The sequence below is a fragment of the Peromyscus leucopus genome, chromosome 16_21 (assembly GCF_004664715.2).
Source record: "Peromyscus leucopus breed LL Stock chromosome 16_21, UCI_PerLeu_2.1, whole genome shotgun sequence".
NCBI lineage: Eukaryota > Metazoa > Chordata > Mammalia > Rodentia > Cricetidae > Peromyscus > Peromyscus leucopus.
Window position 1 is genome coordinate 32,741,626 of NC_051084.1, and position 144,179 is coordinate 32,885,804.

General features: G+C 42.3%; 3 protein-coding genes, 1 long non-coding RNA gene and 2 pseudogenes across 4 annotated transcripts; 4 read left to right on the plus strand and 2 right to left on the minus strand.

The window, feature by feature from the left end:
* The first annotated feature begins 17,584 nt into the window (after positions 1 to 17,584).
* LOC114708896 (sulfotransferase 1C1) lies at positions 17,585 to 31,311 on the plus strand. Its single transcript, XM_028892452.2, has 7 exons — positions 17,585 to 17,850; positions 19,647 to 19,775; positions 22,528 to 22,625; positions 27,864 to 27,990; positions 29,353 to 29,447; positions 30,421 to 30,601; positions 30,822 to 31,311. The coding sequence occupies exons 1-7, from the start codon at positions 17,679 to 17,681 to the stop codon at positions 30,932 to 30,934; spliced, it is 915 nt and encodes a 304-aa protein (XP_028748285.1). The 5' UTR covers positions 17,585 to 17,678; the 3' UTR covers positions 30,935 to 31,311.
* Positions 31,312 to 50,235: 18,924 nt separating this feature from the next.
* LOC114708906 (sulfotransferase 1C2) lies at positions 50,236 to 75,751 on the plus strand. Its single transcript, XM_028892468.2, has 8 exons — positions 50,236 to 50,382; positions 62,475 to 62,652; positions 63,014 to 63,139; positions 66,425 to 66,522; positions 70,361 to 70,487; positions 71,071 to 71,165; positions 71,300 to 71,480; positions 73,328 to 75,751. The coding sequence occupies exons 2-8, from the start codon at positions 62,502 to 62,504 to the stop codon at positions 73,438 to 73,440; spliced, it is 891 nt and encodes a 296-aa protein (XP_028748301.1). The 5' UTR covers positions 50,236 to 50,382; positions 62,475 to 62,501; the 3' UTR covers positions 73,441 to 75,751.
* Positions 75,752 to 94,543: 18,792 nt separating this feature from the next.
* Positions 94,544 to 100,074, plus strand: LOC119086771 (annotated as a pseudogene).
* LOC114708881 lies at positions 99,511 to 100,805 on the plus strand (annotated as a pseudogene).
* Positions 100,806 to 104,299: 3,494 nt separating this feature from the next.
* Positions 104,300 to 106,649, minus strand: LOC119086773. The gene is made up of 2 exons (XR_005090127.1): positions 105,110 to 106,649; positions 104,300 to 104,741 (listed from the first exon to the last, which is right to left on the minus strand). It is a non-coding gene; the product is annotated as an uncharacterized LOC119086773 (long non-coding RNA).
* A 472-nt stretch (positions 106,650 to 107,121) lies between these two features.
* LOC119086772 (sperm motility kinase-like) lies at positions 107,122 to 112,603 on the minus strand. The gene is made up of 2 exons (XM_037199911.1): positions 112,492 to 112,603; positions 107,122 to 107,766 (listed from the first exon to the last, which is right to left on the minus strand). The coding sequence occupies exon 2, from the start codon at positions 107,748 to 107,750 to the stop codon at positions 107,340 to 107,342; it is 411 nt and encodes a 136-aa protein (XP_037055806.1). The 5' UTR covers positions 107,751 to 107,766; positions 112,492 to 112,603; the 3' UTR covers positions 107,122 to 107,339.
* Between the last annotated feature and the right edge of the window lie 31,576 nt (positions 112,604 to 144,179).

A 144,179-nucleotide genomic window follows, 5' to 3' on the forward strand; every position in this document is an offset into this window, starting at 1 on the left:
TGGTGGTCAGAAGTTTTCCTTGTGCCGACGCCCGTTTCCCATCTCAGGACCTGAACCCTAGCCAAGGCTGGACTCCAACAAGTTTTGATTTGCATTTTCCCCAATGGCTAAAGATGAGCACGTTGAACAACTATTTCTTTAAGTGTTTCTCATCCATTTGAGATTCTTCAATTGAGAATTCTCTGTTTAGATCTGTACTCTCTCTTTAAACTGAATTACTTGTTTTCTTGATATCTAGCTTATTGTGTTTTTTAAATATTTTGGATATTAAATCTCTATTGGATGTGTAGTTGGTAAAATTATTTTTCCATTCTGTAGACTGCTGCATTGTCCAAGTGACAATGTACTTTGCCTTGCAGAAGCTTCTTAGTTTCATAAAGTCCTGTTCATTAGTTGTTGATCCTAGTGCCTGTGTTCAGAAAAGTCTTCTGTGCCAAAGAGTTCAAGGCTATTCCCTATTTTCTCTTCTCTGAGGTTCAGTGTACCTGGTTTTATGTTGAGGTCTTTGATCCATTTAGAGTTGAGTTTTGTGCAGGGTGATGAGTATGGATCTATTTGGATCCCTCAACATATAGTCATCCAGCTTGACCAAAATCATTTGTTGAAGGCATTATCTTTTTTCAGGGTATCTTTCTGACTTTATAAAAAATCAGGAGGCCATAGGTATATGCATTTATGTTTGGATTTTCAGTTTAGTTCCATTGATCAGTGTGTCTGTTTTTGTACCAATACCATGCTGTTTTTACTACTATAGCTTTAGCACAACTTGAAACTGGGGAGAGTGATATCTCCTATAGTTGTATTATATTATTCAGTATTGTTTAGCTAGCTTGGTCTTTTTTGTATTTCCATGTGAAGCTGAAATTTGTTCTTTTAAGATCAGTGAAGAATTGTGATAGGAATTGCACTGCATCTGTAGATTGCTTTTGGTAGGATGGTCATTTTTATTTTTATTTATTTATTATATTAGTCCAACTGATCTGCCGGAGTCCAGCTCTGGATGAGGGTAAGGTCTAAAGATGAGTGGATGTAAGAGAGGACAGAGGAATCAAACATGGTTCACTTCTTAGTTTCATTCTAGAAGAGATGGACAGAGAGGAACCGCATCTCGGTATGGCTTGTTCTACTCTGACAACCTGTATCTTTCACAGGCTTTATTTATACACCAAATCATTTCCTCACAGACTTTAATCATTGATTACAAAGTCTTTTCATGGTATATACATTTTCTAAAGTCTTCTGTGATTACATAAGCATATGAAAATAAAAGAAATAGAAAGAACAAACAGTAAATTTCATGAGAACTAAAATCTAAAATTATGATAAAAATCAATTCTTTTAACTCAATATCCTTTTCCTTAACATTGGTGTCATAAAGCCTTGTGGTTACAGAAAAACTAAACAGGATGTCTGCGGCGCGCTCCTCGGCCAGCGAGGAAGAACGACCACCATGCGAGGATCCTTCTCAGAACACACTTTATTGGAGCGCCTCTTGATTAAGGGAGAGCGGGAGGTGAGGGGCCCCGAGGACTAAACTGCAGCTGCTTATAAAGGGAATCAGGCAAACGTGCCGTACTATGATTGGGTCCCGCCAGAATGCTAGCACGGGGAGCCACGGGATAAGCTGAGGACATAAGGCCAATTACCATACTCGTGCATCATAGCCAAATATGGAGTTGTTTACAGTTAGGCTACCAGGAAGCCAGCGCCATCTTTGAATAGCGGCTCCCTACATCTCCCCCCTCTTTATTAATTAAGCCGCAGGAGAGAGTATAGGTCTGATTTCTGCAGCACAAGTATTTCATCCGATCAGGTCCCCACCTCATGATGTGTTGACCGATCGAGGATGGGTTAACTGTGCATAATTGCCTGCATACCTTCCCGTGTGCAATGGACTAACCAGTCCCAGGGGTGCAAAGGCTATGCATGTGACAATGGTCCACATACCTTCCCAAGTGCAATGGACTAACCAGTCCTAAGGGTGCAAAGGCTATGTGACTCCATATGCAGTCAGACTTGCTCTCCTTGAAGGAAGGAAAATGTCCTACACTTCAAGTGCAGTGCACGAGCCTGGCATCCTGTGCTTAATTGTCCACACACCTTCCAGAGTGCAATGGACTAACCAGTCCTGGGGGTGCAAAGGCTGTGTGGATATTAGGTATCTGGGGGGAGGAGCCACACTCCAAAGCGGCCAATGCTTGAGTGATAATGCCCTTGTCCTTTTTGTACGTGCTCGCAAACGGCAGACCAACCACAGACAAAACACGCATCCTCCAAGGCAGCATGCCAAAAATATACCCTACCCCCACCCATTCTAAACAGGGAAAAGGTAGAAGCAATCCAGGAGGACAGTCCCTCTGCCATGCTGAGGTCCACTCGTGTGGAGTTGATAGTCACCACCGCCACTCTCAGTTTCTCCAAGGTCTCTTCAAATTCTCCAGACCAATTTCCTATAAGATAACTGGACAATCGTTTAGACAAATTCGCTGCTCGGGAACCATTTTGGAATTGCACACTAGTGACACACAAACCAGGCATTCTCCACTCACAGCCCAATTGGGCCAGCTGCCAAAGGATGTCAACTTGTTCTTGTACCAAGTCAATGCGCTGGTTAAGCACAATAATGCCACCTTTCAACTGTGCATTTAGGGAAGTAGAGGTATGAAGGATGGTTTGGAGCCATTAACTCCTTCCACCTGAAGAGGCTGAAATGGCCAAGCCTGCATCTCTGGAGACAGGGACCAGCTGCAGCAGTTTGAACCTCCACTGCAAAGGTGATGCCTAGCACCTGGCCCCCAGCCAGCACAAGGATTCCCCATAACCTCTCTGAGAATGATTAGAACAACAAGTAATGTGTGAACACCATAATTCCCTCCTTGGAGCATAATTAAAGGAGCTACGTCAGAGCAGCTAGCATCCATTCGTGCAGCCCGTGTGGCCGCGAGGACTGCCGCTGCTAGACCAGCATTACTTAACGGTCCCCCAATTTCCCGATAGACTTTTAGCCAAGCTTCTAATCCCTTTCCTTTCCATGGGGTAATTGCTCTTCTACATTCTTTTGTGCTTTGCTCATATACTAATTGTTGAACCAGAGGCATAGCTGTTTCTACGTCACCAAATATCTTTCCTGCTGCCTCCATCATTCTAGCTACGAAATCTGAAAAAGGTTCATTCGGTCCCTGAATGATTTTAGTCAAATTCCCTGAAACTTCTCCTTTATTTGGTAATGATTTCCAAGCTTTAGAATAAATCTCATTTATCTGCTGATAAACTTCAATAGGATATGCCGTCTGATTTACGGTCCATTGTCCTTGAACCAGTAGCATGTCAACCGTCCACTGTGGTTGATTATTCTGAAGATTAATTCTAGCTTGTACCTGAGCTCTATCTGTAACTATAGATTTGAAGTCCAGATACTGTCCTGTAGTTAAGCATGCTCTGGCTATTTCGAACCAATCTGTTGGAGTCATGGCCTGAGTAGTGAGCCTAGTCAATAATGTTAAGGTATAACTGGCCGTTACTCCATAGGCTCGAGCAGCCTCAACCAGGTCTTTTAATTGTTTATATGGCACAGGTTCATGATATCTGTTGTTCGTTTGCGGATCTTCAAAGACTGGAAACGCGGACGCTACCTGTGCCCAGGTGTCTCTCCTGATAAAACGACAACTTTCACCTGTTTGCAGATACGAAGGTGTTGCCGGGGGTGGATGTGGTCCCGAAGGCGCCGTTGGTTCCACATTCACCCCAGCAGAAACATTATAAGGAGGGGGTCGCTGCCACCCATATCTCTCTTTTTTATATTCAGCGGCAGCTTCCTCTAAATTTTCCTCCTCATCTGGATCCAATTCATTGTCAGCCTCTTTAGGCCTACTTAAGTTCTCCCCTTTAAAGTCTGATTCTGATAGACTATCCTGGTGCTTAATTAATGCCTTGTATCCCTTTTTAATGATTTCCACATTGCGTTCTTCCTTGAGACATGCATATATGAAACAGCAAAGAAGAACAACAATTGTCATAGGAATGAACACAAAAGCAAGCACAAACGGATTTATCCCAACCATCAGCGTACCTGGAGAACTTACCGACGTCATCGCCGTTCCTGGCGACTTACCGACGTCACTACCGTTCCTAGAGAACTCACCGACGTCCTCGCCGTTCCTGGCGAACCTACCGACGTCACCGTTCCTGGGGAACCCACCGACGTCACCGCTCCGTGTGCTGAGTTCTGAATCCTCCTCGACCCCTCACCTGGTGTCCAAAGTTTCCTTCCCATCCCGGGTTTCGGCACCAGTTGCGGCGCGCTCCTCGGCCAGCGAGGAAGAACGACCACCATGCGAGGATCCGTCTCAGAACACACTTTATTGGAGCGCCTCTTGATTAAGGGAGAGCGGGAGGTGAGGGGCCCCGAGGACTAAACTGCAGCTGCTTATAAAGGAAATCAGGCAAACGTGCCGTACTATGATTGGGTCCCGCCAGAATGCTAGCACGGGGAGCCACGGGATAGGCTGAGGACATAAGGCCAATTACCATACTCGTGCATCATAGCCAAATATAGAGTTGTTTACAGCTAGGCTACCAGGAAGCCAGCGCCATCTTTGAATAGCGGCTCCCTACAGATGTCTCTATTTGAGTTTAATTAAATTAAAATATCAGAAGTTATTTCCTACTATCTGTTACTCTATTAATCTACTACAAGAAATATTTGATCTTCTTACAGAAATCTAATTCCTTGGTCCCTTGTTTAAGTTCTTTCTTTTATATCTGACATAAGACTGCCATCCTTTCCCTTGACTTCTAAAATACTGTGTTCTGATCTTTATTCTTTCTACAACAAGAGAAGCCCTGATCTGACAAGTCTGCTCAGGAAGCCAGGCGGTTCACGGAGCCAAGATGGTTCTCTTTGTGTCTCTGTCATAAACTCTTGTTTCAGTGTGGTCTCTATCTTTATTACAATCCTGCAATGAGTAAAAGAACATGAAGACTCCTAAAACTTAAAAGGTTACCTTGCCTTCAAGAGGGTACCAAGGCCTGTTGTTAATTTTATAATAAAAAATATTCTCCTCATCCATACTAGTTCTATGTTTCTGGGCAAAGGATAAAAACCTAATGATTCAGTTATAATTTGTCAGCTTCTAAAATTTCCCTAAGTTATTCTTCTTAAATAATTTGTTCCAGATCCTATGGCTCATGCTTATTAATACCATTTAAGTAATAAGTTCTACAGAAGACTCAATTTCTTTCATAGCTAATTCTCCCAGAGAATCATCATAAATTTTATTCTTAACATCAGTTTTCATAAGAATTGTTACATTGTCCCAATTCCAGCCTTTGGTGAGGGGCCCTTAACAGTAAGGAGTTTAAACATTAAATGTGTCACAGACATAGGCAAGAGTTGTTCTGCAAATTCCACCAAAGGTAGTGAAGGGTCAGTCCAAGTTGTCTGGGCACTGTGATCTTGGTCAAACAGTGGTTTCAAGACACTTGGCATCACCACTGGTCCATGAGTATGGGCAACGTTTCCACCTTCTGATACATTCTTCAGTGACTTGAAATCTTCATCATACAAGTCTTTCACTTTCTTAGCTATCCCAAGATACTTTATATTATTTGAGGCTATTGTAAATGTCGTTATTTCCCTGATTTTTCTCAGTCCTTTTGTCATTTGTATGTAGGATGGCTACTGATTTTTAGGAGTCAGTTTTGATCCAGCTATTTTGCTGAAAGTGTTCATCAGCTGTAGGAGTTTCCTGGTAGAATTTTTGGGCCCACTTAGGCTTACTATCATATCACCTGCAAATGTAGACCCTTTGATTTCTTCCATTCAAATTTGTATCCCCTTGATCTCCTTTAATCGTCATATTGCTCAAGCTAAGATTTCCAGTACTATATTGAATAGGTATGGAGAGAAAGGGCAACTGATTTGTTCCTGACTGTAGTGAAATTGCCTTGAGTTTGTCATTTAAATTGATGTTGACTATGGCTTTGTTATAAACTGCCCTTATTCTGTTTAGGTATGTCCCTTGTATCCCTAATCTCTCCAGGACTTTTATCATGAAGCTCATTGGATTTTCCAATTGTCTTTTCTGCATCTAATGAGATGACAGTGTGCTTTTGTTTGTTTTGCTCTTGTTTTTTTTTTTGTTTGTTTTTTTTTTTTTTTTTGCCTTTCAGATTGCTTATATGGTGTATTACATTTATTGATTTACATATGTTGGCCCATCCAGGCATCTCTGGGATAAAGCCTAGTTGATATCATTTTGATGTGTTCTTGAATCCAGTTTGCAAATATTTTATCAAGAATTTGTGCATCTATGTTCATAAGAGAAATTGGGTTGTAATTCTCCCTTTTTTTGCATCTTTATGTGGTTTGAGTATTGGGTTAACTGTGACCTTCTAATACAAATTGGGCAATGATCCTTCTCTTTTTATTTTGTGAAATAATTTGACAAGTGCCAACATTAATACTTCTTTGAAATTCTGGTAGAATTCAGTGATAAAATCTTCTGGTCCTCAACTTTTTTGGTTGGTAGACTTTTAATCATTGCTTCTATTTCACTATGGATTGCAGGTCTGCTCAAATTGGTGATCTTGGTTTAATTTTGATAAGTGGTATGTATGGAGAAACTGATTCATTTCTTTTAGATTTTTCATTTTGTTGGAATATAAGTTTTTAAAGTATGCCCTTATGATCCTCTGGAGTTCCTTAGTGTCTGTTGTTAAGTCCTCATTTCATTTCTAATTTTGTTAATTTGGATACTTTGTCTTTGCCTTTTAGTTAATTTGGATAAATGTTTGTCAATCTAACTAATTTTTCTCAAAGAATCACCTTTTCCCCATTGGGTCTTTATATTGTTTTTGTTGTTATTTCTATTTTATTGATTCCCATCCTGAATTTGATTATTTTTTGCCATCTGTCCTTTTGTGTGTGATTTTTTTTCTTCTTGTTCTAGAGCAGTGGTTTTCAACCTGTAGGTAGCACCCCTTTGGGGGCTGACTGACTCTTTCACAGGGGTCACCTAAGTCCATCAGAAAACATAAAAATTTACATTACAGTTGATTCAGAGCAGTAGCAAAATTAGTTATGGAGTAGAGACTAAAATAATTGTATGGGTGGGGGTCACCACAACAGGAGGAACTGTATTAAAGGGTTGAAGCACTAGAAAGGTTGAGAACCACTTTTCTAGAGCTTTCGACATGCTGTTACCCATGTAGAACCCCTTCATTTTATGTAAGCACTTAGTGCTATGAATATGCCTCTTAGAAATACCTTCACTGTGTCCCATAAGTCTGTTCATGTTGTATATTCATTTTTTTCATTCAATTCTAGGGTGTCTTTAATCTCTTCCTTTATTTCTGCCTTGACCCAGTCTTCATCCACTAGAGAGTTGTTCAGTTTCCATGAGTTTGTAAGATTTATGTTGTTGTTGATATCCAGTTTTAATCTGTGATGGTCAGGTAGGGTGCAGGGAGTTATTTAACATTTTGTTTTGTTTTGTTTTATCTTTTGAGACTTGCCTTGTGTCTAAGTATGTGGTCAATTTTGGAAAAAGTTCCATTAGGTGCTGAGAAGGGGGGTATATTCTTTTGAGTGAAATGTTCTGCAATTATTTGTTAGGTCCATTCAGTTTATCGTGTCAGTTAACTCCAACATTTCTGTATTTAATTTTTGGCTGGATGACCTGTCTATTGGCAAGAGTGGGATATTATGTAGCAGGAATCTTCAAAGTTCTTATTAATAAAATCAAACCTGAGCCAGGTATTGTGGTGAATGCTGGAAGATCAGAGAAGCAGAACAAGCCACAGCTACCTCACCTCATCAGTTCGTCAGCTAATCCTGTTTCCTCAGACTGAATGTCTCTGAGTCCTCATCCAAATGGGTCTCAGCTGAACTGCTGCTCAAAAGCCTAAAAGCTTAACCAACCAAATGCTTAACCATCCAAATGCTTCTAGTTTCTGGTCTCCATGCCTTATAGATCTTTCTGTTTTTGCCATCACTCCCTGGGATTAAAGGCTCTCTTCTTGGGATTAAAGGCATGTGTCACCATACCTGGCTGTTTCCAATGTGGCCTTGAACTCACAGAGATCCAGAGGGATTTCTGCCTCTGGGATGCTGGGATTAAAGGTGTGTGCTACCACTGCCTATTATCTATGTTTAGTGTTGTGGTTGTCCTGTTCTCTGACCCCAGATAAGTTTATTAGGGTGCACAATATTTTGGGGAACACAATACCACCACAATATTGAAGTCTTCTACTGTTGGTGTGTGAGGGTCAGTATGTGATTTAAGATGTAGTAGTGTTTTATGAAATTGGGTGCTCTTGTGTTTGGGAAATAGATATTAAGAATTGAAATGTCATCTTGGTAAGTTTTTCCTTTGAGTATGTAGTGTCCTTACCTATTTCTTCTGATTAATTTTGGTTTGAAGGTTGTTTTGTTGTTGGATTTTTTGTCAGATATTAAAATGGCTATACCTGATTGCTTGTTAGGTTCATTTGCTTTGAATATCTTTTTTCATCCTTTTACCCTGAGGTGATATCTAACCTTTATGATAAGGTATGTTTCTTGGATATAGAAGGATGAATCCTGTTTGTTTGTTATTTTTATCCATTCTGTGAGTCTATGTCTTTTATTGGGGGAATTGAGCCCATTAATATTGAATGATATCAATGATCACTGATTATTGTTTCCTTTTACATTGTTGTTTTTGCTCTGTCTCTGTGTGTGTGTGTGTGTGTGTGTGTGTGTGTGTGTGTGTGTGTATCTGTGTCTGCATGTCCCTGTGTGCTTCCCCTCTTTTGATTTTATTGGTCTGAGATTCTTTATTCTGTGTGTTTTCTTGGGTGTATTTAACCTCTTTAGGTTGATGTTTTCCTTCTAGTACCCTCTGTGGGGCTAGATTTATAGCTATTGTTAAATTTATCATTGAATGTATTATTTTCTCCCACCATAGTGATTGAATGCTTTCCTGGGTATACTACCTGAACTAACATTTGTGCTATCTTAGAGTCTGTGGCTTATCTGTCCAGACCCTTCTGACTTTTAGATTCTCTATGGAGAAGTTGAGTGTAAATCTAATAAGTCTGCCTTTATATCTTACTTGGTGTCTTTCCCTTGCAGCAATATTCTTTCTTTGTTCTGTACATTTGATTATTATGTGCCTTGGGTACTTTTTTCTGCTCTGGTCTATTTGGTGTTCAGCATGCATCTTGTACCTTGATAGCTATCTCCTTCTTTAGGTCAGGAAAAATTTCTTCTATGATATTGCTGAAAATACTTTCTGTACCCTTTTTCCTGGGTTTCTTCTTCCTGTATTCCTATTGTTCATAGATTTGGTTTTTTCATAGTGTCCCAGATTTCCTGGATCTTTTTACCAGGAATTTTTTTAGATTTAACATTTTCTTTGACTAATGTATTCTTTTCTTCTATTGTGTCTTCAATTCTGGAAATTCTCTCTTCCATCCTTTGAATTCTGTTGATGAAGCTTGGCTCTATGATTCCTGTTCAGGATTCTAAATTTTTTATTTTCAGAATTCCCTCAGCCTGAGTTTTCTTTAATGATTCTACTTCCACTTTCAGGTCTTGAAAGCTTTCCTCCATTTCCTTCTACTGTGGTTTCATAAATTTAAGCAATTTATTCTTTCCCTCTTTAAGGACCTCTAACATATTCATAAAGGTTATTCTTCTTGTTCTTCAGCTATGTTGGAATACTTGGGGCCTGCTCTGGTAGGGTTGTTGGGCTGTTGTGGAGAACATTGTCCTGGCTGTGTTTTTACACTGGCATATAGGCATCTGGGATTGGAAAGATTATAGTTCTAGGTGCTGGTATCTGGTCTTTTCCATTTTGGCATGAGTTTTTTGTTCCTTGTTTTGGTTTCCTCTCTGATCCTTAGAAGTGTGTGGTGCCTCTGTGTTGCCTGGTAGGGAATTCTTCTGTGGTCCTGATAGATGTGGCCACTGGGGATTCCAGGTAAAATGTGTTTCTGGGCATTGGGAGCTGACACTTGGGAATGGAAATGGGCTGATTGGGAGGCTCTAGGAGATCTAGGAAGGAGGAAGGCTAAGTGTTCCACCAGAATCTGTTTAGTCCCCTGTAAATGAGGACAGAGGGTGAGGAGAGGCCACAGCAGAAGGTCTGCTACAGAACCTTGGAATGAGACTGGGGCACTGGACTTGAAGGAATGGAGGGGGAGGTGTAGATCTGCAGTTAGCCTATTTGTTTTCCAGGTCAGAGTGGCCTGTGGGTTTCCAGGGAGTGTCTGTTGGAGTTGGCCACTGGGACAACTGGGAGTGAGGGGAGAAGGGTTAGAGGAGAAAGATCTATCTGTGGAATCCAATGGAGATGGGGCAGGGGGTGAGGGAGGCTGCATCAGGTGTTCTGCTACAGAGCTGGAGATGAGACTGGGGGATTGGATCTGGAGGAACAGAGGGAGAGGTGAAGATCTGGAGTTAGCCTACCTGATTCCCTGGCAGGAGTGGCCTTTGGTTTCCTGTGAATTGGTTGTTTAGTTTTAACTGGAGTCCAAGTGCATTGTTGGCTTCTCTTTTTATCTACACTCAAATTCTAGAGCAATCTCCTAACCTCTTTTGTTTTGTACATTGTTAACCTTTGAGTAGCTGTCTTGTATACAGGATGGCCCACATTCCAAATTTATTTTTAAAAAACCCCCCCTGTTTAGATTCAGATTAAATAATTTTGGGAAAAATACCATAGAAAGTGTTGTTCGGATTTTGCCCACATTGACAACTTGTAAAAAAATATAAGGTTGAATGAAGAGATAAGGCCATGTGAGACACTTTCACATATTTTGTTTACTTGCCTGTTTCAGCTTCTTATTTTTTTTTTTCCTTTCTGGTGCTTTCGATGGAATCCAGTCCCATGCAAATGCTCTACCACTGAACAACAACCTCAACTCCAGTAAAAATTTATCTGCTAGAAAGTATTACTTATTTTTTTGATGAGCAAAATACATCTCAGAAAAAAATTAGAAAATTAATTCAACCCACTCAATACAAAAACCAGTGTTGCTTACCTTGCTGTGTGTGGGTTTATTGTTTTTTGTTGTTTCATTTTTAAATTCATTTTATACACCAACCACAGATCCTCCTCTCATCCCTCCTCCCACCCCTCTCCTCACCAACCCATCCCTTATCCCCTCCTCGAAAAGCGTAAGTTTCTCCTACAGCTAAGTCTGGCATATTCAGTTGAAGCAGGTCCAAGACCCTTCCTGCTGTATCAAGGGTGAGCAAAGTGTCCAACCATAGGTAATGGGATCCAGAAAGCCAGCTCATGCACTGGGGATAGATTCTGATCACACTGCCAGGGACCCCTCAAACAGACCCAGCTTCACATCTCTCTCCCATATGCAGAGGGTCTAGTCTGGTGTCATGCAGGTTTGACAGCTGTCGGTCTAAAGTTCATGAGTTCCTATGAGCTTGGTTCAGTTGTCTCTGTAGATTTCCCCATCCTGATCTTGACACACACACACCCAGTCCCCTTGTTCATATAATCCCTCTCCCCTCTCTTCAACTGGACTCCCGGAGCTCGGCCTGGTGCTTGGCTGTGGATTTCTGCATCTGCTTCCATCAGATAATGGATGAAGGCTCTATGATGATAGTTAAGATTATTCCTCATGTAGAGGATTTTCCTGGGGAGAAGGGAGAGAAGGGAGCAAAAGAGAGAAAAGGAAGAAAAAGTGAAGAGAAAAAGAGATGGGAAAGGGGGAGAGAGGAGGTACAGACTCTACCTTGTGGGGATTGAGAGAGCTATTATTTATCATTTTATTATGAATACAAATGTAATTCAAATGACAAAATCGTTGTGAAGATAACATACCTAATTCTGAGTTATGATTATAATTTATTATTTGAGTATAATTTCCTCTGTGATAAAAGAGGAATGGAGACCCTGAGCACAACACTTAATAAATGGTACCTCTCAAAACTGAGAAGCTTTTGCAGGGCAAAAGACACAGTCAATAAGACAAAAAGACAGCCAACAGAATGGGAAAAGATCTTCACCAAACCCACATCTGACAGAGGATTGATCTCCACAGTATATAAAGAACTCAAGAAACTAGACATCAAAATATTGAACAGTCCAATTAAAAAATGGACTAAAGAGCTAAACAGGGAATTCACAAAACAAGAAATACAAATGGCTGAAAGACATTTAAAGAAATGCTCAACATCCTTAATCATCAGAGAAATGCAAATCAAACGACTCTGAGATACCACCTTACACCTGTCAGAATGGCTATGATCAAAAACACCAATGACAGTCAATGTTGGAGAGGATGTGGAGCAAAGGGAACACTACTCCACTGTTGGTGGGAATGTAAACTTGTACAACCACTGTAGAAATCAGTATGGCGGTTTCTCAGAAAATTAGGAATCGAACTACCTCAAGACCCAGCCATCCCACTCTTGGGCATATACCCAAGGAATGCTGATTCATACCATAAAGATACATGCTCAGCTATGTTCATAGCAGCACTATTTGTAATAGCCAGAACCTGGAAACAACCTAGATGCCTGTCAACGGAAGAATGCATGAAAAAAATGTGGTACATATACACATTGGAGTACTACTCAGCAGAGAAAAAGCAATGAAAGCATGAAATTTGCAGGCAAATGGATGGAACTAGAAAAAATCATCCTGAGTGAGGTAACCCAAACCCAGAAAGACAGTCATGGTATGTACTCACTCATAAGTGGATTCTAGATATAAAATAAAGAACAATCAGACCACAACCCATAGAACCATGAAGGCTATATATATAGCATGGAGGTCCCTAGGACGACTGTGGCTTATAATAAATTTCGGTTTTACTCAATTATTGAAAAAGAAATAGCCAAATGAATGGAAACACATGAACTATGAACCAAAGGCTGAGGGGCCCCCAGCTGGATCAGGCCCTCTAAATAGGTGTGACAGTTGATTGTCTTGATCAGTTTGGGAGGCAACTAGGCAGTGGGACCAAGTCCTGTTCTCATTGCATGAGTTGGCTGTTTGAAACCTGGAGCTTATGCAGACACTTAGCTCAGGCTGGGAGGAAGGGACTGGACCTGCCTGGACTGAGTCTACCAGGTTGATCGCAGTTCTTGGGGGAGGATTTGCCCTGGAGGAGGTGGGAATGGGGAGTGGGCTGGGGGTGAGGGGATGGGAGGGGGGAGAACAGGGGAACCCGTGGCTGATATGTAGAACTGAATGGTATTGTAAAATAAATAAATTTTAAAAAAATTAAAAAAAGAGGAATGGAGGGAGAAAGATTGTCAACAGGGTTTTAGCTACCTGGAATACTGTACCTATTTAAACAAATAAGGCAAAATGTTATCCTTTGAGTGTCTGATTGCATGTTATTCTTAGATATGTTTTGTTTCATGAGTGTCAATTAAAACACAAACTATAGGCAGAGCTGGTGCCACATGCCTTTAATCACAGCAGGAAGGTGGTTCTCTGTTCTCAAGCACCAGGACAGTCAAAACTACATAGCAAGACCCCGTCTCAAAAAAAAAAGCAAAATAAACAAATAAAAAAAAACCCAAAACCTGCACAATCAGGTCAATAGATGGTCAATGCACTTCACCTGATCCCCCTAACGCCTCTGTACTTAAGTGGTACAGAAGTGATCTTTCTCCTCATCCTCGTGCTGTGGCCCTCCCCCACCAATTGCTTTCTTTCACTAAGGGGAGTAGCTAGCCAGCTTTTTGCTGCTCTGACTCCAGATTCTCTCCTGGGGTCCCCAGGCATAAGCAGTCACATCTGAAAGGGAAATGCACAAAAACATGTATAAGAACCCATGAAAGTTCATGGGCCTCCAATAGTGTAGCTGGTCATCTCTGCACTTCTTCCTGTCATGATCTCCACGTTCCCCGCCTGCAGAATCCCTCCTCTATCTCATGGATTGGATTCCCAGAGCCTGGCCGTGGATCTCTGCATCTGCCTCCATCAGTCACTGGACAAGCCCCCAGGGGACTGGACTAGGCCCTCTGGATATGGAAGATGGTTGTTTGGCTAGAACTGTTTGGGGAACACCCAAGCAGGGGAATCTGGATCCATCCCTGGTGCACAGGCAGGCTTTTGGGAATCCAGTGCCTGTGGTGTGGCACCTTGCGCAGCCTTGGTACAGTGGGAAGGGGCTTGGACCTGCCTAGGCTCGGTGTGCCAGGCTCTGCTGACTCCCCATGGGAGACCTTGATTTGTGGGGACTGTGGGGATGTGGGGTGGCTTGGGAAGGAGGGCTGGGAGATGGGAGGAGGGTGGAGGTGAGATCTGTGTGTGGTATGTAGAGTGAGTAGAAAATTTCTTAATAAAGAAAAAAAAGAGAAAGAGAAAGAACTCTGAGAAGAGCTGAATACTCTTCCTGTGGCACACATTGCCAGGGAAGGCCACAAGGGGGAAGAGTCTCCACTTCTTCAGGCAGGATCTATGTCCTATCCCTCTGACCCATCGTGGCTCCTATCCCACAAGGACTATTTCTTCTAGGCTGAGGAGTTTTGAGTGTCTCTTTGTTTTCCTCAACCAGTCATTACAGTTTCTGACCCTAGACTGAAAGACAATGGGGAAAAAAACACCTTACTTCATGCTTTCCTCTGGGAGTAAGGGACCACACCCTTTCCAAACACAAGGTCCATGTAAGTAGGTGTGCAGGATGAGAAGGGCTGTCATCTCAGGTCTGATTCTGCCACTTTGGATATTTTATTAGTTAGGGTTTCTATTGCTGTGAGGAGATGCTATGACCATGGAAACTCTTAAAAGGAAAACATTTAACTGGGGCTGGCTTACAGTTCAGAGGTTTAGTCCATGACTGTCATGGTGGGAAGCACGGTGGCATGGAGGCAGACATGGTGCTGGAGAGGTAGCTGAGAGTTCTACATCTGCATCCACAGGCAGCAGGAAGAGACCGAAACACTGGGCCTGGCTTGAGCATCTGAGACCTCAAAGCCCACTCCCAGTGACACACTTTTCCTAACAAGGCCACACCTCCCAATAGCGCCTCTCCTTATGAGCCTATGGGGGCCGTTTTCTTCCAAACCACCACAGGTACACAGGTCAAGAAGGTGTGCCACCAGATGATTTACAAAGAAAAGCCTTGCCGGGCCTTCAGCAGTTTTAGACAGACTGATGAGGGGGTTGTAGGTTTGTATTAGGTGGTTACCTAGTGATTCCACAAACACTGCTTGCTTCTTTGTCCTAATGTCCTCTACAAAATCCTGGCTCCGCAAGTTTCCGGATGAGCTCCTGGCTTATGTTTCACTCCTGGGCCGCTGTTGTGCCAGCTTCATGTTTCTGCTTAAAAGATGATTATAAACATGGTGGGTTTATAAATCAACACAAGGTTTCCAGCTCCAAGGTTCCAAGACACAAGTCCTAAGGTCGGGTGTTGGGGGTGAAACTGTATTCCTGGAAGTCCCAGGAAGGAAAGGAGGGGGGCGCTGCCTGCCTACATTCTTGGCTTCAGCTCTTCCACAGGGCATTTTTACCTCTCTCTCATGAGCATGCAGCAGTATCTCATAGGCTGGCCTCAAATTCACTATGTAGCTGAGGATAACCCTGATCTTCCTCCCATCTCCGTTCTGGAATGACAAGTGAACACCACCATGCCTAGGTGGCTCTTCACATAACGTCCTATGGGGTTAATATAATGATGGGCATTCACTCTCTCAGTATCATACAGTCATTTCCCTACCCCCCCAAACTCCTCCATGCTTTCCCTATTCATCCACCCAGTCCTGGACCCCCACTGACCTCCACTGTCTCCATGGTCTCACCGCATGGATAAGGCCACACAGTTGGACTCCAGTAGCGTGTCTCCATTTCAAACAGGTCTCTTACACTTTGTAGTATGCATTTAGGTTTCCTCTGTGTCTTCCCGTTACTTCATGGAGCATCCATTTTCCACAACGCATTTAGTCTTTGAGACAAAAGGAAAATCTCCACAAACCACTTTGATCTCAAGCTGCTTCAGGACTTACCTGAAACTCCCCCATCCCATGTTTCCTTACCTCTGACCTCGCTGACATGAATTCCTGGGAAAGCTCCACATACCGTCAGTGACAGTTTGTCACTTCAGAACAGAAGGGGAGGACATGTCCTCAAAAGATGGTTGCCACATGTTTTATTTATCCCGGAGTCCTTTCTAGTTTGGAAGCCATGAACGGAAGATAGGTTAAATGAACCTTCTCAGGTCAAACAAAGCTGTTGTATCAGGAACAGCCCACCTGGCAGAACCCACTTCCCAAGGAACCAGAGCTCCAGTCCTCCCACATCCCAGGCATTTCTGTAGCTGCCTATAAGCAATGAAATGACTGGCCTTGGGGATGGAAAGCAAGGCAGCAAAATTCAGCAGGAGGAAGAGAGAGGATGGACATCCTAGTGTAGAGCCCCACAGCTACACTATGACAGGAAAGGGCTGCCAAGCCATGGTCCAGTCAAGCCTATCACATGCTCCAGCCTGTGCCTCTGGGTCCCTTTGGGTGCTGTACATGGGAACAGCGTGTTCAGGGAACAGATGTGTCTTCTAAATGCAGCAACCATCAACATTTCTTTGCTGAACTCAAATGCAAGGTTGAGAACTGTGGGTGACAGTGTGGAATATCCTACCTCAAAAAATATCCTAAATCTTCCAAGTTAAGCTTATCAGTATGGTAACTCAGATTCTCTCACGGACAAGCCTGATGAAATAGAATCTGCATGCAAAATTCCCCGATAATACATTAAACCCTAACTGTAAGTTCCATCAGTTAGCTGTTTCAGAATATCAAATTCTTAGCCATGGAAGCACTTGCTAAACATGCCAGGATCATTCTTAAACCTAGAACAAAAACAGAAATGCTATGGCTTGACTTATTATAGTTCTATAATTTTTATATAAAGAGGGTGTGTGTGTGTGTGTGTGTGTGTGTGTGTGTGTGTGTGTATCACAGACTAGTCTCAAACTTGAAGTCCTCCTGCCTCAGCTTCTCATTGCTGTGACTGACTACAGGTATGTAATAACACACAGAGATCTATGATCAATTTAATTCTAAGATTTCAAGAAATTGGAGCAAAATTCTCTGTCATAGAAATAGCTGCCGCATCTCAAGCCATTGGGTTTTCTCCCAAAGAAAGATGAGGTGGCTTTATGTGGTGGTTGCTCTTCAGCTGAGCCCTACCACTGATGAACCACTTATTACTGTCGACTTCCAGAAAATTTCTGTCAGCCAGACTGCCATGCTGCGACCCTTTGACGGCCACAACCTCATAGAGGGGAACCCTAAGAAGATGTTACACGAAGTCATTTCTGGATTTGTGCTAGTTAGTGAGCCTACCTCTGCCCACTTTGCATACAATCCACTTCATGCTGCTCAGACCTCACAGGAAGCTGTGGGCTGTGGCACAAGCCCATGTCTCTGCCTGTCTCTCAGGCCTCAGACAGGCTGTCTCCAAGGAATGCACACAAAATGGCAGATTGCTCCAGGGTTATCTTCCTTCCTGGTAGCTGTCCCATAGAGATGTCCGTTCCTTCAAACCAAGCTGTTTCAAATGTCCCACATACCCACGGTTTTACTTTTCTTGCTACATGAACACAAAACATGTGAATCGCTTTTCTGCTCACCTGAGAGAATCAAAGTTAAGCCCAAGTATTAGAAGTAACATAAATTCGCCTTCCTACAGAATCTGTCAAGTCCCCATCCCAAGATGTCCTCGGAAGAAATGAAAAACCTCCACCTGGACGAACGGCACCTGCAGCCAGAAACCAAAGAAGTGAATGGGATCCTCATGTCCAAGATGATAAGTGATAATTGGGACAAAATCTGGAACTTCCAAGCAAAGCCTGACGACCTCCTCATTGCGACCTATGCAAAGGCAGGTGGGTGCAAGGAGTGGCAGCAGGCATCCTGATTAAAAGAGGAAGTGTAGGGCTTCAGCTAGGCAAGTCCCTGGCGGCTCGAGGGGGAAATCCAAACTCATAAGTGTCCATGCCCCAGCCACAGGGTTCTCCTTTAATTAGGCTATTGAAAGAAAGACAGAGATGGACCAAACATCACAAGCCCCCAAAGACTCTAGGAAATAAAATGGAAATGCTTAGGGTAAATCCCACCAGCCAGGCCACCCCTCTCTCTTCACTTCTCCAGCACCTAAACTGCTCCTCGTGGCCTAGATTGGCATGGACTTGGGCACTTGCAGCCAGGTAGCCGTGCTGAGAGGCCCATGCGCATCCACTGAGGGAGAGATGGAGAAGGAGGTATCAGTTGTTAGATCCTAGTGAATGAAGAGGGGTTTATGGGGAAGGGGTCCCAAAGACAAAGAATGGCATGGGCCTGGGCAGAGGGGAGCACTAAGGGGCATCCCCCTTGGGAAGACAGCAGTGAGTGTCTAGCAGTGCCCAACCCCCCCTATTTGCTTTCATAATCCCACACAATGTGACAAAGTTAATAGTTTGGACATTTGACTTAGTTAAGAGGGATTCTGACAACAAGATACAGCTGGATATCAAATGCCTTTCTGTCCCTAGGCATTGAGTTCCATATTAGTTTTCATCTCCACCTTTCTTGCTCATGGGCCAACATTGAGCTTAGACGTTTCCAAGCAGAGCTTCCAGTTGCTATAGGCTCTCCCTTTCTGTCTGGTTTTCACTGGACATGTGGCTTCCCAGCTAAGTTCCCCATATCTGAAACTTAAGCCTGTACATCTCCTTAGAGCAGAGATTTTTCCATCAGTCCACCTTGAAAATCATGCAGTCACCTGCAAGGCCTCTGTGCAATGGTCCCAAACATAAACACACGCTGTCTCCCTCCTTCCCTCTCTCTCTGACTTTGTTGCATCATTTCTCTCAGCACCTCTCAGCCTCTCATGAACCTTCCATATACTCCCAGGTGTGTAACACACCTGCACTGGTCCCCTCGCGAGAATACTTCCTTCTTAGGGCAGGTGATATTCTATTCTTATATCCATTCTTCATGCCAAAGCTACCATAGTTCTACTCTCACTGGCCTTTCAGCAGTGAGTGAGCAACCTTCCTGTACACTCCTCCAGCACATCCCCCTCCCTCATTCTTGCCTTCCTTCTGGCTGTGTGTATGCCTCATGTATTGGGTTTATCTGAGAGTAATAGAGACATCATAAGTAGTGACTGGATTCTGGTGCAAGACTGAAAACTGTGACCTTTCACTCAAGTAGCTAATTACCTAACTAAAATGGGAGGATCTCTTAATTAGGAAGAGAAGAGGGGATGGCAGGCAGGCAAGAAGCAGTCTTTGTTCTGTCTCCTCCAAAAGGGACCATCAGCTTGTTAGAGCAGATGCATTGGCTAACTCATCTGTGCATCAATGCACATTTGCCTGACTCCATATTTATTCAGTCAAACTCAATTTATGTGGGGGGGGGAATGCTTTGCTGAATGCTAGGGAGAAAGAAAACAGAGAGGCCATGAGGAAGTATACACTACAAGCACATGGTAACAATGAGCACAGAGGACCACTAGTGTTTAGAGGAGCCCCCTCCCCCACTCCAGCAAAAATACACTGAGTGTGCAGATAATGTAACAGATGAGTAGATTCTACCCAGAACCCAGCAAACCTGAATGTAGCTGAGTATATGTGTGATGATTAAATAGAATTGAATTGTGCCATGAGTGGGTAGAACTGAAAATAATGGCTGCTTCTAGGTACCACCTGGACACAGGAAATTGTGGACATGATCCAAAATGATGGGGATGTGCAAAAGTGCCAGCGGGCCAACACCTTTGACCGCCACCCTTTCCTCGAGTGGACTTTGCCTCCACCCCTCAACTCGGGTAAGGTCCCCCAACTGGGATGCAGCAGACTGTGATCACTGTGCAGTATCAATTTTTACCCCAGAGTAATATCATTTCTACAGTCTTCCTTCTAGAAAGCACTTTCAAACAGAAACAGAAAGGAGTATGGTGAAAGTAGCTGAGGTCAACAAACATAATTCCTGTCCTAAAAATGCATGACTTGGTAGCAGAAGGCACACATCCTATGGTGTGCAAGCATCTGGAGTGCTCTGCATGTGTCACAGCTCAGTGAAGGCATGGGCTGTAGTTTGGAACATATATGTCCCCAAAGTCTGAAAGTTAAATACTTGCTCCCACAGGAAGGCACTAGGGAGAAGCAGTGGAGCCTCAGGTAGTCTTGGAACTCGCTCTGCAGACCAGGCTAGCCTTGAATTCAGAGAGCCTTGAACTCAGAGATCTTCCTGCCTCTGCCCCCCAAGTGCTAGGCTTAAAGATATGTGCCTGTTTGCTGGGGCTTCCAAATCAGTGGGTGTAGAGATCTGGTTGGCTTCTAATAGCCTCTCCAGAAACATGGAAGGAGTTGCAGTAGGTCCTTGTAAAACTTCACTAACATTAGACAAATTTGTGAGCTTCTGTGCAGAATTGCAGAGACCATTTATCAGAGTCCAGCACTAGGTGCAGAGAGTCCTCTTACCTTGGGCAGTGTTGGGATCCTGTTGAGGTCCGGTAGAAGGGAAGGCAGCTTCCAGAATCAAGGTGTCCTCAGAGGCTATGTATGGATTACCCTGCTTCCCTCCAGATCCTCTGTCTCTCTCTTCTCTCTCTTCTGAGGTAGAGAGAGTTTGTAGCTGCTGGCAGTCAATCTCAGGTAGGCTGGTGAGTGTAAAAACACTGAGGAAAGAAATTAAACCTTGGGGTTTCTCAGAGGAGGAGGAGTTTTGATTTTTCCAGTTATAAAGATCACTGGTAGAAAAGGGAACATAGACCATAAATGGAGCCACATCACCTGTAGCATCCCTTATGAAGGGAGCCAAGGATCCATAGAGGGAACTGAGATGGGGATTGGTCTATACCTGGGTCCTGTGAGGATGAGTGAGTCAGGAAGCCTTGGATACAGTTGAGAGTGGGGAGGTAGGGCATAGGAGGACCCACTGCAGGTGTGGGAAAAGCTAAGGACAGAGTCAGGGCCAATGGGTCCAGAAGGAGTCACAGGTGGGACATAGGGTGGCTGTGAAAACTCAGGGTCAGGGGTCCTCTGACACTTTGGGAGGCTTTTTCTCCTGTACTGCTAACATCCTCTGGATCCCATGTGTGTTGCCCTCTAGCATCCAGGAAGGTTGTGTTCCCAGGCTATCCAGCTATGCTTAAATGTAGGGAAACTGATCCTGGTCTTCTTAGAATGATAGACTGAACCCTGGCAGCAACTTCAATGTTGCATGACACAATTATCAATTCATCCCACACCAAAGGCTGACCAATCCAATTTGCAAAGTGAACAGAGAGTTCCCTTGGAGAAGTGGACTCCACACTCTGATTCTCATGCTATGAAACCTAATTTAAAGTTTTGTAACATGCATTCCAAGGTGGAGGTTGAGAGCATCAATGAGGTTCAGTTTTCCATGTCTGCCTATAATTGGAAATGGTTAATGGAGGCATAAAAACACAGGCAAGGGACAGAGACAATAGAAATGAATCCAACAAATATAGAGCACAGATTGGTGGCCACCAAGACAAACCAGATCCTGTGGATTTGTGGTGCTGTTCTGGCCACAACCTGAACTCAGGTATTCTTACACTGTTGCCAGCTTTTTTCATGTATCCCCTGATTGGCTCCCCAGACCTACCGAAAACCTGAAACCCTGGTTTATGTTACTTACAGAGATTCTCGAATACAGGTACACAGGAAGACTCCTTCAAAAATTTTAGGGGGCAATTTGGCAGGAGGTAGTCAATTTCTGGACCTAAAGAACATCTTCTCAGTGGCCTCTCTAGGACTAACAGCCCTTACTTTTTCCTAGGTAGGAGGCACTCACCTTAGGGGCCAGGAGTCTTCTCGGGGATTTTTTTGGAACCTCCAAATGTTATGGGTTTTAAAGAAAGGAAACATCTGAGAGGCCCAAACAAATAAAATTATATGGAGCCTTTATTCACCACCAGTGGGGGCTGTCCCAGACAGAGTGGTGGTAGGAGACAGCTACAACCTCCAATTTGTTCAAGTTTTTAAAGGCAAAAACTTCAGTTGTGATGTATACAGAAGGCACCTATGGACAGCTGCAGCAAGCAAGCTTTGTTTACAGAAGTGGAGAGATAGCAGTTCAGTGGTCTGGCATTTCTCATAGCCTTGAGGTCAGGGACACATTGTTTAAGAATTTATGGCTGGTCCAGAGACCAGATTACTCAACATAGTGTTAGCACTAAGTATTCTTAGGAACAGTTTCACAAGATGGCATAACTTTAGTTCAGAGCCCACTACACAATAAATAAGAAGTTTCAATGATTAACCCTTTCCTCAGCCCATCTTCAGTTTCCTGACATGAAATCTAAGTTTAGGTAAAGGACAAGAGGTTTGCATAATTAAGGGGCTCTGTTTAAGGTGTAGTTCCACCCATCACTGTGTAGGATCCTCTAGGACGAACTGGAAAGCTGCCATCAGGAGGGAGACACAACCCTTATATATGTGAGACCACAGAGTCAGTCATTTGGCCAATACAATTTCCAGTGTTTAACACAACAGGGGATCCACCTAGCTGGGGAGAAACATCTGGCTGAACAGTGTGGTCTTATTTCCTAGGTCTGGATCTGGCTAACAAAATGCCTTCACCTCGAACCCTGAAGACTCATCTGCCTGTTCAGATGCTGCCACCTTCCTTCTGGAAAGAAAACTCAAAGGTAAGAACAGCCCAGTTTTACTCATTAAAACAGAAGCAACCAGTGGAAAGTGTAAGGCAGGTACTGTCATTACTCCAAGGCCCACACACTCCTTTCCGCACCCCCCCCCTTTCCTTCAGAATATGATTGCCGGGTACCATTGGAAGTTTTCACATGTACCAGCTAACCCATGCTAAAAGAGAGAAGCCAATGAAACCAAGCAAGGGTTTCTGCTTGAAGGTGGACTTTTAATTTGGAACCTCTATGAAGCAGGGACCAAGAAGGACTTAAACAAGAATGCAGTCTGTCTGGGGAAACGTGCATGGGAAAAGTAGAACAAGACAGTGAACTTGGGGATCTTTGGGGTCCTGCAAAGAAGAGGCCAGGAGGGTTCTCAAAACACAGGCTGCAGTGCAGCTGCGGGTGATATTATTTTTTTTATTTTAAAAAAAAAATTTTACTCATTTTACATACCAACCACAGATTGCCCACTCATCTCTCCTCCTACTCCCCCCAATCTCCTTCCCCCCTTCCTAACCTTCCCCCCCATTCCCTCCTCTGACTCCCCCAGAGCCTCCTCCCTGATTCCTAGCCTTCCCCCCATCCCCTCCTCCAAAAGCGTAAGGGCTGCCATGGGGAGTCATCAAAGCCTGGTACAATCAGTTGAGGCAGGTCCAAGCCCCTCCCCCCTGCAGGCAATATTCAACCAAGCTGTTAAGAGTCCCACTAAAGCCAACTATCAGAGGGCCTTACCTGCCTCACGGTCCTGTTGTGCCTTGTCCTTAGCCAAGAGCATCCTTTTGGATGCTGTGGGATAATGCTTTTATACACTGGTTTAATAAAACGCTGATTGATCAGTAGCCAGGAATGTGGGACTCCAAGATTATTGGAGAGAAAGGACACATTTAGTTAAAGTGAAGCTGTTGCTTAGGTGGTGGATGTTTGGCACTGGTAGCCCTCTGATGCCCTGGGATCTGGCAGCCTGAACCGATAATGTTTCTTAAGGAAACGATATTGTCTGCTATTCTCCTGGCATTCAAGCACCTGAGTAGTGTGTTATGGGGTTAGAGACTCACAATGTCTCCATTCTCTCTCTAGGGACCTTGCCATTCGATCTAAAGCAGCTGTAAGAATGAAGCTGCTAGCCAGCTGTAGTGGTGCACACCTTCAACCCCAGCCCTTAGGAGGCAAAGGCAGGTGGATCTCTCTGAGTTCAAAGCCAGCTAGGTTCATATAGTGAGTTCCAGGACAGCCTGAACTATATAGTGAGACCCTGTGTGGTAGTTTGAATGTAATTGGCCACCTAGGGAGTGGTGTTATTAGAAGGTGTGGCTTTGTTGGAGTGGGTATGGCCTTGTGGGAGGAAGTGTGTTCACTGTGGGAGTGGGCTCTGAGGTTTCCTATGCTCAAGATACAGCCCAGTGCCCCTGAAAGATGTAGGACTCTCAACTATTTCTCCAGCACCACGTCTGCCTGCATGCCACCATGCTCCCTGGCATGATGATAATGGACTGAACCTCTGAAACTGTAAGCTGCCTCAATTAAATATTTTCCTTATAAGAGTTGCTGTGGTCATGGTGTCTCTTCACAGCAATAAAAACCTTAACTAAGACACCCTATCTTCATAAAAATGAGAGAGAGAGACAGAGAGACTGCTGCAGTGGGGTGTGGCCTGGGTAGCAGGCAGCTCTGGATTCTCACAAGTTCCCACAGATAGATATCTTCTTTTATTGCAAGTTACTTTTGCTGCTGAAAAACCAATAATCAATCTTTCTTTCTTTCCTTTTCTTCCCCTTCTTTCCTTCCTTTCTTCCTTCCTTGCTTTGTTGGTTTTTGAGACAGGGTTTCTCCATGTAACAGTCCTGGCTGTCCTGGAAATCATTCTATAGACCAGACTGGCCTGGAACTCACAAAGATCCATCTGCCTCCAACTCCTGGGTGCTGGGATTAAAGGCTTGTGCCACCACCACCCAGCGATGATTCTGTTCTTGGTTACCACATGATACTGTTGAAGTGAGGTTCTTTCTAGGGACTCCTAGTTTCATGAATGAAGAAGTTTAAGAACAGATTCAAATGGCAGCTCAAGGGCAATTTTACTGGTGTTTAAAAGAAAATCCCTAGGGAAGGCAAACTGTAAATATTGTCCTCGGCCTGGAAGAAGAGAATGGAGAGGCGGGGATGGGGGCGGGGTGCAGCGCGCTGTTTGAGTTAAGCATGGAGACCAGCTTAACAAGCGGCCACATGGCAGGGGTGAAGGGAACATTAGAGAAAGAGTGAAAAGGCCTAAAGTACCTGAGAGGCATACTTGGGCTCTGGCCAGGATCCCAAAGAGAAAAAGAGAGAAAAAGGGAAAAAGTCACCGCCTGACTCAGAAGGACACGCAGGCCCAGCAGAGACACACGGTAGATCTAAACTGACTGTTCTTTGTGGCAGGAATTCTGGGAAAGAAAAGTGACTCTTTTTTTTTTTTTTTTTTTTTGAGACAGGGTTTCTCTGTGTAGCCCTAGCTACCCTGGAACTTGCTCTGTAGACCAGGCTGGCCTTGAACTCATAAAGATTTGCCTGCCTCTGCCTCCCAAGTGCTGGGATTAAAGGCGTGCGCCACCACCGCCTGGTTGATTTAAGTGAATCTTAAGTCCTGGATTCACTCTTAAGGGAGGTAGCAAGGGCATGTTTCTCACCCAGGGGTAGAGTCCACTCTTTATACAAGAAAGCTACAGCTCTCCCTTAACGGGTTTTCAGTGCTACTGTAATATATTATTGCCAAACCTTGTAGACCCAGTGTCAGAAGAGACATAGACACCTGCCTAATCATAACACTAACACCTTTTTGTAAAATCAGTCTTCTAAATACTGCAAGCTTCTGGATGGCAGCCCCTCTCATTATCCACTCAGATGTGAGCAGTAAACGACTTCAGAGACCTTTGTCTAAGCTTTTCGTTTTATGATGGTATTGTAGGCATAACGATGTGGCTACTCACAATCTGTATCCTAGGCAATAGAACTTGGGGATGTTACTATTGCCAAATAGGTCTTGTGGGTCTGATTAAGATGTAGTAAGCAGTCTAAATTATCTGGGACCTACATTTCACCAGAGGTCTTTGTAAAAGAAGCAAGCAGAAATAGGAGATGAAGCAAGTGAAGAACGAAGAAGGGGTGATTCTAGGAAAGGGTCAGCAGCTCAGAAGCACAGGTGATCTCCAATGCTGGAAGCAATGAGGAAATGAATTTTCATTTAGAGTCAACAAAAGGAACCTACCCTGCTGACCACTTCACTTTAGTCCCATGAAACATGTCCTCCGGGAATCTAAGATAATGCATATAACTTTTTCAGCCACTATATATATGATAATTTTCTTACAGCACCAACAAGAATCTAATACAAGTTATCAGACTCTTCAAAAATTATATTTGATTTTGGATTCCTTATTGTAAGTACTCTTGCATATATTCCCTGTGCCTGAGACTTCTCTTGTGTCTAGTCTCTTGAGTCTTGAATATCATACTCAATATAGAAATAGAGCATGCAAAATAGGGGCTGAAGATTAAATCAGGAAGCACTTGTTTGGCAGATGTGAGCCCCTGAGATGTAATATATATATATATATATATATATATATATATATATATATATATATATATATGATAATGAGACTGTAGTTGCCTCACACTGTTTGGGTTCCTAAGTATTTTCATGAACATTGGAGAGAAATCCAGTGGCAAGGAAGGGAGCAGAGAGACAGTCATGCAGGACTGAGAGTAATGGAGGAAATGCACTTGGGAAAGCACGCATTCAGGTAATTCACCGGAAGGAACACAAGCGAGTGGGACACTGGACGCAAGTGCTTGAGAAGACACTAAGATGCTTATAACAGACGAGAAGCTTTGCAGTGCTACTTACAACAAAATACGGGGCACAAGCTACTGGTGATGCGAGGAGAGGGTTAGTTTGGTTCATGGTTCTGGAGGTTCATGTTCAAGGTTGGGCAGTGCTCTGGATTGAGCCTCTAGTAAGAGCAACGCCATGGTGGGAATGGAGTCCAAAGTGAGAAGTTGAATCTCAAAGTAGAAATGAAAGATGGCGAGAGTGGGAAAGAGGGAGTTGGGGAGAACAGTAAACAGGGAGAGGGAAGGAAAGATCCACAATATCTTTGGAGGGTGTACCCCCAGTGTCTTAAGACCCTCTCTGTAAGCCCTGTCTCTAAAATGTCTCTAGTACCTCCTTGTAGCACTACCCTGGAGATCAGGTCTACAGCTGGCTATTTGGGGAATGCTTTTCATATCAAACCATAGCAATATCCTCCTCCCCCATCACTGCTGCAAACATATACAGCGACACGCTAGAATGGGAGCCAGGAGGTAAGAAAAGGAAGGGGACAGATAGCAAGACAAGGGGTCACCTCTCCTTTGTTAGAGCATACCATCATCTTCCTCACACAAAGATGCCCTCATAAATCTCTCCAAGGTGGGGGGACTTAATACTGCCACAAGAGGATAAAAAGCAGGGAAGACAATTCATCTGTGAGATTGGCATTATCTTATAGAGAAGACACTGGCTGGCTCATAGCCTTAGCTTCTCCCATCCTGTAGCCCATTTAGACTCTTCAATCAAAAGCTAGGGAGGACTTTCTTCTATATGGTGAAAACCACCATGCTCTGTGGTCTGAATGTTCTGTTCTCCAAATTAATATATTGAAATTTTAACTCCCATAGTGATGGGATTCAGAAGTAGGTCTTTAGTGATCATGTTATGAAAGTGGGGCCTCATGAACAGGGTTGAGACCTTTATTAAAGATGGCCATCTGTGAGGAAGTGAGCCAATAAATCTGCTGACATCTCTATCTTCAATTCTTCAGACTCCTAAACTGTGAGAAATTAGTTTCTGTTGTTTATAAGGCACCCAGTCTGCAGAAAAATTTGTTATGACTGGACCAAGGCACCACAGGTATCGTCCTTATTCCCCAAGTTAGTTTAGGGTAACAGCAATATTTATCACACAAACCACACTTTTAAGACAAAAAGGATATACTTAGAAATAATGTTAATGTTATAGCTATAAATCAGAATGGTTTGTGAACATATTAGAAAAGGTGGTCATGTTGATCATAAAAACACATGCACTCCCCAGTTCCTCCAATAAGTTAGCATGCAATATGCAATATACTTTCCAAGAACGAAAGTAATCCATATTGAATGATGATATTTTCTGTGTTGTTTTCTCTCTGCCTCCCACTCCCTTTGCTGAAAAAAAAAAACTAGATTATCTATGTGGCCAGAAATGCCAAGGACTGCCTGGTATCTTATTACCATTTCTCAAGAATGAATAAAATGCTGCCTGACCCTGGGACATGGGAAGAATATGTTGAAACATTCAAAGCTGGAAACGGTGAGTGAAAGAAAACTGTGCCTTTCTACTTCCTAACCCATGTGCTGACAACAGACAGGATTTTCAGTAGATATTTGCATCCCTTAAAGTCATTCAAGGAAGTAGATGATAACTCTGACTAGGTCATCTCTGAAGATTTTGACAAAGACTATTGACAGTTGCGAGCAGAAGTTGGGGAAGCCATCAAGGGCTAGTAGAGGTTTATGGTGTGTACCAGCTCCTGGAGCTATCAGAGGGACCCTTACTGGGAACTTAAAGCCTTGACAGTGGCAGCAGGAAACCACAGTGAGCCAACAGGAAGTATACTAAGGAAACAAGTGCAGCATCCTCCTGTCTCCAAAAGCCTTCCAGCACCTCTTTGAACAAAGTCCAAATGTAAGCTGAGTTCCACTTGCTGGGCAGGGTAGGCAGAGCCAGCAAAAGATGGCTAGCATACTTCTCATCACTCACCATCACAGAGCAAAGTTGTCCAGATACTTGGTAGTAAGAGATTTTCCCAAGTCTTTTCAAAACCATACTATGAGTTTATATATATATATATATATATATATATATATATATACATATATATATATATACATATATATATATGTGTGTGTGTGTGTGTGTGTGTGTGTGTACACATACACATCTTAACACTAATCTATGTGCCATGTGATAATGTAACAAAAAGTAAAAGTTTTGAACTCAGTTGTAATTTCACCCTTCATAGCAGAGAAAGTTGAATGATGGGAGTAAAAAACAAGGAATTCAGAATGTATTTTATCATTTTCCTCAATACTCTTACAAAAGCAAGAGGGGGCACAAAATCTAAGAGCCAGAGGCAGTGCATGATACAAGGGAACAGTGTCTTTTGACCAAAGCAGAGGAGCTGCATATGTACCCCAATTGTGAGAGTATTCACAAGCCCCATGAAAGCCCAAGCCATACCAAATTCTAGCATAAAGAGAAGAGTTGGAAACAAAATTCTTCCCCTAACAAATGAGCTACTGGGGATTGTTGGTGAAAGAGTAAGGGTCAGTTGTCTCTAAGAGTATAGTGTCTGAGAAGTCTACCATTCTCCAGTGGAAGACAACACATCCAAAAATTTTGGGTAGTACAAATTGGCCTTGATGGGAATAAAAAGACACAAAGTTCAGTGGGAATAGAAGGAGGAACACATCTAATAAGACATGGGGGAGAGGGGTAAGAAATTCTTGTATGGGTATGTGTATGTAAAAAAAACTCTTCTGCAGGTAAGAATTCCATTTAGGATCTTTGCATTTCATTTGTATTTATTAATTGTTCTCTTTTATTTGGTGCATCCATCCTCATTTGATGAGTTCTAAGGTGACAGTGATATTCCACCTCTTTCCTCCTCAGTGTTGTGGGGCTCCTGGTATGACCATGTAAAGGGATGGTGGGATGTGAAAGACCAACACCGCATTCTCTACCTCTTCTATGAAGACATGAAAGAGGTGAGGGCCGTGTGACCTCCACTGGGTCTTCCCACATCCTCAGATCCAGATAGCTCAGTGACACCCTGGGATGTGAGCTTGCCTGCAGGAGATCCTTGAAGACATTCTCTAGTTTTATCTTTCCTCCTCAGAAACCAGAACAAGTTTTATAGTCAAATCAATGGATTAGATTCTGACACCCCCAAGCCATGTTTCATTATCTACAAAATAATTTGTTGTCTCACAAAGTGACTATAGGTTTATTCAGTTATAATTGTAGAGTGCACATAGTTATATTTTAAAAGTTTAGATCCCTTCTCCCTCTTCTACACCCCTGACATCCATATTTAATTGAGGTCTTGTCCATGTGAACACTAGCAGGATTAGATACATAGAGTGGGATATTGAATAGACTCCTCTCTCTGTTTCACTGTGAATGAGTAGACCACAGGTCTACCCTCAAAATCCTGTGGATCAGTGTGCTCAAGTTACAAATCCAACTCCTATACCAAAGTCCAATGTGATTTAACCAGAAGCTTAGCTCCTTGGCTTTCATCAGAATGAGGCAAGCAGCAAAGTGTTCACATTCCTGAGTCAAATTGATAATCTTTGTTCATTCCCTTATTAGAGTTCTGATAACTCACAATTCCCTTTTTCTGACTGTTATAGTCAATAAACCAAAACTAATCACACAAACCAACATGGCCTCTGTTTTATATGTCGTCACACAATCCTTGACACCCAGGATATACCTCAGTTCCTATTTCAAGGTTCCAGGTGCTGTCTGTGGAGACATTTGTCCCCTGCTACAAGTTACACTCCTAGAGGGCAGGAGCAGAACCTGAGACAGTCAGTGCCCTGCACTAAAACTACTTAAGATAAATTTCAATTGGCACCTTGACACATCCTTTCCAAAATATTGTCTATACTGACTAAACAGCATCTCCAATGGAAAACCATATTTATTTATTTTGTATAACTATTCCACATACAGGACCCAAAGAGGGAAATTGAGAAGATAGTAAAATTCCTTGAAAAAGACATATCAGAGGAAGTTCTAAATAAAATCATCCATCATACCTCCTTTGATGTAATGAAGCAAAACCCAATGGCCAACTATACCACTCTACCCACCAGCATCATGGACCACTCAATCTCTCCTTTCATGAGGAAAGGTAGGTGAAATTGACATCCTGAGGTGCCAAATAAATCTCTTAGTCCTATAGTTGACTTATATTTTCCACTGATGTCTCATGCTACCTGACTTGCTTTGCTAATAGCTGTAGAGTTGGAGAGGTGACTTGTGTACCTGTTCATCTTGGTGCAGGTCCTAGGGATGTATAATCACTCCCCGTCTGTACCTACAGCAATCTCTGAGATTTCATTTTGTTTCAGGGATGCCTGGAGACTGGAAGAACTACTTTACTGTGGCACAAAGTGAGGATTTTGATGAAGACTACCGGAAGAAGATGGCAGGGAGCACTATTACTTTCCGCACAGAGATCTGAGAGCAATGGAGTTGGGGGAGGGGACTAGATTTTCTGACTATTTTTTTTAGCCATTTTAAGCCTCATGTTAAAATATATTTAACACCTATTCCTGAGCTGTTGCCCAATTCTGTAGGTCCTATCATACTATGTCATCAAAATGTAGCCAAACCCTGTATAGAACAATTTCTGTTACAGCATGTGATTGTTCTTAGTGACACCTACCACACAACCATGTACTTTAATGTTTTTAGGCAAAACACATGAATAGACATACATGAGAAAAGGATATCAACATATGAGAGTAAATAAGAAAAGCAAAGAGTAAGAAGTGAGCACTGAGCATAAATGGAAGGATAGTAGTTTTCTTATCAACTGTCTTTGTTGTACAACACTGTAACAAGACACCTAGTTAGTTTATAAAGAATAAAAAATATTTCTTACCATTCTGAAGGCTTGTGACTAAAGTGAAAGGACCCACATCGGCAAGACCCTTCTTATTGCATCCTGCCATGATGGAATATGGAAGAAGGGGGGGAGGGTCAAATTCATGCTTTTGTCAAGAACCTGTGATAACTAGCTCATTCCCGTGATCATGTGCTTACACCTCCGAACTCCATTGCACTGATGATTCAGTTTCCAATACATGAGCATTGGGACACATTCAAACCACAGCAGTAACCAAGAATGAGACTGCCCCCTCCAAGATCCATAGACTATCTAACAAAAACTCCAACATTAGGCATGAAAAGCTGCCTTTTAAGTTGTCAAGGTTGTCCAACAAATTCCTAAAAATGTTACCTTCAGTTGCCTCTCAGAGGTAGAATTTAAGTTCTTGTTGCTGGGGATACCATGCACTTTGGACCAGGCACACATCTCAGAGAATCTGAGTTGGATCTACCTTCAAGTTCATACCCTGAGGACTAGCTTTGATGGTACCAGAAGGTACCATGTGATTTTCCAAAGAGGGAATTAACCATTAGTCCTACCCAGCTATGATACCTACGTACCACAACCACTACCACAACCATGGCACTATAATCCAGAGCATGCAATAGAAGCATGCATAACTTAATGGTAACTAATAGCTCTCTATTTGGACTTAAAATCGTTCAACAAGAGGGAAATCCTGCCTGGGACTGGAAACTTAGCCAAATACCCAAGGCTCATGAATTCATGGATCTTGGAGGAGGACCTGAGGTCTTCAGTGTTGAAATACCACAGCTGCCAAGGAATCAAATTGGTGAAGAAGGGTATCAAACTGATCTGAAATTTCTTTAAGGTTTTCTGAGAGCTGGAGAGACAGAGAAGCTAACTGATAGAAAACAAACAAACAAAACCAAACAGGCCCACTGTTTCCATTCCAGATTCTGAAGACTGCCAAGTCCAGAGTAGCAAGAGGAGGGATGAGTTAGAGAAGGCCTATAATCTGGGCAAAATGCATGAGTATTGAGGAGCAAACAGTAAGGTGAGGGAGCCTTTATAGCTGCCAGTAGCAGCAGAGTTGGGTGTTAATAGCGAGGGTGGTTAAGTGTTTGATGAGAGCAGGGAAGGTAGGTCCCCAGCAATACTGAGAACCAATGAAGACTCAGAAAGACTGAAATGGAGAAGGCCAGTAAGGTTAGTAGTACCAGGAGGGCACCGTCTGTTTTTGTGCAGCAAAGGTGGTAATGGTAAAGCTGTATTGGTTAGATTGGAGGGAAGCAACGGGAGGAGACACAGGAGAGTCAAGTCAATGAATACATGAGATGGCCTATGAAGTAAGCTTTTTCTGGACTGGCAAAGTCCTTTGAGCAGACATCGGGTGGAACAGGGATTATGAGGGTTTCAGGGAACAGACAGATCTAACTGTATGTTTCTAACTGGCAAGACGGTGTGAGGCAGAACACAAATAGCCATGTTGAGCTGAGCCAAGGCCATATCCTATGCATGGGCAGTATTTTTTTTTTAACCAAGAAAGAGAATCATTAGGTAGGAATAGTTGTCCAAATAACATATCATATGGACTGAGGACTGTTAAAGAAACATACTTATCATTTTAGGCTTGGATATACTTTCTTGTTTGGTGTTTATGACCATGGAGGTGGAAAAATCAGTCACTTTGCTGTCGCTATTGTGGTGGTGGTGGTGGTTGTTGTCAAGGCCGGCTGATGATCTGATCCTCAGGGGCCACTTGAGCATGGGAGGAACCTCTTGCTCCTCTAGTCTTTCTCTTTCCAGTTAGTCCCTCTATGTGAGGATCAGTCAAAGGCCTTGCTTTATCATTGTTTCACTTGGAAGTGTGGAGGGAATCTTTCCCTGTGTTGACCCTCTTGTTTGGAGATGGGACAAAGGGTAGAATTCACCAGTTGGGGTCTCCATGGCCTCTCTGAATAAAATAATGGATGATGCCATGTGATTAAAAAAACGTTTAAAGAAAATGTCCCACAGTACCCTGGGACCTGGTTAACCAATTAATCCCCTTTAATATTCTTTTTTAATCCATTTTGACCACATTAGTATAGGCCACAAAATATGGTTATTGAACACCCAGAAGATCAATTACACCAATCTAGCACATTTAACTAGCATATAAAATTTTTAAAACTAGTCACTTTAAATAGACTTGGATTAAATATAATAGCCAGTCCTTATAATTGTTGCCTTTTGACCTTAAAAACTTTAATACCATTGATATCATCTCTAAGTCTCATTCCTTGTGTGTGTTAGATAATTTATTCAGGCCTTTATAACTTGAATAAGCTTCCTCATTCTGGAAATGTCCAGAAAGCTCAATCTTTATAAAAACAAACAAAAAAAACAAAAACCTTTTACTAAAACAATTTAAATGTTTTCGTTTTAATACTTGTTACTTATTGGTTTTCTTTTTCAATACCACGAAACATAATACATTAACAAATAAATTTGTCATCTATCCTGAGAATGTTCTCCCAGGGCAGGGAATGAACTAAGCGATGTCTATCCCTTTCTCAGCAGTCCCACTATAAGGTCTTGTCTATAGAGAAGGGCACTGGGCAAGCTCTTTAAGAATTCTGGGCTTCTAGCATGTATTTGCTCCAGTTGTATGACTGGGTATGTGCTAGGAGACAAACACATCCTAACACTGAACCCTCACTAAGACTTTCCATCGCTGCTACATTTACCCAAGGAAGTTCTGACATTTGTATTCATTCCTGTGGGCCATCTTCTGGTCCAGGTTTCAGCCAAATAAACATACTGCTGACATCACTTCTAATACTCCAAACTATTACATTCAATGTACATAGTGAATTCCTGTCAATATTTTCATTCCAATCTAACTTTATGTTCCTCTCACCATTGTCCCATATCCTTAGTACTTACCTTGTATCTGTTCCCACAGTTTTGTTCATAACAATTAGAAAACAAGTGGTTCTTTTAAGTTTAGCACACCTCTTCATGGGTCACACATAATTTATATTACGGGGTCTGAAAGTATGATAATGTAACTATTAGTCTAAAATAATGATGGGTCATGGGTGGGTACTTGGAAGAATAATCATTGCTTCCCAAGATGACTGCCTTAAGTGATGTGGGGGTTATCATTTTTCCTCAGTCAATGCAGGGTTAATTTCTCCAAGTGGCTGGATAGGTTGTTTCTACTGGCAAATAATATCAGAATTTAGGTAGTCAATGTCCCTAGCTCCATCAAAGTCTTTCTACGTCATCCTAATTCAATTTACTGTGTAAATTTCTTCTGGGTTGGTGTTCTCACTTTAACAGACACCCTATTGAGGCTTGAAGTTCATTGTCATTGAATCATTTGAACAAAGAAATTCTGTGGCCAGCTTCCCATAATACCAACTCTGCAGGCAAGAGGGCCTCTCTCAGAAAAACATAGCTTGCAGGTAAATTTATGTGCATCTTGAGATAAGAGTTTATATCCTGGAACTCATTTTAGGAGTGAGCAGCTAAAATTATGCTTATTACTTGGCAGAAACAGTTTAAAATATCATATGTATGACAATACAGACTGTTGCTTTGTACAATATTTGATTAACATAGACAGTGCCCATGCTTTTCTACTGCCAAATCAAGTCATGGACTATTGCCATTCTTTTTACTACTATAAATAGATTTGTGAGTATCTTATGTTTAACCACTTTAGAGAGTTGATTTCAGACAAATGAATCGATCAGAAATTTATCCTGAAGCTTGTATTTCTCCAATAGATAAGTAGAGAAGTAGAAGCGATAATCCATGCACCCATGTATGCACACATATGCACATAGGAACACAGTGGTTCACACAATTACAGAGGAAGGAAAGTCCAAAATCTACAGTTTATGTTCCAGTTTCAGTCTACAGGCCAGCAGACTTCATAGCACTAAGAATAGTGAAAAGCCATGGGGGGTGGGGGGGGAGAAGTGCTAGGATGTGACTTGCTAGTATAGCACTTGTCTAGCAGGCATAGGGTCCTATGTTTGATTCTGATGACTGAAAAATCAGGTAAGAGTTAATCAAGGGAGTGTTAGTCTTTCAGAATAGCTAATTATTTCAGGGATTCAGCTGATCAGATAAAGCCCACCCATATTACATAGGGTAATCTGCTTTACTCAATCTACCAATTTAAATATTAATCACATCCAGACTCTACCCTCACAGAAATAGCCAAAGTAATATTTGACCAAATATTCAAGTACTCCATGGTCCAGTTAATTTGCCATTGAAAATTAGCCATAATAAACAAGAAGTCTTAAATTAAAAAAAAAAAACACTAATTTTTAACATCTTACATTCCAGAAACTTCCATGGTCATATTCTTTCTTTTTAAATTTTTTTTCATTTTGCATACCAACCACAGTTCCCTCTTCCATCCCTCCTCCAGCTCCCCAACCTCTGCCACCTACCCCAAACGCCCCCCCATCCACTCCTCCAAAAGGGTAAGGCTTCCCAAGGGGAGTCAACAAAGCCTGGTACATTCATTTGAAGCAGGACCAAGCCCTTTCCCCTGTATCAAGGCTGAGCAAGGTATCCCTCCATACAGAATGGGCTTCAAAAACCCAGTTCATGCACCAAAGATAGATCCTAATCCCATTGCCAGGGTCCTCTCAAACAGACCAAGCTACACAACTGTCTCCCACAGGCAGAGGGCCTAGTCCAGTCCCATGTAGGCTCCACAGCTACCAGTCTAGAGTCTGTGAGTTCCCACGAGCTTGGTTCAGTTGTCTCTGTAGATTTCCACATCATGATCTTGACACCCCTTGCTCATAGAATCCCTTCTCCCTCTCTCTTTGGCTGGACTCCCGGAGCTTGACCTGGTGCTTGACTGTGGATCTCTGCATCTGCTTCCATCAGCTACTGGATGAAGGCTCTGTGATGACAGTTAGGGTAGTCACCAATCTGATTACAGGGAAAGACCAGTTCAGGCACCCTCTCCACTATTGCTAGGAGTCCTAGCTGGGGTCATCCTTCTGGATTCCTGGGAATTTTCTAACACCAGGTTTCTCCCTAAGCCTATAAGGGCTCCCTCTATCAAGATATCTCTTTCATTGCTCTCCCCCTCCATCCCACTGCCAGCTCAACCATCCCATTCCCTTACATTCAGATTCCCTCCCCTCTAGTGCCCCACCAACCCCCAGTTTACCCAGGAGGTCTCATCTATTTCCCCTTCCCATGGTGATCCATGCATTTCTGTTTCTCTTAGGGTCCTCTTTGTTACCTAGCTTCTGGAGCTCTAGGTTGTAGTCTGATTGTCCTTTGCTTTATATCTAGTATCTACTTATGAGTGAGAACATACCATGTTTGTCTTTCTGAATCTGGGTTACCTCACTCAGGATGATATTTTTCTAGTTCCATCCACTTGCCTGCAAATTTCATGATGTCATTTTTTTTTTTAGCTGAGTAATATTCCATTGTGCAAATGTACCATATTTTCTTTATTCATTCTTTAGTTGAGGGACATTTAGGTTGTTTTCAGGTTCTGGCTATTACAAATAATGCTGCTATGAACATAGCTGAGCAATTGTCCTTGTGGTATGATTGAGCATCCCTTAGGTATATGCCCAAAAGTGGTATCATAGAATCTTGAGGAAGATTGATTCCCAATTTTCTGAGAAACTGCCATACTGATTTCCAAAGTGGCTGTACAAGTTTGCACTCCCACCAACAGTGGAGGAGTGTTCCCCTTGCTCCACATCCTCTCCAACATAAGCTGTCACTTGTGGTTTTGATGTTAGCCCTTCTGAGAGGTGTAAGATGGTATCTCAGTGTCATTTTGATTTGCATTTCCCTGATGACTAAGGATATTGAACAATTCCTTAAATGTCTTTCATCTATTTGATATTCTTCTGTTGATAATTCTCTGTTTAGATGTGTATAATATTTTTAATTGGACTGTGTGGTTTTTTGATGTCTAGTTTCTTGAGTTCTTTATATATTTTGGAGATCAGTCCTCTGTCAGATGTGGGGTTGGTGAAGATCTTTTTGTATTCTGTAGGCTGTCATTTTGTCTTATTTGCTGTGTCCTTTGCTTTAGAGAAGCTTCTCAGTTTCAGGAGGTCCTATTTATTTATTGATTGTTGCTCTTAGTGTCTGTGCTACTGGTGTTATATTTAGGAATTGGTCTCCTGTGCCAATGTGTTCAAGGCTACATTACACTTTCTCTTCTATCAGGTTCAGTACAGCTGGATTTATGTTGAGGTCTTTGAGCCACTTGGACTTGAGTTTTGTGCATGGCGATAGATATGGATCTTTTTGCAGTCTTCCACATGTTGACATCCAGTTATGCCAGCCATGTTCATATTCTAAGTTTGGTAATAAGCACTCCAGAAGAGTTTGGTTGCCTCTCTGACCTTTTCTAGCCTCAGTTCTGCTTTATTAATATGTACTTATTCTGTAACAGTTTGCTCCATGTTGAAATAGTCCACCCTGATGGGGAACTTGTGATATTTCATTTGTGCACCCAATAAAGCTATCTGAAGATTAGGAAAAAGCCAGCCACTATATTAAATATAGAAGTCAGGTAATGGTAACACACACCTTTAATCCTAGCATTTGTGTTCAAGGCCACACTGAGAACATAATCCAGCACTAATCATGGAGGTCTGTACAGACAGACAGGAAGTGATAGAGCTGGGCAGAAAGAGAAAGTGATGTAGTTGGGCAGAGAGGCAGCAAGAGGGCAGGGACAGAAAGTCATATAGGTGAGGGTATACAGGAAGTAGGTCTCTCTTGAGCTGAGGATTTGCTAGTGGGTAAGAACATGGCTGAAGTCTTTCTGCTTCTGTGATCTCTCAGTTTTCACCCCAATATCTGGTTCTGGGTTTTTTATTAATACGACCGTTGAGCCCATTGTGGGCACAAACCTATGACCCTTAGATTAAGGATCCCATGCTCTACCAACTGAGCTAGCTGGGCTTGGTAGCTGATACACACAATTTTCAAAGTAAAGGAACAGTCTGCTGATAATCTTCAAACAGGTGACCGGATCCTGTCACTAAAATCACAGGAATAGAAAGGCGCCTAGCGCCGCCTTGTGAGTCACCTGGCCAGAGAGTGAATGATTGACTCACATGCTGCATGAGCTGCCTGGTCTACAGGCACTGGGGCTGCTGTATGCAGCTAGGCACCTGAGCAGGGGTCAGGCCCTTCCTGGGGAGTTTGGGCTGTGGGGCTCTGCAGGGCAGAGAAACTCACCAGCAGCCACCCTTGTACTTTAGGGTTTGGTTATGCAAGTAGCCCCAGTTGGGATATGAGGAGCTCAAATCCATGTGGTTGGGACCCAGTGGCTCTAGAGCGCTAGCATGGTTGACCTGCAGTGAGCACACAAGTCTCTGAGCCAACCTGCTGCCACTGTTCCAGAGGCTGCGGGCAGAAGCTGCAGGGAATGTGGGTCTTTTTGTCACATGGGTGCCACTTATTAGGATCAATCCACATAAGTTCTATTAAATGGGTAACAGAATTTACTAAGATATAAATTGAAGAAACACATTTATGATTACTGAATGGAGTGGATAGCACAAGTTGTCCTCTGATCTGAGCAGGAGCAAATCCACTCGTAGGCAGGAGTAGGGAGAAGGGGCATGTGACCCTTCTCCCTTTCCTTATAAGAGGTCACATACAATGGCAGGAAGCACTCCCTCATTTGGGCCTTAAAGCCCAAGGTCATGGGCCGATCAAACACCACTACAGAAACTCATTAAAACACAAGAAGCAACAACTCAAAGAATTCAGGAAGTCCCTGAAACATATCAGATGTACAAAGATCCTCTCTGTTCAGGGTTATATGAGCAATAAGAACTGCTCAAATTACCTACAAGGTATCCAGAGACCTTCTGGGTTGCAGCTATGTCATGCATGCTGGCATTGGCTTTCAGTGATGTAACTGAAAGTTTGAGTTGCCCATGTTCCTGTAAGTAAAACAAATAAACTCATTGGTCCATCATGTTGGATATTGGTGGTATTGTATTGGTTCCTGGTCTGTGGTGAGTAGACATTTGTTCAGTATTACCCATAAATAGTGTCATGTAACAATATCTCCAATCTAGGATTTTTTGTTTTGTTTTGTTTTTTGAGACAGGGTTTCTCTGTGTAGCTTTGTACCTTTCCTGGATCTCACTCTATAGACCAGGCTGGCCTTGAACTCACAAAGATCCGCCTGCCTCTGCCTCCCAAGTGCTGGGATTAAAGGCGTGCACCACCACTGCCGGCCCATCTAGGATTTTATAGTAACCCTATAATCCCCTCCCTTCCCACTATCTACTCCCATTTTTCAACCCTTATTTTTGTCTGCTTCCAAATTATTCTTAAAGGGCAGCACCATATGTCATTTTCTTGTTCAAAACCCTTGGATATCACTATCAGATAACCATACACATTAGTATAAGGCTAGAATAGATGTGCAGTATCATGACTACCTCTCTACTCCATATGTTAAATACCAGTGATTTTCAGACTTTCAGATATTAGAGTCCCAGAGTCCTGAACTCTGTGGATTATAGCATTTGGTGCTTTCTACATTAGAAATTAAAGCCGGGCAGTGGTGGCGCACGCCTTTAATCCCAGCACTCGGGAGGCAGAGGCAGGCAGATCTCTGTGAGTTCGAGACCAGCCTGGGCTACCAAGTGAGCTCCAGGAAAGGCGCAAAGCTACACAGAGAAACCCTGTCTCGGAAAAAGAAATTAAAACTGAGAAATGGCTAAACACAATAATAAGCTTTACTAATGCCATTTGTCATTACAATAATGGCAGCATGGCATGATTTAACTCATGGAAAAGCCCACCCTGCATTACTGAGAGAATGAATATGAGAAGCAAACATCATCTTGTTCCTAGAGAAATGATTTTTACCTTGTAGAACTCTTAACAGGAACTCAGTTTATATAGACATTTCCAGAGTGTAATCTTAAGATCAAACAAAATTAGTGTGTGTTGCCTAAACCTCCAATCTCCTGCCTTTACTCAATCTGCTTCCCTACCTGGGTCTTTTCTGCCCCAGTTCACATATTCCATGTCAAAAGATAGCATCTCCCCAGACCAGCATTTCTCAACCTGTGCATCATGAACACTTTGGGGGTTGCATATCAAATACCCCACATATCAGATATTTACATTATGATTCATAGTAGCAAAATTGCAGTTATGAAGTAGCAATGAAAATAATTTTATAGTTGGAGGTCACCACATCATGAGGAACTATATTAAAGGGTCACAGCATTAGGAAGCTAGAGAATCACTGATTTAGAAAAAGGAAGTTAAATATCCTTTCCTTTGTGAATTTTTTCATGATACATTACTGATTCTCTCTTCTCCTCCTCATCCTCCTCTCTATCTCCTCTCCTTCCTTTCTTAGAACCTTCAAAGCACTTTATCAATATCTATTACTATTTTTATGCATTTCTCCTCACACTAGTCCTAGTTATATAGTCATCATCTTCTTTTCATGTTCCTGTATATTTTTGCCTTTCAAAATCCAATCAATTCTTCTGTTATCATTGATTTTCCTATTGGGAAATGTCACTCCCTAAATGTACATAGTTTTAGGAGGCTATCAACCAAGGGCCCCCACCCTTCCCTGGACAAAGTGTACACACAGAGCCTAAGTTAGGTAAGTCAGATACTTTGCTCTCAGATTTTAATTGTGAGTAAACTAAATTTATTTGGTACTCACTCAACTTACGAGAGGTGCTCTGGTGGGAACTGCTTTATGGCTCCCATAGCTGCCTCACTCCCTGTCCTGGTTCTTCTTTCCCCTAAGTTCTGTGAGCAATCCAGCAAACCAGTTGATGATGTACTAGAATAAGGTAATCCATTCTGCCTGCTACTACAGAAACCAATGAACAGAGCCAGATAATAAATCTTTAAATTGCACTTTATTGAGAGACCCAGCATTCTGAGAAACCAGTAAACTATTGTCCCTAAGTCTGCCTTCCCTGGCCCATCTCCAGCTAGCATACTTGATAGAAATTCAGAAGCAAGACAGGAAATCACTCCAAAGGTTAGTCTTTTCCCTCTGTTCAGGTAACCAACCTTGACTCTGACATTCACAATATTAATGCCTTCCTGTATAGTGAATGATTCACATATACCCAAGGCTGCTGAGTCTTGCATTCCTTCTGAGTCCCCATCTGTGTTACATCTAGGTTAAAAGTTAACTTAGAACAAACAAGGTGTTATCAGTGTAATGTGCCAGGCTACTTACATTGTGAACATTCAGGTTCCTTTCTACACAATGAAATATAAATGTGTCTTTCTAATATAGAATAAAAAATTGTCCCTCAGTATCCCCATCAATGCTACTTCTTATCAAGGAACTCTAATAAATAACCACCTGCCTCTATGATTTAATATAACATATATTAAAGCAACACAAATGCAAGACCCATAAGAACATGGGCAAATGCAATCTTATTGACCTTTGCAAGCCAGTCAACATAGCACATATGTGCATGCATGCACATACACATCACTGTATATAATACAGAGAGAGAGAGAGAGAGAGAGAGAGAGAGAGAGAGAGAGAGAGAAAATACCAACTTTAAAAAGTGAAGTATTATCATAATCTCCTAACTTGATGGCATCATATCTCTACTTGAGATACCATTTGAAGATGATTCAGACCCCACCACTGGAAGAAAGGGCACAGTTTGAAGCGTCAACTCCTTCTTTACATGTAGAGGGAATGAGGGCCCAGAATTGATCCATGTCCCTACACCTATGCAGCCACAGCCTTGTTTTGTTTTTGTTTTATGGGTATGTGTGAGTGGCTACATGTATGTCTGTGCACCCCCTAGAACTGGAGTTGTGGTTATGAGTTACCTTGTGGCTGCAGGGAATTGGATCTAGGTCTCCTGGAAGAGTGTGGTAGTTTGAATGTAATAGGCCCCCATAATCTCATAGGGAGTGGCACTATAAGGAGCTGAGGCTTTGTGTATGGCCTTGTTGGAGGAAGCATGTCACTGTGGGGGCAAGCTTTGAGGTTTCCTATGCTCAGAATACCTACCACCCAGTGAATTAGTCAACTTCCTGTTGCCTGCAAAAATTGTGACTCTCGGCTACCCTCTGCCTGCACACTGCCATGCTTTTGCCATGATTATAACAGACTGAACCTCTGAAACTGTAAGCAAGCCACCCTAATTAAATGTTTTCTTTATAAGAGTTGTCATGGTCGTGATGTCTCTTCACAGTAATAAAAACCCTAAGACAAAGAGGAACAAGTGATCTTAACTGCTGAGCCATTCTTCACTAGTCACAGTCTTGAGGAAACATAAGTATCTGTTATGAGACAGGCTGAGTCGAGTGACTTTCAGGCATATGCCCTTAAAGTGAAGTGGAAAACAAACAAACAAACAAAAAACGGAGACAGACAGGTAGCATATAGGCATATCACAAAGGAGAGGTGAAGTCTTGGCTTCAAGACTAAAAATTTGAAGAACCTTGGGAAGAAGACAAACAAAATTGTTAAATGAAAAAAAAATAGAGATTCCCCAAAATTAAAAATCTTATTTTCCTTACTAGGAAGAGCAATATGGCAAGAGAAGGAAACTGAAGATACAAATAGGAAAAGAAGTCAAATTATCCTGATTTGCAGATGACATGATATTATGCATTGGAGATACCAAATAAGAGATCCCAAGAAAACTTTTAGACAATCCATTACAGCAAAGTGGCAGGACACAAAGTTAACTTACAAAAATCAATATCCTTGCTATACACCACCAAAAATTCACTGAGAAAGAGATCATGAATACACTTATATTTACAATAGCATCAAAGACAAAAGACCTCCACATTGTATACTTCAAAGACATGTAGAAGGACATTGAAAAAGACACTAGAAAGTGGAAAGACATATCTATCATGTTCATAGATTAGTAGAATTAACATTGTGAGAATGACCATCCTACCAAAAGTGGTTTAGAGATTCAGTGCAATCCCAATCAAAATGCCCAAAAAATTTAGTCACAGAAATAGGAAAAAAATCCTAAAATTCATATGGAACCAAAAAGACCCCAGATATCTAAAACAATCCTGAGGAAAAATGGTAATACTGGCAAGATTACTAATCCAGACTTCGAGATACATTATAGAGCTATAATAATGATAATTTTAAAAATCCAATATGATACTGGAACAAAAACAGACATATAAATCAATGAAACAAAGACCCAAACATGAGTACTCATACATACATACATACATCTGATACTTGACAAAAAGACAAAACCATACACTAAAGAAAAATAGCATCTTCAGGAAATGGTACAAGAACTGAACAACACAGGCAGAAGAATCAAATTAGTCTTTATCTATCACCCTGTGCAAAAACTAGACAAGTGGATGGAAGACTTCAATTTGAAACTGGAAACACTGAAACTGCTACAAGAGAACATGGGCAGTACCCTACAAGATGTAGGTTTAAGAAATGATTTTCCACCTTTAGTCCCAGCACTTGGGAGGCAGAGGCAGGAAGATCTCTGTGAGTTCAAGGCCAGCCTGGTCTACCAAGTGAGTTCCAGGAAAGGTGCAAAACTGCACAGAGAAACCCTGTCTCAAAAAACAAAAAAAAAGAAAAGAAAAGAAAAGAAATGATTTTCTGAATAGGTTAACAGGACTCCATTTACCTGGGAATTAAGGCTAACAATTGACAAATGGAAGCTCATAAAACTAAAAAGCTCTTCCATACAGCTGGGTGGTGGTGGTGCACTCCTTTGATCCCAGCATTTGGGAGGCAGAGCCAGGCAGATCTCTGTGAGTTCAAGGCCAGCCTGGTCTACAGAGGGAGATCCAGGACAGGCACCAAAACTACACAGAGAAACCCTGTCTCAAAACAAAAACAAAAACAAAACAAAAAAAAAAAACTTCAGTACAGCTAAGGAAATGTGCTGTGGGATGTTCTGTATGTTAAATGTGTTGCTCTGATTGGTTAATAAATAAAACACTGATTGGCCAATAGCCAGGCAGGAAGAAGAGGTGGGACAAGGAGAGAGGAGAATTCTGGGAAGTGGAAGGCTGAGGCAGAGAGATGCTGCCAGACGCTGCCATGGCAAGCGAGATATAAGTTATCGGTAAGCCATGAGCCACATGGCAACTTATAAAGTAATAGAAATGGGTTGATTTAAGATATAAGAACAACTAGTTAGAAGCCTGCCATGGCCATAGTGTTTATAAATAATACAAGTCTCTGTGTTTACTTGGTTGGGTCTGAGCAGCTGTGGTACTGGTGGGTGAGAGAGATTTGTCCTGACTGTGGGCCAGGCAGGACTGGAGCTACAGAAATGTAGCACAAATCTTAACAGGTCTTATTAATAAAATCAAACCTGGAGCCAGGTATTGGGTTGAATGCTGAAAGATCAGAGAAACAGAACAAGCCACAGCCACCTCACCTTGCCAATTCCTCAGCTGATCCTGTTTCCTCAGACTGGAAGCCTCTGAGTCCTCATCCAGAATGAATCTCAGCTGAACTGCTACTAAAATGCCTAAAAGCTTAACCAGCTCTAGTTCCTCGTCCTTACACCTTAACTACCTTTCTGCTTTCTGCCATCACTTCCTGAGATTAAAGGTGTGAGTCACCAGGCCTAGCTGTTTCCAGTGTAGCTTTAAACTCACAGAGATCCGGATGGATTAAAGGCGTGTGTGCCACCATTTTCTGACCTCTATATCTAGTGGCTGTTCTGTTCTCTGGCCACAGATAAGTTTATTAGGGTCACACAATATTTTGGGTAACATAATATCACCACAAGGAAACAGTAAACTGAATGAAGGAGAAACCCATAGAATGGAAGATAAGTCAAGGAAACATGATCCAATTAACAAGTGAGCTAGGAATATAAATAGAGAATTTTCAATAGAAAAAACAAGATGGCTAAAAACCAGATCAAAAAGTGTTTAGTATCTTTGGCAATTATGGAAAGGCAAATTAAAGCAGCTTTGAGATTTCATCTTGTCCAACGGATCAAGGAAAACCCTCATTCACTGTGTTGGTGGGAACACAAATTGGTGTAGCAATTCTGGAAATAAGTATGGAGATTTCTCAAAAATCTTAAAGTAAATCTAGTGTATTATTCAGATATATCACTCCTTGGCATATGCCCAAGGACATCCTACTCCACAAGATACTTGCTCAGCCATTTCCACTGCCCCTCTGCTCACACTAGCTAGGAAGTAAAAACCACCTAAATGTCATTCATTGACATTTTATCTGTCATGAACAGATAATGAAAATATGGTACATATACACGAAAATATTGTTAGCATTTAGGCATCTGTACTGGCCTGCCCTTAGGGTCCTGACAGGATATATCCTCAGCGGCAGCCACTAAGAGCACCCCCTGTGCACATTCGCTATGTTTCCTTATAAAAGGCGGGCATTGCCAACCTCCCGTCTCTTTCTCTTTCTCTTCCTTTCTAGTCCCCAGGGACCAATCTCTTCTCTGCCCCTTCTTTCCCCTCCCTTCAATAAACCTTCCACATGAGCCCTGTTGCAAGGTTTGATGCTTTCATGCCACTTTTAAAATACAACAATTATCCCATTCAGGTGAAAGGGAAAAATGAGATCATGAATTTTTAGGCAAATGGGTAGAACTAAGAGGGCTGGATAGCCAGACAAGAGCCATGATAGGCTCTCCTAGTAGCCCTGCCAGAGACCAGGCCTTACTTTGGTTTCCTGGAGCCAACTGGAGCTGAGCAAACAGTTCTCAGGAAAACCACAACTCAGAGGCAACCAGTCAGCAGGTACCTTACAGTCTTCTGTTCACTAAAGATAGCTTCCCCATCCTGCCACTGGAAAGTCCCTGACCACAAGAGCCACCTACCAATCCTATAACAACCTGCAAACTTTTTGTTTAAACCCACCAATCAGCCCCCAGTCTAACCTCCATCCCTGGAATTCCCCTAATCTTGCTTAAAAGGAGCCTGTGAACTTCCCTCAAAACTTCTCTCAGGGTTGCCATTTGTCTTTTTGTCAGATGGTTAGACCCCAGCATGCTGGATATTTTTAATAAATGCTCTTGTTGATTGCATATGTGACTGGTGGTCTTTTATGGGACCTCTTGTGGACCCTAACATATGTGGCACTGGCCAGGAAATCCCCCCAAGACTCCTGATACATGAGCATTTGAAAACCTAGCCCATAAGTGAGAGCTCTTTGTCATGGTCTGTCATTGTTCTGATTGCCACTGTTCTGTTCCATGTGTTCATGTCTCTGGGAAGCTTGAGCTAACTGAATCTGGAGGCCAGAATGTACGAGGTGGATGCACTATTGGCACTTGTCAATCATTTTCTCAGTTAATGTTTCATCCTTGCAGATAACTCTAGTTTATGTGTCAAGTTAATAAAAGACCAGCCAGTACAATTTGTCTTTTGTTTATAGGAAAGTTACCTATAACTACGGTGGTAGTTTTTTGAAGCCTGGTAGAATTTTGAGCTGAATACACCTGACCCTGGGCTTCTTTTAGGTAGAAGACTTTTAGATAGTGCTTATATTTCACTAGGGAGTCTGTTTAGATCATTTGCTTCAGCTTCCTTTAACTTTGGTTAGTTGTATACATCAAGAAATCCATTCATTTCTTTTATGTTTTCCAGTTTGGTAGAATAAAGGTCCTTTAAAGTATGTCATTATGATTCTTGGATTTTCCTTAGTGTCTGTTGTAATGTCTCCCTTCATATCTTTATTAATGTGGGTCTTCTCTTTCTTGGTTAATTTGGCTAAATGTTTGTCAATTGAGTTCATTTTTTAAAAGAAAGAGTTCTTAATTTTATTGATTCTTTCTGTATTGCTTTTTTTGTTGTTTATTTCTATCTTATTAGTTTCAGCCCTGAGTTTGATTATTTTTCCTGTCTACAGGAAAATATGCTCTCGGGGTATTGTTTCTTATGTTTTTTCTAAAGTTTTTTACGTGTATCATTAAGTTATCAATGTGATATCTTTTCAGGAACTTTAATATAGGCACTCTGAAAGTCAGAATGGCCTAGCTAGATAGTCTACATGCTCTTCAAGACCAGATGCCAGCCCAGACTACTACACCCAGAAAACTATCAAACATAATCAAAGGATAAAGAAAAACATTTCATGATGAAAAAAAATTTCAGATATTTCTGTTCATCCATCGAATTCTATAGATGACACTAGTTATAGACCAAAGAAGACACAAATAATAAATAATCTCTGGACAACCAACTAAAAGATGTCTAAAAAGTAAAACAGCAACATCAGCCCAATAAAATAACAGAAATTATTAATAAACATTCCTCAATAATAACTGTCAATGTTAATGGTTTTAATTCCCCTAATAAAAAGACACAGACTAACAGACAGGATTAGAAAATAGGACCAATCTTTCTGCTGCCTCTAAGAAACACACTTTACCATCAAGGATGGACACCATATTAGGGTTAAAGGATAGAAAAATTTATTCAAGCAAATGGAACCAAGAAGCAAACAGGCATGATTATTTTAATATCTGACAAAATATGCTTCAGACAAAAACTAATCAGAATAGGTAAAGGAAGACACTATACAGTCATTGTTAGGGAATGTTAGCATTCAGACACACCTCTTGGGAACCCACCCAGTGTCCTGACCATGCCATCTTAAGTCTCCTGTAAGAGAAAACCCCTCCCCCTTCTCTCTCTCTCTCATCCTTCCTCTATTCCTCTCTCTCCTTCCATGAGGCTGTGTACACCTCCACTTTCTCACTTTCTCACTTTCTCACTTTCTCACTTTCTCACTCTCTCTCTCTCTCTCTCTCTCTCTCTCTCTCTCTCTCTCTCTCTCTCTCTCCCTATTCCCTATTTGGCCACCATATATTAAGAATACGCACGCCTTTAATCCCAGCACTCAGGAGGCAGAGGCAAGCAGATCTCTGTGAGTTCGAGGCCAGCCTGGTCTACCAAGTGAGTTCCAGGAAAGGCGCAAAGCTACACAGAGAAACCCTGTCTTGAAAAACCAAAAAAAAAAAAAAAATGGATATCATCAACAATAGAGATAACAGAAGTTACACAAAGTCATGAAAGCTGAACATATCACTATTGGGTCAAGACAGAAATCAAGAAGGAAATTTAAAACCTTTTAGAACTGAATGAAAATGAAAATGAAAACATGACATCCCAAATCTATGGGACACAATGGAAGTAGTTTTAAAAAAGAAAGTTCTTAGGGATAATTGAATTGCACTATTTAAATGCATTATCTATATGGTGTCCAAACTACGCCTAAATGAAATTTTTATAAAGAGAAAAAAAATAGGTGATGAAAATGTGGTGGAAGGCACTTATAATTCCAGCTTTTAGGAAGTGGAAGCAGAGGAGTTCAAGGCCAGGCTAGGCTACATAGCCTCAGCTACATGAACTTGTATCCAAAAAAAGGAAAAGAAAAATATGGAAGAGACAACAATACCAAGGCCTTCATATGAAGGCTGGAGGGCAATGTAGCAATGGAGAACAGTGGCAGAGATTCCAAGGTGTGGGTAAGGAAATGTTTACTGAAGGGGTGGGGTGTTGCTTCAAGTGCAAGAGTTTTCTCTTTACTCTGTATACCAGAATGGGCAAAGCACAGCTCACTATCTCTATTTGTATATAATGTTTTATTGGAGTACAGCCATGCCCACCCACTTATTGTGCTATGGCTGCTTTCACAGGCAATGGAGAATTGTGTAGTTGCAAACTTACCATATGATCAGTCAATCATAACGTATTTACCATATGGTCCTGCCCAAAGAGGGATGTTTGGTCCTTACTGGCAAGAAATTTACCTGAAGTCTGTGTGCTGGAAACAATCCCCTTCATTCATGTGTTAATGCTACTTAGAAGGGTCCTTAGGAAGTGAATGGATTTGGATGAGGACAAAAGGGTGGAGTAGCATTAGTGGGTTTACAAGGCAAGGATAAGAACTGAGAATATTTGGTCTGACTCACTGCCTTGTTACTAATGCAGCCTGAGGCCTTCTATTCTTGATAAATTACCCAGTCAAAGCTATTTTGTTATAGGAAGAGAAAACAAACCAAGACCCCTGCCAAGTAGAGATGCTATCATTGAATGTTTTCAGAAAGATACCCATGGTGACCAGCCAGGAAGACCTGAATGGAGAGAACAAGGGATCTTATTGCCCTATGCCCTATTCTTTTTTATCTCACCTGTCCCCATAACTCCATCTTCTTCTTAGAGAAGCAGGGGGTTCAGACAGGAAATAGGGGCTTTCTCTGCTCATGTCTACACAGAGCCTAGAAGATTGCAAACCTTTTGTCTTAAGATTTTAAGGGCAGTAGCAAAATAGACAGGTGTCAAGTTTTCAAAAATCATAAGAAGACTGTATAAAGACTTACTTCTTTGCACACCAGCACAGTTCCTAGTGATCAGCCAACAGTGAGTGAGTGAATGAATGAATGGTAATGATCACCAATTACTAGAGCAATCTCAGTATCTCTTTGTTTTTTCTCTTTTATTTATTAAGGGGAACTCCTCTGAACCTGTCTCCTTGTTTTTATAGAATCCACAGACTCTCCCTTATCTGTTTGCAGCACCTTCTGGCTTTCTAAATAGAACATGATGTCAGAAACTAGTGGCCACCAGTGGTCCCCTTAAGTGTCACCAGACATGCAGATGGTACAATGTCCTCCACAGAAACCTGGTTTCCAAGAAGTATGCTTCTGACATTTCCTCCCACATTGAGAATTAATTCAACCTATGTGCCCTTTTCTCCAGAGGACAGAAATACAACCCTGAATTCAAACCTAGGTGTGGCCAATACTATCAAAAGTAAGCTAGTTAATCAGAACCCAATATGGCAATGCTGGAAAGTGATTTCCTGAAGAAAGCCATAGCAGCCATGCCAAGATGTGCACACGCCTCCTGGATGGGGCCAGAGTGGGTGGATTCCTGTGCTGTCAGTCTTATAACTTGGGTCAGGGCACTCACTAGTCTGAAGGAGGATCCTGGTAAAAGACTCTCAGAAAAACAGGACGTGCACTGTACCTGCTTTACTGGTATACACTGCTTGCCTTTATACACCAACTGTAAGTAAAGATAGCCTAGATCAGTGGTTCTCAGCTTCCTGAATGCTGTGACCCTTTGATACAGTTTCTCATATTGTGGTGACTGCCAACCATAGAATTATTTTGCTGCTACTTCATAACTATAATTTTGCCATTGTTATGAATAGTAATGTAAATATCTGATATGCAGGATATCTGATAGGGGTTGAGACACACAGGTTGAGAACTGCTGGTCTATATCCTTGACTTTACTTAGTTCTTCAAGTGAATTGGATTTAAACACCAAATAGAAATTATGCTATTAGGGCTGGAGAGATGGCTCAGCTGTTAAAGGCTAGACCCACAATCAAAAATATAAGAAAACATGCTACTAAATTTTGCAAGATATGTGGGATTATTAGCTCTTTAAAAGACAAGAACAAATTTCAAATGACCTTCACTAACAAGAAAAATGTTATTTGCTTTGCTGTTTATTTAATTTTTTGACTTATTTTATGTATGAATGTTTTGTCTTTGCCCATGGAAGTCAGAAGAGGGCATGGGTCCCCTGAAACTTGACTTACAGATGGTTGTAAGCCACTGTGTGGGTGCTGAGAATTGAACCAGACCCTCTATAAGAGCAACCAGTGCTCTTAACCACCAAGTAGCCAGCCTGCTAGGGTTCCAATCTGAGCTTTGTACTGTGAACAGAGCTAATGCCTAGGTACCTTTGTGGCAAGGAGTGGGGGCAGCAACAGCAGCTGCCTCACATGGCTGCCAGAAATTGAAATGAAACTGTAAGATCTAATTCCTAGAACATGCCAGACATACAACAAGGCACTGTCTTATCATTACTACTGAAAAAGAAAAGTGTCAGTTTTAAAGGAGCAAAGACTTCAATACAGGAAAGCAGGTTGTGTCCTGGGACACAGATGCTGTAAAGAAGAACCACATTGTTCCAAATAACCATTTACAGCAGTTAGCACTCAGTTGGAGGATTCATGCCTATTGACAGATGGCAGACCAATGGACCCCTCTGTGTGCTTGGATGGACAGGAATTGCAACAGTTTCTCAAGGCAGTCCCTCATCTCAAGAAGTCTTAGAATAACTAAGGCAGAAGCAGCAGCAGCCACCCAGAGCCCATCATCTGCCCAATCAAAGCCTTCAAATTCAGCAAGACAAGGAGCACCCCACCCATCCTTGTGGAGATGCACTAACTCTCTCTACAAATTCCTGCTCTCTACAAATTCTGCCCCTTATGTCAACATCCAAATCCTGATTCTGGGAAATTAGCCCACACCCTCTCAGGAGTGAGTCTAAAACCCATCATGCACGTCCACACGTATCCTGTCATTTTGTTTCTCTGTGCTCTGGCTCTACTGGTCCTTTAATTTTGGAAATAGAGCTGGGAAATGTTAAGACAAATGAGACTCTATGCCAAAGACTTCTGCCAGAGGCTAGTCAGAGAAGTGTAATTTTTATCCCTCATCAAGGAAACTTTTCTTTGAAACGGAGAACATCGCAGAAAACCACAATGGTCAAAGTGCAGAGTACTGGCTGGAGTTCCAGTCCCAGCTGGTAGGTTTACAACAGAACTCCTGCACCTAAGGCTCAGCATTCATGTGGTAGAAAGGGCAGAAAGGTTGCAAGAGCCATTTGTTATGAGACTGTGTCTCCTAGAAATGTCAGAGAAATAAATGTACACCCATGGAGTCTCACCAACATGACTACCTAAGCCTGACCGGGACAAGGAAGACACCAACAGACACACCAATGTGAAAGAGGGAAGGCTCATGAGGCTCCAACCCTAGACAAAGAACTAAGCCAACTAAGGGATGCTGAGACTAGGAGAAAAAAATCTTCCCTGGGGAAGAACCCTCACATTGGTTATCCAAACCAAATGATTAGCCCTGAACGCATATTCATACAAGTAACATTATACAGACTGATCAGATTACATTTCTGCTTCTAGGAATATATACACATACATAAATGTATGTAACAGCAATTAAAGAAACAGAGGCCATGAATTTGAAAGAGAGCAGAGTGGAAGTACATAGGACAGTTTGGTGGGGGGAAAAAAGGATGAAATGTTGTAATTAAAAGAGTATTTTAATAAAGATCGTGCTAGAGAAAATATCATTTTATATTCTGATTATAAAATAGTAATTCAGTATAAAACATAGAAAACAAAAAACAGGAGAAAATGGGGTGGAGGGAGAAAGAGTTATGATTGGATTCAATCTTCTTGTCATTGCCAACATTTGGTGTCTCCTGCTCTCTTGATTGTAGGCATGCCGGAGTTTGGTAGCAGCAATAAATTATTATTGGAATTTTAATCCAATTCTTTTTCATTGGTTTATGGACTTTGTACAGGTCTTGTGCAAGTAACCACAGCTGCTGTGAGTTAGTTGATACATACAACAACCCTGTCATGTCTAGAAATCAGTATTTCACAGCTTTCTTCTACATCTGCAGGCTATGGCATTCTTTTTCTAGTTTGTGGAGTAATTTGCATAGCATTCAGATTAGTTCTTTGAAATTGTGCTAAAATTCTGCAGTGAATCTATCTGGTTTTAGGCATTATTTAATTGAGAAACGTTTTATTATTGCTTCAGTCTCATTACAAGTTATCGGTCTGTTGCAATCATTTATTTTTTATTGGTTTAATCTTGATAAGTCAAGAGGCTTTTAAAGTATATTTTTATGATTTTCTGAATTTCATTTGTGTATGTTGTAATGTCTCACTTTTTCATTTCTGATTTTATTAATTTGGATCTGTCAACACACACATTCACTTAGGACTTCATTCATTTAGGACATTCCTACATGGACATTCCTTTTCATTTGATTAGATTAACTAAGGGTTTGTCAAAGTGTTTATCTTTTCGAAGACCCAACTTTTTATTTAATTGGTTCTTTATAAATTTTTTGTTCACTTCCATTTCATTAATTTCTTCCCTTATTTTGATTATGTCTTCCCATCTACTAATTTGGGGTTTTGGTTTGCTCCTGGTTTTTAGAGGCTTTTGACTGCATCATTAAGTTATTAATTTTAGATCTCCCTATTTTTTATGTAGGTGTTCAAAGCTATAATATTCCATTGTGTTCAGATAGAATGCAAGAAATTATTTCAATTTTCTTGTATTTGTTGAGAGTTGCTTTTTGCCTAAGTATGTGGTCAATATTAGAGAGAGTTCTTTGTCCTGCTGAGGAGAAAGTATATTTTTAATGTTCAGGTGGATGTTTTATGGTTTTCAGTCCCATTGAATTATTATTTTGTTCAATTCCAATGTTTCTCTGTTGAGTTTGTGTCTAGATAGCCCATCAATTTGTGAGAATGGGGTACTAAAGTCATCCAATATCACTGTCAGGGTTAATCTGTGGATTTAGATCTAATAAACAGTATTTGTTTTATAAAATTGGGTATGCCTGTGTTTGGCGCATATATGACTAGAATTTTAATATTTACAAGTTTTTTTGAAGACCCCCCCCCTTATCTGACCCATGAGCTGTCAGAAGTGTACTGAATATTTGAAGACTTTCCATCCTCTTTCTGTCCTGGCTTCTAGCTGTCTGTTTCCACTGTGGCCCACTGTTTAACATTTCTGTCTTTTCATCTACTGGCATCTGGTTGGTGGCCCACGGTGTGGTGTGTGGCAACAGAGGCAAGCAGAGCTATTAGAGGGGTTAGTGGCACACAGCCTGGACACAGGGACTTCTGCTACAGAGCATTTGGGACTTGCAAGTCAACAAAGGTAACCTCCTTTAGAAAAGAGGAGGTAGAAGACATGTCAGCCATGAGGTCCTAAGAAGTGCAGGATCAAAGGAGATGAGGTAAGCTTTAGCTGAGCAGATGAAAAAAGTTTGAGAGTTGCCAGAAGAGATTAACACATGACCAGTTTGATTTCTAAGGTAGCCGAGGACACCTAGGGACATAATTTGCCTCCATGCGTGTATATCTATCATGGGATAAAACAAGTATAAATAAACACATACATAAGCTCTAATATTAGACTTTGGTTCTGTCCCTTCTGCATGTGGGTGTTGATGAATGTGCTCTGGAAAGAACCAGGATTTGTAACAAACTTAGTCTGTGCTAGGTGGGTGTGTTCATCACCTTGTTTTTATGTAGCGGTACTGATGGGAGGCAGCTAGCATGCCCCACATTTTATAGATGGAAAAAGTAAATATGAAAGAAGGTCCAGCTGAATGCCTGAGACCCTGCAGCCAGCTTTCTAGTTTCCTCATTACTGAACCCAGGCCTATTATTTACCAGTAGAACAAGACCTAAGGAACTAAGTACTGGCTGTTATGAAAGGAAAAAGATTTCTTCAACAAGCCAGCAAGACTAAGATAATGGACTAGTATTTGAAATACCTTTTTAACTCACACAGGTTTTAAGCTTCTTTTCACTATAGGCAAAGGAGGATGGAGGGTAGTTTACTTAGTTAAACATGACGGCTAATAATTTGTTTGTTTGGCATGTCTTAGCATCACCAGTTCTGAAAGGCGAAGAGGGGGGCATGTATGTCAGCCTTCATGCTGCTAGTTTGAATAACTAATGAGGACTACACTCAGCCAGTCACAGGTTGGTTCTGAGCAAAGGGCAGAGTGTGGGGACTTTGGGACACTTTCTTTTTCAACCTTTAGCATGGCTACACCCTTGTTTTTACACATTTTAGACTCTCTGTCAGACTAGGGAGGGAGAAACCCAAGCAGCAAGAGCATGAGGCTCTGCTACAAAGCCAGGATCCTGAGCAGAGTGGAGCGCTAGGTGGTCACAGAGAGGGAGGAACTGGGTGTTTGCCTCCATGCATTCATCCAAACAGCCTTGAGTCTGCTGGTACTCAAGATAGTGGAGATTTGTACTTGAGCAATAACAATACCATGAGAGTTACTTCCTCACTGGACAGATGCCAATGTTTGTTTCTTGCTATCTTGATTCTGCTAGTTAAGATTGTAGCTAACCACACTGACAGCAAAGCCTTCTGGATTGCTTGGTACCTGCTGAAGATCTGGTACTTTTGGCACAGTAGAATTTGAGCCTCTGTGCTTGCCATACCCCAGAAATGTTTTCCCGTTTCCTCTAAATGTACTTTGGTACTCACTGAACTCTGGGGCAGTCCAGCCTTGAGATTACTGACCACTAGAGCTTGAAGTTAAGAACACAATTTATCTTAAATGTTTGACCTAATTTGTTGGTGTATGTTCTTAGTCTTCAGTCATGTAAAGTGCTAATGTAGAAGTAGATTAGCTCAAGCCAGAAAGATGCTAAGTCCTTAGGAACTTGAGAAAAATAATAAAAGGCTTATTATGAAAGCAATACTAGCTGGGTTTGATTTAGAAATTCATACACTCTCCTCCCCATGATATCATTTCCCTATGCACCCTGCTCTCCTCCCTGGCCTGGACAGCCTCTCCCCTTGCCAGCCAACTAGCTTTCTCTAGTTATGACTGTTTCTTCTCCTTATGTCCCAGCTTTGACCATTACTCAAGCTGGGCCTATAAAAGAGGCTTGACCAGGTCCCCTGCTCAAGGTGGTTACTTATATGAGCACCGTGGCAAAGGATCTGTAAAGTTTACATGCAATGTAAGATCCGCTGGAGGGCAAGGGTGGAGGATTGCTATGAGCTTGAGGCCTGTCTGGAGGACAGTGTGAGCCCCTGTCTCAGAAAAAGAATCAAAAGGCTAACTACCCACAGAGATTGTTTCACAAAGGAGGCCACACTGAGTTAGCCTGACAGGATGAAAAGGTGGCTGTCTGGGAAAGTCTGTGTGTCTATCTGTCCAATTCTAAAAGTAGCAGGGACCATAGCTGTTGCAACCTATAAGTAGAGGCAAGAGAAAGTGACAAGGTCGTGAAATTTCTGTGAGGACTAACAGCATTCTCCCCCTCCAGCACCATCCACTCTCTCCACCCTCCTGCTTCACCTCCTTCCCCCAAGCTTCTATCAGGTTCTACTTGCCACCCTCCACCCCGACCTCGCCAGTGGGCCTCCAATACAGCATGTGGGGACACAATGCACTAGGCAGCAAGTATTTTTATTCCACCATCAGTTCTTGGCAGCAGGAGCAGGTTCTGATGACTGTCTTTCTCTCACAACCCTGCATACTGTGGCCATCACACCACCTTGTGTCTCTTGACATTCATTCCGCACGGTTATCAGAAGTAGAAAGTGCCACCATTCTAAGCACTGGATATCCTTAGCCTGCCAGACCTGAGCACAGCCGGCTGGAGCAAGTCAATTGCTCTCCTGTGATCAGCTGCTGCCCAGCAGCAGGAGAGAGGCTTGGACTACACACTAACTACAAGTCTGGGAACAGACCCCAATTTGAGAATCCGATTTCTACTGAGCCTCTTTGGCTTTTGTATCATTGTAAGATCAAACATTCAGGAATTCCCGCCCCCCTCAGCCCACTCCCAAACTCATCTACCCGAGAATGGTGCTCATTGGGCAAACGTCCACTACTGAACCACACCTCAGGCCTCATCTGTGTGAGGTTCACCCACTTTCACAGCCTCATCCAGCCCCTCAGCTCTACCTGTCTGGTACACACAGCCTGCTACAGAGCTGGTGGTCTCTGTGGACTGAAGACTGTGAAGTCATTACCTCCCAGTCGCAACTCTAAACCTCCCTAAACCCACAAAGGCTGGCTCTTTTTTGATATCTGCAGGATAAAACACACTCGTTTACAACACCTTACAACATCTTTACAACACCTGCCCACCTTTTTATCCATGCCCATTTCCACACACCCCATGTTAAAGCTCTAAGCCCCGGACTTCCCTACCAAGGTACACCTTTGCTGAAGGGTCCTAGCTATAGTTGAAATGTGATTTGTCCTCCCAAACCCTGGCAGGGGCTTGAGCCTCCGTCTTATGTTATTTAATGCTAAAGGATAGAACCTTCAGTGGGGCTTTTGTAAATGAATCTCCCATAGCTTTATAAGAGAAAGAGTGACCACGGAGAAAGACAGGGCCATTTGTTCCCACTGGGATGTGATAACACCCCAGGCCTGTGCATAGCTGTTTGGATTTCAAGCCTCCCAAACCATGAACTAAATACAAGTCTCTTTTTCTTTTTGTTTTTTGAGTCTCACTGCATAGTCTACCCTTAAATTAGTGATCTTCCTGCCTCAGCCTCCCAAGTGCTGGGATACAACCAGGCATCACCACGCCCAGGCTCTTTTCTCCAGAGAGCCTGACTCGGTTGTTTCAGAATAGTAACACAAAGCTCACTGGTGAAGCCTGCATATGCTTTCTGTATTTAGTACACCAACCCCTTCCCATACTATCCTCTAGATTTCACAGTCTGGAGTCGTGTATTTTTATTGCTAAATATAAAGCAAATGCCTAGAATAACAGGTTATTATAAGGTATACATCCAAGCCTTCAGCCAAACCAGGAAGGAGCAAAAACTTGCCAAACAACAAAGTTGCATTCCACACACTCCCCTTACCCAGTCCAGGCTCTGTCCCTCCCCCACTTTAAGAGCAGCCACTGTCCTAATATTTCAAAGCAACACTCCCTTTCTTTTCTTTATTTTACATACCAACCACAGTTCCCCCTAGCTCATGGACTCTGGACTGATAGCCGGGGAACCTACACAAACTGAACGTGGGTAACAGTTGTGTGGCTTGGGCAGTTTGTGGGGCCCCGGCAGTGGGACCAGGGTTTATCCCTAGTGCATGAACTGGCTTTTCTTTGTGCTAGGGATGGAGCCCGGAGCCTTCAGGGTGCTAGGCAGCTCTTCTCCCAGTGAGCTCCAACCCCAGTCTTCTGCTTTTTCTTGATAATTTATTAACATGCGTGACCAAGCATCCTTAGACATAATAGTTTAGGCTGGCTTGTTGGTCATTTTGGTCTCTTTAAATGTGTCCTTTTATGATTTTTTTTAAAGGTCTCTAAGTCTATACCTTCAATTTTTTTTCTTACCATCTATGTTGAGGGAGTGTATCATTGTCCTGCAGACTCATGCAGGTCTGTGCCCTATTGATTTTGCCCTGTGCTGAGGTTTCACAGTATCCTGTCCTCTAGACTTCCCAAACATTCTTCTTTGGATACAGTTGGAGTGGCAGTGATTTAGCAGGAACATTTCATAGAGAAAGCATTCTCCATTAAGAGACAATGTCTGATTGTCTTTCTTTTGTTATTTATTGAATATTAAGGCCCAAGATTTTATATTCATTGAGAGTTGCAAGAAGGTATTACAATTATATAAAAAGGAAAAAATCATCTTCTTTTATTTATTAGAATAATTCTATAAATAGAAATGTGCCTTCTAGTACTATTTGATCAATGAATATAGGAAAGCCAATACAAATGATTAATTCCCTTTTTTTGCCAATGTTCCAGAGAAGAGCTGGTTTCTGAGCTTGATCTAGTGCCCTAGTCTAGGCAGTTTAATCAACTTTTTCTGGAACAAGAAGTCCCAGATCAAGGTGTTAGGTGGTGTGTTTTCTCAAGGCCTCTGCTTACAGGTGGCTACTTTCTACTATGTCCTCACATGGTGTTTCCTCTGTGTACCCCCTGGTGTTTCTCTGTGGGTCAAAATCTAAGAAGAGTCCCAGTATGACTGAATTGGAGCCTACCCTAAAGACTTCATGTTGACTTAATCAAGTCTTATGGGTCCTATCTCAAGCAGTCACATTCTAAGGTATGAAGAATGGAGCTCAGCTTATGCATTTGGAGGCACATGATTCAGTCCATTGTATCCAATGATGCTTTTACAATATAAATGTATACATATAGTTTTCTGTTGCTCACAAATGTAACAACTTAAAATGACACAAGCACATGGTAGTACATGTGGTAGCACATGCCTGTAATCCCAGCATTTGGGACAAGAGGCAGAAGGATCCTGGCAAGTTTGAGGCCAACTTGGTGTACATGGTGATACATATCAGGGCACTGTTTAGAAGAAAAAAAAACATGGGTTTGTTAACTCATACTATTTTATTGTTGTTGTTTTGTTTCGATGTTTTGAAACAGAGTCTAACTTTAACCTAAACTGGCTTCAGACTCACAATCTTCCTGTCTAGCTCCTCATATTGCTTGCCATTGCACCCTGCTGGTCATTTTCACTCCTGGAGGTCAGACATCTGAAAGATCACAGGCTCTGGGTAAAATCAAGGTACCGAGTTGCACCTCTGGAGGCTCTAGAAAAGCATCCCTGCTCAGCATCTTCCAACCTTGCTCAGCATCCTTCATCCCTGCTCAGCATCCTCCATCCCTGCTCAGCAGCCTTCACCCCTGCTCAGCATCCTCCATCCATGCTCAGCATCCTTCATCCCTGCTCAGCATCCTTCATCCCTGCTCAGCATCCTTCATCCCTGCTCAGCAGCCTTCATCCCTGCTCAGCATCCTTCATCCTTGCTTAGCAGCCTTCATCCCTGCTCAGCAGCCTTCAGTTCTGTGCAGGTGAAGGACACAGGCTGCTGCCTCAGCTTCTAGAGGCCTTGATGTCTGTTCCCCTTTGTCTCAGAGTTGGCAATGGCAACCAAGTTAAACTACACTGAGTGCCCCCACATCCTCCAGCAGTGCTCTATTGGAGATTAGGATGGGAACATCTTTGGCAGCCATGATGGTGTACACCACCATTTTCATTTGAAAAGGACAAAAATACATGAAATCATAACAATTCCTGGGTGACATAGCCTTCCTTGTGCACATGGGATTATTGCAAGGGCTTTTTAAATTTCAACGCACGCATCCATACCTACAACTTAAAATGAGGCAATTTTAAAAGAAAGATGATGGGATTTGTAGGCAGATGCCAGCTGAGGTCCTGAGCAAGCCATTGATCCTGTGGCTCACAAGCCTTCCCATATTTAGAAGAGTGATGATTATTTCTTTGTGTTAAAATTGTGATGTGAATTAAAAGAGAAGGGAAAATTTGGGCAGGACCGTGAGAAGTGTCAATGCTCCAAACCAAGTGAAGTAGCTTACCCTTGTCACCTCAGCACAGAGTGGGACTTAGGCAGAAGGACTGTGATTCAGTGCCAGCCTGGGACACACAGTGAGTTCTGGGGCACCTTGGGATATATAGAGAGACCTTGTCACACTCTTTACCCCACCACCACCCCAAAGGGAAGAGAAGGATGAAGAGATGGCAATAATCTACCTTCCTCTGCTGAAGCTGACTCCACCACACCTCAGAGCATCATCAAAAAGTCCACCCTCTCTGCCATATTATTATAGCTGCTGCTTATGTCTGAAATGTTTTCAAGAATAATTGGTTTTTCATTTTCAGAAAGCACTGTGTCTATGCTAGAGAACTAAGTCACCCTGAAAGCTGGTGTGGCCAGATTGGGCACACTGTTCCTTCTCCCACTCCCTAGAGTGGCCAAGCCAGTTTCCTTTATTCAATCTCTAGCAATTACTTACTCATTTCCATAAAGACCCTTTCCATAAAGACCCTTCCCTTCTAATGTTCTGTGGCTCAAGTTATGTAGGAATTAAAAATGAGTCAGTGTCCAAAGGTACTCAGCCCAGCACATTGTAGCAGTCACCAAATGTCACCTTGTCAATCCTCGGAACAGCAGTAGTAAATGTCTTCTGGAATTGCAATATTAATTTAATCTTGAGTAAGGAGGCTCACTCCTCCTGCTGTCCTTTTTGTGTATTTCCAAGTCTTCTAGGTATAGCAAACAAACATTACAAAAAATGTGCATCTCTCCAAAAAAGACAAAGTAGACTAGAAGCACGTGAGAAGAAATTCATCACTAGTCATAAAGAAAATGCAAAACAAGGGCCGGGCAGTGGTGGCCCACACCTTTAATCCCAGCACTCGGGAGGCAGAGGCAGGCAGATCTCTGTGAGTTCGAGGCCAGCCTGGGCTACCAAGTGAGCTCCAGGAAAGGCACAAAGCTACACAAGAGAAACCCTGTCTTGGAAAACCAGAAAAAAAAAGGAAAAAAAAGAAAATGCAAAACAAATCTATTGGGATGTATATTTGAGCCAGTTACATTACATGCCAGTGACAGAGTCCTATACACTGCTGGTGGATGTCTCAAATGATACAGCAACTGAAGAAAGGTGCTATGAGAACTCAAAAAATGTCAACATACAATCCTGCAGCTGTGCTTTGAGTTATAGACCCAAAAATATGAACACGGGGCCTTAGATATTTGTGCATTGCATTTAAAGTGGCATCATCTGTGGTGCCTGAAAGAAGGCACTCAGGTGCCCATGGATAAGCAAACAGATAAACAAAACATAGTGCAAGCAGGCATGCAATAATACTCAGCATTAATTAGGAAGGAAATCCAATGACATTCCAGAATATGGCTGATCCTTAAGAACATTAAACGACATTAAGCAAACTATTCACAAAAGAACAATTTCAATTTACTTATCTAAAGCATCTCAAGTTCAAAGAGATAGAGAAATGGTGGTAGCCAGGGACCAGGGACCAGAGATTTAGCGCTAATGGGCACCTAGTTTCCATCTAGGAAAGTGAAATGTTTCCTGGATGCAGCATGAATCTTAAAAGTTCTTATAAAATCAAACCCGAGGCCAGTTATTGGGGTCCATGCTGGTAGATCAGAGAGACAGAACAAGCCACAGCTAACCTCACCTGGTCAACTTCTCAGCTGGTCCTGTTTCCTCAGACTGGAAGCTTCTGTGTCCTCATCCCAATGGCTCTCAGCTGAACTGCTGCTGGAAAGCCTGAAGCTTAACCAGCCACATGCTTAATCAGCCAAATGCTGCTAGTTTCTGGTCCTCACGCCTTATATATCTTTCTGCTTTCTACCACCACTCTCTGGGATTAAAGGCTGGCTTTCTGGGATTAAAGGCATGTGTCACCATGCTTGGCTGTTTCCAATGTGGCCTTGAGCTCACAGAGATGCAGAGGGATTTCTGTCTCTGGAATGCTAGGATTAAAGGCGTGTGCTATCACTGCCTAACTAGTGGCTTTTCTCTGACCCCAGATAAGTTTATTAAGGTACACGATATTTTGGGGAACACAATACCACCACACCTGGAGATGGAAGGTGATGGTGGACATACAACACTGGAAATATTACTAATGCCACGGAGCAGTACCCTTACAGCTAAGAGTCCTTTTCATGCTGTGTATGCTTTGCCCCAGTATTTGTAAAATCCCATTATGTTCTTTTCTCACAGGGACTGGACCCTCCACCATAAGACATCATGGCACTTACCCCAGAATTGAGCAAGCAAACAAAAAGGAAAGAGATAGCAGGGATCACCCTGATGTCTGAAACCGTGGACAACTGGAGCCAGATTCAGACCTTCAAGGCCAAGCCAGATGACCTCCTCATTTGTACTTACCCTAAATCAGGTAACTTGGCAGAGTGAAAGCTCCAGCCTCACCCTCTGAGACATCTGAACTCCTCACCTAGTTAGAACCCCCTGCAATGGCAAACCTGCCCCCCTTTTGATCCCATGGTGGGCTCCATCTCAAATACCCGTAGCCCTGGGTTTTCTGAAGCCCACTCTCCTCTGCTATCACTGTGCCGGGGAAGAGGTGGGCTTCATCGACCCTGTTCTACTCTCCACAGAGACCCAACGTCTTCCTGACGTAACTGATAGGATCCTGGCCTAAGTGGAAGGTGAAGGCAATAGCTGGCCCCACATCCCTTCTTCGGGATGCTTGAAGAAATAGTCAGTTTTAGGACTCTTACTCCTCCCTGTCTCCTCAGGGACAACATGGATTCAAGAGATTGTGGACATGATTGAGCAGAACGGGGATGTAGAGAAGTGTCGGCGGGCCGTCATTCAACACCGACACCCTTTTATTGAGTGGGCACGGCCACCCCAGCCATCAGGTAAGAGCCCCTGACTCCCTGTGTGTTCCTCTCCTGCCTTGTCTCCCTCCTCGCCTTGTCTCTCAATCTGTCCTCTTCCTCTTCCTCTCCCTCCTCCCCCATTTTTTGAGACAGGATCTCTGTACATAGTCCTGGCTGTCCTGGAGCTCACTATGTAGACCAGGTTGGCCTCGAACTCACAGATGTCTACTGAGTGCTGAGTTAAAGGCATGTGGTCACTATGCCCAGATTCATCTCTTTTCTTGTCTTTATTCCCACCAAATGTGAGTCAGCAAGGAAGAAAGATGTACGTAAAGGTGAAGTTCTGCCTTATTTTCTTATCACACTTTTTGCTCTGATCATGTGCAACTGTAGAACACAAGAAAATGCAAAACTTGACTCATTAGCAGTTCATAGACCTCTGCACTCAGTAGCCTACCCTATTATAACCAAGTGCTTCCTTGGTAATAATACACACACACACACACACACACACACACACACACACTGGTGGAGCCAATTAGTTTTGCCCAGTTGAAAAGCCTTTGTTTTTTACCTAACATTTAACCTGATGATGTTTCTCTTCACACATGAGCGAAAGTTCACCAAACAAGCAGAAGACAGAAACCAGCACAGGGGCTGATCTCCCTCAGTCATCTCACTGCAGAGTGATGTTTAAGAAAGGCTTCGGAACCCTAAGAAGCGCTGCTGTGAGAGCAAGTCTAGCATTGAAGTGGGACACTCTTGAAGCAGTCATTGGCAGGCTCTGATGAGTCCTTTCAAATGTCTCCAGATGGGAAGCTCCTGAGCAGATGCACTTAGGAACCTGGGACCCAGGCAAGGGGATGGATGTCTTCAAGTCAGGATGTCCTTTCTGCCTGTTTCTCAAAATCCCTGACTGTGTAGGTGGCCACTTGCTTTGCAGTTCCGTATCTGGTCCAGCCCTGCTGTGACTCCTCTTTGGGGTGCCATCCCAGCATAGACTATTCTGACTGTGATTATTTGGGGGGGTGGGTGATCTTCCAAGTTATCTTTTCTAACTCCCTATCATGTGATTTGTTTCCTCATTTCTCCTGAACTGACTTAGAGCATTTTCCATCTGGAATAGCTTCATTTTTGGAACAATCGGATATTGTGATATTTGACACCCATTCAGGAAACAAGAGGACAGTGTGTGGTTTCCCACTCTCAAAGGAGACTATTTTTATGCATCACAACCAAAGACGGTACAAAGAAATTACCCAGGCACCCTCTACAAGTACATCAAGTAGATCAAGGTTTACTTTCTCACCCTTTTCCTGAGATGAAAAGTGCTTCATCTTCCAGACACAGACACAGATTTCTGTTCTGTGTTCCGGCCTTCCAGAGGCCAGAATGATCAGTCTCTTCCCCACGGGGGTCACTGAGCACAGCTCCAGGGACCACAGATGGCAGCTGTCAACAGTCTCTCCTGCCTTTCTGCCTGGCAGAGCCTGTTCGCTCTTGTCCCCAGGGGCATGTCTCTTGAATGAGGCCATCTCTTGAACTAATAGCCACTTCTGTTCTGCCTTCTCTGAACCTTTAAATCAAGTCATGCTTCTTTCCTTGCCAAATTGCACACTGCTCATCTCTTTCTGTTTTACTTGCTCTCTTTTACTGTGGAACTGAGTAACAGCCACGAGCAACAACTACCACATGACACTGTTCAGTCTTGAGATGTCCTTGCTAAACAAATTAGCCCCTTATTTGTGGATTCAAACTCACATTGATTCTTAAGACATGGGCAGTATGGGGTCAGACTCTTCACCAAAATGTAATAAACTAACCTATAGCCCAGTTCTCAATACAGCTCCTTTAAAACGTCATGAGCTGGGTCTCCATTATCTACTCTTTTCTCGGCATTCTGCTCTTCCAAATCACCACTAGAATGGTCCATTAAGCTCTGCATATAGTATTTGAGGGCTTTTCTAGCTTGAAGTTTGACACCCAGCTCACATGAGTGCGTCAAGATGTTTGAGGCAACTGATCACATTGCATCTATAGTAAGGACATAGAGATGAATGCTAATGCTCAGCTCACCTTTTCCCTTCTGTTTAGTCTAATTCCCCATTGTTGCTACCCATGTTCTGTCAGTGAGCCTTTCTGGAAACCCCATCATAGACATACCCACCCAGAAATATATTTCACAGTGACTCCAAGTCAGTCAAGTTGATAATGGAAATTAAGCATTATACCTGGTCACTTTCCAGACCTCACATCATGTAAGCAATATGGAAGGTCGCTTCACAGCATACCCTCCTGCTGCACATTTATAGTTAAATGCTACTGATTATCAGTCATATTTCTAGTTTCTGTAAGTGCCCTCCTCTGTGACAGGTTTCTTCGATTAAAAGAATCTTTAACATCAGCTATGAATCAGAGTCCAGATTCAAATGTGCCACCTAACAGCTTGAATTCACCACAGTCCTTGATGTGACAGACTAAACCCTTTGAGATACCCATAAAATGCTTTCAGGTTTGGGTTTAGAGAGGACTCTGAGAAGAGTTTAATTTGATATGGAAGGCTTGTTAAAAGAATCGTTAACTCCATGGGCACACAGACAGACAGCAACAGGGAAGGGCTCTGGTGAGAACCTAGGTGACATGATAGAATGAGGGGGGTCCATTCTTATAGGTCTCAGAGGAAGTAGGAGGTTTCATGTAGTCAGGCTGTCTCTGATCCCTATACGTAAGCAGGAGGAGAAGGAATTCCAGGGTAGGAATGTGTAACTCCAATGACGTGTGTGGGGTACCCACTGAGGTTGTACCCATTGCACAGGTGAGTGGTGTGTTGCCACTGGTAGCTCTCTGATATCCTGAGGTCTGGTAGGCTGGACCTATAAATTTCCTTGGAGAAGGAAGAATGGAGTCTGCCATTCTCCTGGAATTTGGGCACCCAGGGAATCTGTTATTCTGTGGGCTTAGAGATCCACATGTAAGTTCTTGATGTGGACTTGCCATTTCCTTTATAGAAGAAAAAGACTGCTTCAGGTGGGCCTGAGGACCAGTCTGATTTGGATTTTCTCAATAGAACACACTTATAAAAAACTCCATCTTATCTTCTATAAACTGACAAAGTAAATTCATTCAGAGCTCATATCCAGCTCTCAAGCTCTGTGAGTCTATAAAAACAAAGGCAATACCAGTAACTCTCTAAAGGGTTCCCCAAAAAAAGCCAAAAAAATAGGAAGATCCATGTGTGGATGATAGGTAAGGTGGGGATCACCTGGAGTGGAAGTTCTAATGTGCTGGGCATACTGTGCATTCATCTCCTGAACTCTGTTAAAGGTGTGGATGAAGCCAATGAGATGCCATCTCCAAGGAGACTAAAGACCCATCTTCCCACTCAGCTGCTGCCACCATCTTTCTGGACAAGCAACTGTAAGGTAAGACAGCAGCAGTTCCCCTGGGGGCTGGGGCAGGAAGCCCAGAGAGCTAGGCCTCCAGAAGCTGGGGAGAATACCTTCTCCGGTAATCTCTATCCACGACCTCTGAGTATTAACACTCAGCAGTAAAATCAAACAACACAAAGATAGAGTCAGTAGAGTGGTGTGATGTGAAGGCAGAGGCCAGACTGAGCTGTTAGAGAGAGTCTATTCTTCAGTGAAGTAGACTGGGGGATGGGGAGTGGGAACCATAGGCTGTAACTTATGGGAGGTCACATAGAATGGAGCAGAGACAAGATTGGGTAGAAAAAGTGCCACGGATTGTTCAGAATGGTAAATTGAAGTAAAGCCACAGAGTAAATGCTTGTCTGCAGCCTCAGAAGCCTCCAGGTTTGTTTCACTCTTTCTAGGACTATGTCACGTACCCTAGTGTCTATTCTAGTTTGTTCCTGCCACATAGAGAATGCTGGACCAAGCGAGGTATGTACAAGGATAGAGTAACCCTGCAGTGGGTAGTGCTGAGGTCCTATAATGAGCTAGTATTTGCTGAGAAGTATACGATATTCATAAGTTGGAGTAAAGGAAAGGAGGACAAAAAGGGTCTAGAGAGATGGCTCAGTAGTTAAGAGCAATGGCTGTTCTTCCAGAGGACCCAGGTTCAGTTCCCAGCACCCATATGACAGTTCACAATAGTCTGAAGCTTTAGTTCTAGGGGATTCAATGCCCTCTTCTGATTTCTGTGGGTACTGCATGCACATGGTGCACATACATACATACATGTAGGCAAAACACCCATATAGATAAAATAATTTAAAAATTCAGTATTGTTTAAAAAGGACTAAAAGATGTCTAGATAACAGGAGTATAGTTGGGACTCCTATGAACAAATGACTTATCCCCTGACAGTAAAGCTGAGTGAGGGGTGAACATTCTATTTCTGGCATTACTGATACTGGATATCACAAAACTACTGAGGAATGCCCCTTTAAGTTTTCCAACTGAGATCAAACAAGGAAAGAAAGTCCCTGGGTTAAATAGATAGATAGATAGATAGATGGATGGATGGATGGATGGATGGATAGATAATAAATAAATAAATAAATAAATAAATAAATAAATAAATAAATAAATAAGAAATAAAATTCAGGAAAGCAAATTGAGCCAGGAGCTATGCCGGAATATTTGATGCCCTGGGTATTTCAGAAACATTAGCTTTGATGTTTGTGCAGGGACTGGAACAGAGCTTCAGCACAAGGAGGAGGAGAATGAAGAAAGAAAGCAAAGAAAGCAGGGGTATCAAGGGCCACCATCCTCCATGAGTAAGTGGAGGAGTTGTGCTCTGTGGTCCAGAGAATGATCTACAATAGCAAGATGTAGTGGGTAGCTGTTCCAGCTTTGACCTGGAAGTACTACCCCCAGTGAGGCTTCTGGTAACTGTCACACCTACCTATGACTGGCCCCTGAGGTGGGGCCGAGACAGGAGCCCTTAAAACCTGAGATCCAGATGTGCCAGCTCTCTTGGTTCTTGGTGATCCTGGATGCTGGATGGTAGACCAAGCGGAGTTCTTCAGAGAACCCAGCTGGACTGCACCTTATCTCTCCTGAATCCTATAATCAACCCCTTTACTAATTGTAAGTTATCCCCCAAATAAATCTCATTTTTAACTACATGGAGTTGCCTTAATAAATCCACCAATATCTGGTACCCAACATGGGGCACGAACCCATGACCCTGGGATTAAGAGTCCCGTGCTCTACTGACTGAGCTACCAATATAGCTATGTTTTCAGTTTTGAAGGAGTGAGTTTATTAAATATGCAGCAAGCCAAAGACAAAAATAAGAATAAACAGTAGGCAGCAGGCAGATGGAGAGAGAGAGAGAAAGAGAGAGAGAGAGAGAGAGAGAGATCATCAAATCAGGTGCTTAAAGCATTCATCAGAATTGACTGAGCAAGCCCTCTTGAAGTAGTCAGCTGGAGTTCCCAACAGAGAGAGTCCCGGGCAAAGAAGAGTGTTCCCCTAGGTAAGGCTTCCAAGTCAAGGAACAAATAACAGCAGAAAGATAATATCACCAAGGCGGGACTCACACTGATGAAGATCCCTTAGCACAGACTTACCCATCAACAGTCCCAGGCAGAGCAGAATAGGCTTTCAAGTAAAAGGACAAATAGCAGCAGTTAGAGGTAACATCAGCAGATCCTGTGCTCATAATGTTTTCCAGAAACTGACTGAAGAAGTTGAGACATCAGCTGGAGTTATAGGTTGAGCTTTCTCCCTATGGTTGAGCTTTCCCAGGTCTGAACTTCTTGCTTCTCTTTCCCAATGGGCTAAACAAAGTAACATCTGTAGGAAATAGTTCACCTTCTAGATGTTCTCAAGAACATCTTTACTCGGGCAATTTTCCTGTTCCCTTTCCTCCCTGTCACAGAGTTAGGGGACCAGTCTATCTCCAGATAAGGGGTCCTGGAGAACACTTAGATAAACATGCTCAGATGTGAAATGGGGATGGAATGACTCTACTTCCAGGACCAGCTTCTCAGTGAATTCAAAAAACACCAATTTACCAATATAATACACATTGTGGACAGTAATGGAGACCCCGGGCAGCTTCTGGGTAGCCTGTGTCCTCTCTTAGAGGTTTTTAAAGATGAGCTCCCTCTCCCTGCCCTGTGCAAGACACTACAGGCTCACAAGTCAGCAAAGGTGACCCCCACTGCCAGAGTCATCAGTTAGCTCAGGCCCCAGATTACCACCATGCTCACCAACTTACGTTTAAACATACCCAAAGGGAAGACCCATCATAAGGGTGACTACTAAAGGAACATCAGAGTTAGCCCCAAGAACTTCTGACAAATCTACTATATGTAGACATAAGAGAATGTTAAAGTTGTACAAAAATGAACAATTGTATCAAAATGACATGGAGAAATAAGATGCAATTATAATCAGAATTTGTCAAATAAATAAATGGTGTTTAATAATTGAATGTATATATGTTCATATATATATATATATATATATATATAAATCAAAACCAGCCTAACTCTCATATTATGCATCTGAATAGGAAAAAAAACATGTGAACTTGGAAATGGAATGTAATGAGGGCTGAGAAAAGAAGCGAGTCATGTGATGTGGCTGGAAGTCACACACATGGAAAGGAAAGAAGACACTCACAAAATGCCAGGCAATATTGAAGTAAAAGACAATGTAAGATTCAAAGCTTATGAAATCAAGCGGAAAAAAAAATAAGCCAAACCTTTAGAAAACTTTCTCTATTGGAGCATGGCCACATGATGACTTGGAAGAACCATGTGTTAGATCTCTGAGATGGTGACAGGGTCTCTCAGCAGGGTTCCTCAACCTGGCCCTTATTCAACCAACCTAGCATTTGCTTAGTCAGGTATATAAAAACACACAGGAGCAAAAATAATTATCTTGGAGGAATGTCTGTGCTCACAGAAAATAGGAGACTCGGTCATGGTGCTGTTCCATGACGCAAACACAGGATGGAGCTACTGCCCATCCAAAAATCAAACTGAGTTTTTTTTTTTTTTTGGGCGGGGGAGGCTCATTGGCATACATGTGGCAGTTGGATAACGGGTCTGAGTTTATAGAGGAAGAGTTTGCTCCTGATAGCAAGGGGGAAATCAAGACTTGAGTTAACTATGAATGAGTTAATAGGGCCTGGCTAGACGCAGCATAATTGGCAATGATGTTCCAGGTTGTACTGCCTGTGCAGAAGGGTTGAGCGTCCCTCAAGGGGTCTTAGTCAAAGCAAGAACTCAAAACTTCACATATTTAAGCCCCTTTAACCCACCTCTCTTCCTTTCCAAAGTTCCTGTATGTGGCTCGAAACGCCAAAGACTGCATGGTTTCCTACTACCACTTCTACAGGATGAGTAAGATGCTGCCAGAACCGAGCTCCTGGGATGAATATTTTGAAAACTTTATCAATGGGAAAGGTAAATAGAAATGTTCGGTGCCCCATGTTCTTACTCCAGTACGGTTGAGTTGAGAGAACCACTCAAAACAGTTGAGTCCCTAGAATGTCATGTGCCCTTAGACAAGTCCCACCACTAACAGGGACGAGGTAAAGCCAAGAGGCTGGCTTTTTTCACAGTACAGAACCCTAGCTCTCAGCAAGCAGCCACATCCTACTTCAAAAGCCTGTATTCAGGGATTCCTGGCCTGTAGAGCTACCCTTATCCTGGATATTCCTGTCATAATACAAGGGTGCAGGTGATTGTGCATAATCCACACTATCCTTTCATTAGCATTTAAGGCAAAAACCATAACACTAACCCAAAGCACATGACCTCAGAATCAAGTATATCAGTGTCCTTAGGATATATCAGACACAAGATTTTTCCTTCCACCATGTCTCTAGCCTTTGATGCACTTGAAGAAGGAGAAGGGAGAGGAAGAGGAGGAGGAGGAAGAGAAAGAGGAGGAAGAGGAGGGGGAGGAGAGGGAGGAGAAGGAGGAGGAGAAAAGCCTGACTCTCAGGAGGTTTATGTTCATGAAAACTGTTTTTGTTTGTTACAGTAAATTGGGGATCCTGGTTTGACCATGTGAAAGGATGGTGGGAGATTCGAGATAGATACCAGATTCTCTTCCTCTTCTATGAAGATATGAAGAGGGTAAGTAAATTACTGCTCCAGGATCAGGGACAGGGAAGCTGCTTGAGGAATGTGTTTCTGACAGAGATGTCTGGACAAATGGGATCATGTTAAAACTCTATTCCAGTCCAACTCAATGTTACCGTCACCCACAGGACCCAAAGCATGAAATCCAGAAGGTAATGCAGTTCATGGGAAAGAACTTGGATGAAGCTGTGCTGGATAAAATCGTCCAAGAGACATCATTTGAGAGAATGAAAGAGAATCCTATGACAAATCGTTCAACCATTCCCAAATCTATCCTGGACCAGTCCATTTCCCCTTTTATGAGAAAAGGTTTGTGAGAAAAGATCATTCTTTATCCCTTATTCTGAGACAGTATACCCCAAATACACATACCATGCTCCCAAGAAGGCTAGAGACTCATTCCTATTGTACAGAGATTCTACAAATCAAATCTTCCAGATAACTAAGGCCAGGTCTATTCTTGGTGCACACCTCACTGGGAACCCTGCCTGAGGTTAGACTCTTCAGCCCTGAGACCTTGAAACGTTAGTTCTCTGCTGTAAGGCTCTTCTTGTAAGTACAGCTACTGTCCACACGCATGCCTCCTGTCTTCCACCTGTGCCTTTCTCCTACTCCATAGCCACTGCTTTGGCTTCTATTCACGACTTAGTTTTGACCATGACCCCTAAACGCTCAGGCTCATGACTTCCAACATGTACTGCTGTGAACCAACCTCTTAATGCTTCCTACTTTTTGAGAGAGGAATTCTAATGGGCCCAGGTGGTCCAGTTTTAAGGGGAAAGTGTTGTTGTTTACTTAAAAATTAGTAAATTAAATAACTGTTAAAAAAAAAAAGTCAATACTGATTTGACCATTTCACACAGCTCCTCACTAAAACCCCTTTCCCAAAAAGCTAGAAACAGCAGGAAGCCCCTCCCTCCACTTCATTAGCATATGCATTTCCTTTCCATAACTGTACAAGGTCCCTCCCTCCCCACCCCCCACCCCCCACCCCCACCCCCATGATCCTTGAAGTCTACAAAGTATCCCAGGCCCCTGAAATGAAACAGTGATACCTCTTTTCTGAATCCATGGTGAGGATTTGATGGGTAGCCTTTCTTCAAGCCCATCCACACCCACCATTCTCTGCATACACTTGTGTTTGCTTCTTTGCTGGCTTGCTTTGGCCCATAGACACAGAAATATAGATACCACGATAGAAATTTGTTCACTAAAGCAAAAACTGTGGCTGTAGTGTACAATTTTGCTTACCAGAATATGAACCATCTCTCTAGAGCAAGGAGCGAAGATCTCTGCTCATCACTGTTTGTTCAGGCCTCATGGACATGTTGTCATTCATCATAGTATTTCTCTAATTATAGAAACTATACATACTATATTTAAATTTTTATGATTAATGCTATAATAAACATGTTTGTTCATCAAATTGAATAATTTTCTGCAAGAATCACAGGTGTTACACAGAGTATTTCCCTATCTAAAATCATTTTAATCACTGCTTGTTGAAAAATATGTCATTCTAATACCTCCAAATTCTTTTTCAGTGAGATATAATCTACATAAAAAACAACTTACAGAAATTAATTGTACAGTTCAACCATTTTTATAAAAACAAAACAAAACAAAAACTAACCAACATCTGAATCAAGGCAACAAAGAATTCCATCACCTTGGGACATTTCCTCTGATAGCCTTTCCAGTTAAGCTCTTCCTACAGAGAACAATGTTCTCATCTTTCACTCTCAGTTGATGGTTAGTTTTGCTTGTTCTTAGATGGCATATACATGGAATGTCACAATATATATTTTCTTATGCCCAGGATCTTTGGCCAGCAGAACATCTTAAGATCCCCTGGTATAGTTATATGTCTAACATTCATTCATTTTTACAACTGTGATTATCCAGTATGTATGTATACCAGAGATAGAGCCAAGATCCCAGGTCACCAAGTGCCCTTGTATCAGTTGTCCACTTGATTTGGAAGCTGGTGCCCCTGCACAAAGACCACTCAGGCTGCCACTCAGACAAGAGAACTGAGGAGCTGAGGAACTGGGTCACTGTCAGGCCAGGTCCAAAGTGGACACTCGGCACTCTATTCAAATACATGAAGTCTGTCAATCAGAGACTAACGCTCCTGTCTGGGCTTCATCTTTTAGGAACTGTGGGTGATTGGAAGAACCACTTCACGGTGGCTCAGAATGAGAGGTTTGATGAAATCTATAGACAGAAGATGGAAGGAACATCTATAAACTTCTGCATGGAACTCTGATCAAGTCATAGAGATAGATATCAAGAACATGGATGCTGTCTGCAAGCATCAGCCCAACCAAAAGAAGCTCCGAAAGGACACTGTAAATGCAGAGGATTGTGGCTCAGACTCTAGGATTATTAACATCACATTATGATTTTATAAAAGCAGATCATGGCTAATGAGTATTCTTTCCACTATTCAGTACAAATTTGTAAGACAGCTTAATAATCCAAGGAAAACCTAAGTAAGACTTGAATACTACAAATTTTAAGCTGCTAGTCATCTAGAAGAGTGGTTCTCAATGTGTGGGTCATGACCCCTTTGGAGGCACATTTCAGATATCCTGCATATCATATATTTACATTACAGTTCATAACAGTAGCAAAATTGCAGTTATGAAGTAGCAACAAAATTTTATGGTTGAGGGTAACCACAAGGAACTGTACTAACAGGCCGCAATAGGAAAGTTGAGAACCACTCTTCTAGAAGGTACAGCCTGACTCTGAAATATACTACCTTCAGTACAAACACACAAATATTAGATATCATCTATACAAATGTACATGAAATTCTAATGTCTTCCCTGCTCAATCAGGGTTTTGCCTGGTTATAATAGAAAGAATCACTTTGTGAACAACTTGTTGCAACCAACCCATGGGAACATGTTCCACCTGGGGGAGAAAAATGAGGAGGTGTCAGAAATCCAAACCTTAATAAAGGGAATCCTAGATCTGTGTCATAAGAGAAACAGAAAGAAAGATCATATCACGATGAAAGCAGAAGGTAGGCATGGTGCTCAGTTTGGAGACAACTGGGTTTTGATCAGCAGTTGTCCCATCTGAGGAGCAACCTGTAACCAAACCAAGTGTCTCTTTTACCTAGTTTCCATTTTTGCCCATTTGAACGGAGCCTGTCTGTATTTGCTTGCCAGCATACTTATCTCTATCGCCCACTAGTTCCATGTCTTAGTCACCCTCTTACTCCTAGTACCCCAGGCAGTGTGGGGGCACACAGCATGTTGCATGAGTGAATGATGGGCACAGAAGACAGAAAGGCAGGCATGTTTCAGGTCATAAATCCTCAGCTTTTACCTTCTCATTTTAGTTTCAAACAGCAGCATTCCAAAGCTGAGAGCAACAGAGGTAGTCTATGGTGAAAGCAGGAATCCAGGGTACATTACAAGAGCTAGAATGCCGATTGCTTTCTATCAAGCCTACATTTTCTCCTAAAAGGCCACATGATAAAGACCTGGACCCAGCATGGTGTTCCTGCGAGGAGGAGGTGTTAGAAGGTGTAATAGAATTCAGTGGGTAGAAGCTAGGTTACTGTATCATGCCCTGAAAGGGAATGGGAGTCCCAGCCCCTTGGTCTTCCTTTCTTTTCCTTCTTGGCTATGAGGTGGGCAGTTTTGCTCTGCCATCTGCTCCCATCATGATATTCTGTCCATCTGACCATGGAATGTAAATTCCAAAACCATGAACCCAAATAAACCTTTTGTCTTTAAAAGCTGATTATCCCAGATACTTGTTATAGTGAAACAAAGCTAACACATTCACCATGACATGGCAATAAAATACTCACTCCTCCCTGGAAACCCACTTCATTTTGTCTGACTTATAGATGAGTGGTTACTGCTAAGATTTAACTGAAAGTACATAGGTAATTGATACCTTCTATCATGTAAAAGATATTTATATCCTAATTGGATCATAACGTTTTATTGATTGCTTCTATGTCTTATTCACATTTGTAGTGAAGTTATTCAGAGATTCTCTAGGTATAGAGTCTACTCTTACAATTCTAAACCAAACCAAAGTATCTACACCTGCTTCCCTTCAAGGTTATGTTCATAGCAGCTCGGAGTCACTCCAGCTTATTTAAGGAATACCCCGTGTCTCCAACTATGTCCTGGTTAATAGTTGATTCAGGGTAAGCTGTGGAAGCTTTGTTGTAACAAACTCAAAGTTCTTCAGTTCTGGATTTGTCTGAGTGGGAGTTTTCCTTTGTATCAGAATTTAAAACAGCAATACTTGAAGGAGAACATGTAAAGTACACTGTGAGTTTAGTAAGCACAAGATTACATTCACAATTTACACTTTGGTAACTTTAATAATTATTAATTTTGGATCCAAGGATGAATCAAGTATCTGAAACATTACATCAGAAGTATAATTAAGTAATTGTTAGATTTATATTTTTGTAGATATTTTGGTTTTATTAGAATTGATTCATGATTCTTTCACTCGCATGTCTAATAGACTCATGATTATTTTCCTGGCATGTCTCTGTACACAAAATTTAATAAAAGAAAGTTTTAATTATTACTTTATTTCTTTACTAGCCATCATTTGTTTGTTTCTACTCATGATAAATACTGAAAGCAGTTTGGGTGTAGGAAAAGTGGGTAGTAAAAATGATTCGGTCCTGGGTAATAATGGGCCTCATTAATACACTCATGCCGCTTTCCTCAACAGATGCTCCCTGGTTCTAGTATTTCTAACATTTTGGTGTCTCCATTGCAACTTAGATTGCATGGTCACAGCTCCATCCATGCCCTTTTGGGGCCTCTCTGTAGGGATTCTGACCCTGTCAGCCATTGCCTGGCAGAAGAGTAAGACTTTATTATCCACCGAGTCTTGGTTCTTTTATGCTGCCTAGGTCCTGCTGCCTGCTGTAGATGCAGCCTGGCCCCTGTATCAGCTGCTGTGTATTGGTCCTGGGAAAACACTTCTCTAGGTAAGTACTGCTGAGGATCAGGGAACCCCTTCAGTGGCAGCCTCAGTTCAAATTTTAAACAAATTTGCATTTTCTCGAGTTAAAGTCTACAATGAGTGGAGTTTTGCCCTCAGTGTATGTTCCTATTATCCCAGGATATTGCAGATGTTTCTCTCTAAAAATTATAGCCTCTTTCGCAGCATACACCTTGACTGAAAAATTTCACTTGCTCTTTTCCTATTCAAATATCTACACAGTTTTTTCTATATTTCTATCCAACAGTTGCTCCTTTTCAGTGTAGACCTAGATAATAGAATTCAAAAGAAGCCATGCCATAGCCAGGATGCTCTCTTTCTCTTGAAATTACCCTCAACAATAAATTAGTTCATTTTCCTCCAAGTCAACTTTCAATTTAAGTGCTCAAGACTCAGGGAGAATGAAGCCAGACTCTTAACCAAAGTATTACATAGACATCCTTGCTCCTTTGAAGCTTCATGCACTGGACCTCTGCTGCCTTGATTTGTAGCACTCTTGTATTCCCACCAGAATACAGAATAGCCCATAAAGCTTTGATTCTGGCATGTGAGAGGTTTTCTAGCCCAAAGAAAAACCACTCTTCCACATTCCAGCTATAAGCCAGTTCCAAAGACCTAAGAACCATATGGTCAAGTTTGTCACAGCAAGCCCCCAATTCTCAGGACCAATGCTGTCTTTACTTACTTCCTCTTGCTGTGATGAAATATCTTGAAAATACACACACACACACACACACACACACACACACACACACACACACACACACACCCTTAAATTTTGGCTTAAAATTTGAGGGTACAATCCATCCTGACAGGGAATATGGCAAGAGGAGCCCAAGAAAGGAGCTGGAAATTGTATTTCAGTCAAGAAACAGAAGGTGATGAACTTTCTGCAAAATTGGCCACATATTTCATAAAGGGATGGATAATATTCTCGATATATGATATATATCACCTACTAAATTAAATCAAAATACAAAATGAGGGGAAACTGGAAATGAAAAACTCAGGAGCTCAAACAGAACTTCTTCAGACGCAAGCTTCACCAAGAAGATAGAAAATCTCATCAAAGGAAAAGTTCATCACAAGACTATTGTAATTCTTAACATTCATCTTAACCAAACACAAGGGTACCCAAGCTCATAAGCCCCATTACACCTTAAATCACATATTGAGCCTCTTACAGTGATAATGGGAGACTTCAATACACAACTCTCATCAATAGAAGGCTATCCAGACTAAAGTAAACAGAGAAATTCTGGAACTAACCAACATTATAAACGTAATGGACCTAACAGATATTTATACATTTCACCCAAATACAAAAGAATATGCCTTCTTCTCAGCACCTCATAGAACATTCTTAAAATTGACCACATACTCATACACAAATCAAGTCTCAATAGATCCAAGAAAATGGAAATAGCATCCTACAACCTACTTGACTACCATAAATGAAAGTTGGATATCAATAACAACAGGAAAAAATATAGAATGCTTACAAATTCATGTTAACGAAACAGCTCATTACTGACTGAAAAGTGAGTCAAGATATACTGGCCAAGCAGGACTCCTGAATGCTTAAGGAAGTTCCTTGTCTGTGTATCCTGCATATCGGGCATTAACAGCTTAGATGCAAGATTGTAAAACATCGGTAGTGAGCTTGTGTTGTTTGTAGTTTGGGGGTTTTCATCCATCATTCCTCTGTTGATGTGTGAGGGTCTATAATTTCCACATCTATCATGGAATTTAGACTGTTTCAAATATCAGGCATTTCATAGTACTCCCATCTCTCTCTCTCTCTCTCTCTCTCTCTCTCTCTCTCTCTCTCTCTCTCTCTCTCTCTCTCTCTCTCTCTCTCTCTGTGTGTGTGTGTGTGTGTGTGTGTGTGTGTGTGTGTGTGTGTGTGTGTACTCGATCATCACTTTCCAGTCTATTCCCTTCACAGGGTTCATTGATCATGCTGGTATGTCAGTGGACAGCAAGTCCCAGGCATCCTCCTCTCCATGCCCCACAGATTAAGGTTATAGGCTTCTAGAGTATTCTATACGTCCTGGGAATGGGAACTCAGGGCCTCATGCTTGAACAGCAAGTGCTTTACCCAACAAGCCATCTCCCTAGCTCCAATTGGTACAAAATTTTCCGCACATCTATTGAAAAAAAAAAAACAAAAACAGTGTTTTTGTTACACATAGTTATTCCCGTGACAGTTCAAATGAAATTTGTGTACCACTTTTATCTGAAGAGGATCTCATTTACCACTATCTTCAAATGCCTTTGGCCATCTATATGAGTTCCAACATTTACAGTTTTGTATAGTAACTGCACATGTTAAAATCTTCAGGATTGCCCAGCACATCAGTAGAATTATTAAATAAAAAAAAATGAATGAATGAATGAATAAATAAATAAATAAATAAATAAATACTACCATGGAAAAAAACACTAGCATGCACACAATTCTGACAGAATGAGCGTGCAGGATGTGTTTTCTCTAGGAAATATTTCACCAAAAGACTGACATAGTGCTAGAAGTAGTTTGAAATATTCCAGACTTATTAGTGCATCAACAAAACCCAAAAAATCACTGAGCATGCTTTGTGTCTGGGGCATAACATTATTCTCTATCTGGAGTGTCAACCTCATCTAAGACAAAGGCTCCTAGCAGAATAAAGGTAAGGCACTTGCCATCAAAGCTGACAATTCTGGCAACTGAGTTTAATTAAAAGAATATAAGTTCAACTCCCAGAATCCCCATGTAGGAAGAAGAGAACAGAGATTTTGTAATATGGAAATCTTGTCTTTGATTTCTATATGTGTGCTTTGGCATGAGTACACACACAAAAAAAAACCCTGTAAATAAAAAAAATCCCTAAAGCATAAAAATGAATCCCAAATGAACACAATAATATAATCTAATAATTCTTAGCACTGAATAGAAATAAAAGGAACAGAAATAAAAGTAAGGAAAAAGTTAAAAGCAAAGGTATATATGGTGGAAGATGATTTCTTTCCAGTGTATCTTTTCATTGGAAATTTTGTGTGTATAGATCTACATTACACAATCTGTCATCTTGTTGTCTATGATTTGCCTATTTTATTTTGTTTATTCAAAAGAGCATGTCCTTAGTACACTGCTCTGTAAGTTTAGCTAGTGGTGAAGGCCCACATTACAGTCATGATGTTCGCACTGAGTTTAGATGTTCCTTTCTCTTTCACAGCATATATGTGTGTGTTGAGGGCACTTGCCTATTGGTATTTCTGCACAGTTCTCTGCATGTGTATACATGTGGAGGCAAGAGGTCAGACTTTGGTGTCATTCTATAGGTGCCAACCTTCTTGACATTTTAATAATCAGAGTTACGTGTATGTATGTAAATTTATATATGTAAATATGAGTGGGACTGTGTGTGCTACTATGTGCCTGTAGAAGCCAGAGGATAATTTCTCAGAGTCAGTTCTCTCCTTCAACCATATATAGTCCTGGGTATTGAACTCCGAGCATCAGCCTGGGTGGCAAGTAATTTTAGCTGCTGAACCGATTCACTGGCCCTGGCTGGCCTGGGATTATTTATGTAGAACAGGCTGCTCCAAAACTCAGACATCCACCTGTCTCATTTTCCTGACTGCTGGAATTACAGGTGGGAACTGCCTTGCCTGGCTTCAAGTTCTATGAAGGATTAATGGTAAATTCCTCCAAACATTTAGGGAAGAAATTGTAACAATTCCCCCCTTTTATTTCAGCAGTACTGGGGACTGAACCTAGTAAATCCTCCTTGTGTGGAAGTCAAGAACTCAGAGTTCCTGCTCTACAACTCCCTAAGATCAGATTGGAGTACAAAAGCAGATGGAAAGCTTCCTACCCCATCCTCTGAAGCCAGCATTTCACAAATACTCAAATAAGCAAACAACAGAAACAAGAAGTCTTTATCTGTCATGAATACAAATGCAGAGCACAACAACTTAGTGCATCACCCAGGTGTGGCTGGGCAAGCCAGTCATGCCAAGACTTGGGAGGCAGAGGGAAAAGGATCAAGAGTTCAAGACTAGCCTGAGCTTAATAGTGAGCCCAAGGATAGCCAGGACACAACATAACAGATCTTACAAACAAACAACTGCTAAGTCACATTAACTCCAAAAGTAAAAAGGAATTACACACCTGTGGCTCTAGGTTTGAATGAACAGTGCCCTGTTTGTATTCCAGGTTTCCCTCCCCTTCCCTGTCTTTGCCAAGGTTCAAGCCTTCCAAAGGACTTCTGGTGCCTGGAAGGGTATGCCATGGGAGGAGAGGCTGTGATCATGGAAGAAGGGAGAGAAAACTGTCCTGCTAGAGCCCCTGGTGATGCCTGGTGACTTGAGGGAATGGAGCAGATGGACTCACAGATAAACTCACACATAAACACAAAAACTGTGCAGATAAACTCATACACAGAAAATTCAATATATACCAATACATTCTAACTGAAAGGCAGTATGCCACTCTTGGATATAGCTGCCATAGTATTCCACAGCCTAAAGGAATACTAAGCAACATAAACACATTTTCCGCGAGCTGACAGCACTATACTAATTTCCACATTTGCTATGTGTTTCCTACACCATGAATATCTATCTAGAGAGTAAAATCTCCTGGCCACCTGGCAGTGGGACCAGGACTTACCCTGGGTGCATGAAGTAGATTTTTGGAACATATTCCCTAGGGTGGGATACTTTGCTCAGCCTTGACACAGGGGGAGGATCTTGGTCCTGCCTCAATTTAGTATGCCAGACTCTGTTGACTCCTCAAGGGAGGCCTTACCCTCTCTGAGGAGTGGATGGGGAGGGGGTGGAATAGGGGGAGACAGGAGAGCAGGAGAATGGGAGGGAGGGAGAACTGGGATTGGCATGTAAAAGGAAAAAAGACTTTTTAAAAAATAAATTAATTTAAAAAATCCTCTGGCAAAAATAATCCTAAAAATTTTTTTTTACTATGAACAAGATTTAAAACAACATGGTTTTAAAAAGTGAAATAAGTCGCTCTACCACCATCTAGTATTCTTCCATCACTCTGGCCCCACAAAGCCTCCCTCCAGGGTCTCTGTCCATCAATGTCCCTGTCAGCTAATCCTCGGGTTCAGGCTCTCTGGGATGCATACCAGGCCTGGGGTAGGCTGGATGAGTGGAAGCAGAATCCTCACCTCTCTAGGCTCCACTGCAGGTGCAGACAGGTTGCAAGAAGGGTCCATGGCTCAGCCACACAAACCTCCGCAGGACTTCCACGAAGTCAGGAGAGGTCAGAGCCTGGAAACTCAGCTCCATTTAAACTACTGCTCCAACAGAGCAAGCAGGTTGGTTAAATCCGGGCCTGAAACCTCATCCCCTTCACAGGGCCACACCTGCTGCCTCTGCCAGCCATGGCCCTAGACACACCCCTGAAATCACCCCACCTCAGGTGAACAGACTATGTCCAGAATTGGCAAGGAAGATTGTCTCACCTGGGTTCCTACCTCAACTCTTGGAAAGGGGTAGACTTCATCCTCAACTAAAACCTCACACTTGGAGGATCCTTTCTCCAGATCTCAGGATCTCAGCTAACACAGGTGTGTGGCACTTTTCCTTAGCGTACAGGTCACCAAGAACTTGGGAATCAACTGAATGACTCCAAGTTTGTTTCTGCTGTGGTGATTCACCAAGCGGTTCACAGAGAGGTGAGCGTGAAGACTGTCGGAGTATTAATTTCAATGATTTGTAATTAATAATCTCTAAACATTAAAAGTTAATGAATAAAATTATGCATTATCTGTTTTGTTGTGAGACGTGAAACAAGATAAGGGCTGATATGATGATGTGCAGATCCTGACTTTAATGTGTGTACTGGATAGTTTTTGTCAGCCTGGCACAAACTAGAGTCACCTGGAAGAAGAAACCTCAGTTGAGGAATTACATCCATCAGACTGGTCTGTGGGTATGTCTGTGGGGGCATTTTCATTTTCTTTGTTTCCCCCCCCCTTTACTTTTTTTTTTTTTTTTTGCCGAGACAGGGTTTCTCTGCATAGTTTTGGTGCCTGTCCTGAATCTCGTTATGTAGACCAGGCTGGCCTCAAACTCAGAGATCCACCTGGCTCTGCCTCCCGAGTGCTGGGATTAAAGGCGTGCGCCACCACCGCCTGGGGGGCATTTTCTTAATTTATGCATGATATGGGAGGGCCCTGCCCACTGTGGGTGCCACCCTTGGGCAGGAGGTCCAGGCTGTATAAACAGGCTGAGCCAACATGGAAAGCAGGTCAGTAAGCAGTGTAGCCCTGTGTTATCTGCTTCATTTCCTGTCTGGACTTCTGCTTCATGATGGACTGTAACCTGTGAATAAAATAAGCTCTTTCCTCCCCTTTCTTCCTTTTGGTCAGTGTTTTCTCATAGCAGCAGAGCAGCAAATTAATCTATGTATCTGGACTTGGGTGTGTTCTTTTGTTTGTTGCAGCAGGGACTAGATATATACTCCTGCCTAGGTGAGAAATGCTAATCCTGCTGTCCAAGCCTCTTTAGATTCGTGGTTCCAGGCATCTGCCACTATAATTCATGTGTCTTTCAAAAATACACTTTCATCAAATAATGAAAGAACTGTGAGAGAGATCAAAATCCCCTATTTCAAGTTATACTAGAGAACTACAGTAATAAAAACAGGATGGTATTGGCCAAAATTGACACAATGATCAATGGCATAGAATTGAAAGCTCAGAAATAAATCCACATACCTATTGTATCAAAGAAGCCCAAAACACACACCATAAAAAAGATAGCATCTTCAACAAATGGTTTTGGTGCCTGCATGTAGAAGAATCCAAGTAAATCAATACTTATCACATTACCCAAAACTCAACTCCAAATAGATCAAAGAGCTAAACATAAAACTAGATACACAGAACCTGATAGAAGAGAAAATAAAGAATAGCCTTGGACTCATTAGCACAGGAAAACTTTCTGAACAGAGCACTGTTAGTACACATACTAAGATCAACAATTAATAAATTGACCTTATGAAACTGAGAAGCTTCTGCACAGCAAAGGACACTGTCCTTCAGACAAAGTGGCAGCCTACAGAATGGGCCATGATTTTTTACCAACTACACATCTGGTAGAGAACTAATAGCCAAAATATATAATGTGTGGGAGTTCAGCTCCCATCTTTTGAAGGATTTTTAGGTGGAGGAGAGAGGAATTAAGAAATGACAGAAAGAGAGACCTAGACGCTGAGAAGAAACAAACACATGATAGCTTCAGAAGGGCCTGGGTCAATACCCACCAGCCACACCCTTTATTCCAAAGGACTTTTTAAATATGCCAAGGAGAGAGGCAAAAGACCTCCCACTTACAAGATCAAAGCACGCTGTACAACCAAGTGTAGACCCTTCCAAACACCTGGTAAATATGCCCATGGCCAAATCATCTCCTTATACAGCCTTGCTGGGTAAAGAAAGCCCAGATTCTCTGACCCTGAGTAAGGTCTCACTAGATAGCCTCTGTGGGCTCCCACAGTAATGGATACCAAAAGCTAGATATCAGAAAAACAAATGATCCAATTTTAAAATTAGGTACAGGTCTAAATAGGGAAGTTTTAATAGAGAAACTCAAGAGGCTGAGAAATATTTAAATGTTTAACATCCTTAACCATCAGGGACATGCAAATCAAAACTATTTAGAAATTTCATCTTACACCATCAAAATTGCATAGATCAATAAAACAAATGACAGTTCCTGCTGAGAAGGATGTGGAGTAAGGTCAGAAGTGCAAACTGATTCAGCCATTATGGACACCAGCATAGCAGGTCCTCAGGAAGATGGTAAATGAACTACATCAAGATCTAGCTATACCTCTCTTGGGCATTCACCTAAAATATGCCTCATCCTACCTAAGGCTGAACCATGTTCACACTGGTAAACTGTCTCTCACTCATCCTCTGTGGAACTCTTTCTTCCTCTGTCCTGAAAGAGACTCCTTTAGGTTACAGACAGTCTGACATCACATGTCCTTAACGAATTAGGGAAGAGAATTCCTGATGCCTGCTGTGTGGCTGCACTGAGAAGTTAGAAGACACTATGTTAGAACACCAAGGGCTCTCATGATGGTGACTACAGAGCCAAAGTAAGCAGACATGAGACTTAAAAGGAGGAAAAGTTTTATTAACTGCATCAGGTAAGGAAACAATGGGCATTGTTTGGAAGACAGTGTCTTCCTGGAACATAGAAACTACAGGGATTTGATTCCAGAGGCAGTTAAATTTTTTACATGTGTGTGTCAGTTCTGGAAGATGTTCACTGGAGGACATGACACTCGTAAACAAGGTCAGTTTAAGGTCATGAATTCCATGCTTTTTAGATTTAAATAAGAGAAGGCTGAGGGAGACGGAAAACCACTGATTGACTGTAAGGGTCATGGCACCTAAAATGTAACTTGACACTTGGCCTGACTATGGGGTGGCTACCCACCAACCCCACAGCTCCCCAGAGTTTTCTTGAGTGCAAGCAGCAGGAAATATTAGATAGAAGGATTTAGAGAGTAGAGATAAACAGATTTAAAAAAAAAAAAAAAACAAAAAAAGGATAGCCTCAAGAGGGCCTGGAACCTATTCCAACGGGCCCTGACTATCTGTCCCAGGGTATTTATAGAAACACCAAGGGGTGGAGCAAAAGACCTCCTCCCCCAGCACAACCAAGAGCAGACCATCTCAGACACCTGCACTCAGGCCCGTGGTCCAATCATCCTCTCTATGTGGACCTGCTGGGTAAAGCCACGAGGAACCTGAAAACAGGTTCCCACACCTGACTAGAAAAACATACTTAAGACTGCACTGATACTTCTTGGAGAAGACAGGGCCCTGTCAGAGAAATCCTGGGACTGGGACTGCCGTGCATTGAACTAGACTGATATGCTTATACCCATGCCATTATTTGCTCCCATTATGATGGGTTATGTCCCCTGAAAAAATGTAGTTCAATAACTTTTCTTTCTATAAGTACATTGCTGTTAGCCATTTAATCACAGTCAAGAGGAAAATTAGAAGTATAGTGATTAGGGGCAAGAATGGGAAAGGGAAAAAAACTGAAAAAAATCAATGTTTTTTTTTAAAGAATGATTGAATATGGTCAGATAAATTCAGCAATGAATTTATTGTGGTACACATCATATTGGGGTACAAATCATTTTCTGAATTATTCAGAAAACAAATGCACAGTGAAATGAAAGCAGGGAGAAATTTAGGATATGAAAATAGAACTTAATAGGAAGACATAAGTATTTCAGAATAAAACCATCATAGATATGAAAAATATATAAATCTAACTAAAAGCAAAGCGGAAAGTCTCAAAACAGAATGGAATGAATGGAAAACAGGGCTAATTGGGAGAAATTTCATCATTCAAATAAAGTTCAGTGATTTTTTTTTAGTATGAGTACACATGAATTTTTAGGTAAATCATGAAAAAAAAATTTAAAACTATAAATTGTGAGAATAGAAGAATGAAAAGAAGCCTTTCTACCAAAATATGTAAAATATGTTCAGTAAAAAATGATAGAAGAAAATTTCCACACACAGGGGGTGTCCAGCAGTGCCTGATATATAGTGGTATATGTGGAACAGTGGTGATGATGATCATGTTATAAAGAAAACTGTGTGTGTGTGTGTGTGTGTGTGTGTGTGTGTGTGTGTGTGTGTGTGTGTGTGCTGTTGTAGTGATGGATTAGAGAGTGTGCTGCAGTCCCTTCCCCTGCAGTGAAGGTGAAGATCTGGTGTATTTCTGAAGTGTGTTAAGATGACAGAAGTGAATTGGGGTGAGTGGGTGTTCAGTGGGGCCTGATATCAGGCAGTGCACCTAGGACTTGAGAAATAGGGAAATGGAGTTTAGCAAGGCTGCATATAGCAGTTTTGGTGGGGGAGATATGGGCCAACAGGGCCTGATACGTAGGAGTTTATGTATCCTGCCTGCTCTCTTGAAAATACCCACAACAATGCTAGGCTTGACACAGCAATATGTAACCTACACCAACAATACCACATACAGTTGTAAGTCCCTGCAGCACACCACTCTGCTTCCCAACACACTGCTCAGTATAATCCCAATTGAACAAGTTCTGACTCACCAAGGGTAGGGGGCACTGAGATGAGGTCTATAGATGGACAAGAAAACATGACGATTACTCTGGGAATATATTGGTGTCATTAGGCAGATACATTCGTGAGCCATGGAGGTTTACTGCAGGAGCTGAGTCTGAGCACTTTTGAAGATCTGGCAGAGCCAGTGCTGGGTGGTCAGTAGGCTAATCCAGGTTCAGGGACTATGTCAAGGAAAGACGGATGCACTTTTGGTGGAAGCAGACTGCCCATGAGTAAAGCCCTGATCGAAAGGCATGTTATTGTGTACACCTTTCCTGCTCTCACCCAGCAGCCTACTCCACAGCTTTTCCATTGCTGGGGCCCCAGGGAAGGTAAACCACTTCTGACACCAGTGGGCTCTGGAAACCACCTGGTGAGACTTAAGGAGGACAGCTCCACAGAGATGCAAACCCCAGTAAAGCAATGTGGAATGCCATCGCCATTGACCATCCTCTGTGTCTTGACCACAGAATACCTACCTTCCCACCTTGGTTTTCCTGCATACTGTGTAGACATTCAATGTCATAGGTTAGTGACCAAGACCTCATAGGGAAAATGACACCCAAATGATGTTGATTCTCCATGGATTGTAAGAATGAAGCTAAATGGAAAACCAAGGCCAAAGGACAAGAGGCCTGGTACAAATGACTATGGGATCTCCTGATCCCTGGTTCACTGCCCAGCAGAGAGAACCAGATGCAATCCATACCATGAGAACTCTATGGGAGTGAAAGCTCAGCAGAGTGGGGAGATTAGATGAAGGTAAAAGATTTCCATAGCAGTCCATGCCAAGGACACTAAGTGGGTAAGAGGCCTTGTGACTTCATTTCCTGCACTAACACACCTCTGTACTTAGTTTGAAGAGGAAAGACCTAGGAGTCCCATGGAATGCCCATGTAAGTTACTCAAGGTCATGGCTCTAAGGGGCTTTGTACCGTTCATATTGCTCCAGTGTTCCTAGGAGAATGAGTAAATGATGCTGTGATGTTGTGTGACCCGTGGGATGTGGCTCTCAATTTCTAAAAGAACATGAGGTATGGCCAAAGAAAACATATTGGTTTTTCCATTCATCTGGTTAGGAATCCATCAGCTCAGACCTAGGAAGTTTGTGCTTTATATCAGGTAAGTAGTCCCCAGTCACAAAGGACAGACTGCAGGCTTTGTCTTCATCCTCAGCTATCCTGTCCTTCCCGCAGCCATCACTGAGCCAGCCTTGGAAATCTTTTCAGTATCCTCCCGACCTAGCAGGCACCAGGCCCTGATTCCTGCCATGCCTTCTCTCTCTCTATTCACCCCTTTTCACGAGTGACCAGTGCTGCATTCAAGAATCCCAAATGCATTGGGAAATTCTTGCAATCAATGGGGACAATGAAAACAAGTTTCAACAAAGACATTCCTGAACATGATCAGGGTCAGTCATGGAGCCCATGCTTTCTGAGTTAAATGATGGGAGTAGGAGACAGAAACATAGAATGAGACTGTGTAAGGGATATGACATTCAGAATTTTTAAGCACACTGGTTGACTGCTGATACATGTTAATGTTTTCACTAATGCTACTTAGAGATGACAGAATCATGTCAGAGACATATGATTTGACAAACTCCCAGTGACAATGTGAGTCTCATGACCATCAGAGACAGATGTTAATGTGCTGTGAGTTTTAGAGCATGCAATGTCAGTGAGTCTGCTCTCATGTAAACTCACCACCACTCTAAATGTCACCATTAAAGCCTATAGTTATGTAGTTATGTAGTTATGGTGAGCTAAGTCTGGAAAAAGGCAATATACTACTATAGAAATTGAGGGCTGAAGTGAAATTCCATGAAAAACCCACACACATTCTCCTAGAAGCAGTTAATATACCTGTGTCCACTACCATGGGAAGCTGTAGCTGGAGAGTTTCTCTCCAGGTTCCACCAACCCCCCCTCCCCGCAGTCCCACAGCCCACTTATAAAATAATCACTCAGACGTTTATATTACTTAAACTGCTCGGCCATTAGCTCAGGCCTACCACTGTCTAGCTCTTACACTTAAACTCAGCCCATTTTTATTCATCTATACCTTGCCAAGTGGCTTGTGGCTTATGGGTAACTTACATCTTGCTACTCATTGAAGCGGCTGGCAGCATCTCCCGCAGCCTTCCACTTCTCAGAATTTCCCTCCCTCTTTGTCCTGCCTATACTTCCTGTCTGGCTACTGGCCAATCAGCATTTTATTTATCAATCAATCATCCACAGCAGGAAGCTCAAAGTTTCTGCAATCTATCATTGTTTTTCTGTTACAGTTACTAATATTACTGACGTGGCAACGGTCCCTGAGTGGGATTTGATGTGGAATGTCACTACTGTCATGTAGGTTTGTATACTTGGTCATCACCAGGCTGTGCTGTTGGGGACACTGTGCAATCCTTGCACACAGGACCAACCAGAAAATCTTAGGTGAGGGAGGAACAGGGGATGACAACGCCATGTTACCAACTGCATCACACTCCTGATGTCCATCCTACAAGTTTCCCCATTATGTTTCCTTAGGCACTTATAAATCCGAGGTTAAGTGTGTTCTCCACTCATAAGTAAAGCATTTAAAGCTATTCGATCACAGCCATGGGATGAATTGGTATAGTGTTCAAAATAGAAAGTTAGAGGGTGCAACAACAACAAAAACAATGTGGGTTTTCTTGAGCCTTGATTGGCCCATTGCATGTGACATCACAAGGACTCATTGTGAGGTAAACTAGATACCAGTCCACATAAGGCACTACCTGGGGCTGGGTTTTGTCCTTGTATTTCAGAAAAGGAGGTGGTTGGTGGATGAGCAGTTAGACTATCTCTCATAGATGTGGACTTTCCCAGTCAGTTGGATCTTGGAAAAGTGAGCTTCCCGTTTGGCTTTTCATGCTTGGCATTTATTTTTTGACATTTTTGTTTTAAAATTTGGCTTTATTTCTATTTCTTCATTGACTGAGATTTTCCATTTCTTTCAACCTCATTTGTCACTGTTACCCATATTCTGGCTAATTTTATACTTTGGTGGTATGCATGAATACATTGAGGAATTTGATCAGGATTTCATAGTCCTCCTATAGTGAACTGCGGCAATATTCACCAGGTCTATATCACTTCCCTGCCGATGTGACCAATACTTACAAATATAAAAAATTCATCCCCTTGAATATATACAGACACACAAAAATTAACATTTTTGTGTTTGTAGAATTGGATTGTTTGTAATAAAACTTGGTCTAGTTCCATGTTTGTCCCTGGCAGTGGCATTTCATTCTTTTTCATGGATAACTATATTATACACTTTGTAAATTTTTGTATGTGGCTTGATTCTTGTGTTCCCAGTGAAGGGATCCCGACCATGAAGAATCATCTTTTTAATGTGTCATTGACTATGAAGTCAAGGATCTAGTACTCTCCTTAAGGATATTCCCATTTCTTAGTCAAGGATATTGTCAAATTATTGTTTCTTTTCAAGGTAACTTTACTTGGTTAGAGTGTAAGGGCTTTCTGAAAAGAGTTTTATGAAGATTTGAAAGTATCCCTTCCATCAGTTTTATGGACTACTGAAATACTTGGGCATCATTACAGTTATTTCTTTAGATTGCTGCATTCATCAGTGAATTTTCCTGGTAACAAGACATTGTTGACCCTTTGGTTCTTACAGACTGTGTTGCCTAGTTTTATTTAGACTTTTGAGTTTTCCACTCATGTATTTCTCATTGTATGAATTTGTTTTATTAGGGAGGCCAATGAAAGACGGGAGGTTATAGAGGAACTTGGATGCTAGGAGAAATCCTCCTTCCAGGCTAAAGGACTCTAGCAATGATGACCACTCAGTGGGAGTCTGAAGTAGTTTCATCTCTATCAGATAAAATATGTTTCCATGGACTTCAAGGTTTCTCTAGGGACAGGGGGTCCACCACCACCAAAAAGCAGGCTTATTTAATATGAGGCTTGTGCTACATGACAGAGGAATGGATCTGCAATTGAGGCTACTTGCAGGGTTCACTGATTCTCCGGTGGAGGTGGGCAGAAGAGACAGTTAACATGTGACTATGAGACAGCAACCAATCTGCCTTGACTTCTGGACCATGTGGGTGGTGTGGGGATGGGTAGAAACCATCTTTGCTAAGCCCATGTTTATTGGTTGCTATTACGTTGTGATAAAAGTTCACAGACATGGGATCTTAAAGCATATCTGGCTGATTTTTGGAAGGATAAGAGCCCACATTGGTTTGACAGAGGCATGACAGCTAGCTGAAAGCTTGAAGGCAAATGCAGGAGACTGAGTGCCACATCCTCAAACTCAAGCAGGAAGAGAAACACAAATGCAGACTAGGCTTGTTCATCTCAAGGATAGTCCCAGTGATATACCTCCGCCACTAAGGCTCCACCATAAAGTTCCCCAACTGTACCATCAACTGTCCTTGTGTGTCCATGTGCTCAAATGACCAGTTTGTATGAGACATCTCTAATTCAAAGTACCACAGGGGTTTTGTTAAATGTCAGATGTGTTGAGCAAACTTGGTTTCTAGTTTGGGAATTTGTGGAACACATGGATGTGGAGCTCGCTACAGGAACTTGTCACTTGGGGATAGAGAACTTCTATTGCAGGGTCACCAGGCAGATAACTACCAGCTCTGTATGGAACAAGATGCTCCCACCACCATGGCTTCAGTGTCTCTTGAAAGCCTGTGCACCAATAAACCCTTCCTCCCTAGAGTTCATATTTGCTTAGCAATGAGCAAAATACTCAGTGTACTTACTGGTTGTGGTACAAAACCTGATCCAAACCACTGTCAGTTCTGACCAGCTGTGATTGGTCAGTTGCTTGTGGTGACATCACAAGGAGGCATTATGAAGAACACTAACAACTCCATGTTGGGCAGTGGCTGCATTGGGCTCCTGTCCTTGTATCTTGGAGTAGCTGTTGGTTGCTTACAGAGCAATTGGACTTAAAACTGGCTGATAGACTAGGAATCTCCAATCTACTGGACCTTGCTAGAGTGAGTTTTGTTTCCAGTTTTTTGGTTGCCTCCAGGGATTAAGGTTTACTGTCTCATGTTTGCATTTACATTATTGGTTTACATCCTAGGTTTGATTTATGAATATCTTATCTATTACTTTATATTTACCCAATTTCCTATTTGAACATATTTTTTTTATTTGGTTTCAATTTTCATCTGTTAGAACAAGTGTTACTATATACTAACCATAAGCGTTGCAGCTTAGATGGAAAAGCATTCTGGCAGTCAGTAGCCAAGGAATACCTCAAAGTCACTATTAAGCATAGCACCTTACAGTTCTGCTCCAGGGAAAGGCTTCCACAATGTAACAACTCTACCCCAGTAGGGGAGGGTTTCCCCAGTGGAGCTGTTAGACTCTCTCTCAGATCCCCAGGAGTGTAACAACTCTGCTCCACTAGGGGAAGGTTTCCCTCAGAGAAAGTGTTACAGTTCTGCTCTGAAGAACATTGTTATTCTTTGCTCCACTCCGGTAAGAGTTTCCCAGCAGAGATGCCTTTGCTTCTCTGCTCCAGTCAAGCGAAAGAAGGTCTTCACACATACCTCATTCAAGAGATTTATTATGAGGGAGGAATCCAGGAGAGTGGCTGCCTCTGCCAAGGTGGAAAGGGCAGCTGCCAACTGAACAGGCACAGGACTTATAGAGGACTGCTTAGTGGTGGAGTTTTTCCAGGGTGGGAATTGGTTTTCCTGCTCAGGGATTGATTGGGGTTTTTTGTGCTGAGTTGGTCAGGGGCAGATTATATTTCTTTGGCTCTGATTTCATGGCCAAAGTGTGTTTCTTTCAATGCCTATTTTTAACCTTGGAGCTCTGATCTCAGGGTCAGGGTGTTTTTCTTTCACTGCCCCCCCCTCCCTTTTCATTTGAAGGTCTATGTTTTTTATTAAAAAATTGTCTATTCATTTTACATACCAACTACAGATCCCCTTTCTCCTCCTGCCCCCCAGCCTTCCCCTTCAACCCACTCACAATTCCCATCTCTCCAAAGCAAAATCTCCAATAGGAAGTCAGCAGAACCTGGTACATTCAGTTGAGGCAGGAACAAGCCCCTCCTCCCTGCACCAAAGCTGCTGAAGGTGTCCCACCACAGGCACTGGGCTCCAAAAGTTGGCTCATGCACCAGGGACGGATACCGACCCCACTGCCTGGGGGCTCCCAAAAATTCAAGCTAAACAACTGTCTTGCCTATCCAGAGGGCCTAGTTCAGTACCATGGGGGCTCCACAGCTATTGGTCCACAGTTCATGCATTTCCACTAGTTTGGCTGGCCATCTCTGTACGTTTTCCCATCATGATCTTGATGTCCCTTGCTCACAGAATCCCTCCTCTCTCTCATTGACTCCTGGAGCTCAGCCTGGCACCCAGTTGTGAATCTCTGCATCTGCTTCCATCAGTCAGTGGATGAAGGCTCTATGATGACAGTGTATTTACCCACCAAATACTGGAGTAGGCCAGTTTAGGCACTGTCTCAACTATTTCCAGTAGTCTAAGCTGGGGTCATCCTTGTGGATTGCTAGAAATTTCCCTAGCACTCTGTTTCTCCCTATTCCCATGATGTCTTCATTTACCATGATATTTCCTTGCTCTCCCACTCTGTCCCTGTTCCAGCTTGAACCTCCTGATCCCCTATGTTATCATCCCCTATCCCTTGCCCTCCATTACCCCCCCTCACCCCCAGTTTGCTCAAGTAGATCTCATCTATTTCTCCTTCACTGGGTGATCCATGAGTCCCTCCTAGGGTCCTCCCTGCTAGCTAGCCTCCCTAGAGCTGTGGATTACAGTCTGGTTATCCTTTGCTGTACATCTACTATCCACTTATGAGTGAGTACATACCATGTTTGTCCTTCTGAGTCTGGGTTAACTCACTCAGGATATTTTCTAGTTCCATCCATTTACCTGCAAATTTCATAATAGTTGAGCATGTTTCCTCGTGGTATGATTGAGCATTACTTGGGTATATGCCCAAGAGTGGTATAGCTGGGTCTTGAGGTAGATTGATTCCCAATTTTCTGAGAAACTGCCATACCGATTTCCAAAGTGGCTGTACAAGTTTGCACTCCCACCAACAGTGGAGGAGTATTCCCCTTGCTCTGCATCCTCTCCAACATAAACTGTCACCAGTGTTTTTGATCACACCCATTCTGACAGGTGTAAAGTTGGTGTATCAGACTTATTTGGATTTGCATTTCCCTGGTGACTAAGGATGTTGAGCAATTCCTTGAATGTCTTTTGGCCACTTGAGATTCTTCTATTGAGAATACACTGTTCACCTCTGTAGCCATTTTTCAATTGTCCAGTATTATGTCTCGTTTCTTGAATTCCTTTAGAGATCAACCCTCTGTCAGATGTGGGGTTGATGAAGATCTTTTCCCATTCTGTAGGCTGTCTTTTTGTTTTATTAACCATGTACTTTACCCTACAAAAGCTTCTCAGTTTTAGAAAGTCCCATTTATTAATTGTTGCTCTCAGTATCTGTGCTCTTGTTATATTTCAAAAGTGGTCTCCTGTGCCAATATGTTCAAGAATAGTTCCTACTTTCTCTTCTGTCAAGTTCAGTGAAACTGGATTTATGTTGAGGTCTTTGATCCACTTGGACTTGAGTTTTGTGAATGGCAACAGATACAGATCTATTTGCAATCTTCTACATGTTGACATCCAGTTATGCCAGCACCATTTGTTGAAGATGCTTTTTTTTCCATAGTACAGTTTTGGCTTCTTTGTCAAAAATCAGGTGTTCACAGGTGTGCAGATTAATGTCAGGGTCTTCAATTTGATTCAATTGGTCCACATGTCTTTATGCCAGTACCCAGCTGTTTGTATGACTATAGCTCTATAGTAGAGCTTGAGGTCAGGGATCATGATGCCTCATTTTAGCTATCCTGGGATTTTTGTTTTTCCATATGAAGTTGAGAATTGTTCTTTCCAGGTCTGTGAAGAATTGTGTTGGGATTTTGACAGGGATTTCATTGAATCCATATATTGTTTTTGGTAAGATTGCCATTTTTACTATGTTAATCCTACCTATTCATGAGCATGGGAGATCTTTCCATTTTCTGATATCTTCTTCAATTTCTTTCTTCAGAGACTTAAAGTTCTTATCACACAATTCCTTCACTTGCTTAGAGTTATCCCCAAGGTATTGTATATTGTTTGTGGCTATAGTAAAAGGTGATGTTTCTCTGATTTCTTTCTCAACCCATTTATCATTTGTATATAGGAGGGCTACCGATTTTTAGTTAATCTTATACCCTGCCACATTGCTGAAGGAGTTTAACCTTTAGGCCCTGGATTTAGGGTCAGAATTGGATATAATCTCAGGGTCAAGGTATGTTTCTTTGGTTCTAGTTTCAGGACCGAAGCCTATTTGTCTCTGGTCAGGGTTTGTTTCTTTGACTGGCCCTTTTCCACTACATTACCCATAGCAGTTTCATTATAATAGTCACATACATGCCTATACAGCATTTTGGTTAAACTGTCCTGCTCTAATTCACTTCCTCCACTTCCTATCTGGGACAAATACTTTCTTTTTACAAAGGCTCAGCCCTCTTCTTGTGGAAGTCCACAGAAGAAGAAAATGTATTTCTGTTGTGGAATGTCTCTTTTATATAATAATATCCCTAGTTGTAGCTATTTTCTGTAGCTATTTATTTATGTACAGCCGAGCAGATCAGTGGTCATTGTGCCTTCAGTATGGTCTCTTTCCCCAGAAACTGAACCTATGCTACACTCTGATCCAGTTTCTTTATGTAAATTATCCTCTGGATTTTTCTTGTATTTCTAGGACCTTAAAGGCATCATTAGGCTGTTTGGAATAGCTCAGATTTCAAGTCATAATGAACATCTATATCTACCATCCTAAAATTATTTTTTTTTCTAGCTTTGTGTGTCCTGAATTTTCCCACAAATTACAGTGGATAAAATTAAGCTGAACATCTTGTTCAATCCATGGTAAAAGGGCAGCCTTGAAAAGGATGTCAGGATCTTAAATCAAACTTGAGGTGCATTAAGAAAGGTGATGCTTGCCTGCCACCTTTCCACACATGCTCCAGTGACTGTCAAGATCCATGAGAATCAACTCTGGCTAACATCAGTTCTGATGTAAAAATCCTTCAATCTTTGGAACACAGTAACATTGTTCATATTTTCACATCATTGACATACTGACAATGACTATGTGGTCATGGAGTATGTTGCAGAAAAAAAGATATGGAGGTTTTCCTCAGAGAGGTGAGCTATCTAAAGGAGGATACCACTAGACCAATATTCCAACAGGTCATGTCAGTGGTGCACTTTCTCCACCAAAGACACATTGCAAATTGTGATCTTAAATTGGAGAATATCCTTCCTGATGGAGCAGGCAACATCAAGCTTTGTAATTTGGGTATAAGCCACTCAAGTTTGCACAGTGGCAGAAGTTGGAAGAGGTCTGTGGCTCCTTGCTCTATTGGGCCTCAAACACACTAGCAAGGAAACCTTATGAAGAACTAGCAGGTGATGTGTGTAGCTTGGGCATCATCCTATATGTCCTGGTCACTGGGGAATTGCCATATGTAGAAACCACCATTGATGGTATGCACAGGATCACCATGAGAGTGTACCTCATTCCCTACCATTTCTCAAAACCCTGTCACATTATCATTGATCAATTGCTCATGGTGCCTATCTGGTACAGGCAAACAATATATCAGGTTGTGGAAAGACCGTGGCTGACCCACACTCAAGAACATGTATTAGCTGCCACTAAGAAAATCCTTCACAGGGTCGAAGAGACTATGTGCATCATCAGCTCTACTTAAGAAGAGATTGTGTCATTCCTAAGACACAGGCAACTAAAAAACATAAGAGCAACAATCAATATTGTGAAACATCAACTGAGCCTTGGGATAAACATAAGCAAGATAAGTCCTGGTTAAATATGATCCCTGCAGACCTACTTAGCCTCCCTCTCCCCTTGAAGAAGAGAGTTAATGATTCAGCATTTCTAATCGGTACGGAAACTAGGAACACTTTCAGAAAGAGGATGTGTAAGAAAGAGGCAAGAGAGGGCAGGAGCTACACCATGCTCCACAGATACTCATGCATGGATGTGATGCCCTGTTCAGCACCCAGGCACCAAATAAACTAACAGCCACAATTAATATTCAGAAATACCAATTGAGAATTGGGGAGAGCCATCAACAAGATGGTATACCCTGGTTAATTATGATCCATGCAGGATCTCTTAGCCTCCCTGTCCTGTAAAGAAGAGAGCTGGTCAACAAGCTTTTTCAATCAGTATAGAAGCTAGGAAGAGTCCCTTTCAGAAAGAGGGTGTGGAAGAAAGATGCACAGGATGTCGAAGTTTCAGCATGCTCCACAAATATACCCGCATGGATGTGATGCCCTGTTCAGCACCCAGGTGCCAAATAATAAACTAAAAGCCACAATCAATATTCTGAAATACCAACTGAGCATCTGGGACAGCTATCAGCACAATGAGACTCCCTGTTTAAATATGCTATCTGCAGGTCCTCTCAGCCTCCCATTCCCCTTGAAGGAGAGAGCTAGTGAGATAGTGTTTCTGATCAGTAAAGAAGCTGTAAAGAGTCAATTTTAGGAAGAGGATGTGGAAGAAAAGAGGCAAGAGATGCAGAAGCTACACCATGGTCCACAGATACACCTGCCTGTCAAGATCCATGAGAAACACCACAATGGAAGAGGTTATGTAGAAAGAGGAAAGGGACACAAAAGCAATAACCATCCTTGACAGATATTTCTGTCTAGAGGTGATGTCCTGTTCAGCACCTAGGCACCAAATAATAAACAGCAACAATCAATATTCTGAAATATCTATTGTGCCTTAGGGAGAGCCATCAGCAAGATGAGATGCTCTGGTAAAATGTGATCCAAGCAGGTCTTCGTCTCCCTCTCCTCCTAAAAAGAGACCTAGGGAACCAGGTTTTTCCATCATTATGCAAGCTGGGAAGTGTCAGTTTCAGGATGAGGGTGTTTAGAATGAGGCAAGGAATGGAGAAGCACATGATGCGCAGATACTCATTCCTGAATGTGATGCCCTGTTCAGTACCCAGGAGTCAGATAATATACTAACAACCAAAATCAATATTCTGAAATGCCAGTAAGTACTGGGGACAGCCATGAGCAAGATGATATGCCCTGGTTAATTATAATCCATGAAGGAATTCTTAGCCTCCCCTCCTCTTAAAGAAGAGAGCTAGTGAACCAGCTTTTCCAATCAGTACAGAAGCAGGGAAGAGTCAGTTTCTGGAAGAGATTGTGTAAGAAAGAAGCAAGGGATGCAGAAACCTCATCATGATCCACAGATAACTTCTGCATGAATGTGATGCCCTATTCAGCTCCCAGGCACCAAATAATAAACTAAGAGCCACAATCAATATTCTGGAATTACCACCTGAGCATTTGGGACAGCCATCAGCACAATGAGACTCCCTGGTTAAATATGCTCTCTGCAGGTCCTCTCAGCCTCCTGCTCCCCCCTTGAAGAACAGAGCTATTGAAACAGTGCTCCGATCAGTATAGAAGCTGTAAAGAGTCAATTTCAGGAGCAGAATGTGGAAGAAAGAGGCACACAATGCAGAAGCGACACCATGTTCTGCAGATACTCCTGCCTGTCAAGATCCTTCAGAAACACAATGTTCTGGCTCACATCAGCTCTGAAGTAAACATCCTTCAATCTTTGGAACACAGTAACACAGCTGATTTTTTTCATGTCATTGACACACTGACAACAACTTATGTGGTCATGGAGTATGTTGCAGATAAAGATATGGAGATGTTCCTCATGGAGATAGACTATCTAGTGGAGGAAACCACTAGACCAATATTCCAACAAGTCATATTGGCAGTGCAATTTCTCCACCAAAGACACATTGCACATCATATTAAATTAGAGAATATCCTTCTGGATGGAGCTGACAAGGCCAAGCTGTGTGATTTTGATAAGACAACTCAGCTTGCAGAGAGGTTGGTGTTGGAGAAGGTCTGTGGATCCTTGCCATATTGGGTACCAGATCTTGGCAAGGAAACCCTATAATGAACTGGTAGGTCATATGTTGAGCCTGGGCATTGTCCTATATGACCTGGTTACTGGACACTTTCCAAATATAGAAAACACACTTGATAAGCACAGGATAATCACCATGATAATGTGCCCTTTTCCCTACCATTTGTCAAAACCTTGTCACATTATCATTGCACAATTACTCAGGATACCCTTTTGGCTCAAGCTATCAATATATCAGGTTGTGGAAGAAGATATGCTGGGCCACATTCAAGAAGCAAGTATTGCCTGTTGCTAAGAAAATCCTTCACATGGTCGTAGAGATTATGTACATCATTGGCTCTACCTATAAAGAGATTGTGTCATTCCTAACACACAGTCAACTAAAAACATAACAGCAACAATCAGTATTGTGAACTGAGCATGGGAATAGACATCAGCAAGATAAGCCCTGGTTAAATATGATCCCTGAAGTTCTTATCATCCCTCTCGCCTTCAAGAGAGCTAGTGATCCAGCATTTCAGATCCCAGTATAGAAGCTGGGAAGAGTCAGTTTCAGGAAGCGGGTGTGTAAGAAAGAGGCAAGGGATCCAGAAGCTACACCATCCTCAACAGATACTCTTGTCTAGAGGTGATGTCCTGTTCAGCACCCAGGCACCAAATAATAAACATCAACAATCAATATTCTGAAATATCTATTGTGCATTGGGGAGAGGCATCAACAAGATTAGATGCCCTGGTTAATTGTGATCCAAACAGATCTTCTTAGCCTCCCTCTCCTCTAAAAGGAGAGAGTAAGTGAACCAGCTTTTTCCATCCGTAAAGAAGCTGGGGAGAGTCAGTTTTGGGAAGAGGGTGGTAAGAATGAGGCAAGAGAAGCAGAAGCTACACCATGTTCCACAGATAGTCCTGCATGGATGTGATGCCCTGTTCAGCACCCAGGCACCAAATAAAAAACTAAGAGCCTCAATCAATATTCTGAAATACCAACTGAGAACTGGGAACAGCCATCAGCAAGATTATACACCCTGGTTGATTATGATCCCTGCAGGTCCTCTTAGCCTCCCTGTCCCCTAACAAAGAGAGCTAGTGAACCAGCTTTTGAAATCAGTATAGAAGCTGGAAAGAATCTCTTTCGGGAAGAAGGTGTGGAAGAAACAGATGTTGAAGAAGTCTCACCATGCTCCACAGATACACCCGCATGGATGTGATGCCACATTCAACACCCAGGTACCAAATAATGAAATAACAGCCACATTCAATATTCTGAAATACCAACTGAGCATCTGGGACAGCCATCAGCACAATGAGACTCCCTGTTTAAATATGCTCTCTGCAGGTCCTCTCAGCCTCCCATTCTCCTTGAAGAGCGCTAGTGAGGCAGTGTTTCCCATCAGTATAGAAGCTGTAAAGAGTCAATTTCAGAAAGGGAATGTAGGATAAAGAGGCACACAATGCAGAAGCTACACCATGTTCTATAGATACTCCTGCCTGTCAAAAGCCTTCAGAAAAACCACAATGCTCTGGCTCACATCAGCTCTGAAGTAAACATCCTTCAATCTTTGGAACACAGTAACACAGTTCATCTTTTCATGTCATTGACACACTGACAACTTATGTGGTCATGGAGTATATGTTGCAGGAAAGGATCCAGAGATGTTCCTCAGGGATATAGACTATCTAGTGGACAAGACCACTAGATCAATATTCCAACAGGTAATGTTAGCAGTGCACTTTCTCCACCAAAGACACATTGAACATTGTCATATTAAATTAGAGAATATTCTGGATGGAGTTGGCATGGCCAAGCTATGTGATTTTGGTAAGGCAACACAGCTTGCAGAGGGTAAGGTGTTGGAAGTCTCTGGCTCCTTGCTCTATTGGGCACCAGAGATTTTGACAAGGAAATCCTATAATGGACTGGCAGGTGATATATTGAGCCTGGGCATATTCCTGTATGACCTGGTAATTGGGCACTTTCAAATGCAGAAAACACACTTGATGATATGCACAGGATAATCACCATGATAATATGCCCCTTTCCCTACCATTTGTCAAAACCCTGTCACATTATCATTGCACAATTACTCAGGATTCCCTTTTGGCTCAAGCTATCAATATATCAGGTTGTGGAAGAAGCTATGCTTGGCCACATTCAAGAACATGTATTCTCTGTCTTTAAGAAAATCCTTCCCAGGGTCTTAGAGACTAAGTACATCATCGGCTCTACCTGTGAAGAGATTGTGTCATTCCTAACACAGAGACAACTAAAAAACATACAGCAACAATCAATACTGTGAAATATCAATTGAGCCTGGGGATAGACATCAGCAAGATAAACCCTGTTTAAGTATGATCCCTACAAGCCTTCTTGACCTCCCTCTCCCCTTGAAGAAGAGAGCTGGTGCACCAGCATTTCTAATCCTAATAAAGAAGCTAGGAAGAATCATTTCAGGATGAGGTTGTGTAAGAAAGAGGTAAGGGATCTGGAAGCTACACCATCCTCAACAGATACTCCTGTATAGAGGTGATGTCCTGTTCAGCACCCAGGCACCAAATAATAAACATCAACAATCAATATTCTGAAATATCCAGCATGCATTGGAGAGAGCCATCAGCAAGATGAGATGCTCTGGTTCAATGTGATCTAAGCAGGTATTCTCAGGCTCCCTCTCCTCTTAAAGAAGTGAGCTGGTGAGCCAGCTTTTTCAATCATTATAGAAGCTGGGAAGAGTCAGTTTCTGGAAGAGGGTGTGTAAGAAAGAGGCAAGGGTTGAGAAGCCTCATCATGATCCAATGATAGTCCTGCATGGATGTGATGCCCTGTTCAGCTCCCAGGCACCAAATAATAAACTAAGAGCCACAATCAATATTCTTAAATACCAACAGAGCATCTGGGACAGCCATCAGCACAAGGATACTCCCTAGTTAAATAAATATGCTCTTTACAGCTCCACTCAGCCTCCCACTGCCCTTGAAGAAGAGAGCTATTGAAACAGTGTTTCCCATCAATATAGAAGCTATAAGAGTCAATTTCAGGAAGAGGATGTGGAAGAAAGAGGCACAAAGTGCAGAAGCTACACCATGTTCTATAGATACTCCTGCCTGTCAAGATCCTTGAGAAATACCACAATGCTCCAGCTCACATCAGCTCTGAAGTAAACATCCTTCAATCTTTGGAACACAGTAACACAGCTGATTTTTTTCATGTCATTGACACACTGACAATGACTCAAGTGGTCATGGAGTATACTGAAGGAAAAGATCCTGAGAGGTTCCTCATGGAGACAGACTATCTAGTAGACAAGACCACTAGACCAATATTCCAAGAGATCATGTCAGTGGTGCACTTTCTCCACCAACGACACATTGCTCATCAGAATCTTCAATTATAAAACATCCTTCTGAAAGGAGCTGACAAGGCCAAGCTGTGTAAGTTTGATATAGCAACTCAGCTTGCAGAGGGTAAGATGTTGGAGGAGGTCTGTGGATCCTTGCCATCATGGGTACCAGATCTTGGCAAGGAAACCTTATAATGGAGTGTCAGGTAATATGTTGAGCCTGGGCATTGTCCTATAGGACCTGGTAATTGGGCACTTTCCAAATATAGAAAACACACTTGATGATATGCACAGGATAATCACCATGATAATGTGCCCTTTTCCCTACCATTTGTCAAAACCCTGTCACATTATCATTGCACAATTACTCAGGATTCCCTTTTGGCACAAACAATATATCAGGTTGTGGAAGAAGCTATGTTGGGCTATATTCAAGAACATGTATTGCCTGTCGCTAAGGAAATCCTTCCCAGGGTCTTAGAGACTAAGTATATCATCGGCTCTACCTGTGAAGAGATTGTGTCATTCCTAAAACACAGGCAACTAAATAACATAACAGCAACATTCAATATTGTGAAATACCGATTTTGGTGAGAGACATCAACAAGATAAGCCCTGGTTAAATATGATCCCTGTTGGCCTTCTTAGCCTCCCTCCCCCCTTGCAGAAGAGAGCTAGTGAAACAGCATTTCTAATCCCAAAATAGAAACTGGGATGAGTCAGTTTCAGGACAAGGGTGTGTAAGAAAGAGGTAAGGGATGCAGAAAATACACCGTCATCGACAGATATTTCTGCAGGATGTGATGCCCTGTACAGCACCTAAGCACCAAATAATAAACTAACAGCTACAATCAATATTCTGAAATACCAACTGAGCACTGGGGATTAGCCATCATCAAGATGATACAACCTGTTTAATTATGATCCATGCAGGACCTCTTAGATTCCCTGTCCCCTAAAGAAGAGAGCTAGTCAACCAGCTTTCTCAATCAGTTTAGATATCGGGAAGAGTCACTCTCAGGAAGAGGGTTTGGAAGAATGAGACAGAATGTCAAAGAAGATTCACCATGCTCCACAGATGCACGTGCATGAGTGTGATGCCCTGTTCATCACCCAAGCACCAAATAATAAACTAACAGCCACAATCAATATTCTGAAATACCAACTGAGCATCTGGGACAGCCTTCAGCACAATGAGACTCCCTGGTTAAATATGCTCTGTGCAGGTCCTCTCAGCATCCCACACCCCTTAAAGAAGAGAGCTAGTGAGACATTGTTTCCCATCAGTATAGAAGCTAAAGAGTCAATTTCAGGAAGAGGATGTGGAAGAAAGGCAACAGATGCAGAAACTACACCATGATCCATAGATACTCCAGCCTGAAGGTGATGCCTTGTTTAGCATCCAGGCACCAAATAATAAACTAACTGCAACAATCAATATTCTGAAATACCAATTGAGTTTGGGACACTCAACTACAAGATGAGAATCCTTGGTTAAATACAATCGCTGCCAGTCCTATTAGCTCCTCTTTCCCCTTGAAGAGGGGAGCTAGTGAACCCTATATTCACTGTGTCATGCAAAACACAGTGCAATGAAACAAACACCAGAACTTAGCTTCACATTCACTGCAGTTGAAGGCAGTGTGTACTCTCTAAACCAACCACAAACGCACATACATACACAGACGCACCAAGACACAAACACACACTATTCCTTACAGCATCAGTATCATCACCTCTGCTCCACCTATACTGCTGTTGTTCAGACACTGCTGGACACTGTCCTGGCATTCTACATAGAGTGCTATGGGTCAGGTCCTATTGGACATCAATGGCTACCCAACATACAATGCTGTGTTCATAAGACACTTCAAAGCATCACCCTGATGCTCCCGCATAGAGTCATATCAGTATCAAGGGCTGTCCCCTCTTCAGGCCTTACTTATTTGAGACTGTGTTCAGTTTTCTAATGGTTTCACTATGGTTTGCTTTTACATAGTTGTCCTGCAGCCCTTTAAAGACAGACCATTTCCACTGCCTTGGTTTCCCCAGGTGTCACTGACAGTGTAGGTGGGTCTGTTGCTGGGCTTGTGTTGGAATCCATGTGTCCAGCTTCTGTTCCTTCCCTGCTGCACTTTCTGGATCTCTGAGGCTTTGTGGGAAGTGCTGGGAGAAGAGGTGCAGGGTCTGGAGGAATCTCTTCTGCCCTCTGCTGTCTCTTCTAGGATTAGACCCCACTGGGTGTTACATTTTGTGTTTGAGCATCAGATTGGCATTTTGCTGAGTCTATACATGAAAAGATCTGTCACCCTAACAACAGTGACTGCTGCTGAGGAACAGGGGTGTCCTCGAGTTTATATTCCTTTGGATTTTTCTCAGCCATCCCAAAGTGTTCTGAATGTCAGTTAGGATAAATTCTGGTGGAACTCTACTTCAGCATTTCAGTATTTGATGGTTTGTACATTGTCTCTATCCAACACCAGTGAAATGCAGTACAAGTGGATGACCTCAAGTGTACCACCTTCATGTTGTTAGTGGCCTTGGAAATAGGGTCCCTGGACACTTCCCTTTTCAGGCAATCCAGTCTAGAGGCCATGCAGAGACATTTGCACATTTGCTTCCCAAGGCTCTCCTGGGACACTCCTTTTTATTTATGCAGGCAGGTTTCCTAGGTCATCTGTGAAGACAGAGGCATAGGTGATCTTTCTGAACTGTCAAAATACACACAGCATCAATTTGGGGTGGGGATTCAACAAGAACCCATCCACACTGGAGACTTTCTGGAGTATCCTCCTGTTGTCTCTAGATCTTGCTTAGAATTGGAGGTGGTGGTCTGTGCTTAGATGCTGGAACAGAAACCATTTCACTGCCCCCCACAGCATGCCCTCCTGAAGCTTTGTGGAGCCTCTGAGCTCCTTTAGAGCTCAGGAATTGATCTGCTAGTTCTCTAGTCAAATGGGAGGCTGGAATGTTCTCCTCCATCACTGGCACTAGTGCTGAGTGTGCGTGTCCTCATTCCCTGGGTACATGTTTCAGAATGTGGCCAGGCACCTACAAGAGAAGAAATAGTATAGATTGAAGAAGATGGCTGAGAGTTCACCATTGCCCAAGCACAAGATCTGTTAACTGGGCAGATAATGGCAGGTTTACTTTTAGTGGAATTTAGGGACTAATGAGGCAGGTGTAATAATGCCCATTGTCTTCCAATGTGACCTTCCTTAGGCCAACATCATTAGGGTTCCCTCAGGGACCTCTGGCTGCAGAGAATGACTTCTCATGGCTGCCCTGCTACTTTGCAGGAAGGAAGGTTTGGGAACAAAGGAGGAAAAGCAGTTCTCCAGCATCATGTCTAAACACAGGCACTCTGCTTCCTGCATCCCATCTCAGTTACACTCGTCTACACCAGACAGGATACATACTTGGTGAAAATAGGCTTCCATGATAGACCATGTCCAAAGAACCTGCATATGGTAGGAGAGAAAGCATGGCAAATTAGAGTTCTGGAGTTGACCTGCGAGACTCCAAGTGATTCGGCTGTACCAAATTGGTCATCATGGCTTGGTCACTGGATCACTTGGTGGAATTTAAACAGTGTCCCATGAAACATGCTATCTCCAGAAGAGCATCTAAAGGACTCACCTTTGTCCTCTGTAAGGGGAAGACCTGTGGACAGATTTGGGATGATTTGTGTGAATGTCCTGCTACAAGTAACTGGTACTGCTTGCACCTGATCTTGCTCCATCCAGCAGACAGACAGTGAAGGGGGGAGGTGCTGGGTGCAGGTGCCTGGCCTTCAGCTGTAGAAGGCTAAAGGCAGCAACAAGACTCTAGTGTCAGGGACACCCAAAGTCCCAACAGGACCCAAGGCAAATGTCAGGATAAAGACATATAAACCTCCCATCTGTTTATACTGAGATTCACCTTAAGAGACTATCACCTGGGTCTGGAGCTAGTGATTCTCCTGAACTGTCTGTCCTGGGATTCACTGACCTGCCTACAGCACCCAAGTCTCCCTTCCCAGGCCTTAGCTTCAGGAAAGTGCATAAGGACTGAAACATCCCAGCGATGTAGAGCAGCTATAGCCACATAAGAAGCTCAGCCTCTGAGCTGGTTTTCCTTGCAAGGCTATGTAAATCATCCTGCTCACATTCTTCAGTCCATTACAGACTAAGTAGCTGGCCAATGGGAGAATTCCAGTCCTCCTATACAGGTGTAAGAAGATACTCACCTTCTCCATAAACTGTTCCTCTGTATGGTTTGGGGACAGAGGGTAAGACTGGAGAGATGTGATACTTGCCCCAAGTTATCCCAAGATCCCTCTGAATCCATGTCTCTGATTTCTGACTTTATCTTTGTTTCTATGCATCATGAACTCAATGTCCACTTTCCCTGGAATTGAAAAGACTGGCTGTGGCAGCATCATGCTTATTTGTCTGTATACAAGTGTCAAGGCTAAACCAGATCACAGAAACCTCTCTCATACAACTGGATTAAACTTAGTGGTCTCAGTGATACCTTCAGCCATGTGAGGCCTACAATGAGACCTGGCAATCAGTCCCTTCTGAGTGTCCGCTCTTCATTAAAGAGAGTAGTGACCTGTCTGAAGGTTGTCTAAAACACCACCAAAGACAGTTTTCACAGTAGGACACCCAAGCAGACACCCTGGCTAAATGCCCCAACTCTGGGGTCAACAAGGCTCTGTCTAGGGCTGACCCTTGATGTTGGATCTGAATAAAAAGTGGTTCTAAGACTGCTGCCTAAGTCATGTGCCCACTGTGCTCCAGGACAGGCCAGCAAAACCCACCTTCCAAAGTGGAGCATCTAGCCAGTCTCAACCTGCATAGAGGATTATCACTCAAAAAGATCATGACATATGGAAGGCTCAGTCTTAAGAACTTTGAAAAAAAAAAAACAGTATGTAATCTTGACTCTTATATCCTTCCTGGCCATCCATTTTCAAGTGGCTCCTCCCTCTTACTCTACCATAGCTTTGGAGATTTCTTCCCCCTAAACCTTCATTCCCCTCTAATTATTTCTTTTTTTAGCCAACTCATTCTGGCTGCCTCTGCAACCTCTGCTTCTCATGCTCTGCTGTCCACCTTCAGCTAAACCATTTCCTATTAATGGTGGTGGTGCTGTGGACTGTTCCTTTGGAAACCAGATTTGCTAATCTGCATACCTATAATTATGCTGTGTTGGTTGCAATGCACATTAGAAAATATTTGGATTAAGAAACACAGAAGGAAGGGGGAGGGTGGTGGGAGGGGGAGAGCAGGGGAATCTGTGGCTATTATGTGGGACTGAATGGTGTTGTAAAATAAAAATAATAATAATAATAATAATAATAATAATAATAATAATAATAATAAAAAGAAACACAGAAAGGCATCCTGGGCACCCCATGTTGCTGCATGAGTGTACCTGCACTGCTCTCCACTTCCTGTGGTGCCACTTCCTTCTCAGAAACATGGTGTCTTCGTGAGGCTGGCAGGCAGCAGCACAGGAGTCTCACCCAGTTCCCAATTCTCTTCTTAACCCTTTTCCAGCCTTGAGATAGACTGCTGGCAGATGGTGTAGTTTTACCTTCAGGAGGGACACCTTCAAAGTTGTTCTTGGATATTGCCTGAAGGGAAGATCTGCACACACAATCTAAGTGAAGATGTGCTGGGCCTGCTCCTCCTGCAGACAGCCCACTTTCTCAATATGGCTCACCAGATCTCCCCGAGAAGCATGCTCCATCACCATATAGGTGTACTCTTCGGTGTTGATGATGTGGAACACCTTGATGATGTTTGGGTGGTCCAGCGTCTTCACAATGTCGATTTCAGTTTTGTTGTTGTGGTCATTATTCTCACCATTTTCCAGGATCTTGATGGCAACCTGCACCTCTGTGTGGAGGTGGCAGGCCAGCTTCACCTCAGCAAAAGTCCCTTTGCCAAGGGTCCTGAGTATGATGTAATGATCTGTAAGGTTCTCCTCTTGAGAGGTGCTGGCCTTCAGGTCCAGCTGCATTGACACCTCCTCTCTGGTCTTGCTATTATGTCTCTTGATGGTTTCCATGGCAACACCAACTGAACTAAATCAGATTAAAACAATGAGAAGTAGGCCTAAAGGAAGGGTTTATAGCTTTCGATTTCTACATGGAGAAGTGTCAGGGATGTGAAGCAACCCTACAATGAACTTCTGGGTCACAGAAAAATGAATAAACTAAACTCCCAAAAATCACCTTGTAAACATTCTGAAGATTAAAACTGAACCTAAAAAAAAGGACAATAATGAACATATCAAAGGCATAAAAACTAGATTGAAAAGTAAGACCTTACCAAAAGTGATCAAATAGGAGAAGACACCATGTAAACCTACAGCCAAACTCTGGTGCTGTTACAGCAAAAATGGCTGGAATCACAAGAATCACACGGGAGTGGTTTTTTTTTTTGTTTTTTGGTTTTTGTTTTTTGGGTTTTTTTTTTTTGGCAATTAACAAGGTGTTTTATTTTGATATCCTGTCATCATTTTTGAAGATAAAATGTGTTAAGTCTATGCAAACCAAACCATTTCATAAGCAGTCTTGGGAATACATTTTGCTTCCTTGATCACCACTGAGTTCTCAATAACTGAAACAATGGAAATCATCTAACTTGAACACTTGAGACATTTTCTTAATGAAAGTGTAGACTACAAATAGCAACAGAGAATCAACATTCCTGAAGAAATAACTATATCAGAGGGACTAGAAAGAATCATGCTGTACAGTTTAGCAGATGCTGTCCTATGCTGAGGGAAAGGAAGGCAACTTAAAAAAATTCCAATACCAGATTCTAAAGTAATCCTCAAACAGCCTATGCTATCAAAATAACTATTTTTTTCTGTACAAACTGTTTATTTTACTCTGAGATAATTTGGTGAATCTGATATCCTATTTATCAACACCATACTGAAAGCATTCTTTAAATAATGTGGAATATCATTCTGTATTAGTTAGTCATTTGCTTTCATGTAAATTCAAATCCTGAAGCATATCACAGAAATCCATCATATTAATCATATATTATAACTCTTAAGTACATTTGTAATTTATATTTTTTAAGTTTTTAGTTTAATCTTAATATGTGTGATAATTTCATATATGATTATTCCATTTACATTATTTCCTTCTACTTTTTTTCAGATCTGGCAATGTTTCCTTGAGGGCAGATATAACAAGTATGATGTTTCCTGATAACATGATTAGTATGAAGTCAATGTCCCAAGGTTGCTCTGCTCTCTTTGTAGAGATTTAACAAAGAGGTATTTATGAGTCAATAATGTCAACACTTGGCACATTCAAATTGATTAAGTTTCCTAGTCCTTTAGCTATTTTTTAAGTAAAATGAATTTTTTATTCTTTCTCATATATTACACCTTGACTGTAGTTTTCTCCCTCCCCTCCCCCAGACTCTTCCTCTTCTTTCCCCAGATCTACCCTCCCACCATTTCCCCTCAGAAAAGGGCAGGCCTCCCAGGCACATCAATCATAGGGCACAATATACTACTATAGACCAGGCATATAATATCATATCAAGCCTGGGCAAGGCAACCCCATAAGAGGAAAAGGGTCCCAGAACTAGGTAAAAGAGTCAGTGACCACCCCCATTCCCACTGTTAAGAATCATACAGTAACATCAAGGTACTCAGCCATAACAGATATACCAAGGACCTAGGTAAGACCCCCTATAAATGCTCTCTGATCTCTGTGAGCCCCCATGAGTCCTGGTCAATTGATTTTGTGGGCTGTGTTCCCCTGGTGTCCCTGACCCCTCTGGTTCCTCTGTTGCTTCATTTGAAAGTATTTTGAAATCCCATAATAGTATGAATTATAAAACTGCAAATGACCAAATTTATAAACATGTGTAAACTACCAAAACTGAAAGAAAATATATAAAACTCTAACTAGATCATTAATGAGAAACATAATTAAATATTCATTCAAAAAAATCTCAAGAAAACAGCTTTTGTCCGGTGACATGATCGGGTTCCATCTTGCTGCCTAGCTGAAAATGGGCCCCATGGAAACCCCCAAAGCTAACATCTACTGCCAAGACTATTACTTATATGCAACCTTATTGTTATGCCCAATTGCTGAAGACAACACCCATGTATGTCAGCCAACATGGAGAAGTTGAACTGGTGCATAACTAGAAGCTTCACCTCTACTGACTGACATTCATGATACAGGAATGTACTCTGCATTCTACTGAAGGAGGAAGATAATCATCACTATCATCCAGTTACAAACACTAGGACAACAGTGACCCATTTGCAAAATGGACTGATACAACAGTAGCACAAATACAATGGCAGTAACCAACTACTTTCTGATTAGATTTGAGACTCAATCCAGGATATAGAAGCCATTCCTGACACTGCTAAAGTGGCCAAGAAACTGAGTTTGTGGCCCTATAGGCAAACCTGATACTATTATTCTGCTCAAGAAACACAATGATAAAATGACTCGATGATATACTGATTATGTATATATATGTCTCAAAAAGCCCACACTAGTGTCGCCCATTCTTGCAAGAGATTGAACTAACACAAAGACTCACAACAATGCAGAGAGAGTGTGAGACTTTGTACTATTCAGTCCTAAATGGGATGGCTTCATGAAAATCTTCCCTCAAGGTTCAGAGAGCTATTCAGAGGAGGAGATAGAAACATACTAAGAGCCAGAGGTAATAGACAATTCCAAGGAAACAGTGTTTTTCAGATATAACAGGACTGATGAACACATGAACTCAGAGAGTAGCAATACACACGAGTATACAAAGGTTCAAGCCAGATAGGGGTTCTAGCACTGAAGAGAGGGCATTGACACAGGGTTCCATCCCTAGCCAAGTAGACACCTGCAATTGTTTCCTAATGGCAAAGGAAAAATCAGTTTTGTCCAGTGGATTCTCACTGGGTATCTTAACCACTCCTCTGGGTAGGACTGATGCCCTAGAATTATTGGCAAACACTAAGTGAACTCAATAGAATTCTGGTACACTACTGGGATCATTTCCCTTACTTTGGGCATTTTATAGGTCTTGAGTGGTTATTTTGATTTTTCTTTTGCTCTATGTTTTATTTATATTTTAATAGAAAGAGATAGCCAATAATGCTAGATGGGAAGGGAGGTAAGAAATGTCTGGGAGGAATTGAACTAAGAGGAAGATGATCAAAATGTATTGTCTAAAAGATTTTCATTGCTTTCCCACTCTATCCCTGTTCTGGCTCAACCATCCTGTTCCCTATGTTCACATCCCCTATCTCCTACCCTCCATTACCCTCCCTCATGCCCACTTTACTCATGGAAATTTCATCTATTTCCTCTTCCCAGGGCAATCCATGCATTCCTCTTTGGGTCTTCCTTGTTAGCTACCTTTCTCTGGAGTTGTAAAGCAAAGGATAACCAGATTACAATCCACATCTAGTATCCACATATGAGTGAGTACATGCCATGTTTGTCCTTCTGAGTCTGGGTTACCTCACTCAGGATGATATTTTCTAGTTCCATTCATTTACCTGCCTCTGCATGGCAAGACAGTTGTGTAGCCTGATCTGCTTGGGGGACCCTCTAGCGGTACAACTGGAATCCATCCCTGGTACATGAGTGGGCTCCAAAAAGTTGTCCCACTGCCTATGATGGGACAACTCATGCAGCCTTGAGGCAGAGAAAGAAGTTTGGACTTGCCTCTACTGGATGTGCCTCCCCTAGAGGCCTTGCCTTCTCATAGGGAGGAATGGGGCGTGGGTTGGGAGAGGGAAGCTGGGAGGCAGGAGGAGGGAAGAGGGGGATCTTTGGTGTGTAAAATAATGAAAATTTTTTTCTTAAGAAAAATAAAAATTAAAAAGATTTTTAATGATGAAATATCAAACAATAAAAGACTGGTATGAATGTATTCATGTATGAATTCTACCCAACTTATAAAAAGAATTAACACTAATATTCCTCCAACTATTCAATAAGGGAGAAGGAAAGAGACTGTATAACATGTTCTAGAAAGCCTGCAGGAGCCTACAGGAACCAGACCTGATGACTCGAGCTTCCTCCTTTATCCCACATGTCAGAAAAAGGGCGCTGGCTCCCACAAGTTTTCCCCTGAATTCCATGTCTGTGTTGTGGCACAGACAAACACACAAACAGCAAAATTAACAGAACAAAATCACCCTTGATGTAAATAAGAGAAATTATGTCAGTAGTTTGTGTACCTAGATGTAATAATCCTTAGTGAAAGTAATTGAAACATTCCAACAAGTTCAACACATACACAAGGCCATGTTCATGATCAAGATGAGTTCATCACTGAAGAACATAAGGACAACTCTAAGATAAAAATTGAAAAAAAAAAAAAACATGAAGAGGATACAGGGCAAAAAGCCCTTAGCTCCAAAAATGAAATGTAGTCTTTTTTTAGAAAACAGTTGCTAATGAAGATGACCTTACATGTGACATACCAGTCTCAAAAGATAAATTTGAGGGAACATAAGACAGACCAGTGAGGACATGGAATAGGACAGTGGCCTCCATGGTATGGTCCACAGTGACCTTGGAAGGAGCCTGGAAGCCTCAGCCACCACAGACTCTTCAGACTAAAGAGTGATTGATGCACAGAGTCCTAGGTGGTTCCGAATACAGGCTTGGGCTCCTGATTAGCCACCCAGTAGGAACAAGGTCTGGTGGCCTTAACTGCACTCCAAAGTGGTTTTGACAACAAAGAAAACAGTGTGGGTCCCTTGAAAGAAAAACAGTCTTAGTAGACAGCAGCCAATCAGGCTGTACCTGGTGTTGCTTGAGTAGAACAGAAACTCCTCTTCCAAATCTGTGCCTTAATACACCGTCCGTGCACACAGTCTCCGCCACTGGTGTCCTCAGAGTGAAAGCTCTACCTTCATCATCACATAACTGGCACCAACTGTCTCTTAGCCATCTACCTCGCGCTGTGTGATCCGATTGGTAACATGTACAAAACTGAGCCAATCAGATTGGGTAGCCAATCAGAACTCCCTCATTGGTCAGGTTGAGGTCATGTGACTGGGGTCTGCCCTATAGTGATTTGTCGCTCACCTAGACTGCAGGTTGGGGTCCTGTGAGAGCAGGGTTAGAGCAGAAGTCTTTGCTTGTTCTGTGCCTTTTATGCAGAGACATCCCAGCTAGTCTGCAATCCCCCACACTTCCCTTCAAGGGTCTCCTTTCAGTTGTGAAAACAGACATGGTTCCCGAAGGTTGGGTTGGGGTTTGGTCTGTTTCTAGTCTCTCCTGCGTGAAAGGGTCATCGGTCCATATTGGAGCACAGTTGACTTGTGATCACACCTAAATGGAACAGGTCCTCAGAAATTCCTATCTTCAAACAACTAAAGGTCTGAAACAGAAACCCAGGCTCTCTTAATCCAGTATACAGCTGGACAGTGGTGTCGCATGCCTTTAATCCCAGCACTCGGGAGGCAGCCTGGTCTACCAAGCGAGACACCTTGTCTCGAAAAACCAAAAAAGAATCCAGCATCCATGTCTTGAGTGCATGCTGGCATTTCCTAGGAGCCCCCCCTCCCCCCCACACACACACACATCCTTAATGCCAGTGCTTTGGTCTATGTTAAAAACCTTTACTTTGGGCCGGGCGGTGGTGGCGCACGCCTTTAATCCCAGCACTCGGGAGGCAGAGCCAGGTGGATCTCTGTGAGATCGAGGCCAGCCTGGTCCAGTGAGTTCCAGGAAAGGCGCAAAGCTACACAGAGAAACCCTGTCTCGAAAAACCAAAAAGAAAAAAAAAAAGAAAGAGAGAGAAGAAAGAAAAGAAAACCTTTACTTTGTAAACTCAAATGTTGCATCATCAACTAGCCATAGTTTGTTGCGTCTATACTTGTCATCAATAGCCCAAAATTAAAACAATACAAAACATTACCAAACCAATCCATTCTTTTCCTCACCGATTTCCCCATTCCTTGTACTGCTTTTGTGATGGGTCATTTTAATCCAGAAATTTCTATTTCTCAGTTGTAGCAACTTCCAAAAATTATTCCATTCGTGTGAATTCTTGTACTTTGGGAAAACACTGTCAATTACTTGAGGAACTAGTCCTCAAATTCCCGGATGCAGTTTTTACATTTCCTCAGCATCCCTGCCCAACCTGAACTAGGTCCTTTAAGGTCTGTTGTTCTCATGTGGTTTTTGAGAACCTCACACATGAAGACTGCATCTCAATCTCTCCTGACAACTCCCTTCCCCCTTGTGCCTCGGCTTATTCCATGTAACCCTCCCAAAATTATGATCTCTTTAAAGAGCAACATGCATGTATATGTGTGGTTTGTGCATATACATACACACATGTATATATAATCTACTGAGTCCAATTAGCTTTGCTCATTTGTCCCTGTGTCCAGGGCAGACCACTGGGGGACTGAGCATCCTATGTGGGAGCTTGTCCTTGGAGGAGACTGACTCTCCCTCTCTCAGCAGAACTGACAACCTATAACTCTTCTTCTAGTGGTGTCCATGTGGAATTCTCCCTGTCCACATTTGCATGTGAACAGCCCTTATCAGTTTTCTCTTGCATATGTAAACACATTATTGAGAGGCAGAGCTTACCTGTCCCATGAAAGGCACAATTGCAGATTCATCAGTCTAGATTTAGCACAGCACAGTCACTTCTCTGTATTTTGACCAGCTGTGGGTCTCTATAACAGTCTCATGTTTAAGAAGGAAGCTGGTTAGATGAAGGTCAATTCCTACACTTATCTGTACAAGGTTATGCATTTGGAATACAGTTAGATACTACATCGGTTTAGGAAAATGGAAGTAGTAGCTCTCTTCTACAAGCTGGCTCATGACCTCTCCATCCAAGGTTAGTTGTCTAGGTTTGCAGTACCAGACATACATTCTTTAGAAAGTTACTGCTTTATCCAAATAAAAATGCCACTATTACAGTTATCTTGCAGGCCCATTCATTTTTACAGTTCATAGAACTGCAGCTGGATATGGCAACAGATTTCTCCTCCACCTTGTCAGTTTACATAACACCTTCTCATACCGTGAAGGGCAGTCCTCATGGAAGGAGGTTTTCAGTTAGTTAGCCCTCGATTCCTCCAATTCCTGTGACTGAAGTACACGGTAACTTCACAAGTATGGTCTGACCTTGAATTTGGGAGGCAACCAAGGACAACAGCAATGGCCTGTCCTGGTTTGAGAGTCTCTTAGACTCCCCTGTTCAACAAAAAGTTTCTCATTTCTGGCCCCAGTGTTTTTGTTAGGCTATGATGCTTACAGTTAGTTTTATCACCTCAAATGATATAACTTCATTTCTATAACATAGAAAAATACACACATGTATTTTGTCAATGCACATTTAGCTTTAATGACCAACAATTTATCTGAGAGAGAATGTAGGCAATCATGTAACTATAAGAAATGTTTAATTGAAATATTTCCTTGATTGAAGATTTTCCAACATGCTAGAAGGCCCCTTGCTAGGAAGCAGACATTCAAACTAGGGTCTGAGGCTTCATACAGCCAGGATCCAATTTGCCATGTGTACCACTCCTAGTCCATGAGACAATCTGAATTCAACAGGAAGACAAGCTCTGAGCCCAGGAAGACCCACACCACAGAAACAAAGTTTCTTTTATTGGATACAGCAGAGAGAGCACTGGCAAGACATTCTTCCCAAATTTGTCCATTTCTGGAACATTCCAGTGATGTAGTTGAACCCCTGAAAAGTCTGGAGAGATCTTCAACAAAATCATACCACAGAGACCAACCATGCTTACCAAGGTTCTACCAAAAGTATGGCAGTGCCACAGAGAGGGTGGTCATTGGAGTACTTATGCCTAAACTCATCCAACACATAGGTGCTCTTGGGCAGGTGAGGAAGGAGAACTTGACCTTCAGCTCAACAGACACTGCCTGCTCACATTATCACTAGCTGTAAAGCTCACCCACTGCACACCCAGGATTACTGCCTCTTTCTGAAGTTCCACGTTCTTCACTTATCAGGGGATGGAGTGATTCTCAAGCACACACCCCATCTTCATCCTGAAATGCTAGATGCATTCACCTGCAGGAAACTGGAGAAATTTGGGGCTTCTGTCGGTTTAGTAAAAGAGGAAGTGGGGTGGTGTGGCGAGCATATGGACCTGAGCCCTGCTATTCTGAGAAAACTCTCCAGGTTTCAGGATTTTATTACAATTCCACAAAGAAGCAGGTAAGGCTGTCAGCGCTTCCTCAATGTTATGTATGTGTTTTTAAATAAACATGATATTTTTCCTATGACTTCTTCAATCATTCTTGGTGGTGCTATTTCTCAGTGGTTCCCTTCCTCCCCTTACCCAGAGAACGTAGCTGGCTGTGCACAAAATTCCTTGTGTGCATAGATCACTAGGGAAACCAGGAATCTAACCACACAGGGGACTCTTCTCAGTGGAGGAGATAAAGCACCTCTTTTTTCACCCAGAAGGCTAGGAGTGGAATCTGTTAAGGACCTGGTGACATTTCTACTATCTGTGGAGGCCTCACCTAACTTTTGCTATAGAGGGTAGACCTGAAACTCCCCAGATTGATTATCCTTGACTCTTCCCTCCCTAAATCATTATCCATCCTTCGAGAAGATGCCAGACATTCTTTATGGCCTGCTGACCTCTATGCCCTCTCAGTCAGAGACCACACTGTATTCTAGGCTTTTAGCTATAGTATCCACCCTCATAGTCACATGTACTTTGTAAAGGAGTTGCTATATAGTCATACTTTAAGCTTTATTATGCTCCTAAAACTGGAATTATTGTGCCTGGCAACCTTTTCCCAAATTGTACTGTGTTTTAAATATGCTGACAGTGAACCTCCTGGCATTAGACTCATCGAAGTCTGACCCAGGTTGGTGAAATCAATTTGAACTGGGTTTTCACTCTCATCTCTTCACGGTTCATTGTCTGCATTAACACGTCCAGTATCCACTCAAATGCCCACCTTTCTTTCTAATTTTCCCCTTCATAACACTTGTGTCCTACTGTCCCCCTCTCCACAGCTGGCCATACCTCCAGTGCCCTTTTATATTCCTAGCATCTGTGGTTACTTCATGATATGTTCTCATATCTAAAGATTTGGAGCTAGGATCCACAAAGAGAACTTCTATCAATTGACTTTCTAGCGTCTGTCACCTCACTCAGTATCATATGTGCTAGTTCATCCGTTCACCAGCATGTTTCATGATCTCATTTGTCCTTAGAGAATAGAATTCCACTGTGTATCTGTACATCTTCATTACTGGTTCATCAGTTGAAGGCCACTTTGATTATTTCCCCATTTTGTTCCTATTGTGAATAGAGTGGCAATGAACATGGCTGAGCATGTATCTGTGGAGCAGAACATCCAGTCCTTTGGGCTTATGTCAGGGAGTGCCATAGTTGGAGCATATGTGGATATATATTTTTTTCTTTCTTTTGAGAATTCTCCACATTGGTTTTCTGGGTGGTTGGATCTTGGTATCTTTTTCATTGTTGTTGTTGTTGTTCAAGAAGTATCCTATGTAGACCTGTAAACTGCTACGTGTTTGAAGCCAGCCTTGAAGTCCTGATCATTCTGCCTCCACCTCTCAAGTGCTCAGATGACAAGGCATACACCCTTATTCTGAGCAGTAACTTCTTGTTAAATGTTGGGTTTTCATTTTTTCCAGACACAAGGAGTTCAGCAGATGGACCATTGGATACTTGTTCTACTTATCAATGGGATGTAACAAGACTAAACGCCATCCTAGGCACGTGGGGCACTTCACCAACAAAACCAACAGCCCAGGTCTCGGTATGTAGTGAGAGTGGTTGCTGAGCACACAAGCAGTCACGGGTTCAATTCTGAGTACCACATACATCAGGGTTACTGGCACATGCCTGTAATCCCAGCTCTCTTGGGAGACAGAGGAGCAAAGTTCAAGGTTATCCTCAGCTACACAGAGAGTCTGAAGGCAGCCTGTGTGACAGGAAACTCTGTCTTTAAAGAAATGTACTCATGCAAATATGTAAAATCATGGAGGAGGACTGGGTCAGATGGGCATGAGTACCCTTATCTGAGGTGTCCAAACATGGCACAGTGACACAGCTCCTCCCTGCCATGCATGAGATACCAGCACAGGTTTCACAACATCTAGGAGAAGGGATAGCTGGATAGTGGTCCATAAAGTGAGGCTGTCATGTGGTGACTGCTGCGGGTACACTTAGTACCTTGTTTTTAATATCCACTCAATAAGATTATACACTAGAATAATGGACATCATTAAACAATGGCTGTCATTAACAATGAACTCTTAAAGTCACTGAGACATGAATAATCATCTCTGACAAGCTGGTTTCGTCCGAGAACTAAGCAGAATGAAGCATTCGCATCCATAACCGACACTGTATTTTAATTATGTATCTGAGCCTGGTTCTCCGATAGTCATAACATGCAAATAAGCATGGATTTAATCTATTGTATCAATATCAAAACACAATGTGTTAATTATCAGAAAGACTGCTCTAAGTTTGCACTGTATCAGATGCGGAGCCTAAATTAGTAGCTGTCAATTGATCAAGATGCTCAACATTCCTAATTAATAGCTATAGTGGATGAAGATGCTCCCCCTTTCTTCTCTAGGTGGAGGTTCCCATCTCCCTGAGAGGTTGTTACCACTCCTTCTTAGTCTACAGAATATACAGGAAACTGTCACCTGTTCCTCGAAACCATCCAGGGTGAGAAAGCCCCATCCCTGTTCACTGTATTCCTCCAATGAGAAAATCTTCTCAGCTGCCTGGATTCCTTCTAGAGGCCGAGGTCAAAGCCTTTTCATTTTCTTTTCTTTGTGTGTGTGTGTGTGTGTGTGTGTGTGTGTGTGTGTGTGTGTGTTCAGTTGTGTTTTTACATTGTGATTGCAGACTCCCCTCCTTCCCCCCATCCATTCTTTCTCATTTCTCTTCATAACAGTATAGGCCTCCCATGATATCAACCAGCTGTGGCATATCAAGTTGCATTGAGACTCGGCACCTGCTCTCCTACTGAGGCTGGACAAGGCAACCAGGTAGGAGGAAAGGGTCCCAAAAGTAGGCCACAGAGTCAGAGACAGCCCCTCCTACTGTTATAGTCCCACAAGACAACCAAGACACACAATTGTAACATATGAAGAGTGCCTAGGTCAGTCCCTGGTTGCTGGTTCCGTCTCTGTAAGCTACTATGAGCCCAGGTTAGTTGATTTTCTTATGGTGTCTGTCCTTGACTCCTCTAGATCCTACAATCCTTCCCCCTGCTCTTCTGCAGGATTCCCCAAACTCAGCCTAATGTTTGGCTGTGGGCCTCGGCATCTGTTTTCCATTAGTTTCTGGGTGAAGCCTCTCTGATGACAATTGGGCTAGGCACCGAACTCTGAGTACAGCACAATATCAGTAGAAATCATTTCATTGACTTTTTTCCCAGTTGTGTTTGAGTCTATCCCTGGTCTCTGGACTATGCAGTCTCTGGGTCCTGGCCCTCCAGGCAGTGTTGGGGTGGGCTCCCTCTCATGGAAAGGGTCTCCAGCTGGACCAGTCTTTGGTTGGCCACTCCCACAATTTCTGCACCACCTTTCTCTCAGCACTTTTATGTTTACGGAGTATGTATCACAAATTATTTCAATTAATGAACATGCTCCTAAAGTGCAAACATTCTCCAGTCTCATCTCTTTATGCATTAGTTTAATAATCCCCAGTGAAAAACTCTGTAGTCATCCACTGCTTCCTATGCTCTTGGTGACAAGTATGTTAAAGAGAAGTGCCATATGCTTCTCTAAATTGCCTCAGCTCATGGGGTTGGATGTGTTACACATTATTTCAACAAAGCCTGAAATGACAGTCCCTCTGGGGCAGTTTTCTCTTCACATCATTTTGTGCCTTCCTATCAGTATGAAAATCTTCAGACATCCCTACTTCAGTCACTTTTGAAGTAGAGGATGGGGTCTTTCCACAGACCACAGCAATGGTCCCATGCCTCTAAGACTTCTCTCCCTGTCCTTCAAGTCTTTGTTGACCCCACACTCAAGGTCTTTCTGACCCCTAACACAAATCTCTGCCTATACTCCATAGAAGAGGGCAAATACAACCTACAAATTCCTGCCATGCCTGATGGGCTTTTGCACAATATGGCATTGCTACTGATTGCATCTAAATATGAAGTTTGCAGACTGGAGTTATGACTTACTTGTTAAGAGCCCTGACTGTTCTTCCAGAGAACCAGGTTCCAATCCCAGCACACCCACAGGGGCTCACATTATCCTAGGTACCCCATCCCCTACAGCCAGTGCCACACATATACAAGGGGTGATGTCAGGCCATGCCGACTGTCCCCTGCCTTACAATCAAAGTACTATCCTCCCTCTCTCTCTCTCTCTCTCTCTCTCTCTCTCTCTCTCTCTCTCTCTCACACACACACACACACACACACACACACACACACACACACACACTACACTCACACCACAGAATGTATATGAAAACAGGATCCATCCTTCTGCCACATACAAGTAACACCTCATCTTCAAAGAAAGACACTAACAGTAAAAGGTTGGGAAAAGATTTTCTAATCAAATGGACTTAAGAAGCAAGCTGCTACAGCTATTTTAATAGCTAACAAAAAAGGCTTCAAACTAAAATCAAAAGAGATCAGGAAAGACATTACATAGTCATCACATGAAGTCTCAATTCTGAACATTTATGCCCCAAATACAAGGGCACCCACATATGTAAAAGAAACATTACTAAAGCTTACATCTAACACCAAACCCCACAAACCCCACAAACTCGTAGTGAGAGACTCCAACAACCCACACTCTCCAATGGACAGGTCTGCCAGACAGAAACTTAACAGAGAAATGAAAGCTCTAACAGATGTTATGACTAAAATGGACTTAATAGATATCTACAGAACATCCCACCCTAACACAAAGGAATATACCTTCTTCTCAGCACCCCATGGAACCTTCTATAAAATTGACCAAATACTCAGTCACAAAGCAAATCACAACAGTTACCAAAAAAGGGAATAACCTGTATTTTATCAGACCACTATGGCTTAAAGTTAGATTTCAACAACAACAAAAATTACAGAAAGCCTACAATTTCATGGAAATTGAATAATGCTCAACTGAATCACCACTGGGTCAAGGAATAAAGACATTAGAAACTTCCTAGAATTTAATGAAAATAAATGTATAACATACCAAAGCTTATGGGACACTATGAAAGCAGTACTAAGAGGCAAATTCATAGCACTAAATTTCCACATAAAGAGGATGGAGAAATCTCACAGTATCAATTTAACAGTACAACTGAAAACTCTAGAAGAAAAAGAAGCAAACTCACCCAGGAGGAATAGATGCCAGGAAATAATCAAATTGAGAGCTGAATCAATGAAATAGAAACAAAGAGAACAATAGAAAAAAATCAATGCAACAAAGAGTTGGTTCTTTGAGAAAATCAACAAAATAGACAAGCCCTTAGCCGAACTAATCAAAAGGAAAAGAGAGAATGTCCAAATTAACATAATCAGAAATGAAAAGGGAGACATAACAGACAAGGAGGAAATCCAGAGAATCATCAAGTCATACTACAAAAACCTGTACTCCACAAAATTGGAAAATCTAAAAGAAATGGAAAATTTTCTAAATAGGTACAACATAGTAAAATTGAATCGAGAACAGATAAACAATTTAAATAGACGTATAATCCCTAAGGAAATAGAAGCAGTCATTAAAAGTTTCCCAAACAAAAAGAGCCCAGGACCAGATAATTTCAGTGCAGACTTCTGCAAGAATTTCAAAGAAGAGCTAATACCAATACTCTTCAAATTGTTCCACAAAATAGAAACAGAAGGAATATTGCCAAACTCTTTTTATGAGGCTACAGTTACCCTGATACCCAAAATACACAAAGATGCAACAAAGAAAGAATTACAGACCAATCTCCCTCATGAACATTGATGCAAAAATACTCAATAAAATACTGACAAACCAAATCCAAGAACACATCAAAACAATTAAAACCATGACCAAGTCAACTTCATCCCAGAGATGCAAGGATGGCTCAACATATAAAAGTCTGTGAATGTAATACACCATATAAGCAAACTGAAAGAAAAAAAACACATGGTCATCTCATTAGATGCTGAAAAAGTCTTGACAAAATCCAACCCCCCTTCATGATTAAGGTCTTGGAGAGATCAGGAATACAAGGAACATACCTAAACGTAATAAAGACAATTTACAGCACACTGACAGCCAACATTAAATCAAATGGAGATAAACTCAAAGCAATTCCACTAAAATCAGGAAAAAAGCAAGGTTGTCCACTCTTTCCATATCTATTCAATATAGTATACTCAAAGTTCTAGCTAGAGCAATAAGCCAACAAAAGGAAGGAAGAAGTCAAACTTTCGAAATTTGCAAATATATGATAATATACATAAATGACCCCAAAACTTCTACCAGGAAACTCCTACAGCTGAAAATACCTTCAGTAATGTGACAGGATACAAGATTAACTCAAAAAAATTAATAGCCCTCCTATATAAAAATAATAAACAGACTGAGAAAGAAATCTGAGAAACATCACCCTTTACAATAGCCACAAATAACATAAATTATCTTGAGGTAACTCTAACCAAACAAGCAAAGGACCTATATGACAAGAACTTTAAGTCTTTGAAGAAAGAAATTGAGGATATCAGAAAATGAAAAGATCTCCCATGATGTGGATAGGTAGGATCAACATAGTAAAAATGGCAATCTTACCAAAAGCAATCTACAGATTCAATGCAATCTCCATCAAAATCCAAACACAATTCTTCACAGACCTCAAAAGAACAGTATTCAACTATATGAAAAACAAAATCCCAAGATAGTCAAAATAATCCTGTACAATAAAGGAACCTCTGGAGGTATCATCATCCCTGACTTCAAGCTCTACTATAGAGCTATAGTCATAAAAACAGCTTAGTATTGACATAAAAACAGACCTGTGGATCAATGGAATCAAATTGAAGACCCTGACATTAATCCACACATCTATGAACACCTGATTTTTGATAAAGATCCAAAAATAATGCAATGGAAAAAAGAAAGCATCTTCAACAAATGTTGCTGGCATAACTGGATGTTGACATGTAGAAGAATGCAAATAGATCCATATCTGTCACCAGGCACAAAACTAAAGTGCTGTGGGATGATTTGTATGTCCTGTGGGAGCCCTTCTTGGGTTCTTTGTGGCGTTACCCAGCAGGTCCGTATAGAGGATGTTTGGGACCATGGGCCTGAGTGCAGGTGTTTGAGATGGTCTGCACTTGGCTGTGCTGGGGGATGGTCTGTATGTTAAGTTGTTCTGATTGGTTAATAAATAAAACCTGATCGGCCGTGGCTAGGCAGGAAAGATAGGCGGGACTAGCAGAGAGGAGAAATAAAAGGGACAGAAAGGCAGAGAGAGATGCTGCAGCCGCCGCAATGACCAGAGACGCTGCAGCCGCCGCCGCCATGACCAGCAGCCTGTGAAGACGCCGATAAGCCATCAGCCACGTGGCGAGGTATAGATTTGTAGAAATGGATTACTTTAAGCTATAAGCACAGTTAACAAGAAGCCTGCCACGGCCATACAGTTTGAAAGCAAAATAAGTCTCTGTGTTTACTTGGTTGGGTCTGAGCGGCTGTGGGACTGGCGGGTGGCAGAGATTTGTCCTGACTGTAGGCAAGGCAGAAAAACTCTAAAGCTATAAATGGCGCCCGAACGTGGGGCAAAAGAAAAAAAGGGCTAAAGAAAAAAAAGGAAGAAAAAAAAAGGGACTAAAGAAAAAGGACAAATGAACAGGGATAAAGGCCGGTGTTATGAAAAAAAAAAAAATACTAAAGACAAAGTCCCTTAACCAAGAGGCGCTCCAATAAAGTGTGATCTGAGAAGAATCCTCGCGTGGTGGTAAAGAGGATTCAGAACTCAACACACGGAGCGGTGACGTCGGTAAGTTCTCCAGGAACGGTGACGTCGGTAAACGCCCCACAGTTCCTAATTCTCTCTCTCAAATGAGCGGCAGCCGCCAGTTTGAGTTACTGGCGGGTTCCTAGCGTGTGAGCTCGGTCTGCAGTATGGCGGGAATGAGGCCTCTGCAAATGGCACATTAAGTTGCATGGTGGATTTGGCCTTTGCTAGTATAAGGCAAAAAGGGTTTCTGGGCTACACGGTGCTGGGATAAAAGCACAGACCCACGATGGCTCCCAGAGCTGGTGGTAAACGGACCACCGCCATGTTGGGAAGCTGAGGTGGGCGGAGCCAGCAGCCACAGAGCTGTTTCAGGCTTAGAAGGCTACAGTTTAAAGCAATAAGTTTGCAATAAGACTGATTCAGATGAAACAGTTTATAATGCATGTAAAAATGTACATAGGCTTGGAAGAGAGAGGAAAAGGAACATAGACAGTTATATAAAGAAATAGAAAGTTTGAAAAAATAAAGTCTTTAAAGAGAAAGTAAAAGTAATATAAAAAATAAGCCATGTAAAGATGGATATCACACAGAGAGTCTGGATTATATTGTCTTTGGGATTTTTAACTGCAGAAAGACATGTGATTGTAGAGACTGCTCAGTTAAATCAATGTGTATATTTTGAAGGTATTTCAATTTTGAAATTTATGTCTAAGGATGTGTTGCTTTGGAAAGGAGATTCTGCTTTTGTTTCCACAGAAAGCCAGAGGCTGTGGATTTGTTCCAGATTAAGATACATCAGGTTTGACCAGCCAAGACCACCTGAAAGGTCTCCGATGACACCATGGCCCTGATGATCCAACATCCAGAATCGTTTCAAGGCAACTGGCTCAGACGATAGAGCCTCGCAGACTACTCCATGCCCCATAAGATACAGCGCCCCCCTCCAGCAGGAAGTAGTTAAGAGAAGCTACGCCCAAATTCCCAAATATACCAAGCTGGCTTTGGAGATGTGTAAAAGTTAAAACCTTCCTTTTTAAAAAAAAAAAAAGGGGGAAGTGCTGTGGGATGATTTGTATGTCCTGTGGGAGCCCTTCTTGGGTTCTTTGTGGCGTTACCCAGCAGGTCCGTATAGAGGATGATTGGGACCATGGGCCTGAGTGCAGGTGTTTGAGATGGTCTGCACTTGGCTGTGCTGGGGGATGGTCTGTATGTTAAGTTGTTCTGATTGGTTAATAAATAAAACCTGATCGGCCGTGGCTAGGCAGGAAAGATAGGCGGGACTAGCAGAGAGGAGAAATAAAAGGGACAGAAAGGCAGAGAGAGATGCTGCAGCCGCCGCAATGACCAGAGACGCTGCAGCCGCCGCCGCCATGACCAGCAGCCTGTGAAGATGCCGATAAGCCATCAGCCACGTGGCGAGGTATAGATTTGTAGAAATGGATTACTTTAAGCTATAAGCACAGTTAACAAGAAGCCTGCCACAGCCATACAGTTTGAAAGCAAAATAAGTCTCTGTGTTTACTTGGTTGGGTCTGAGCGGCTGTGGGACTGGCGGGTGGCAGAGATTTGTCCTGACTGTAGGCAAGGCAGAAAAACTCTAAAGCTACACTAAAGTCCAAGTGGATCAAAGACCTCAACATAAATCCAGTTTCACTGAACTTGACAGAAGAGAAAGTAGGAACTATTCTTGAACATGTTGGCACAGGAGACCACTTTCGAAATATAACAAGAGCACAGATACTGAGAGCAACAATTAATAAATGGGACTTTCTAAAACTGAGAAGCTTTTGTAGGGTAAAGTACATGGTTAATAAAACAAAAAGACAGCCTACAGAATGGGAAAAGATCTTCATCAACCCCACATCTGACAGAGGGTTGATCTCTAAAGGAATTCAAGAAACGAGACATAATACTGAACAATTGAAAAATGGGCTACAGAGGTGAACAGTGTATTCTCAATAGAAGAATCTCAAATGGCCAAAAGATATTTAAGGAATTGCTCAACATTCTTAGTCATCAGGGAAATGTAAATCAAAATGACTCTGAGAAAACCATCTTACACCTGTCAGAATGGCTAAGAGCAAAAACACTGATGACAGCTTATGCTGGAGAAGATGTGGAGAAGGGGAACACTTATCCACACTGCTGGTAGGAGTGCAAACTTGTACAGCCATTTTGGAAATCAGTATTGTGGTTCGTGAGAAAATTGGGAATCAATATACCTCAAGATGCATCAATACCACCCTTGGGCATATACCCAAAAAATGCACAATCATACCACAAGGACACTTCCTCAACTATGTTTATAGCACCATTATTTATCATAGCCAGAACCTAGAAATAACCTATATGCACCTCAACCAAAAAATGGATACAGTAAATGTGGTACATTTACATAATGGAGTATTACTCAGCTGTAAAAAACAATGACATCATAAAATTTGCAGGCAAATAGATGGGACTAGAAAAAAATCATCCTGAGTGAGGTAACCCAGACCCAGAAAGACAAACACGGTATGTACTCACTCTTAAGTGGATATTAGATGTAAAACAAAGGATAACCAGGCTACAATCCACAACCCCAGAGAAGGTAGGTAACAAGGAGGACCCTAAGAGGGACATGCATGGATCATCCTAGGAAGGGGAAATAGTTAAGATCTCCTGTGTAAACTGGAGCCTTGGGGAAGGGGTGATGAGAACATGAGGGAAGGTAATGGTTGAGTTGGGGAAGGGACAGAGGGAGAGCAAGGAAAGAGCTATTTTGATAGAGGAAGCCATTATGGGGTTAGGGAGGAACTTGGTACTAGGGAAATTCTCAGGAATCCACAGGGATAACCCCAGCTAAGACTGAATTGGTCTTCTCTTGTAATCAGATTGATGACTACTCTAATTGTCATCATAGAACCTTCACCAGTACCTGATTAAAGCAGATGCAGAGATCCACACCTAAGCACTGGGTGGAGCTCCTGGAGTCCAGTTGAAGAGAAGGAGGAGGAATTATATGAGCAAAGGGGTCAAGATCATAATGGGGAAACCCACAGAGACAGCTGACGAGAGCTAGTTGGAGTTCAAGGACTCTGGACTGACAGCTGGGGAACCTGCATGGGACCAAACTAGGCCCTCTGAATGTAGGTGACAGTTGTGTGGCTTGAGCAGTTTGTGGAGTCCCTGACAGTGGGACCAGAATTTATCCCTAGTGCATGAACTGGCTTTTTGGAGCACATTCCCTATGAAGGATACCTTGCTCAGTCTTGAAGCAATGGGGAGGGGCTTGGTTCTGCCTCAACTTGATGTGCCAGACTTTGTTGACTCCCCATGGGAGGCCTTACCCTCTGAGGGATGGATGGAGTTGGGGAGAGGTAGGGGAGGAACAGGAGGAAGAGAGGGAGGCAGAACTGTGGTTGGCATGTAAAATGAAAAAAAATTAAATTAAAAAAAAGTTAGGTGAAAAGTGATAGAGGATGATACTGGACAACATAGATCTCTGTCTTCATGATACACTCAAGAGTGTGCCATACCTGTATTGAAAGGCAAAGCACACATATGATGGGGGAGAGGAAACTATTAGAATATATTATATGAAAACATCTATTTTCACTGAAAGAAAAAAGTTTCAATTCTTATAAAGAAATTTCTTTTTTTAAAGATTTTTATAATTTATTTATGTATGAGTGTTTTATCTACATGTACAACTTTATGCTAGAAGATGGCATCAGATCCCACTAGAGATGGTTGTGAGCCACCATGTGGTTTCTGGGAGCTGAACTCGGGTCCTCTGGAAGAGCAGGCAGTGCTCTTAACCACTGAGCCATCTCTCCAGCCCCTTATAAAGAAATTTCAAAGTTTACATACATTCATTTACATTACATCACTCTAGAGTATTTGAGACATATTTATCTCAGTTCTTTTACTTTCAAAGAAAGAAAATAGTTTTGGTTAAACATTTGTTAAATTATTTACTTTGTTTACTAAAGCAGTAAACAGGCACTCACAATATTATTGTCAAAATGGCAAAACAATCTGCTTTTGTTGTCTCATTAGCCCTAATGAGAAACTTTCAAAAATTAAACAATTTCAAAGTTCCTGTATTTTAAGTCCTCAATAAAATTCTTAAAAATCTTTATTTTGAGATCATGACAATTATGTCAATTTTCCCCGACCCCCATGTTTTCTCTAGGAAATATTTCACCAAAACCAACATGGTGCTGGAAGTGGTGTGAAATATCCACGACTTCTCAGTGCATAAACGAGACCCCAAGCATCACTGAGCATGATTCTTTCTGAGATACAACACTATCTCCAACTGGAATGTACACTTCACATCTAAGAGTCAAAGACTCTAGGCAGGATAAAGTTGAAGCACTTGTCATCAAATCTCACAGCCTGAGTTCAGTTCCCAGAACCCCCATGGCAGAAGGAGAAAACGGACACTGGCAAGTTGTCCTCTGACCTCCACACATGTGCCCTGGCATGAGTGTACTCATACATGCGTAAACCCACAAAAATTTAAATTAACACAAATCCCTGAAGTGTAGAAATAAAATCCCCATGAACATAATTGCATAATCTAATAAATATAGAAGCACTGAATAAAACAATTAAAGAAAAATGTTTACACCAAAGTCATACAGGATGAATGAAAATTCCTTTCCAGTGAATCTTGAAAAGCTTTGCATCTGAGTATACACCTATTGTTTATTCATTAAACCACAATCTGTCATCTTGTGGCCTATAAATTGAATGTTTTACTTAGTTTGTTTATAAGAGCTTGTCCTTAATACCCAGTTTTATAAATTGTTTGAATAAATAACCACCTCATAGACCCCTCATTTCTCTGCTTTGTAAAAGATTGCTATTTACTCTATTACTTGAACTCTGTGATTGAAGTGTTCTCAGATGTAAGGGGAATCTGTGCACATGTGTTTCAGACAAGGTCTGTCCTGAGCATGGCCTGACAACGCATGTGTCTTGCGCAGAGTGTGCCGCAGTGCCTGATTCATGGCCTGTTCCAGTCTTGTTGGTGTATAGATTTGAAATTCATAGAAAAGTTGCAAAGAGCAACAAATGTCTTTCAAAGAGAAGACATTCATGTCTAAGAAAAAAATCTTTACATACATTTGTTGGGTTTTATTTGTATTTCATTTTTCCTTTTATTTGCTTTTAAAATCAGTTATTTTTTATTTAACATGAAAGCATTTTCACATAAAAATATGCTTATAAAACTCCCTGCCATTGGTTGAGTTTCCATTTCATTGACAAATACATTGCACAGACTTCCATGGAGCACTAGAGGAGTCACATGCTGAGGGACAGTCACCCTCATCTCAAAGACAAGGCCACTTCTTTACCCTCCAGCAGCCTGTAAGGAGCAGGGCTGGGAGAGCACCCAACCCTGAGACCTGTGTTACTTCCACCATGTTACACCTTGCTCTTCTCATACTTTAAACAGTGGTTCTCAACTTCCCTAATGCTCTATTTAATATAGTTAGTTCTTCATGTTGTGGTGATCCCCAAACATAAACTTATTTTTGTTGCTACTTCATAGCTGTAAGTTTGCTACTGCTATGAATCATAATCAAATATTTTTGGAGACAGACATTTGCAAAAGGGGTCACAACCCGCAGGTTCCAGAACACCTGCTCTATGGACTGATGGGGAGAAATGAGGTGCGTGAGACTATGGATTATCCTGACCCTACACAGCCTGTCAGCCACAGAAGCAAGACACTCCTGGCTGTTTTCAGCCCCTTCTCCCTGGCCTTCCCTGCCTGACACTCAGCAGCAGGCCCTCACTCAAAGGTGACTAATCAATTCGAATGTGTGTAAACACCTTTACCATAAGGATTCATACTTTCCTATGGAGCCATAGGTCTTTTTCCTATCACTGTATGCGAGTTCCTTGTAATTAACAAAGTCAGGAATTTATTAGTACATATATTTTTATAGTTTGACATGAACACTTTGCTATAGAATTTCTCTTCTGAAATGAAAATGTGTAAATGTTTACATGGTCTGAGTTGTTAGTATTTTCTGTGTAGCTTCTGAGATTTCTATTCTTCTTGGCAAGGGTTTCTTAACTCAGGAATTTTTCTTTAACCTGTGAATTTGGTTACGTTTCAGTCATTGACTATCAGGAAATCATCTTAGTGGAATGATGAAAAGAAGCCTTCACTGTTCTGTGTTGAGATGTTAGCCATGAGTGCCTGCATTTCAGTCTTGATGCTCACACTAATTTCATATGCTTCTTTCTTATACTCACCGTGTGTGTGTGTGTGTGTGTGTGTGTGTGTGTGTGTGTGTGTGTGTGTGTGTATTTGTGTGTGGAGGCAGTTGTGCATGCCTATTGGTGTTTATGTGGATTTGTCTACACGTGTGCAACTTTGGGTGTCATTCTTCAGGTGCCAGCCTCCTTGATTTCTTTTCTTTTTTACCCTAACCCTAAACCTAACCCCCCTCCTTGATTTATTTATTTTTTTTTTTAGGATTATCCTACACACCTAGAAATTCACACACAGAGATACATGTTTGGGGTTGTGTGTGCTACTGTGTGCTGTGGAGGACAGGGGATAATTTGTGAGAGTCAGTTCTCTCTTCCATCATGTGAATTCTTGAGGATTGAACTCAGACCATCAAGCTGAGTGGCAAGCACCTTCAGCTACATAACTAATCTACTAACCCTGGCTGGCCTGGGATTCTTTATATAGAACAGTTTGCTCCAAAACTCAGAGATCCACCTGTCTCTTCTTCCTGACTGCTGGAATTACAGGTGGGAACTGCCTTGCCAGGCTTCACGTTCTATGAAGGATTAATGGTAAATTCCTCCAAACATTAAGGGAAAAAATTGTAACAATTCCTCCTTTTCATTTCAGCAGTGTTGGGGACTGAACCTAGTAAATCCTCCTTGTGTGTAAGACAAGAGTTCTGTGTTCCTGCCCTACAATCACATTGGAGTACAAAATCTGATAGAACAATTCCTACCCCATCCTCTGAAGCCAGCATTTCACAAATACTCAAATAAGCAAACAACAGAAACCACAAGCCTGTGTCTGTCATGAACACAAATGTAAAGCACAACAACATAGCAGTGCATAACCCAGGTGTGGCTGGGCAAGCCAGTCATGACAAGACTTGGGAGGCAGAGTGAGAAGGATCAAGAGTTCAAGACTAGCCTGAGCTTAATAGTGAGCCCCAGGACAGCCAGGACAAACATAATTGATCTCTCAAAGAAACAAAACACTAAATCACAGTAACTCCAACAGTAAAAAGGGATTACATACCTATGGCTCCAGGACTGCACAAGTAGTACCCGATAGCCAGGTTTTTCCACCTGTCTTCGCCAAGGCCCAAGACTTCAAGGGAGTTCTGGTGCCTGGAGGGGCAGACACCAAAAGATGGGTGTGAGCATGGAAAAGGAGAGAGAATATTGTCCTGCTGGAGACCCTGGCCATGCTACATGCCTTAAAAGACTAGAGTAGATGGATTACAGGTACATAAACACAAAAACTAGGCAGATAAACTCATGCATTGAAAAAAATCAACATAGACAGATGCATTCAAATTGAAAAACAGAACTCCAATCTTGGAAATAACTACAACAGGATTCAGAGGTCTGCAGGAATACTAAGCAACATAAGAAACACATTTACCATGACCTGACAGCATTTTAATAATTTCCACATTTGCTATGTGTTGCCTACATCATTTACGTCTATTTAGAGAGTAAATCCTCTAGGAAAAAACAATCCTAAACCATTTTTAATATGAACAAGATTTAATAACACCATGTTTTTAAAAAGTCAGATAAATTGCACCACAACCATCCTAGTATTCTTCCATCACTCTGGCCCCACACAACCTCCCTCCGGGGTCTCTGTCCCTCTGTCCATCTGTCCCTGTCAGCTAGCCCTCAGGTTCAGGCTTTCTTGGATGCATACCAGGCCTGGGGTAGGCTGGATGAGTGGAAGCAGAATCCTCACATTCCTAGGCTCCACTGCAGGTGCAGACAGGTTGAAAGGAGGGTCCATGGCTCAGCCACACAAACCTCCGCAGGACTTCCACGAAGTCAGGAGAGGTCAGAGCCTGGAAACTCAGCTCCATTTAAACTACTGCTCCAACAGAGCAGGTGGGTCACATCCAGGCCTGAAGCCCTGGGCCTCGTGCCCTTCAAGGAACCACACCTGCCACCTCTGTCAGTCATGGCCCTGGCATTCGGACACACCCCTGAAACAACCCCTCCTCAGGTGAACAGATAATGCCCAAAATTGGAAGGAAAGCTTGGCCCACCTGGGTTCCTACACCAATTCTTGGAGAGGGTGGACTTCACCCTCAACCAAAACCTCAAACCAGGTGGATCCTTTCTCCAAATCTCGGGATCTCAGCTAACACAGGTGTGTGGCACTTTTCCTTAGCATACAGGTCACCAAGGCCTTGGGAATCAACCGAATGACTCCAAGTTTATTTCTGCTGTGGTGATTCACTAAGTAATTCATTTAGATGTGAGAGTAAAGAATTATAATAGTGTTTATTTCAATTATTTGTAATTAATAATCTCTAAACATTAAAAGTTAATGAATAAAATTATGAATTATCTGTTTTTTTGTGTGTGACATTAAACAAGATAAGGGCTGATATGATGATGTGCAGACCCTGACTTTAATGTGTGTACTGGGTAGTTTTTTGTCAGCCTGGCACAAACTAGAGTCACCTGGAAGAAGAAACCTCATTTGAGGAATTACGTCCATCAGACTGGCCTGTGAAGCAATTCCTTAATTTATGGTTGAGTATGAGGGACCTGGTCACTGTGGGTGTGACTCTAAGCAGGAGGTCCAGTCTCTATAAAGCAGGGTGAGCCAATATGGAAAGCAGGTCAGTAAGCAGTGTATCCCTGTGTTCTCTGCTTCAGGTCAAGACTGGATTTCCGCTTCATGATGGACTGTAACCTGTGAATGAAATAAGCTCTTTCCTCCCCTTCCTTGCTTTTGGTCAGTGTTTTCTCATAGCAGCAGAGCAGCAAATTAATCTATGTATCTGGACTTGGGTGTGTTCTTTTGTTTGATGTTGTGAGAATTTCCAATTCTACTGTCCAAGCTTCTCGGTCCCGGGCATCTGTGGTTATCTTTTTAAGCGATAAGCCTCTATGAGGGTTGAGATATGGGTGGGAAATGTCAAGGTGTGAGTGCCACAGCCAAAGTGGGAGCCCAGGAGGGAGTCCACATGGCAGTGTGTCTACTAACCCAGCAAATAAGTCTAGCACAGGAAAAGGTAAGCCATTTACCAAAGGCTTCTCCACAAAAAACCCATAATTAACAAGGGATATATGCCAGGGCTGGCCTCCATAGCGTTCTTTTCAGAATGGAGTTTTGTGCCAAAACCCCACGCAAAGTGGCCCATAAATGAGAAGCCCCTGTGGGCCAGTCTACATAAACATAGAAAAGGAGTACACATTTACCTTTCTTTCCCTTCAAGGTCAGGTCCAAGGGAGATGTTTCCTCACACTGGGGCAGAGGTGAATCTCCTCCTCCCCCTCCTCTCCTCCCTGCTGTTGTGTTTGCAGCCTGCCTATGTCCCTTTCTCCTTCTCATCACAGGAGACACAGTCCCACTGCATGCTGGTTCAGTCTTGCTGTTGGTGAAGGACCCTTACTGTGGGGTGTTTATCAGATCCATATTTGTCTCCTAACAGGAAAGTGACAGCAGGCTGGAAGGAAATGGGTATCAGTGTGGATGGAATGCTGGGATGTTGCTCCACTTTGGAAGGCGGGTTTTGCTGGCCTGTCCTAGGGAACAGTGGGCACATGACTTAGGCAGCAGTCTTGGAACTACATTTTATCCAGATCCCACATCAGGGGTGAGGCTTAGACAGAGCAACAATGACCACAGAGTTAGGGCATTCAGCCAGGCTGTCTGCTTGGATGTCCTCTTGTGAAAGCTGCCTTCAGGGTTGTCATGGAAACTCTCCAAGCAGATCACTGCTTTCTGCCATTAAGAGTGGACACTCAGAAGGGAGTGAATGCCAGGGCTCACCTCTGGGCCTCACATGGCTGAAGGCAGCACTAAGACCACTAAGTTTTGTCCTGTTGTAGGAGAGAACTTTCTGAGATCTGGTCTAGGCTAAACACTGGTCTACAGACAAATAAGCATGATGCCATCAAAGCCAGTCCTTTTTCAATTCCAGGGAAAATGGTTACTGAGCTCATGATGCAGAGGCGTAAAGGTGTAGTGGGAGACAGCCCAGGCATGGATTCAGAGGGATCTTGGGATAAATTGGAGCTAGTAGCACATCTCTCCCCTCTGATCCTCTGTCCCCAAACCAATATGGAGTAACAGATTGTGGAGAAGAGCATGAACATCTTCTTACACCTGTATGGGAGGACAGGCACTCTGCCAGTGGCCAGCTACTTAGCCTACAATGGGCTGAATAACCATGAGCACAAGGGTGCATAGAACCTTGCAAGGAAAACCTATTGCTTGAATGTCTAAAGGTCTTGTAATAAAAACCTGGAGCCAGATTTTGGGGTAAATGCTGAAAGATCAGATAGACAAAGGAACAAGCCACTGCCATGTCTTACCTCACCAACTCTGTGAATCCTCTGTTTGAAAGCCTCTGAGTCTTCAGAAAAAGCTATCTAGTCAAAAAGGCTGCAGTCAAAAAATCTTCAACCAAAAGGGCCTTAGTTCCTGTCTCCTCACACCTTATATACATTTCTCCACCCAGTCATATTACTTCCTACTAGTGCTGGGATTAAATATGTGTGATTCCCAAGTACTGGGATTAGAGGTATATGTCACCACTGTTGGCTCTGTTTCTCTCCTAGACTGAGTCAATCTCATGTAGTCCAGGGTGGCTTTGAACTCACAGAGATCCAAACAGATCTCTGCCTCTCGAGTGCTAGAATTAATGATATGTGCCACCACTCCCTGGCATCTATGTTTAATCTAGTTGCTGGTTCACAGCTAGTTCATCAGTACTGATATGTACCCCTCACCTATAGTCAAATGCAGGCACATAGCCACACACTCACAAACACACACAGTCACACATGTTTGTATGAACCCATGCATGTTCTCATAAACTCTCAGCTAGCTGTCAGGTCCCTCAAGGTTTCCCCCATACAGCCAAAGCCTATTTATACACAGACATCTATGTGCTGTTCCTTCTAGGAGTCCATACCCTACCTACAGAAGCACACACAAACACACACATATAGATGAGAGAGAGAGAGAGACAGAGACAGAGAGAGAGTGACAGAGAGAGACAGAGTGACAGAGAGAAAGAGACAGAGACAGAGACAGAGAGATACAGAGAGAGAGACAGAAAGAGAACCATGTCAAGATCTGCTATCCCACTTGATTAGGGCCCCGGCTATCTACTTAGGTCCTGCTAGGTGCCTCCTCTCCTATATCCAAAGGCCAAATGCACTTATACAGCTAGATGACCAGTATTCCACCCCTACCCTATAATCAAATGCTAGGTACATAGTCACACACTCAGAAACACACTCAGGCATGTATGCTCCCACAAACCCGTGCACATACTCAAAGAACTCTCAGCTACCTATCAAGTCCTAGAAGGTAGCCACCATACAATGAAAGTCCCACATATACTTCTAGGTGTTTTGTCCTGTGATCCCCCATACAGCCAAATCCAAAGCCCTATTTACACACAGCCAACTAAGTTCTTCTCCTGCTAGGTGTTCTTTTCCTACAGCGCCTCTCTCTCTCTCTCTCTCTCTCTCTCTCTCTCTCTCTCTCTCTCTCTCTCTCTCTCTCTTCTCATGCATATGCATATGCACACATACACACTCAACTGTTTACAAGCATACATCTACCCCTATATCCTGCTAGGTATACTCAACATTGCGGCCAAAGACTCCTAAATACATGCTATGTGACTGAGTAGTACTCAAGGCATTTCGTCCACTACAGGCAAAGTTCCCCTAACACATATCTGGTAGTCTGGTCTGGTATGGTCTTGCTACACTCATCCACATGGACACACACACACACACACACACACACACACACACACACACACATATGCGTGCTCGTCTTTGTACATAGGTACATCTAAGCCCATGTACTACCAGATATACCCTTGCCTAGAACCAAAGGCTCCCAAATTCATGCTATCTGACTGCTCCTTCAAAGTATTGCCTCCATTACAGGCAAAGTTTCCACCCTACATGAATCTATATGTCTGGTACTGTTATATAAGCCCTCCTCCACAAGTATACACACACACACACACAGAAACATTTATATATATTATTTATATATTATTGCATCTTGGTGGCATGTCCACTTAGATTTTCAACTGCCTTAGATCCAAAGCATCCAAACAGGGATGTGTCAGCTTCTGTTAGGTCCACCATTCCCTACAGCCAATATTCCTCTTACACAGCTAGGCATCATGTCCTCCTAGAGATCCACTGCCATATAGCTAAATCCCACGCACAGGGCTAGGTGTCATATCCTGCTAGGAACCCTCTCACCTACATGCAAACACCCCTGATACAGCTCCCCAGATTCATATAAGGCAAATGTCAGGTTCTGGTGTTTGTTTCTACCCTTACAACCAAAGTTCAAAAAACACAAACATGGTTAGGTTTGAGGATCTCCTAGGTATGTCCTCTCCTGGCCCCGCCTTGTAGGTGTGACAGTTGCCAGAGTCTCATTGGGGGTTGGAACTTCCAGATCCAAGCTGGAATGGCTACCCACTACAATCTGGGGCTGGATTTTGTCCTTGTACTACAAAGAAGTTGTTTGTTGGGCAAGAGACTCAGTCTTTTCTCATAGACTTGGACTTTTACAATGGGTTGGATTTTGAAAAAGTGAGATTCCCTAGTTTTCTGTTTTGCTTTTGGTGTTTAGCATTTTTTGATTGATTTTTTATATGTATTTCTTTTTTGTTGTTGTTGTTGTTCTTTTCTTTTTTCATTTTTTAAATTTATTTATTAAATTTAATTTTACATATCAGCCACGGATTCCCTTGTTCTCCCCCCTCCCACCCCATCCCACCCCACCCCACCCCTGCCTTCCCCCCAGCCCACCCCCCATTCCCATCTCCTCCAGGGCAAAGACTCCCCCGAGGATTGAGTTCAACCTGGTAGATTCAGTCCAGGCAGGTCCAGTCCCCTCCTCCCAGGCTGAGCCAAGTGTCCCTGTATAAGCCCCAGGTTCCAAACTGCCAGTTCATGCACTGAGGACAGGACCCGGTCCCACAGTCTGGATGCCTCCCAAGCCGATCAAGCTAATCAACTGTCTTATTTATCCAGAGGACCTGATCCAGTTGGGGGCTCCTCAGCTATTGGTTCACAGTTCATGTGTTTCCTTTCATTTGTATATTTGTCCCTGTGCTTTATCCAACCTTGGTCTCAACAATTCTCGCTCATACAAACCCTCCTCTTTCTCACCAATTGGACTCCTGGAGCTCCACCTGGGGCCTGACTATGGATCTCTGCATCCATGGGGTTTCTATCATGACAATTAGGATGTTTGGCCAGGTGGCCTTCGAATACTTCAGAGATCTATTCAGAGGGCCTGATCCAGTAGGGGGCCTCTCAGCCTTTGGTTCATAGTTCATGTGTTTCCATTCGTTTGGCTATTTGTCCCTGTGTTTTATCCAACCTTGGTTTCAACAATTCTTGCTCATATAAACCCTTCTCTTTCTCGCTAATTGGACTCCCAGAGCTCCATCTGGGGCCTAGCCATGGATCTCTGCATCTAGATTCCTCAGTCCTTGGATGGAGTTTCTGGCATGACTATTAGGGTGTTTGGCTATCCCATCACCAGAGTAGGTCAGTTCTGGCCATCTATTGTGGGGGTATCTTTGTGGACTTCTGTGGGTCTCTCTAGCACTTTGTTTCTTCCTTTTCTCATGTGGTTTTCATTTACATGGTCTCCTATTCCTTGTTCTCCCTCTCTGTTCTTGATCCAGCTGGGATATCCCGCTCCCACAGGCTCTCTTTCCCTCGACCCTCACCCTTCATTACTCCCACTCATGTCCAGGTTGTTCATGTAGATCTCAGCCATTTCTCCATCATTGGGTGATCCTCATGTCTTTCTTGGGGTCCTGTTTTCCAGGTAGCCTCCCTGGTGATATGAGTAGCAATCCAGTCATCCTTGTTCCACCTCTAGTATCCTCCTATGAGTGAGTACACACCATATTTGTCTTTCTGAGTCTGGGTTACCTCACTCAGGATGATTTTTTTTCTAGATCCATCCATTTGCCTGCAAACCTCATGATGTCATTGTTTTTCTCTGCTTAGTATTCCATTGTGTGTGGTGGTATTGTGTATTCTAATAAATTTATCTGGGGTCAGAGAACAGACAGCCACTAAATACAAAGGCTAGAAAATGGTGGCACTCACACCTTTAATCCTAGCATTCCAGAGATAGAAATCCCTCTGGATCTCTGTGAGTTCAAGGCCACATTGGAAATAGCCAAGCATGGTGACTCACGCCTTTAATCCCAGAAAGCCAGCCTTTAATCCCAGGGAGTGGTGGTAGAAAACAAAAAGATATATAAGTCGTGAGGACCAGAAACTAGAGGCATTTTTGGGCTGGTTAAGCATGTGGCTGGTTAAGCATTCAGGCTTTTGAGCAGTAATTCAGCTGAAAGCCATTGGGATGAGGACTCAGAGGCCTCCAGTCTGAGGAGACAAGACCAGCTGAGGATCCGGCGAGGTGAGATAGCTGTGGCTTGTCCTGTCTCTCTGATCTACCAGCATGGACCCCAATAACTTGGCTCGGGTTTGATTTTATTAATAAGAACTTTTAAGATTCCTGCTACATCTGGCGCCCAACGTTCGTGGTACGAATTCATGAAAAAGCTGTTTGCCTGTGGCCTTGTGAGCTCAGGCCCAAGCTATACTCAGGCGGTTGTGGTGGCGCACACCGGTAGGATTTGCTGAAGGAGACAGAGGCAGGAGGATCCTGAGTTTGAGGCCGGCCTAGGAGGCTTGAGAGAAGCTTTGGCCTGGACTGAGCCACAAACAGTGGTGGGACCATGGAAGCAGTGGCTACTGCTCCACGTTGCCAGCTCCTTCTCATCATGTTGGTGACTGCGGTGATGCTGCTACCTGGAACGAAGGGTTTACTGCTGCTGGTTCAGAGAAGAATTGCCAGGACCATCGTGTTACAAGAAAGCATCGGCAAAGGTCAGTTTGGAAAAGTTTGGCAAGACAAATGGTGGAGAGAAACTGCTGTGAAGATTTTCTGTTCTAGGGTAGAATGTTCATGGTTCCTAGAGACAGACATTTATCAGACTGTGATTGCTCCAAACCACAGAGGAGGCAAAAAAAAAAAAAAAAAAAAAAAAAAGCCGCAGGAAACCATGACTATGTCTAACAGTGACTTTGAAATCTTCAAAAAGATGACAAGATCCTACAATGATGATTCCACATGGACTATGATAAAGCCATTAAGCCGATTAACACCATGGAAAAATCGACTTTGGACTACAAACTGGTCAGGACAATTTCGAGAGGACTAGCTGAGATGATATAGCCTGACAGACTACTCGAACAAGGACTTGAAACAAGCCCTGAACTTTCCTTTTATGCAAAGAATGGACAAATGATACAGGACTTGACGATTAACCCAAAAATTTTCTTTTCAAGATTCCCTAAAGATATCTTCACCCCAGGAAAGCAAAAAGAAAAAGAGAATATAGATATGAGATAGATCATCGAATCTACTCTGAGGAAAAAGATAAAAGAAATAATAGGATAAATAGGTAGATCATTGAATCTACACTGAAGAAAAAGGGGAAGATATAAAAATGACAAAAGGTAGACTACTGAATCTATTATGAAAAGAAAAAAGAGAGAATATGAATATGATAAGATAAAAAGGGAGATTATGGAATCTACTTTTAAAAAGGAACTACTTGTTTTAAATAAGATAAGTAATGAAAATTTTTTGGTCTGAGTTTATCAGATGTTACTGGACTGGACATTGTTAATATATATAATGGAGTTTTTTATCTGAATCGGTCAAATGTTAATGGACTAGACATTAATGTAATTTTTGTCTGTATATATTGTATATTATTAGATAGTTTTTCTTGTATTAGTTATAATCTTTTTTAATTTTAGACAAAAAGAGAGGAAATGTGGTGGTATTGTGTATTCTAATAAATTTATCTGGGGTCAGAGAACAGACAGCCACTAAATACAAAGGCTAGAAAATGGTGGCACTCACACCTTTAATCCTAGCATTCCAGAGATAGAAATCCCTCTGGATCTCTGTGAGTTCAAGGCCACATTGGAAATAGCCAAGCATGGTGACTCACGCCTTTAATCCCAGAAAGCCAGCCTTTAATCCCAGGGAGTGGTGGTAGAAAACAAAAAGATATATAAGTCGTGAGGACCAGAAACTAGAGGCATTTTTGGGCTGGTTAAGCATGTGGCTGGTTAAGCATTCAGGCTTTTGAGCAGTAATTCAGCTGAAAGCCATTGGGATGAGGACTCAGAGGCCTCCAGTCTGAAGAGACAAGACCAGCTGAGGATCCGGCGAGGTGAGATAGCTGTGGCTTGTTCTGTCTCTCTGATCTACCAGCATGGACCCCAATAACTCGCCTCAGGTTTGATTTTATTAATAAGAACTTTTAAGATTCATGCTACAATTGTGTATATGTGCCATAATTTATTTATCCATTCTTCAGTTGAAGGGCAAAGAAGCCAAAAGTGTACAATGGAAAGAAGAAAGCATCTTCAACAAATGGTGCTGGCATAACTGGATATCAATGTGTAGAAGGCTGCAAATAGATCCATATCTGTCACCATGAACAAAACTTAAGTCCAAGTGGATCAAGGACCTCAATATAAATCCAGCTACTCTGAACCTACTAGAAGAGAAAGTAGGAAGTAGTCTTGAATGCATTGGCATAGGAGATCACTTCCTAAATATAACACCAGTAGCACAGACACTGAAAGAAACAATCAATCAATGGGACCTCTTGAAACTGAGAAGCTTTTGTAGAGCAAAGGATATGGTCAACAAGGCAAAGCGACAGCCTACAGGATGGGAAAAGATCTTCACCAACCCCACATCTGACAGAGGACTGATATCCAGAATATATAAGGAACTCAAGAAATTAGACATCAAAATGACCAACAGTCCAATTAAGAAATGGGCTATAGAACTAAACAGAATTCTCAACAGAGGAAACTCAAATGGCTGTAAGACATTTAAGGAATTGCTCAACATCCCTAATCATCAGGGAAATGCAAATCAAAACAACTCTGAGGTACTACCTTATGCCTGTCAGAATGGCTAAGATCAAAAACACTGAAGACACTTTATGCTGGAGAGGATGTGGAACTAGGGGAACTCTCCTCCACTGCTGGTGGGAATGCAAGCTTGTACAACCACTTTGGAAATCAATATGGTGCTTTCTTAGAAAATTGGGAATCAATCTCCCCCAAGATCCAGCTATACCACTCTTGGGCATATACCCAAGAAATGCTCAATCATACCACAAAAGCACTTGCTCAGCTATGTTCATATCAGCATTGTTTGTAATAGCCAAAACCTGGAAACAACCTGATTGATTTTTTTTCACCATATTCATTTTTGTTTTAAAATGTAACTGTTATTCCTATTCCCTCGCTGACTGAGATTTTCCCATTTCAAGGTCAAAAACAATGTACTGTAGATGTAGCATGAATCCTAAAGGATCTTATTAATAAAATCAAACCTGAAGCCAGGAAACCCAGGAGCCTCATCTGTGTACATTATGGACCTGATGGTAATTTTGAGTACATGAAGTATCTCTTTGTGGACAGAAGATGAGATTCTGTAGCCTGACCTTCATGTAGTGCCATCCCAAGTGAAGATACATAAGGCATCATGTGGTTTGTGCCTGCTTCCCCTCTGCAGAGGTAAAGATATCATTGCCTTGCTTTGCCGAAGAGAAATGGGAAACTGAGTGGCTGCAGACCTGTGCATAGAGAGGACCTAGTCTGCTGCAGCTGACAGCAAGAATTCATTCTGACCATATGATATCATGTCATTATGAAACATGGGTCCCAGTCGGGAAGTGGCCAAATCCTGTAGATGTAACCAACCATCTTATTAAATAAGAAACACAGAACCAATGTAAAGAAGAAAGCCAAGAGGTCAGAGCTCAGAGCTAAATCCTTACCCTTCCTCCTGCGGTGGTCCTACCTCTCCAAAAGAGACCTACTTCCTGTGTGTTTGTCTTTATATAGTCTTTCTGTTCTGCCTTCTCATTGGTTGTAAACCCAAACACATGACTGCCTCATCACTGCCTGTATGTACAGCCCTCCAGGTCTACTATGGTATTGAAATTAAAGGTGTGTGTCTCCAATGCTGGCTGTATCCTTGACCACACAGAGATCTACCTAGCTCTTCTACCAAGTGCTGGGATTAAAGGCGTGCGCCACGAACACCCAGTTCTGCTATGGCTTGCTATTAGCTCTGACCTCCAAGCAACTTTATTTATTAACATATAATTAAAATCACATTTCAGTACAAATAAAATACCACCATAAAATCCTCTTCTTAGCACAAGCCAAGAAATTTTTTCAATCCCCATACTACTAGACACACACACACACACACACACACACACACACACACACACACACACATTTTTCCTAGCTTGCAGGTTCTCATGAGTTCTACAGACTCCACAGCATGAAAATATCACACAGTGATGCCATTTGTTCCTGCTTATTGTACAGAGCTGCAACAGGGGATTGATCACTTAGGATCAATGAGCCATCTGTTCTGCATACTAGAATAGGCTCATAGAAAATACGTTGAGATAAACCATGAAACCTGTCCCCACCCCATGCCCCATCATATGGCAAAGGAGGAACGCCCTAGCCAACATGCTTGTTAAACAAGCAGGAGGATTTGAGTGATTCAGATCCCCTGAGACCACATTAAATCCTGCATGGCAGTTTGGTGTGCCTAAAATCCCAGCTCTGTGGAGATGGACACAGAATCCTCATGCTCTCTCTGCAGATAGTACTAATGGACAAGCCCTAGGTCCCAAGAGAGACTGTGTCAAAAAATAGTGACAGAGGAAGACTCTTGATGCTGGCCTCTGTTCTACTCACATTGAACAATTACTTGCAAGCACTTTTGAATACAAATGAACTCAAACACCTGAACCAATGAACACACACACACAACACCCCTACACACACACACACACACACACACACACACACACACACACACACACACACACACAAAAGGCCACACACATGCCCATACAGGCAGGGGACATGGAGATGGACAAAAATCTTATCTGCTCTAATTTTATCTTTTAGATATGATCTTCCTTACAATGTTGGGAACTAGTTTGCAACCTTCAATAACCAGGACTTGTCCCATTGCATTCTGGTGGAAGACTCTGGAAAAACTGTGACTTATTTGATTCTCATGCCTTTAGCTGTGTCTGCAAAAGAGCACTGGCTGAGGCCACTCAGAACAGCACCCCTGTGCCACACATCCTCATGCGAACTGTAGAAATTCTCTCAGAGCCTCTGGAAAGGAGTCCCATGGCCTTGGGTCTGACTGACAGGGAACAATGGGTGCGGGAGTGGAGTTGATGCTGCAGTCTTACAATGTTCTTTTCATTCTGTTTTGGGTGTTTTGTGTATTTTGTTTTTCTTTTTTTCAGTAATTGTTTTTATATATCTCTAAGAAAATTTTTTATTTGTATACCTTAGAAATACTCAAGAATGTTCAGTTAAAATAGACAAAGTAGCATTTCATATGACTGTGGAGGCCCAAATTACTCAGGGTCAGAGAATCTGAACTTGCTTTACCCATCAGGGCAGCCTAAGGGGATGATTTGACCATGAGTGTAGTTTCCAGGTGTTTGGAAGGGTCTGCACTTGGCTGTGCAGTGTGCTTTGATCTAGCAAGGGGGAGGTCTTTTGCCCCACCCCTTGGCATTGTTATAAAAAGCCCTTTTGAATAAATGGAAGAGGTCATTGGATATTGACCCAGGTCCTCCTGAAGCTATCCTGTGTTTCTGTCTTTCTCCTCTTTGCTATCTTTCTATCTAATATTTTCTTATCCTTCTCTCCTCCTCATAAGAACCCTTGAAAAGGTGGGAGCTGGTCTCCCACATATGACTTTCCACATATATGATTTTGCCTCTCTTGTTAATGTTTATATAAATATTTGGATACTCAGATATATGTATAAAAGCTTCATGTGGAATTTAAGTGCTAAATGAATAGCCTGTTTGCTCTGCTCCTGGCTTGTCTCAGTCTATCATGGTCACTAAACTACGTTAAAACATGTGGAATTGTAGAAAAGTCTGACAGTGAAAATGTTTCTTTGTGCATCTAAATAAGAGGTCACTAACCACAGCTTCTTCTCCTCTGACTTTTCTCTTTCAACTGTTTTATATGTGCACGACTGTAAGACTGGGACCCGGCATGTGTATATGTATGTTTGTGCAAATGTGAGTATATGAAAGTGAGGGCACATGTATGTTTCTCTGTGAGTGATAATATATGTTTGTATGTCTGTGG

What these genes read in the sequence shown, in the direction of transcription:
- LOC114708896 (XM_028892452.2), top strand. Translation starts at nt 17,679, where the DNA reads ATGTCCTCGGAAGAAATGAAAAACCTCCACCTGGACGAACGGCACCTG. An exon ending in AACATTCAAAGCTGGAAACG is followed by an intron (nt 27,991 to 29,352) that starts GTGAGTGAAAGA and finishes TTTCCTCCTCAG; the next exon opens with TGTTGTGGGGCTCCTGGTAT. An exon ending in CTCTCCTTTCATGAGGAAAG is followed by an intron (nt 30,602 to 30,821) that starts GTAGGTGAAATT and finishes ATTTTGTTTCAG; the next exon opens with GGATGCCTGGAGACTGGAAG.
- LOC114708906 (XM_028892468.2), top strand. Translation starts at nt 62,502, where the DNA reads ATGGCACTTACCCCAGAATTGAGCAAGCAAACAAAAAGGAAAGAGATA. An exon ending in TCTGGACAAGCAACTGTAAG is followed by an intron (nt 66,523 to 70,360) that starts GTAAGACAGCAG and finishes TCCTTTCCAAAG; the next exon opens with TTCCTGTATGTGGCTCGAAA. An exon ending in AAACTTTATCAATGGGAAAG is followed by an intron (nt 70,488 to 71,070) that starts GTAAATAGAAAT and finishes TGTTTGTTACAG; the next exon opens with TAAATTGGGGATCCTGGTTT.
- LOC119086772 (XM_037199911.1), bottom strand. Translation starts at nt 107,750, where the DNA reads ATGGAAACCATCAAGAGACATAATAGCAAGACCAGAGAGGAGGTGTCA.